Below are 121,896 nucleotides of genomic sequence, written 5' to 3' on the forward strand. Positions count from 1 at the left end.
AGTGAAAATTCCAAATTTTCTGTATTAAACCAGCTCATCAAATCTGTCCAATCAGCAGCAACCAAGCACCACAGGGACTTAATTCCAACAGAATCCTGTGCACTTCCAGCTTAATTTTATGTGATTGTCCCCAAGTTGGACTCATTCCAGGCCCTCAAGTCAAAGGTTTTTTCCAGAGGCAAAGTGCCTCAGAAGATGAATGGATGATCCAGGCACCCCAAAGCTTTGATTCTGCACATCTCCAAGTGACTGATGGACCTCAGGCTGGTTTGCTACTGGGCTGGGAGAACCATCCTTAGACCTGGAGAGATCCATGCTCAGGGGAATCCTTTGGATGGGATCTCTAATTAACATTGTAACAGGCTCAGCTTTAATTATAGACCGGATTTACATCAAGCACTGAGTTGAGTCGATTCTCTCAATTTCCTTGAGCCACCTTCTGGCATTCCCACTGAGGCATTTCACTGCAGCTCATTGGTTACAGCCCCAGGGCTGCCAGAGCTCCAGGTGCATTTGAACACCACTCCCAGGGATGCACAGGGTGGGATTGTTGGGGTGTCTGTGCAGGGCCAGGAGCTGGATCCTTGTGGCTCCTTCCAGCTCTCCCCACATCCATTCTACCACCCTCACCCCAAGTGGGAGTCCTATTTACAAACCAAGTAAAAGTCCTCAGGGAAAAAACAACCCCAACAGCTGTTCCCGTGGCATTTTCTCCAGACAGCCCATCTCATTTTCTGCCTCCACACTGGAGCTCGGGAGCACAGTAAGCTCCTGCAAATCATTATGGATCCCCCAGCAAGGTGCCAAGAGGCTTTACAACCTGTTTGCATCTCCCAGGCATGTTCACACCTCTATAAAGCCAGTGCACAACTTGCTGCCAGCGCCAGGAAAACCGAAACCAGCTGCAGGCCTGGGAAGAGAATGGTGCAGAACTGCCCCTCCTCACCTGGCAACAGCTCCACGTCCATTGCACCTCACCTGGAGAAGGTATGGAAATATCCTCTGCTTTGGCCTGCTTTTGCATTTATTTATGCCTCTGGGAAAAGAACATTTTGGAACCAGTGTTGAGGTAAATCCATAGGGTCCAGGGATAGCGCTTGAAGCAACCTGAGGTAGTGGAAGGTATCCCTGCCCATGGCAGGGGCTTGGACCTAGGTGGGCTTTAAGGTCCCTTCCATCCCAAACCAGGCTGGGGCTCTCTGATCTTTTAGGTCACATCTGGAAAACTGCCTTTGCCAACTGGATGAGCACGGTAAGAAGAGCTAGCAAAGAAAAATAATAAAAAAACCCAAAAACAAAACCAGAAAAACCTCATAACCCAGTGACTTTACTTGAATCAGTAAAGTTAAAGCAAGTATCAATTATCACCTGAGATTTTTGCCAAGCTCCTGAGGCACCATCATCTCTATCCTTCTTAAGTTGTTGTTCTGACAACAATTCCTCTGCACTGACCACATCACGGGCTGACCCTGAGATTCCAACAAAAAGATGCTGACTCCCTGAAGAACGACTCTCTGGGTAGTCTGTGGCATGAAGAGGCACTGGAAACCAAAGGGGCCCAGGCTGCTGGATGCAAGGTTGTGATTAGAAACACAAAATCTCCCAGCTCCTCAAAAAAACCCCTTTTTACTTCCTTTTTCACAATGCAAACAAAACAGACCTGTTACATGGATCTGTGTGGGTTTTCTCTGGTCTTATCGTGGGATATGGAGTAAAATGTAGATAGGAGCTTCTGGTTTTATGTGCTGTGATGGGAAAAACCCGTGAAGTAGGGACACCTTCCCCACACAGAAATGCCACAGAGACCCCAGGGGTGTGTGTGTGTGACACAGATCAGTAACAGAGGTTACACATTTGCCAACAGCTACAGGATATATTGTATTTACTCCAGCAACACCCACACACGTTTAGCAGCCTCTCCCCAGGGAAATAAGACACACAGCATCACTGCCCCCTAAATCTGGAGGCGGGAAGAAAACCCCACAGGAGCAGGGAATGATGTGCGCTCCATGAGGGGGAAAGGGGCAGGATTGGCTCTGTCAGGGCACTCATTTACCAAGTCAAACTGTCCCCAAAAGCAGCCAGCTGCCCTTTAACTGTGCTCGTGGAGTAAAAACTGTTTAATGGGGTCGGGGATTGGGAGGCTACGGATCAGATCCAGGCGGGATTTGCCAAGGATTCTCCGCACAGCTATGCGGCACAGAGACAAGAGGCTCCGGGCGCGGCCTGCAAGGAAAAACACAGGAAAGGATTACTGGGGATTAAAGGAAAGAGGGAGAACAGCAGCACCGAGGGGGCAGGAGGGCTGAGAGTGCACAGATCCTGCCCAGGGAGGAGCCCAAACCACCTGGATTTGGAGTAGGCTGGAAGGGCCAGCTGGAGGCTGGACTGGGATGGTGACCACGGAGGCCATCGCTGCCAAGGCCACAGCAGGACCTCAGGGAGCAGCTGGAGCTGTGTCAGGAGATGTTTTAAGTTGGATTTTAGGAAAAGGTTCTTCCCCCAGAGGGTGCTGGGCACTGTCCAGGCTCCCCAAGGAATGGGCACGGCCCCAGGCAGTGTTTGGACACTGTTCCCAGGGATGCACGGGGGGGAATTGTTGGGGTGTCTGTGCAGGCACAAGGGCTGCACTTTGATCCTTATGCACCCCTTCCCTCAGAATAGAGCCATTGTGGTTCTATTTGGATCATTTCAAAATTATGTGAATGGCATTTTTTTCTCCCCCATCCCCTGGGAAACAACAGCACTGACGGCCAGCTCAGGCCTTATCCCATCTTTCTTTTCAGGGCTTCCTTGGAGTCCATGGAGAGCTCTTCCAGCACAGGGACAAGAGGATGGTGGTGCCTACATTGATTCAGGAGCTGCACCTCCATGGCATCACTCCATTATCCCATATGCTCCACCTGAGCAGTCCCATTTGCCTCCTAAACCCAGGCCTAATGGGACTCCAGCTTATGTGAGCCATCCTCAGCAGGCAGGTTTGAAAACCAGCCCCAGGCAAAGCTGAGTAACCTGGGGATGTGAGCTGTATCCCACAGCCTGAATTCCTTTGAAATTTCTCTGGAGTTCAAGAGGGAAACCCCACTTCCTCCCCTGGTGTGAAGCTGTGGCCTTCACCAGGTGGGTTTCCAAGGAGCTGCACTTTTCCCCACCTTTTTTCATCTCCATCCAAGCTTCCTCCTTCCCCTTTTCATCACCGTTTGTGGCTTTCCTTCCCAAGCAGACTGTCCAGATTAAACTCCCTCTTGGATCCAGAGCCCAGGGTCACACAGGAACAGCTGGGACACACCTGTGTGGCTCTGAAGAACTGGACGCCACTGGTGAGCCACAGCTCCAAAGCCCAGTTTGGATAGGATCCCTAAGCCTTGCCTACATGATTAGGCAATGGAAAAGAGCTGGGAGAGATGAAAAAGGCAGAGTAACAGACAGAGGCTGGGCTGCTGAAGGACTCAAGAGGGGAAAACACCACGTGAAGGTGCAAAATGCAACAGGGGGAAAGCAGGGAGTGGAGAAGTCATTAACGCTCTGCTTGCCAGCTTGTTAGACCCCATTATCTAATTGCTGAAGGTCCTTGAAATGAGGAACACCCACCCTACCACCTCAGCAGCACCTTCACCCCCAAACAACCCCTCCAAACAGCTTTGGGGACCCAAACCCACTCACCCCTGGCTTCTTTGAACACCTCCAGCGCCTCGGCATTCACCTTGACCCTCCCAGTGGCCTCAACTCCCAAGGCCTCCACTTTGACGAGGTTGAGATTAGCTCCAAAGTCAACGAGGAGGTGCACGAAGGCGGGCTCGCAGCCGTGCCGCAGCACGGCGTCCAGCACGCACACGGGTGAGCCCCGCGAGAAGCCCTGCACGTTGATGGGCCCCCAGCAGTTAAAATCCGGGTTGGCTCCGGCCTGGAGCAGCAGGCGGAAGCAGGGCAGGTTGTGGTAGGCAGCGCTGATGTACAGGGGACACACCACCAGCGTGGTCAGCGGCCGCAGCGCCTGCCCCGGCCCACGGGACGCCAGCTGGTGGTTCACGTCCACGTCCGCGCCGTACCTGCTCCGGGAAGAGGGAGGCAGGGTTGGGAATGGCACAGGATGAGGCTAAAGGACACTTCCAGAGTGAGGAACCCACCCATCCCTACCCTCAGCTGGGCCTGGCAGTGCTTCTGAGTGGGGACAGGGCAGCCAGTACAGTCTGATCTTCCAGAAACAAAGATGTTTCCCTGCCCACAACAGCCTGGGATTTGGAGAGAAGAGGAGCAGCAACATCCTTGCAACAACCCCAATACCCTTGAGTTTGCATGGCCAGGTTTAGGTAGTGGGAGGGTACAGGGGTGGCTTCTTTCAGAAGCTTCCCCTGTGCTGGATGAGGGGAACAGGTGATGCCTTGGGTTTTAGCTTTTATATTTTTCAGAATCTCTGCTGCTCAGTGTGTATCTCTGAAACTTCATGTAAGGTGTTGGTAAGTTCTCCTCACAGGATAGTTAGACAAAACAATCCCTTCCCAGCTAGAGAATCAAGGACAACTGGTACCCAAAAAGCAGAAACAACAACGAGGGAAAGGGGGCTGAGACTTCATAGCCTGGGGCTGTGGTTGGATAATTGACCCCAATATGTAGATGAATCAAAACTTGTTAAAGTGTGAAGACTCGTGGCTGAGATCCATATTGGATTCGATTTGAGTAGCCCTGGCCAGGTTCTTGCACTGCCCAAAGTGCATCCTAATAAACACCTATTTTATCCCTTTTGCTCTGTCTAGTCTCTGTTCCAAGACATCCTTTCCAGGCAACACAGGTAGAGCTTGAAGAAGGCAGGAGTGGGGGAAGGTGTTTTTTAAGATTCTTTCCACTTCTCATTACCCTGGTCTGATTTTACTAGTATTAAATTAAACTGATACCCCCAAGTTGAGTCTGTTTTACCCATGATGGTATTTAATGAATGATCTCTTCCCTTCCTTATCTTCCCCATTCCTTATCTTGACCCAGAAACCTTTAGTTGCATGTTCTCTCATCTCGTGTCTTGGCACCAGGGATGGCTCAGCCCCGAGCCAGCACCACGTCACGCTGGATACTAACGAGCTGCCTGGGGAGCAGGGATGTTTCCAGATGACTCCACTGAAGAGGGAGGCTGAAATAACTCCCCTAGCAGGATAAAATGGGCTAAAAAAGCAACACAGGCACTTGATCCCAAACAGCAGGGAAATGGAAACAGGGATCTGCACTCCACAGTGAAACATCTGTGACAAACTCCCGAAGGAGCTGGAGGGGCTGGAATCTGCTGGGGATTCCCCCAGGCAGTGGGGACAGTAATTCCATGTTCCTCCCATGCAAGAGGGAAAAGGGAAGAAGGAGGAAGAAAACACAATCCATAGAGTAGCTGGTTTTAACTGCAAAGCCCAGTCCATTCTACCCACAGAGGGAGAAAAAGTTCCATCACCCACCAGTTTCCTTCCCCAAATTGCAAACTGAGCACTCAGAGAACCAGGTTTTTCCTAGATAGCATTACATTCCTTTCAGGAGTTCATAAAACTAAGGAAAATACCTGGGGACAAATCCTACCTCAAAGCAGGCACAGTTCTCACTGAAGCCAGTGGGGACTTCTCCCTGTCCACCAAATATTCAACCAAATCCTTCAGCTCTGAGTATGGGAAGAGTCTCATTTAAATTAAGCACACTCAGAACAAGGGCTTAGGGACTCCTCTAAGAGCTGCAAATGGCACAAAGTGTATTTTACCCCTTAAAATCAGATTACACAAGCATTTGGACAGAGTTATCCGTTTTTCTGCGGGACTTCCACAGGGCTGTTCTAAGGCCACTGCCTCCTGAGCAGACACCAGATCTCCCTTCATTTCAGTCCTTTTTTTGCCCCATTATTATCATCAAAATTCTCAGTGGAAGCCCTCAGTTGAAAGCAAACCCCCAAATTGTACTTTTAGCAGGGTCAGGCATGCACCTGAGGGATGGGGGTGATCTGGCAGCTCTCTTTTTCCCAGTTTTAGCCTGGGAAAAGGATCCTTGCTACCCTCAGTCCCACTGTAGGTAGCAGTGGATCCCACCACAGCATGATCCCAAATTATGAGGAATGTCATTTATATCCCTAAATATTTCCAGCAGCCCCCCAGTAAAATGGATCCCTATGTGCACATGTGCATTTATTATTCATGGATGGGATTTTACCTCCTGCTTGGTTCAGCACTTGTAGGAATGCTCCATAGGATTTTCAAACCAGGTGATGTTTAGACACCTGCAATGAACCTGACTGGGTTCAGGTTCTCTCAAAATATTCCCTCCTACCTCAGGAAAAGTGTCTTCCTCATTGCACTCCCCCTGCCAAATCCTGTAGATCCAACATTTTAAAAATCCCTGTAATATAAAGGCTGCATTTTTCACAAGTAACTCTGCAAAGATCTGTGAAATCCCTACTCTGAGATATTTGAAATTTTGGGCAATCTGACAATTTGGTATTAGTTTAGCAGTCTTGGGAGAGACATTGCCTAATAAAAAGAGATTGGACAAACTCCAGTTAATTTTTAATCCTGAAAGCTGTCCAAAATCTTACTTTTAATATTGCTGGTGAGATATCCCAAAGAGCAGACACATAAATCAAGGCATCAGCTCTCCCTGTGCTGCTGAAATACCATGTGCTACATTTCACCCTGCCTGGGTGGAGAGAGCAGGGGAGACTTTTTGGGAATGCAAAAACTTGAATGCTGTATCAACATCATCCTCCCAGCTTGTTGGGAAAGGAGCAAGGAGGGGGAATTATCTCCCTTTCTTCCTCAAAGCTGCACTTGTATGAAAATTCAAAAAGGGAAGAAAATCCCAGAGGATTTTGAATCTTTTCCTATTCAAATCCTTTTGTTATTTTCTAGCATTTGAGGTCATCATAGGGATTCCTTAGATTCTCTTCTCTTTCACTATTTCTCCCTACAAGCCTACATTTTCCCATTATGATCCCTTATTATCTGGCATCCATTGCCCATACAGATGTCCAGCATGATCCCTTGTACAGAAATCTTCCAATTTAAAAAGAAGGAATAATCAGGGCATGCCAAAGAAGGAGCAATTCAAGTGCCCACAGCCTCCTGCTACACCTTGAGCCCTGCTGGTACTGCCAAGGGAGTCTCCTGATGGAACACCCAACACCCAGGGAGGCTTTTTTCAGGGAATCTGCCTCCTTCCTAACTCCAGTCAGGGGCATGGTGGAAGCAGGGGGGATTGCAAGGTTTGGATTTGACTGGATGGTGGGCTCAGAACCGGAGATTCCTGTCCTGACCTTGGACTGGAACAGGTGGGAACAGACCCACTGCCAAGGCGAAGTGATGGGAAATCCAAGGATGTCCCTCTGGGCACCTCTCCACCTTCTCCTCTCCAGTCCAAGAGGTGTGGAGGCTGCAGCCAGGTGAGGAGGGAAGGGATGCTGATGGAGCAGGAGAAAGGAGAGGCACCCTGAGCCCAGCCCCCAGCTCTGACCTGATGAGCTCCTGCAGGATGTCAGCACGCCCCACCCGCGCCGCGTGGTACACTGGGGTGCTGCGGTGGTGCCGGCTGCCGTTGGGATCAGCGCCGGCCTCCAGCAGGATCTTGGCACACTCCAGGTGCCCGTTGACCACGGCCACGTAGAGGGCAGTCTGCCCCTTGACGTCCACCAGGTCGATCTCAGCCCCTTTGCGCAGCAGGAAGTCGACACAGGGGCCGTGGCCGGCGGTGGCCGCGATGCGCAGCGGGGTGCAGGGCAGCCACCCGCAGCACCACACCGACTTCTCGTTGATCCGGCTGCATCGGGGGAACACACAGTGAGAGAAGCCCCTGTTCCCGCCAGGAGGGTGCCCCAGGCTCCCCAGGGAATGGGTATGGCCCCAAGGCTGCCAAGACCCCAAGGAATATCTGGACAATGCTCTCAGGGATGCACGGCGGGGATTGTTGGGGTGTCTGTGCAGGTGCTGCACTTTGATCCTTGCACATCTCTTCCAACTCTGTGGTTCTATTTGGATCATTTTAAAATTATGTAAATGGCATTTTTTTCTCCCCCATCCCCTGGGAAACAACAGCACTGACGGCCAGCTCAGGCCTTATCCCATCTTTCTTTGGAGTCCATGGAGAGCTCTTCCAGCACGGGGACAAGAGGATGGCAGTGCCCACATTGATTCAGGAGCTGGACCTCCACGGCATCACTCCATTATCCCACATGCTCCACCTGAGCAGTCCCATTTGCCTCCTAAACCCAGGCCTAATGGGACTCCAGCTTATGTGAGCCATCCTCAGCAGGCAGGTTTGAAAACCAGCCCCAGGCAAAGCTGAGTAACCTGGGGATGTGAGCTGTATCTCACAGCCTGAATCCCTTTGAAATTTCTCTGGAGTTCAAGGGTGAACCACTTCCAGCCCTGGTGTGAAGCTGTGGCCCTTCCACTCAGGATATGGATTCTCTGATTTCTGGCACTTTTAGCAGCCCCAAAAAGGGTGACAGATGCTGCCTGGACAGATGAAGCAGAGCAATGCTTCAGGGTGGGCTCTAGTTGTGCCAGGGGCTGCACACCTGCACAAACCCTGCCTCAAAAATCACCAATTAAAAAAGAAAAAATAAAAGAGCTTCTCCCTTTTGTCCCTTTTTCCAGGAAGATGTCCCAAACTGGTAGCCCACTGAAGCTGTGCCTGCCCCATTCCTGGAAATGTCCAAGTCCAGGTTGGACTTAGAGGCTTGGAGCTATCTGGTCAAGTGGAAGGTATCCCTGCCCGTGGCAGGTGTGGAATGGGATGAGCTTTGAGATCCAGATCTACCTCCAAATTTAAAGACATCATGTCTCTGGTCACTCCATCACCTGTTGAATGGAGCTGTGGTTCCCACCCTCCTCTTCCTGTCAAACTTTGCTTTTTCCTACCAAAAAATCTCAGCCCAAGGGTCCAAAGAGCCCCAGCTGTCCAGGTAGCAGAAAGAAGGGCTGGCTCATTCTCATTTTTTGCTGGAACAACACCTTTTTTTGAGGCTGGGAAACATTTAGCACTCTAAGCAGATTTCTCCATGATGCAGGAAAATTAATTAACTATCCCCACTGTCACAGGGTTAGCACTGGGCAGATTTTGTAACATGGGGTGTTTCAGGTTTATAGCTGATTGTAATCCCTTTTGTATGTTTTCCCCATTATCCGTAGGCTCCCATTTTCCTGCTATCACATTCCTATCCTGATCTGAAAAGAGTTCATGCACAGCTGCCACAGCCTCATGAGCTGCTTTGAGACTTGCCTCCTGGTAAACCAGGGGAATGATCTGGGGGAAAGGGGAGCATCCTCCCACACTGACACTTCTCCCATAAAAACCCCCTGGATCCCTGGAATTGTCCAAGGCCAGGCTGGACAGGGCTTGGAGCAACCTGGGATAGTGGAAGGTGTCCCTGCCCATGGCAGGGGGTGGGATAAGATGAGCTTTGAGGTCCCTTCCAACCCAAACCATGCTATGGAAAAAACAGGATGAGATGGAGGTCACCAAAAGGAGCAAGCTGTAAGGACAATGAGAATATCCTAAGAAACACCTCTCCCCAAAAACAGTGGGTGGGATGGGAGCCCCCAAAATGTGCAGGCTGTGGGAACAGTGGGAAGAACACCCTAACACCTCTGACAAGACAAAAGCTGAGATAGGAGTCCCCAAAAGGCACAGCTGGGGAGGGTGGTGAGTGAAGCATCCTCCCATAAAAACTCACATCCCTGGAAGTGTCCCAGGCCAGGCAGGCTGGGACTTGGAGCACCATGGGATAGTGGCAGGTGTCCCTGCCCATGGCAGGGGTGGCACAGGATGCTGAGCATGGTCCGTGGGACACGGGTGGGATGCAGGCAGGATGCGGGTGGGACACGGGTGGGATGAGGATGGGATGCAGGTGGGATGAGGATAGGATGAGGGTGGGATGCAGGTTGGACACGGGTGGGATGAGGATGGGATGAGGATGGGATGCAGGTGGGACGCGGGGCAGCCGGAGCGCTGCGGGGGGAGCAGGCAGGCGGCGGGGCCGTGCCGCCAGGGCTGCATGCCCACCTCTGGAAGCTCTCGTCCTGCAGCAGGCTGCGCAGGGTGGGCAGGTCCCCCACGAAAGCCGCGTCGTGCAGCCGGGTGTCCTCGCAGTGCTCCAGCGGGTGGTCGCAGAACTGCTCCCGCAGCCATTCCTTCAGGTTGCGACCTGCGCTGGAGAGAGGCACACGGCATGAGGAAGGGGAGCCGAGCCGAGGGGGGCTCACCCCGCTGTCCCCCGGCTCGGCCCCCCGGGACCCCCCTGCCCACGGTACCTGCCCGGGGCGGGCGCGTCCCCGCCCTCCGCCATCGCGCCCCGCCGGCCCCGCTCGCCCTCCCCCGGTGCCTCCCCCGGCCCCTCCTTCCCGGCCTCCCTTCCCGGCCTGATTGGCCCCCGCTTCGCTTCCTGCTCCCGTTAAGGTGGATTCTCCCTGCTCCCGATCCGGCCGCTTGTTTTGCTCAGGGAATTGCGGCTCCTGCCTGCCGCTGCGGGCACGGCCGGGGCTGGGGTAGCTGCGGTCGGCATCGGGCAGTTTCCTGCAGCTTTTGCGGGTTCCTTTGCTCCCAGTTTCTGGCCATTTTCCTGATTGTAGCTCGGTTTTCCCGCAGCGCAGCTTCCGGGATCTTCTCTTGGCAGGGATCCACCAGCATCATCCAGTCCAACCCCACCCTGTGCATCCCTGGGAGCAGTGTCCAAACCCTCCTGGAGCTCTGGCAGCCTCGGGGCTGTGCCCATTCCCTGGGGAGCCTGGGCAGTGCCCAGCACCCTCTGGGGGAAGAGCCTGACCTTCCCTGACACAGCTCCAGCCGTTCCCTTGGGTGCTGTCCCTGGGCACAGCAAGCAGCGATTGGAGCTGTCCCTCAGGATGAAGATGCAGGCCATGCTGAGATCTCCTCCCTCTCTCCTCCTCTGCTCCAAGCTGAACAAGCCAAGTGCCCTCAGCTAGTCCTTACCCCTTCACCATCTTCATTCTCCCTATTCCCTTCAGCATCTCTGTGACCTTTCTTTGGACACTCTCTAATAGCTTTATATCCTTATTATTGCTCTCCAAGCATTTAAAACAAACCCTCATCTTCTGAGTGCACATTTTTGAGTCTCCAGTAGCAGCAGGGAATGGTGGTCATCCATCCATCCATCTGTCCATCCATCCGTCCATCCATCCTACTGCTCTATGGAGCAAACATTGTCCTGACGAGTTCTTGTACAGTGGTGGTGAGAGGGAGTGACTGTGCAGACTTAGCCTCCAGCTCTGGGAATCCATAGGTGTTTCAGAGAAATCCCACGGGGAAATGCGCTAAACTCTGCCAGTTTATATCACTCTAAGTGGCTTCAGTGGGGAAATGGAAATTTGCGGAGGTGAAGATCATTTGGTGAAGACCTAGGAAGTCTTCACCAGCCTTTCCAAGTCTGGAGAAACTGTTTTGTCCAGGATATCCTGACTGCTCAAACCAGATGTACCAAGCTGAGAGCATGGGCTTTTGGCAACCCACACAGAAACTGGAGCCTGCAGGGGGAGGCTTCCAGGGTCTCAAAATAGCCACTTATCCAACACACGCTGCCTCACCCGCTAGGCAAGACCTGTTCTCCAGCTCCTAACCCTGAAGCAATGAAAAAAACCAAAAACTAACATTCAATAAATAAATAAATAAAGCAAATAAAACTCCTCCTGCTGCTCCAGGTTGAGGATGCCTCAACCACCTCCACCACATTCACTAACATTTCCCACTGCCCCTCCTGAGCAGACACATCCTCCCACTCCCCATCCTCTCCCAACCATACTTCTTATTCTTCAAACAAAACCAGGAGTTCACTCTCCCTGCTCCTGGAAACAGGATCAGGAAAGGAACCAGCCCATCCACTGGGGCCCCACCAGGACCCTGCTCCCGGCTGCCCATCCTTCCTTCCTTCCTTCCTACCTCCCACACCGCTGGAGAAACTCTGCCTCACCTGAACGTGGCCGAGGGGAAAAGAGGGGGCAGGGGTGAGCTCCTGTTAATCCACGGCTTTTACTCCCTGGAATGAAGCCAGTGGTTGCATTTAGTGCCAGACTGAGAAGAAAATGCACCTCCCTCTCATTCCTGGATAAACATGGACATTTGGGGAGCCTTGGCTGAAAAGGACAATGATTTATACCTGGTGCTAAAACCAGTGGTTAGTCCCACCACCTCCAACACCATTTTCCAGGGGCACCACACCTTTTAAACCCACTCAGATTCCTCCCGGACCTTCCAAGCAGAAGGAAAAAAGCTGCATTATGAAATACTTTGCAATTGTAACTGCTTTGATGCCAGGGTCACAGTGAAGGAAAAGAAAGAAAGGAAGGGAAAAAAAATGCAGTGACCAGAAGTGTAATTCACACTTAGCTCAGTCCATAAAACTTCTCCCTGCCTGGATCTAAGCCATCAGCTTGGATTTGTAGTGAACTCTCAAGTGAAGTTGCCCTAGTGATAAATGCATCTGTGGGGAAAGAGGTGGGGGGAAAAAATCCCTCATCCCGTTTTTTAGCACAGCCCAACTTTTTTCTGGGGATTTAGTGTAGTTCCTGAAGTCAACATGAAGGTGTGCATTAACAGCAGAAAACAGGAATTGAGAGATGAGAGAAGAACTGAATTCCAACATCCAGGATGTCATTAGGACTGGGGCTGGAAGCACAAAGATGACAACAGAAAGGTTGCTTCGAGTCCAGGAAGTTAATTCTGCTGCAAATGGGCCTAAATACCTCTGTCCTGAGGGAAAACAGGCAGCACTGATGCATCAGCCAGCTGAATTTTAACCTTCCATCAGGTGTCCAGCCCTTTGCTCCTTCAATCTTGACTGGGAGAAAGTGGAGGGTGTGGAGTGGAGATTCTACTGCAATCCCACAGAAAGGCAGGGACTAGAAAATCATCCCATCCATCATCATCATCATCATCATCATCATGAGCCAGAGGTGAACAGTCACCTCGCTGCTCCTGAAGAAACTGGGACAATCTGTCCTGACCGTGAGGGAAAAGGGCTAAAACTGAGTGAAGAACCATCATTAAGGGAAAAATGGCCCAAAAAAAGGGACTGTTCCCTACTGGTTGTGCCGAGAGGGGTGTGGGTCACACCACCTGTGATTGTTGGAATTTTGGTTAGGATTTTCCAGCTTGCCCAGAGGGTGCCTGTTGATAAGGAAACAGGGCAGTGATTGTCCTACACATCCCTTTCATTTATCCCAATTAAATTATGGGATTCCCTGCTTTTCTCTCATTCTTTTCCTATCATTTATTTCCATTAAGGGCGTGTGAAAGGCTCTGGGAATCTTTGTGTAATGTGGTGCAGAAACACCTCAGGAGTGTGAGGAACCCAAATCCATCAGCCTGGTGTCTCCATGTCTCCAGCAGGATCCAGCCACAGGTTCCCAGCTCATGGATCAAGCACAGTTGCAGATAGTTTTTCTCCAGAGCCATCATCATCAACAAGTTTGAGGCAGGGAAGGAAAACACCAATGGAGCCTTTATCACCATTTTCCAGGAGAAACAGCCATCCTTTGATGGCAGATGTGGGAATATCACAGGAGATGCAGGCGCCTCCTTTACCTCAGTCCGCAAAGGAAACACCTCCTTACAGGCTGGTTAGAAAATACCAGAAAATCTGCTGAGGACAGGTTTCCATCCACAGCAAAGGGTTGCCCAGGAATGAGTCACTCAGGAACATTTCAGTCCAACTCCCACCAGGGGATTTGCAGACAAAATGGATTTATTTATATTTTTAGATGCTGGTTTGGTTTTGGGGTTTTTTTCCCCCCTTCAAAAAATATTCAGATTTTGTTAGGAAAATAAAACTGGAAAGGGTTTTTTTCACCCCACAACCCCACCATGTTGAACAACTTCTTTTAGCACTCATGTGGAATTGTCAGAAGAAATAGCTCAAGGAAAAGGAAGAGTGGAGGGAAGAAAAGAGCTGGGGAGAAGAAAAGCTAATTTCCAACATGCACAGGAGTTGGACTTTGATGATCTTTTTGAGTCCCTTCCAACTCAGCAATTCTGTGTTTCTGTATCCCTCCCTCTTCCCCTGAGTGTTGCCATTGTCCACTTCATCCTACACCAGCATTTCTGACACACAGAGAGGTCAAACAGTGAATGTTTCATAGAAATCATAGAATGGTTTGGGCTGGGAGGGACCTTCAAAGATCATCCAGTCCAACCCATCAAACAGTGAATATTATGTAGAAATTATAGAACAATTTGGGCTGGAAGGGACCTTTAAAGATCATCCAGTCCAATCCATGAAGGCATTCCAGGCAGTTCAGATCCATGGACCTTTAAAGATCATGGAGTCCAGTCCATGAGGGCATACCAGTCCAGATCCCTGCCCAGGGATGCAGCTCCCAGTGCCTTGGGAGTGAGGTTTTAAATTAGGCCCGCTGCAGAATTTGGTATGATCAGCATCAAGTAACCCTGTCAGACACCTGCATTAGTGACAAAAGGCTCATCAAGAACCCCACAGCAGCATCTACACCTCCACATTCCCACAGAGGAGGTGGTTTGGGAGGTGCATCCAGCTAGGAATAGGCATCAGGAGCTCCATGGAGTTTGACCTCTATAGAAATGCACAAAGGTGACAAATTCTGTCAAAAAATGAGAAAATACAGCAAGTAGGGGACTGTGCACAAACAGACATGAAGAGATGAATTAAGCCAGCTCTCCAGGCAGGTCTGGCCTTGCAAGTGCTTGACTTTCCCACCTTAACACTGTGCTCTCAGCACACTGTTTTCCCCTGAAATTCCCTGAAAATAAAGCTGCCCACCCGCCCGGTGCACAGCTAGAGGATCCCAGCATTGAGTGACTGCAGGCACTTAGGGCTGCCCCAGGCACAAGGGTCTCTTTATGGAGCACACAGGACCTGAAGCAGCCTCGGTGAACCAGCAGAGAAAAATAAACATCCTTCTCTTGCAAGTGCCTCGCACAATTTCATTAAGCCAGGCTGCAGCAGATGTGTATTTATTGAATGGAGCCCTCAGAGTAAGAAAAAGGGGGGAGAGAACCCCCCTTGGGCTGCTGAGGGGGGATTTAATGAAACCCAACAAAGCAAGAACCACCTCCGCCCTACTTGAAGCCCAGTGCTAAAAAAAGAACCCCCAAAGTAATTTTTTAGCAGCGATTTCCGCGAGCTGTGGGCTCCAAACCATTCCCCGAGGAAAGAAAGAAAGAAAGAAAGGTGTCTTTGGGAAGGAGGGGTGCAGGAATTCCAAGCAGGAATTTCATTCCTGCCTGCTTTCATCCATCCCTGGATGCTGGCCCACCTCTGAGGTGGGGTGTGAACACAAAACATTTCCCCTGTTGTTTCCCCCGCTCCCATCCCACTGCTACTCGCTAATTAAGAAATTGAAATTAACCCTCAGCTCCACACGTTTCGTCCCAGAGAAGGGATTCTCTTTCAAGGTATTCCAGGTCTTTTTCTCTGCTTATATTGTCCCTTTTTTTAATTGGAAGTGGTTCCAGGGCTGCTACTTCAAATATTTCAGTTACCAAAACTCAGCTTCCAGTTTTGTTGTTCGGAGAGGTTGTGGCTGCACCTGGATCCCTGGAAGTGTTCAAAGCCAACTTGGAGCAACCTGGGATAGTGGAAGGTGTCCCTGCCCATGCAATGAGATGAGCTTTAAGGTCCCTTCCAACCCAAATTCCATGATTCTGTGAAAAAATAACACTGATGACCCTTTTCACAGCATCTCTCCCACCAGTGATGCAATATTTCATTTATCAAATGACCCCAAGTTCCTGTTTCTCCCCTCAAAAAGAGGTCATGCAGTGGAGATACATCAGAAATGTCATCCTGCTGTGCTTGAGAGACACAGAAAATACAGCCAGCCATGCCTGAATGGCATAAACTTGTGATCAGGACAGCAGTACAGCAATAAAATCTTTAAATGCTGCTAGAAAGGTGAGATGTTAGCTTCTAGAATCACAGAATACTTTGTTTCTGTACTCAAAAAGGTTTGCAAAGGTAGGTGAGTGGTATTACTGCACATGGCTGGGCTGGGACAGAGAAGAAGAGATAATGATTATCCCTAATTAGGGATCCATACAAACCTATTAATGCTTTGTTCCTCAAGGAGTGAAAGCTAAGCTCTAATACAATGCAGTTCACTCTTACTTTTGTTTGTTTAATTAAAATCTAAACCTATAGAAAGTGGGGGAAAAAAGGAAGAAAAAGAAAAGAAAAAAAAAAAAAAAAAAGAACAAAAACCACCAGTTACCAGCACCTGGTTATTGCCAGAATCCAGGGGTATGGAATCTGACTCCCATTGCCTTCATCAGCTCAGGATTTGACAAATCAAAGATTATTTAGATTTTTCAGGGCCTCACAACAGCACAGACAAGCCAAAAGCTGAGCACTCCACCCTCAGCCTTATTAGCAGCCATTTTCATAGTCATAAACCAGGAGAACAATGTCTCATTTTCTAATTAATACAGATTGTCATTAATGGATCCCAACAAAGCTGCCTTTCATTCCTTTCCTCGCTGGTGCATTTGGTGAAGCACTTAAAGGGGGCCAGCCCAGTGCATGCACAGAACTGTTTTAATTACATCCTGTGAATTTATTTTTCCAGGGAGAAATATTTCTCAGGGAAAACGTCTATAAAAGTAACTTTAGAAGCAAAGTAATTTTGTGTGTGTTTCCTATAGGAAATCTGTTTAGTTTAAGTCCCAGCTTCTAACACACTCCTTCACACAGCAGCATGACCTGGAGAATGCTGTTGACAGCCACGGTAAAATCCTGGTATCTCCTTCTGAAATGAAATTCCTGATGGATTTGGGAGCTGTATCTTGATGGGACTTTGATTGGATTTCCCTCATTGTGGGGGGAGTCACAGACATCCCCCCAAAAGGGGCACCTCGCCTTGAGGGCTGCTCCAGGTGTGGGTGTTGTGTTTGCAAGTTATTTTTACTGTCATTTGTTCAATCAAGGACTTGGTTGGAATCTCCCAGCTCCAAAGAGAAAAACTTTATGGATTTTCCAGCCACCAGGGTGAGAGTTCCCAGGAAATGTATCCTCCAGGAGGGGCTTTGCTCAGGTTTCAGTGTTTATTTCTTTCCCTTAGGAAGCGACAAAGCTGGAAACTCCAGCCCACGGCCCCTTTGTCACCCTTAAACTCCTCCTTTCTGGGTTCTGCTATTGTTCCCCCTTCCAGCTTCATCCTGATCCCTGGGAGCTGCACCAGGAGCAGCTTGAGGAAAAGAGCCTGGCTTCCAAAGGGAGGCAAAAGCAGCTTTTCCTCTAGATAACAGCAAGGAATTGGACACTCTGGAGTGTCCAGTGTGTGCCCTGGCTGGTGAGGAAACATATCTGACCATGGCTGTCCTTCCCAGACTACAGGACTGGAAAATCAGCCTGGGTTTGTGCATGGAATCATGGAATTGCTTAGGCAGGAAAAGCCCTCTAAAACCACCGAGTTCAGCCATTCCCCCAGCACCACCAAGCCCACCACCAACCACGTCCCCAAGTGCCAAATCTACACAGCTTTTAAGTCCACGAATAAAAGCCCATTTCAGCCATAAGGCAAAAAAAACTTGAAGAAAATCCAGAGAATTCAGCAATTCCATCTGCACAGTGTGGAGGATCAGCTTTGCCAGCTGCAAAGCCCTCTCTAGGTTCCTTCCTCATTGTAGTGACAGAATGTTTCCACTTCTCACTCCAGACAGTGCATTAGTGGTACCACAAATGAGTCTGCAAGGACCAGTTTTAATCTGGGGAAAGCCAGGCTTCCAGTGCCACAAAATGTGCTGCCACATTTCCTCTGCCAAGTACACGTGGGTAATGTGTGGGAAGTGCCGGGGGCCAATAATGCAGGAGAACCATGGAATCACAGAGGGATTTGGTTGGAAGGGACCTCAGAGTTCATCCAGTTCCACTATGGCCTCGGACAGGGACACCTTCCACTGTTCCAGACTGCTCCAAGCCCCAGTGTCCAACCTGGCCTCGGACACTCCAGGGATCCAGGGGCAGCCACAGCTTCTCTGGGCACCCTGTGCCAGGGCCTGCCCACCCTCCCAGGGAGCAGATATTGGAATTCCTTCCCAATATCTGAAATAAACCCGCTGCCTTTCAGTTTAAAGCTATTCCCCTTGAAGAAGTTATGGCTACAGGAAGGATCAACTCCTAAATAACTCCTAAAACTCTAGGAGGGTGGAAGTGTTGGACAGAGGGAACACGGAACAGCAGGGCTGGCGCTTCCGAAACACTTTCCAGTTGGATGGGTCTGAAGGAAAAAGCCCGTCTTGGGGCCAAGGCCTGGAGGTATCCAGATGGGTGAGAAGTCCAGTCCAAGGCTGGAACATTCCATCCTTCTGCAGAACATTGACTCCAGGGGACACCTCAGATTTGTGCTTTTAACCAACTCACCCTTGTAGACAATGGAAAGATTTAGTGTCTAATGTGAGGAGAAGTCATGGAAATCCTTGGGATACACAGCAGGCTGCAGCTCTCCCCCTCGGCTGAGGCCTTTTTTGAAGGCTTACGTTGATACCTGTGAGAGGCTGACCTACAACAGAGGCTGGGCAGAGTTAAAGGAATAAAGTAGCGATCTATTGAAAGGCATTCAAAGGATTCACCTTGGGCAGTACAAGAACTTTACCCAAGATAAACCCTGGATCGCATGTTCTCACACTTTTATAAGTTTTGATCCATTTCCATGTTGGGGTTCATTGTCCAATTCCAACTCCAAGTTCTGCAGTCCCATCCTCCCAGATTCTCTCCTCAATTCTCTGCTGTTTGCACTTTTTGGGGCTGAAGCTGCAGCAGAGTCCTTGGTTCTGGGGCTGGAAAAGGATTGATTTGTGTGACTGAGCTGTGAGGGGAACTTGCTAACACTTTGTATGAAGTTCAGAGTCCCACACTAATGCAGTACAGAATCTGAGAAATATGAAAGCTACAACTTAAGGCATCACCATGCATCAAAGGGTTCAAACAAATTTTTCCATGCCTGATTCTTCCCTGCTGGCTCTCCTGGCAAGGCAAGGACACCCAGCTGCTCTGTGGCAGGGAACAGAAGAGATGTTCAGGCTTTGTGTCCCATCTCTCAGGCTTGTCCCTGGGTAAGAACCACCCCATGAGAGCACTGGAAGTTGGGTCATTTCCTACTTCCTTCTCTCCAGGGGTTTTAATTAACATTGCCACTACACTCCTTAATTTGACCACGCTCCTGGATTCCAGGTTAAGCCTCTCTTTCATTTTTCCCCCTTGTTCTGATCCCTTTAAGACCCAGCTGTAAAAGTCTGCAGTCTGTGTATTGCAACACTTCATAATCACACTTACACTGGAGTAACCTGACAGAAATCAGCTCGTTCCTGGTGATCCGGGGGATTGGGAGCAGCATCTCATTCCTTGCTGAGCTCCAGCAGGGCTGCTGGATGCTTCCCACTGCAGGTTTTCTTGGCAGGGCTCTGTGGCAACCCCTGGGATGAGCTGGGGCATCTTGTGGAGGGTCCTGCATTTCTGTAGAGAGGGGTAAGACAGGAGGGGGAAAAACAAAGTTCCTCTTGTGTCACGAGTGCCCAGGAAAGTGATCTGTGTGTGAAAGGAAGCAGGAAAGCAATCTGTGTGTGAAGACAAAAAGCTGCCAGTGTGGAAAATGGAGTCATGAATCCTTTGGAATACAAACATATGCATGTGGGCGCATTGATCCACCAAAACTGGCCTTTCACTCACAGGTCATGAAATCCTGGAAAGGTTTGGGCTGGCAGGGATCATAAAGATCATCCAGTGCCACCCCCTGCCATGTCCAGGGACACCTTCCACTGTCCCAGGCTGCTCCAGCCCCAATGTCCGACCTGGCCTGGGACACTTCCAGGGATCCAGGGGCAGCCACAGCTTCCCTGGGCACCCTGTGCCAGGGCCTGCCCACCCTCAGAGGGAAGGATTTCTTCCCAATATCCAATCTAAACCTCATCTCTTCCAGTTTAAAACCATTTCCCCTTGTCCTCTCACCAATCATTCCCTCCCTCCACCCTGCAGTGTGCTGCAGCCCTGTCCTCACACATTTTCCCTCCTGGCTGCACTTTTCAGGCTCTGATCCAGCCCTCTGAGGAGCTTCCCATTGACTCCAGCAGGTCTTGGATCAGGTGCCTCAAGTGAAATTTGTCCCAGCCAGAACCCATCATGTTTGAGAGCCTCAGTTTTAAGCCTGGGCTTGGCTCCCTCGCTGACCTCTCCACAAACCTCTCCTCGTTTTACTTGGCCTCTCCCGCTGTTCTGTGGCTTCGGTGGTAGCTCAGGTTACTCGCTGATGGCCTCTTCTCCTACCTCTGCCTTTCAGGAAGGGTTCACTCCAGGATTTATAACAGGTTCTGGGTAGCACCCTCTGTACTTCAATCTGTGAAACTATTTCAGCTTAACCACCTGTTTTCACATGCTCATAATCTCACAAAGCATCCACCTTTTGGGATAAAATTTTCCATGCTTCAACTCTTGCCTGAGGTGCTAGTTTGTTGGATTGGGTTTTTTTACTTTAAATAAAATTCCAAAAGAAAAAGTAAGTTTGCTCCAAATCCATTCCACATTTCTGCACTTGGCCCCAAGCAAGAAACATTTCCCTATTCAAAAAAACCCACACTTCTTGTTGTGGAACTCAAAGGAAAAAAGAAATTCTCCTCAGGAGCTGCCACAAACATTATAGGAAAAGGACTGAAGCCCAGCCATGGGCTGAAAACCCTGATCCACCCCAAAGACTTGAAAATGAGGTGCTTCTCCTTGCCTTGCTGTCAGGCTGTGGGTGGTACAGAGCCTGTGGCTCCTCTGGCACTGGAGCTTGTGGCCAGGCTCTGCCCCAGCCTCTCCTGGAGCCACTGGGAACTCTTCCATAGAAATGGATTTTTTTCTCATGCTGGCAAGTCCATCATTAATTATGGGTGGGCTCAGAGTGCCCTGAGGTCAGGAGGAGCTTCCTGGTCACATCTTGGCAGGTTCAAGGGGCTGCTAGGGTCTGGGGGAGAAGCCAGCACAGGCTGTAAAATATATTCCCGGTTTTCCTTGGATTTTTCACTCCCTGCTCTTCAGGGCACCTTGGAAAATGGAACACAAAGAAATAACAGCAGGCTGTGAGATCCAGCAGTCAGAGAAATCAGGAAATGGTCTTTAAAAGCTTTCCATTGCTCCAGAAATAATGTCTCAGCTTCCCTTAGCCCTTTGTGTTCTCCCTGGTGTTGACAAACACATTGCTTGTCCTGTTTGAGCCTGTCCTCATTCCTGTCACTGGAGCACCCAAGCTGTTCTGAGCCACCCAGAGCCCAGACAGGGCAAACAGAACAGTCCTGACCCCAAAACAGGGCTCTGGATGCCCCCAACAGCATTTTCCTCCTCCTGCCCTGGAGAGTTGTCCCACTAATTGCCTCCATGGATTAATTCCTGGTGGCACAAGCCTTCAGTCAGAGCTCCAGCTTGGAAATCCATAGCCTGGAAATGTCCAAGGCCACATCGGACACTGGGGCTTGGAGCACCTTGGATAGTGGAAAGTGTCCCTGCCCATGGCAGAGGTGGCACTGGATGGGCTTTAAGGTCCCTTCCAACCCCAGCCAGTCTGCAATTCTGTGATTCTCTGTGTGCAGAGACTCGGTTCATCCCAGGCTGGATATTTTTCCCAATATCCAGTCGAAAGTAGTGGGAGCTCACCACATATAAGCATATGTCCACTTTGATTAATCCCTGCTGGGAGCACTGGGAGTGTGTGGAGGTCACCTAGGAGAGGTACAGCTGTGCCAGATCCACACTCTACTACAGTAATTTCACGAATACAAGCCGCAGCAATTTGACAAAAATTTTGGTGGAAACCCGGAAGTGCGGCTAATACTCGGGGGCGGCTAATATGTGAATAATTTTCTGACATTTACAACCCCAGAAGTGCCAGCCAGGGCGCTGAGCCAAGCACCTGCCAGTAAAAGCCGGCATTCCGCGATTGTTACAGTGTTACTGTGTTGCCCTGGCTCCCTGCAGGCAGCACGGGGGGTGGGGAGAGAGGCAGGAGAGCTCTCTTCTTCCCTCCTCTGCCGCAGCCCAGGGGGGGACCCCGCGCTGCCATTGCCGTGGCTCGGGGAGGAGGTGGGGGGCTCTGCCCCCGCCCTCTGCCGCCGTGGTGGGAGCAGGGGGTGCTCCGTGTCTGGCCAGCGCCGCGCTGTGAGCGGGGCCAGGGCAAGCGAACCCAGAGGCAGCGACCAGCCCCGAGTGGCAGCGCCGGGCTGGGCCACCTGGCCCCGTCAGCAGCCCCTAGCGGGCCGAGCCCGCACAGCCTTAGCTGAGCCAGTAAACCCCCCACCATGCCGCGGTTCTGTTTGTATTTGGCAACTTTGTTGCACGCGGGTCCTCGCTGCGAACGGCAGAGCGGCTTATATTCAGGTGCGGCTTATTTATGGACAAAGAACGAAATATTTGCCAACACCCAGAGATGCGGCTTATACTCAGTGCGGCTTGTATTCGTGAATTTACTGTATTTGATTTAACAAAGGGCACTTTGCACTTGCACAAATAAGGACAAAATTTCTGGCCAGGTGCTGGGAATGAGCTTGAAGTGAAACCCAGTGGGCATCAGACACTTCACACAAACCCTTGGCAAATGTCAGGGTTAACTGGATAACCCAACACTTGATAACCCAACACCTCCCCAAAAGTGGAACAGAACCTCCTGCCCACCAGCTCCTTTTCAGCAGGCCCTGCATGGCTGTCGTTCCATGAATTTGGGAAGAGCTTCCTGCCTTCTGGAGGGGCTCCAGGCACACTTTTGTCCCCTGGGGAGCCATCCCACAGCAGCTCCCCACAAAGCCCAGCCTGATGCTGAGGGTAGCAGTGGAAGCTCCCACACATTCCCCACCTCTGGAAGCAGCTGGATGCCTTGGGGTGGTCCTGTGCTCCCAGAGCCCTGGGCAGTCACACACGGAGAGCAAACACAGCCCCTGACACCTGAGAAAGTGACACTGGAACAAAATCCCACGTTCTCAGTGCGTTCCCACACGGCTCCCGGTGGCTCCACTGGCAGGTTTGGAGCCAGCACAATAGAACAGTATTTGGGTGTGAGAAACCTGGGGCTCCCAGCCTGCTCCAAAGACAAGGATCCCATTAATGGCAGCTCCCAGTTCACAGCCCAGTGGGTTTAGACATAAAACCAGCCCTTTCTTGACACTTCATTGGAATGCCAGGAGCTTGGGAGTGCTGAAACTGGAGGGGAACACCTTCCCTTCCTGCCAGGTTACCTGAGCAGCACAAAGCTACAGTGGGTGGGCTGGAATTCCTCCTGGCTGCAGGGCTGGTCCTCTGCAGAAATGCTGAGACCATCTCTTGCTCTCCTCTCCTCACTCCATGTGTGGGGACAGGCACAGTTTTCACACTGAAAATCTGTCACTGTTGGAAGCTCTCCACTGGCTTCTCTGTTCAGCAGCTTCTCCCCATCCAGGTTGCTTTGGATCATGGGTGGATGGGGTTTGGACCAAACTGGTCCAGTGAAAGGTGTCCCTGCCCATGGCACAAGATTATCTTTAAGGTCCTTCCCAACCTAAACCATTCTGGGATTCTGTGCTCACTTTAAATCCAGCGGTCTTGGAGCATCCTCCAGAACTGATATCCCTTTGCTTCTTGTCAGGACATTTGTGTTTGGACTCAAACTGTTGGGACTTTTATTCTGCTGCTACCCTACCAGGAGCAACAGGAAACAAGAATAAAGCTCTTAGTGAGAATAGAACAAATAAACCTTCCTGTACATCAAGCTGCACATCCCACGAAGGGCTCTGTATCTTTGTCCAACCTAAATAATGCTGCTTGTCCTCCACGTGCAACTGTCAGGGAGGAAAACCCCACACCAGAGCAGGGAGATGCCCAGAGGAACCTCTGGGCCCGTGGGAAGCTTGTGCTGGAGCAGGGTCCTGGCAGGATGTGCGGCCCCATGGAGAGAGGAGCCCACAGTGGTTCCTGAAGGACTGTGCCCATGGATAAAGGGACCCACACTGGAGCAGTTCCTGAAGGACTCAGCCCATGGATAAAGGGACCCACACTGGAGCAGCTCCTGAAGGACTCAGCCCATGGATAAAGGGACCCACACTGGAGCAGTTCCTGAAGGACTCAGCCCATGGATAAAGGGAGAAAACCAGGAGTGAAGTCGAGGCTGGGAAGAAGGAAGGGGTGTGCAGAAGGTGTTTTTAAGATTTGGGCTTATTTCTTGCCCTATCTACTCTGATGGGACTGATAATAAATAAATCTGATTTCCCCAAGTGGAGTCTGTTTTTCCCATGACAGTGAGCGGTGAGTGATGTCTCCCAGCCCTTATTCCAACCCCTGAACCTTTCATTGCATTTTTCTTTCCTGTCTGGTTGAGGAGGGAAATGATCAAGCAGCTTTGGTGGGCACCTGGAATTCTGGGCAGCCAGGGCTAACCCGCCACAGATGGGTATTGTGGAGAGGAGATTCTCAGGCTCTTTCTCTTCCCACTCCTCTCCAGTTAATATAAAATAAAGTAAAATAAAATCGAATAGCATTGTGCAAACAGTTAAGGGCTATTTGTCTGTCTTTAGCAGGATGTGAGGAGACAAAGCTGCTGGCACAGGGTGCCTAGAGAAGCTGTGGTTGTCTCTGGATCCCTGGAAGTGTCCCAGGCCAGGTTGGACACTGGGGCTTAGAGCAACCTGGGGTAGTGGAAGGTGTCCCTGCCCGTGATAAGGGTTTGAATGGGATGAGCTGTAAGGTCCCTTCCAGCCCAAATCCCTCTGGGATTCCATGAAAGCCTAGGTCTCCGTGTTCTGGCCACCAGTGTCACTCATGGTAGTTACTGTCCCCTCCTGTGTGCTCCAGCCCCCAATGCTGACCCAGGCCCCACCTCAACTTCATTCCAGCTTCCAGCCCTGTAACGTGCACTGGAAGTTCTACTGAGATTATTTGAATTGGAAAGGAAAACTTCCTTTCTCCCTCCTGAGGTTAAAGCCAGAGCAGCTTGGAACTTCCAGCTGGGAGCAACTGCTGCTTATCCAAACAGCTTCTCCTTCCCAGACATGGATCCCCAGCTCCTCCCAAGCTCAGCCGACACTTGGGCTCCAGCAGCAGCAAATGCTGTTCCAAAAAGCAGAGAAAATCTGAAAGCACAGGAGAAATGCTGCACCTCTTGCCACCGAGCTAATCCTAGGGAAAGCTGCTGGTCAGGAAGCAATCCCTGTGGCTAGGCTGCCAGCCCAGGAATGAGGAGACACTGGGCAGCTCCTGTCCCACTTCCCATCCCTTTCCTTCTAGACCCACTCAGTCCCCTATTTGTTATCAAAGCTCTCTGTTGAACTTTGAGGTTTGTTTAGGAGAGTAGGACGATGTGGGATGCTGTAGTTTTGTTCTGGATGCAAGAAAATATTTTCAGTTCACTGTTAGAAGAAGGACCCACCCTTCTTCAGACAGGAGACAGGTCCTGTTATGCCCTGGCCATGCAGAATCTGCTGTCCTTCCCAGGGAAAGGAAATTCCTTCTGTTTGTGTTTGTATTTGGGCTAGATCTGTTAGTTCAGGTAGTTCAATAGTTTCTCCTTTTCCCTCTCTGCCTGATCCTGCACAGGGAGAGTGAGTCCATTGCCTTCTGCCTGATGCTTCTCACTACTCAAAAAATGCCCAAAAGGGGAAAACAGCTGGGAGGGCAAAGCCCACCTTGCATGTTCCCCACAGACCTGAACACCCCCAGCCAGAAGCCTCAGTGACCCAGCCAGCACCTGAGCACACGAGTGACCTGAATAAAGCAGCCAAACCCATCCATTCTCTGCCCACTCCTGGGTACACAACAAAGCCAAGCCTGTGGGAGCCAGCAGGGCATAAAACAAAATAAAACCTGAGCAACCTCTGCCTCACAAGTCATAAATCCGGGGGGGAGTTCTCCCTTTTCTCCTGGGAAGTCTTTCCCTCCTGTGGCTGCCATCAGTTCTTGGATTTGGGTGGGAAGGAGTGGGAGCTAATCCTTTTTTCATCACATTAAATTAAACTATAAACCATGCCTCTTAACTCCTTTTAATTACATTTCTCCCTGGAAAACGGAAATGTTATTTTGCCATGTTTTTTCACAAAATGGGGCAGGGAGGACACGGGCCTTGGTGTTGCAGGGAGTTTTCCAGGGAGCTGTAGGGAGTGCCTGGGGCTCTCCAAGAGCTGAACAGGACTCCCTGGCTGGAAGATCCCAAATCCATCCTTTGTGCTAGACTGGCTCACCTCCAGGGTAAATATGGGAGGAGGGAAGAGTACAAATTCACCTGAGGAAGAGTCCAGCCATTTTAGGTAAGTAAAGTCCTAGTGCCATCCCATCCCTTCTCTGCTGGAGAAGGACACATTCCCAAAAACCCTTGAAACACTTCTACACAGCCACAGTCCTGCTTTTCTCTCCTACAGCATCAGTCTGTGGTGGTTGCTTCCCCAGTGGATGGATCCAAGGTGCTTTGGGGAAAAAAGATTTGGAAAAATCACTGGGATGTTTTGTATTTCAAGGAAAATGGTTGGAGCAAGACCAGCAAGAGCAGGCACCAGCTCAAGGGAGTGAGAAACCCAGACTGGACTCAGGGACATCACGGCTGGGGATGTTGAAGATGGGAGATGGGATGGAGATGGGATGTTCCACACATCAGAAATGCAAAAGGCAAAACCAGCAATACTAGTGAGGATAACAAGATGGGAGCAGAGGTAGAACTCATTTCCCAGGCCAGCAAACAGTCTGCAGCCACAGCCTGGGAAGACAGACACAGCCCCGGATGTTCCCTCAGGCCTTGGTGCTCAAGAAATCAGCTGGATATAGAAGCTGCTCAGATGAGCAGGGTAGCTGGACTGGGGATACTGGGCACTGGTGTCTCTGGTGAGGTCCCAGGTGAGCAGAAGGTCCCTCAGAACCCCAGCTGGACCTTCTTGTACCTAAATTCCACCCAAATGTCACGTCACACACCTCAGCCCTCCAGCCTTCCCTTCCCTTGCAGTCCTGAAGACAAAATGAAGCCGTTGCCATTCCCACCCTTGGGAACTCATGGATGTTTGAGTTCCAGTGGAGACCTCTGAGCTCACCCCACTGTCCCCTTCCTTCCAGCCTCCTCTGGCTGTCCCTGAGCCCTCCTGACCTGGGGAGGTCCTGTCACCCTCCGTGTCCCTCCCTGCCCAGCCACCAGCTGCACCATTCCAGCTGAGGAACATTCCCGGCCTGAAGGTGGAGGGGCTGGCAGCCCGCTCCCGACCTGCACGGCACAGGAATGTCAGGCACATCGTGAAACACAAATCCTGCTTCCCAGAACTGTCAGGCTCCATTAGCGCTGCCAGGGCTGACAATGAGAAGGGCTTTCAGACCCAAACCACGGCTCCAGCAAAGCTTCCTTTGCTAATGAACCACCCACAGGCTGAAACACAACTCCCAAGCTCTGGGTGTGCACACACACATCCCCTGTCCCCTCCTCCAGGCACAGCTGCTCCCTTTGCTTTTTTGGTGCTGCCTCCTCAACCTGCCTCAGCTCCAAGGCTTTGTTCCATCCCTGGAAAACAGAACAAATTCAGAGTTAATTAAGGCTGCATGATGTCCAAATGCTGTTAAACCTTAATAGCAAGCAGTTCTTGTTGGAAGTGATATTTGGCCAGCAAGCACAAGAAAATGGGCACATAAAGATGCAAAAAGTCATCCCTGAGGTCTCCTAGGCCTCCAAGCCCAAGCTCCCCTTAAGAAGGGACAGACACTTCTAACACAAGGACAGATGGACACAAAGGTCATGTCACTAGGCAAAGACCACTCAGAGCCCACCAGCAGAGACAGGATGAAGGGAGGCTGAAGAGAAGTTAATGGAGCAGCTGAAGGAAAGGAAAATCATGACCGAAATCCTATTTAACCCAGAAATCCCTCCATGTCTCTGGACCTGCTGGTGCTCCCATCCTGCTTTCCTGCCAGTCCCAGGCTCCAGCAGCACCACGCTGGACTCTGGCTGGGGGACAGGTGACAAATCTCTCTGTGCCATTTAGGGGTGGCTTGGAGCAGTGGGAAGCTCATGGGAGAAAACACCAGCTAAGCAGTTTGAGCACTCCCACCAAAATCCCAAATACTTGTACAATCCCAGCATTTAAAGGGAAAGGTTTTCACCAACAGTTCTGGGCTCTGGGGGAGCTGCTGAACATCCTGAACCCCTTTTCCTTCATGTGCTGAGACCCAGGATGCAGTTCAGGTATTGGAAAAGAGCCATCCAAACACAAAGAGCTCAGTATCGCAGGCTGTTGTTACAAGAGATCAACATTTCTCCTCTTCCTTCCCAAGCCCCTAAATGCTTCTCCACCCCCTCCAAAACCCCACACAGCAAAGCCTCCCACCCTTCCAAATGTCTGTATTTAACACTATAAGCACTCATGTTATGACAATGATCATTTGGTAAATTTTTAGGTCCAGACACCAGATAAAGAAACCACGAAGGAAAAGAAAACCCCAAAAAACTAACCTGAAAAAACACAGATACACCAATCAAAGAAGGAAAAACAAGGCCACTAACACTTCATCCAGGACCCAAACAACATCATAAAACCCTTGGCAACAGCCTTGCAGGGGACTAAAGCCTCTGCACCTAGCACAGTCACACAGTTGTGTCTGCACTAATACTCTTTGCAGATCTAGGAATCACTTATGCTGGACTCTCATGGGCAGAACACTCCACGGGTCATTAGGAAAATGCTCCAGACATCTGCAGTTCACTAAAGAAAAATCAGTGGAATTATTCCTGTAGAAAAATCTACGAGGACATGCACTGGGGAGGAAACAGCTACTTAAATTAATCCTTTCCAAATGAACATATGCAATAAAAATGGAATTAACACCTGTGCAGATAAAACACTTCAGCTTCCTTACGTGGTGATGCTCAAATTGCATTTTCACTTGGTCCTAATCAGATTCCTGATAGCTCTGAACAGGATTCAGGAACCTTCTGACCTGCAGGAGTTTGGAACATTTAAGGGGGAAAAAGAGTTCTTTAATACCCATTTATCAGGACAGTGTGTTCAAAGGGAATTTCAGGGGAGATAAGGAGGAGATGAAGGGAGAAGTGGCCAGGGAGGGAAAGGGAAGTGAGAAACAGCAGCTCACAGTTAAACAAACAAGTTCTTTTAATAGCTCTGCAACTTAAGCATTCAAGTGAATATAATTTTATCCTGCATAATATCAACACCTAAAAATCAATGCAATAATGGGATTTGTTATATAATTTTTAGGGTTCTGATCCGTAAATATTTTATATCTGAACAAGGCATATCTGCTATTTGGGTTTTGGTTTTTTGGTAGCAATATCAGTCAGTGAGTCCCAAGGGTCTTTAATGTCTGTTCCCTCTTCTTCACCTTCTTGAAGACAAGTTTATGCTAAGAACCATCCTCTGGATTTTTTCTTCATTCCTTAAAATATTTGCTTTTACAGCACAGATCTTGTCTTGCTGGTCTTTAATCAGCTGCTCCAGTTCAGCCAGGTCAGCTTTTAGTGGTTCCACAGCGCTGTCTGTGATGCTGGAAGAGACACAAGGAGTGTGATGTTGTTGGAAACTTTCGAGCTGCTTCAGGTTATTTAATCCTCCAAGAAAGTACATTTGAATACCTGAAAGGCTGCAGAGTATTTCATGGAATCACAGAATCCCAGGATAGTTTGGATTGGAAGGGACCTTAAAGCTCATCCAGTCACACCCCCTGCCATGGGCAGGGACACCTTCCACTGTCCCAGGGTGTTCCAAGCCCTGTCAAGCCTGGCCCTTAAGTTGTTCCCACCCTTCCTGAAAGAAAGTTTGGAATATGAAGCATAAAGACATGGATAGAGGTGAATATTATTCAAGGGAGATCACCCATAATTCAACAGTAAAAAATCACTTCTTGGCTCTTCTGGTTTTTCTGCTAAACTCTGGAACAAAGGACAGAGAAGCTGCCCCTTGATCCCTAGAAGTGTCCAAGGCCAGGATGGACAGGGCTTGGAGCAACCTGGGATAATGGAAGGTGTCTCTGCCCATGGCAGGGGCGGTACTGGATGGGCTTGGAGCAACCTGGGATAATGGAAGGTGTCTCTGCCCATGGCAGGGGCGGTACTGGATGGGCTTTAAGGACCCTTCCCATCCAAACTATGCCATGATTCTATGATATAGGAAAGGAGCCATCAGGAGTTGCTGACAAGGACAAGCAATGCCACATTAACAGGAAATTTCATAAATTCTCCACTAATGAACACAAGTTGCATCTTAAGTGAATGAGGAAATGGTTTTCAAACAAATGTGCTTATCTTCAGGAACACTGGACATCCAGGAAATGCCAGTCTGCAGGAGCCTGCTGTCATTCTGAACTATCCAGTCACTCAAGGGCTCACCAGCTAAAGTCCACATCTCCAAATCCTTTGGCTTTCCCCTCCTTTCCACCACATAAATCACCAAAGGCATCGCTAGGAATCACATGGGAATTCCCTCACTGGGATCCTGCAAGTGTCTGTCACAGAAGCAAAGCAAGCAAGGATGAGCTTCCCAATCCCAGGATGTGTGGGAAGCATTGTCTTCCCCACAGCTGCTGCTCTATAATCATGTCCTGAAGGATTGGAAGTGCCTCACTGCACTGATTTGGGGTTCACATCTGACACATCGCTATGTACCAGGAGAGGACTCAGCCAGGAATCCCCCCATGCTGCTTCTGCACATGGATTCAGGGAGCAGCAAATCTCTCTGGGCTGAAAATGGCTCCAAAAATATTGATCTCCATCTCATGTTTAAGATCACAGCACAAACAGCTGGAAGGGACGTTCTGTTTTCAAGGAGTGTAAAGAAGTGAGAACCTGTTTCAACAACTGTCACTCACACCAGAACATGGTGAATCCATGGCACAAAGAGCAGGCTGGGATTTAGGAATCCACTCCTGCTCTGGGTTCAATATTTACATAGGGCCCCTAAAATCTGTCCAAAGAGACAAGCCCAGCTGCCCCTGGGCACACTCACCTCTGCTCCCTCTGCAATGCCTCCGCATGCTCCCTGTTCTCCTGGCGCCACGTGTGCAGCTCGTTCCTCATGGCATCCATGTCCTCCTGGATGTAATCCACGATCCTGCCCAGCCTGAAGGCATTCTGGCACACAGTCTGAATGGACACCTGGAACTTCTCAATTTCTTTGGCTACCAAGTCTCTCTCCCTCTTCCTGGATGCTTCTGAGACAATTGGCTTCTCCTAACAGGAAGGACAAATAGGGAAAGCATCAGAATTAGGGAAAACTGTTGCTGTGGGCTGAATGAAGGATGTTTGGAGACTGCAAACTGGGAAGTAGCTGGAGAAGTGTTTATGACAGGCTGAAATGGAAGAGAAGAATCCTGGAATCCCAGAATGGAATTTGGGTTAGGAGGGACCTTAGAGCTCATCCCATCCCCTGCCATGGCCGGGGACACCTTCTACTACCCCGCGTTGCTCCAGGCCCCAATGTCCAACTTGGCCTGGGACATATCCAGGGATCCAGGGGCAGCCATAGCTTTCCAGGCAAGCTTTGAAAGCAGCAGCAGGTTCTGCTGCTGTCTGGGAGCTCCAGGGAACAGCGTCTCCTGAGTTCTCTGCATCAGCCCCTTCAAGATGTTTCTCTCTCTGCACTGTCCATATCTGGATTTCCAGCTCCTAATGCTGCTTCTAACAGCACTTCAGAGCTAAAATAGCCCGTGGTTACTCCCTGCCTTGCACTCCTGTTCACGGCTGTAAAGCCATACAGGCTGCAGGTGTGGCCTCCATAAACTCCACTAGTCCAAAGGAATTTGGGCTTGTATTATTTCCCTCATGTGCAGCCAGCAGAGTCTCTGTGGTGCAGCTCCTGAGGTCTCTCAGCTCACTCCAAGTCAAATTCAGAGTTTGCTCCAGTGGCAAAGCCAGCAGGAGCAAAAGGATGCTGCAGAAAGAGCAAATGATGCCATGCTGCTAATATACTGGAATAATCTTATTCCAGCAAAGCCATTAAGGAAAAGCCCACTGGGATTTTCTCCCCCACGAAGAAAAAACAACCTTGTTTTTCTTTCTTTCCAACAATCCTGCAGGTCAAATTCCCAAACCCAGACACACAGAGCTTGAAGTAGAGTTTATTTAAGTCATTTTGGTTATTTATTATATGCCAGACAACTAGAAAGGCCTTTCCCTGCCACCCCAGCCAGAGGGTGAGCCAATTCCTAGGCACAATTCCTGCTAAACATGGAGGTGGCAATGCTGGGACAGGGAACCCATCCTGCTGTCCCCTCCTGCCCTCCTCCCAACTGCCTGGCTTCCTGCTCGAGCTGGGGGCTGTTTGCTCAGCTGGCTTTTTGAAGACTGCAGGGCCTCCTGCCAAGCACATTTCAGCAGCCCTGGGCTGGCTGCAGGACTTGGGGACACGGAGAGATGTGTTTGAGGAAAACATTCTGCTGAAGATCCAAAGGCTGAGCCTCGCTTGAGGCTGCTGCCAGTGTTCTGCCACACACAAAAAGCATTGGATTTCTGACTTTCCTGGGACTTTGAGTGGCTTAATTAGGAACTGGGCTGAGGTGACAAAACTGCTGAACCCGTACCCTTTGCTGCCCAAGTTGCTTCACAGGCACCGGCTGAACTGTTAAAAACAACACAGCCCTGAATTCCCTCCTGTTCAGGCCGTGCCTCCCTGGCAGCAGCAGGTGTTCATTACACCGCATCACACCAGCCATAGGATCCAGAGCTTTCCTGGAGCTATCCGTGCATTTGCTGTCCTTTAGGATGGAAGAGCTGTGATCTCACAGCCTTTCAAACCCTTCTCTCTCCAGGCTATTTTTGTACTCCTTTTCCTACTCTGTACTTTGTGTTCCAAAGCCAGAGGGGAGGCTCAATCCACAGCACTGCATTTTCCACGAGGCTGGGAACTGAACTATGCACACGAGCACCTCCAGTCTATCAGCAGAACTGTAGCAGATCCAACAGCTTCCCAGGAAGACATCCCATTCCCTTGTTTTTCCTCTCCTAAGTGCTCCACACCCTCACCACTCTCCTCCCCGCCATCCACTATCTGAAAGCTCAGCCAAAAAATAAGGGATTTATTTCACATCCAGTTCTCTCAGCAGGGAGAAGACTCAGCCAGTCCATTATCTGAGGATTGCTGTGTGAAAACCTGCTTCATTTCTATTTTTCAGATGCCAAGTTTTGGAATGCTTCCGAAGGCATTCTGCTGGAAAAGTTGGCAGTTCATGGCTTGGATAAGTGCAGTTTTCATGGGATAAAACCTGGCTGATGGTGTGGCCCAGAGAGGGGTGGGAATGGGATAGGTCACCAGTGCTGCTCCCCAGGGCTTAGTAGTGGGCCCAGTCCCGTTTCACATTTTTATTTTCATCAAGGATGGGGATGAGGGGATGGAGGGCACCCTCAGGAAACTGCAGACACAGCTGGGGGATGTGGATCTGCTGGAGGGCACTCTCAGGAAGCTGCAGACACAGCTGGGGAATGTGGATCTGCTGGAGGGCACCCTCAGGAAGCTGCAGACACAGCTGGGGGATGTGGATCTGCTGGAGGATACCCTCAGGAAGCTGCAGACACAGCTGGGGGATGTGGATCTGCTGGAGGATACCCCCAGGAAGCTGCAGACACAGCTGGGGGATGTGGATCTGCTGGAGGATACCCTCAGGAAGCTGCAGACACATCTGGGGGATGTGGATCTGCTGGAGGGAAGGAAGGCTCTGCAGAGGGATCTGCACAGCCTGGATCCATGGGCTGAGCTCAGCAAGGCCAGGTGCTGTCCCTGGCTTACAACAACCCCATTGAACTGCAGGCTCAGGGAAGAGAAGCTGGGAAGCTGGAAAAGCCCCTGGCAGTGTTGGTGACAGGGCTGACCATGAGCCCAGGTGCCAAGAGGCCCTGAGCTGTGCCAGCCATGGTGTGACAGCCCCAGGGCAGGGCCCGGCCCCTCCAGGGCTGTGTCCAGTTCTGGGCCCTCCGGCCAGAGGGACCCTGAGGGGCTGGAGCGTGTCCAGGGCAGGGAACAGAGCTGGGAAGGGGCTGGAGCACCAGGAGGGGCTGAGGGAGCTGGGACAGGGGCTCAGCCTGGAGAAAAGGAGGCTCAGGGGGTCCCTGTGGCTCTGCACAACTCCCTGACAGGAGGAGACAGCCAGGGGGGTCAGGCTCTGCTCCAGGGAACAGTGCCAGGAGGAGAGGGAACAGCCTCAGGCTGGGCCAGGGGAGGTCAGGGTGGACACCAGCAGGAATTTCCCCATGGAAAGGGTGGTCAGGCACTGGAAAGGGCTGCCCAGGGAGGTTTGGAGTCCCCATCACTGGAGGTGTTCAGGAAACACCTGGACGTGGCACTCAGTACTCTGGGCTGGAAACAAGGTGGGCACTGGGCACAGGTTGGACTGGAAGGTCTTGGAGATCTTCTCCAACTGAAATGATTCTGTGATCCTATTCCTCATCCTTGTAATGCTGGCATGACCTCTCCAATACCTAGACAGACCAAGTAGTCACACTTGCCTCCACAGGGAAGTACAGGATAAAAAAAAAAAAATGAAAATCCCTCAATTCAGTAAAGAAGCAAACCACAGTTCTGTATGCTTTAGATACAGAATATATCTATATACAGACCTATCTATATATAGGTCTGTAAATACAGGTCCACCTCACAATTTGAAACATTCCAGGCTAAAATACACAGCTCCTTTCATCTCAAGTGAAAACAAAAAAATTTGGAATATTTTTGATGAATCAGTTCCTTAAAGTGTAAATACTGAAAATTAATTCTAGAGTCCCTGTAATTCCATCATGTTTTCTGTGCAGCTGAATACTTCAAAAGGGAGATTAAAAGGAAAAAATATTATCCCACCCAAAGTCAGTCATGGAATTGCAGGATTGTCACGGCTGGAGGAGACCTTTAGGATCATTATGGCCAACTGGCATTGCAAGAACTGAAACATAACACCACCAAAAATCTATTAAATACTATTTGAAACAAAAAGCTAGTAAATACTACTCATATAGGTTCATTAATAGGCTTGTTTAAAAAATAAAATTTAAAAAATTACTAAGTTTCTTTGAAACACTCACATGATATTGAAGTGGTGTAAGAACTCCAAGTTTCAAAAGAAAATCCAAGAAAAATTTCCTCCCAAGAAAGATTTCCTAACCTAAAGGCACAGGAGCTCAAGTGGCACATGGTGTCCCTCATCCCACAAGGGAGAAAAACACAATCCATTCTTTCTTTGTCCCATTAACACCTGTGCTACCAAGATCCCAGAATCCCAGAGTGGTTTGGCAGGGAAGGAACCTCAAAGCCCATCCAGTTCCAAGCCATGCCAGGGGCAGGGACACCTTCCACTATCTCAGGTTGCTCCAAGCCCATCCAAGCTGGCCTTGGCCATTCCAGGGATGGCACAGCCACGATTCCATGTCTTGCAGCTCAAGGCTCACAATTACCACTGCAACACTTACAAGCTTTGCCAACTCATGCTAATTTTAAATAATTAAGGGGAGATAAATCCACTAGTGCCCGTTCCCAGCTCCACAGTTGCAGCTATGGGTTAAAATCTCTGGAATGATGGCAGATGGTTTCCTACACAGCAACGTGGGCGGTATGAGACCCGAGTGCCACCTTTGCTCACTCTGCACAAATGCGTAACAGGAGATTTTCAGCCGGGAGGAAAATGCCAGAACCCCAATTGTTCCAGGCTTTTTCATTAGGCCCTACACCTCAATGAACTCCCCTTTCACAACAGCCCCAGAATCAATAAATTATCCCCGTATAAAAGGCTGGGTGACTTCTGTAGGCCCAACACGTTTCCTTTCCTTCTTTTTTTTCATAAGGCACCAAGATAAATGTTTACTTTGGATTCCTGGAAAAAAAGGCTGCTTTTCCCATTACCTCAATGTGAGCAGAACACAATGTGGACTCGGGTGCAGAGACCTGAGAAATCTGAAAGCAGGAATTTTCTTTTTTAATCAAGAAGGGGGAAATTATCCACAAGACTCCAGAAATCATAAGAATTTTAAGAAACAGCATTTGCTTACTTTTATATACCTTTCCCTTTGCTTCATTTTTTTTTTTAATTAACAGGTTTTTAAACATGAATCAAATTAGTACAAGCATCCATCAAGCATTTTAATAGTTTCTACAGCCCCTTTTAACTCTATTATTATGTCCCACTAGGAAAACAGACCCAAGTAATCACAGTTTTATTGAGCTCTACCATTTTCCCCCTCCTCTTTCTACAGGACAGGGAAGAAACTTCATTTTGGACAAATAACTGGGATATATCCAGTGCAAAATCAACAAGGTGGGGCATTTTTTATTGCATAAAATGCATTTTTTGATCATAAAGGGTGTTTTCTTTTCCTGGTTTTTACAGAGTCTGTGTTTTAAGCAGATTGTAACTATCCACCAGGGATCCCCATAAAAAACTCTTTCACAGAACCAGGGGGGGAAACAGTAAATGTTAAAGCATTTCAAATGAACAGGATGCTTTTTCTGCTGATGCCAGGTATGGGGTTCAGGCACAGGCCAAAGAGCTGGAGACACGATGTTCTTTATCACCGCATTTCCCAGAGTCAGTCTGACCTGCTCCTGAGCTGGAAGGCTCCACAAGGAAATAAAAGAATGGTTCTTTCAAGACAGCTTTTTCAATCTCCTTTCTCTTTTTTTTGGAGAGTAGTGGTTTCCCCTTCAGTTCATATTTGATCCTTCCAAAAAGAGCTGGACTTTTCACCTGTTGATGAACAGCCACCCCAGTCCACACACCCACCATGCTGTCCTGGGGAGAAGTCAGTTCCCAAAACCTCCTCTATTTGGGGCAGTATTCAGCATACAAAGAAAAATCATGGAATCATGGGATAGTCTGACTTGGAAGGGACCTCAAAGCCCATCTCATCTCATCCCATCCCATCCCAACCCCTATCATGGGCAGGGACACCTTCCACTATCCCAGGTTGCTCCAAGCCTCTATGTCCAGCCTGGCCTTGGATACTCCCAGGGATCCAGGGCCAGCTTCTCTGGGCACCCTGTGCCAGGACCTGCCCACACTCTCAGGGAACAATTCCTTCCCAATATCCCATCTAACCCTGCCCTCTGGCAGTGGGAAGCCATTCCCTGTGTCCTGTCCCTCCATCCCTTGTCCCCAGTCCCTCTACAGCTCTCCTGCAGCCCCTTCAGGCTCTGCAAGGGGCTCTGAGCTCTCCCTGGAGCCTTGTCCTCTCCAGGTGAACACCCCCAACTCTCCCAGGCTGGCTCCAGCCCTGGTAATCCTGAGCCAGAGGGTACAAGCCAGGAGATGATTCCAGGTGTAATTAGTAACAGCAGAACACATTAATTCACCCACGATGCCATGCCGGTGCCAGTTCTGCCCAGACTTTCCTTTCTCCTCACACTCCCCATGTCCAGAACCTCTTCCTCCTGAAAGAGCAGCCTTTCCTGGTGAAAAAGGCTTTGGAATAAACTTGCTCCTTGTGTAAAACAACTTGCCTCCCCCCAGGCTGTGCAGCACCTGAAAGACGTGACAAGCCCTGTGCTGTGTCCTTTACATGCTGCACCCTCTCCCGGGGGGCAACCACAGCTGCCTCACCACTTTTACACATCCTTCGTGTCTGCAGATCCATCTGCTGTCTCACTTAGATTTATACTGCACCCACAGGACAGAAATTCCATGCTTAAGGGCACAAAGGAGCCTTGACACCAGGATTATCCCCAGTGGCCAGAGCCCTGGTTCCTGTGTTCACGGTTTGTAGCACAACTGCTTGGGGTCCACATTTTTGTTCCCTGAGAGCTGGGAGCAGTGTAAGGACCCTGAAGCACACACTCCCTCCACTGAGAGCTCCTGTGCTGCTCAGCTGCTGGGTAAAAAAATCCTATTTTTGAGGAACTGTGTGCTTGCACCCATGATTTCCCACTGAATTAGCATTACATCAGCACCAACACAGATGCCACAGGGGTGAAAACCCTTCCATAGGTAACTCCTCCATTTTCCTGTTAGCACTCCTGAGGACACACCAAGCTGGCAGGATGCTGTGGTGGGAATGATGAGCCTCCTCCAAACATCTAAATGCTGGGATTTCTGTGGTGGGAATGAGGAGCCTCCTCCAAACAACTAAATGCTGGGATTTCTGACTCCAGCTGCTTAGCACAGCACATGAATTGTATGGACTGGAGGATTAATGTAAAAATCAATGACCTGCAGCTCTTCAAACAAACAGAATCAGCAATGATTAGATCTGTCCTAAGCTCTGAAGTGCATAATGTACCACACTGGTAATTCAAGTTAATATTGCCCAGGTGCTGAGCTATTCAATACCACTTGTTCCTCCCAGAAGCCTCCAAGCTGCTGCTTTTCTGAAGCCCTTTGGGTTGTGCAAAGATGGGAATTCTGTTATCCCACTTGTTTCAGCTTTTTAATAACCTGCCTACGTTTTTCCACACATCAAATAAATGAAGTGGAATACAAAATGGAACATCTGTTTCTTTCTCTGGTTAACATTAGAGGCTTAGATTCCAAACAAATACATTTAGTAAGTTTTTTTAGGAATTTGTTAGGCTGAACACAGCTAATCAAGGCAGCAAAAATCTTGTGTATTTCCAGAATGACCTCTTTGTTTGACCTCAAAATTGTGTATATTATTTTAAGTTTCTGCACATGCAAAACCTAGATGATGAAAGCCTCAGTTTTCTTTCCTTTTCCCTTCTTTTCCTTTATTAAAACTCCTTAAAAAGTAAATGCATGTTTGGGAAACACAGCACAGAAAGGGTTTTGGAGGAATGTTTTTAACATAAATAAATGTTCCCCAGCCATCAGCAGCTGGAAGGTGTGAAACATCCCTGAGAGGGCATCAGTGTTACATTTGAATTAAGTATTAATCCACCAACTTCACCTCATTTCTGGTGGATTAATCCCCAATAAATCAGGTAGATCTATTGATCATTTTTTTGCTGAATACCGGAGTTAATAATGTATTAACCAAATGTTCCAGCACTCAGCCTGCTATTTTTTCCCTCTTCATTTTCCCAACTGGCAGAAGACCAAGGCTTTAAAGACTAATGAATAGAAGTGGGAAAATAATTTCATTTCTTTTGAATGTATTGAACAGTTTAATAAAATGAGGGAAGATGAACATTCTAGTGACAGATAGAGGGAAGATGGAATTTCCCAAAGTAAGTTTTCTTTCAAGTACTCCCTGGATTTTTGGATCCTTACTCCAAAAATATGGCAGTACCCTTAATTTTACTCTGTGATGCACAACACAGTTTGGAATACAGTTGCATCCTGATGCAAGAGAGTTTGATGGAAAACAAATTAAATAGACAGAGAAACATTCTTAGAGGCAAGGCCACATTGGAAATTTTTTTTTTTTACTGTCACAGCAACTCTACTCTCTAAAATAATTTCCCAGGATTTAATCACATCTCCAGCTCTTGTTTTCTGAACTGTCAAGTGCCTGTCACACACTTCAAGCATTTTTAATCATCTTTTCCATTCAACTCTGCTGTCAGGAAAACTACACTTCCCTCTGGATCACAATTTCAGGAGAACCACACTCCTCTATGGATCACAATTCCAGGAGAACCACACTCTTCTCTGGATCACAATTTCACGAAAATCACAGTTCCCTCTGGATCACAATTAAATCACACTTCTCTCTGGATCACAATTTCAAGAGAACTACACTCCTCTATAGATCACAATTTCAGGAAAATCACACTTCCCTGTGGATCATAATTACAGGAGAACTAGAATCCTCTCTGGATCACAATTTCAGGAGAACCACATTTCCCTCTGGATCACAGTTCCAGGAGAACCACACTCTTGTATGGATCCAAACCACTTCCACACCATAATCTGAAAAGCAGTAGCAGCAAAAGAACCTCCTGCAGCAGTAGGCAGCTGCTTGGACAGGCAATCCCATGGTATTCCAGGAGCTTGGGCAGGTTTCCACGAGATGGACTAGGAAGTCAGCAGGTTTTTTTCCAGAATTAGCTGTCTATTCTCAGCACAGCTAACGCAGAGCAGGGCTTCAAAACCACAACAAAAGCCAAACAAGCACTGAATGAATGTTTCAGGGGCTAAAAACCAGTGATGGGACTCAACGGTGATTGTAGAGGGTGACAATTGATCATTTAAAAATATCTGAGGGGTTAAAAAGGGACTCTTTTAGTTTGCTACTCTCACTCAGGGAAAAAAGCCAACCAGAAAATCTAGCACCGACATCAGAGGAAGCTTCCTGAGCTTGAAATCCATGTGACTGTGTGAATCCACCCCCATTATTCTGTCCCATGCCCAGTGCTGGACAGTACACTAAACAGGGCAGCTCTCGGTGAGGGAGTGCTGAGAGACAGCATTAATGAATTCCTAATGCTCTCCCAAACTGAGCCTGGGAACTGATGATCCAACAGCACCATCTAGTTATAAACCTGGGAACAGGGACAGCTGCGTGCCTTGGGCTTAAGTGCCAACTCAGGAATGAGCATTGGAGCTGCTGCAGAAACAGTAGAATCAACCTGGAATCCTTCTTTGTCTCCAGACAATTCTCTAAAGGCAGGATTTCACCAAGCAGGCAAATTTTCCCATTGGATAATCTCATGCCAAGTAGCCAGAGGTGTTTCAGTGACCACAAAGACCACAGAAGCACATTTCTAACAAATGGATGCAATTCAGTGAGGTGGGGGAAGCTAAAACCACTCCTAACAGATTATGGGCAGCAATCTAAAGGTGTTTTCCTCTTTTTAGAAGGATTCAGTTTCTTCAGTTATAGAATCATCCCAGAGGAGTTTGGGTTGGAAGGGATGTTAAAGTCCATCCAGTCTCACCTCTGCCATGGGCAGGGACACCTTCCACTGTCCCAGGCTGTTCCAAGCCCCAGTGTCCAGCCTGGCCTCGGACACTTGCAGGGATTCAGACGCAGCCACAGTTTCCCTGGGCACCCTGTGCCAGGGCCTCAGCACTCCTAGGAACAATTCCTTCCCAATATCCCACCTAACTCTGCATGGGGTCATCAACCCCAGCCCTTGCAATACATGAAAGGAATTTTCTTTCAGGCCTGGATCTCAGCCAATCCCAAATGCCAGAAAGGAGGATAGTCCCCCAAGAGTCAGATCTGCCATCCCAACTTTCTCAACATGCTGGAAAAGAAAGGAAAGCCAAGAGAGGCAGACAGGAGTCTGCTTCAAGACTCTTCAAGAGTCACCACTGATTTCACAGAGCTCTGGAAACAGCTGGTCTCAAACACTACAGACCATTTCTGAAAAGAATACAGGAAAACCCTACAATACTGAATTAAGATCAAACGTGATTAGAAGATACAAGAGGTCATTAAATGCATTCACTTCCCCAAAACATCACATACTTGTCTAATTTTGAGACTTCTATCACTGCAGCACCTCAGTGCTTCTCCCAGCACATCAAAACGAATTTAGAAACATTCCATGGGGCGAAGGTATCAGAAGAGTCCATCTCAGTGTCCTGCCTTTGCTGCCTCTTATACCAGGAGCTCTGCAAGGCTGACAAAGCCACAGCTCTCCATTGTAACAACAAGGCACTCAAATATGGGGGGTTCAAGCTTTTGCTTCTCTGGCTTGTGATCACTGCTAGGTCTTTCCCAAACACTTCCTAAGTGATCAAGACAACAAAAAGAAACCTCTACAAAACCCAGCCAAACCCAAACCTACCCACCCCTTCTCAACTGTGGAAAAAATCACATAAGCAAGACGTGACAGAGAAAAGTTTGATCATAAATGGTATAAAACACATTTAAAGCAAAGAAAAAGTCACAATTGCAACACTTAATCTCCCAGTTCTCTGAAGGCCATTGTCACCTCACCCTGTCTGTGGTCTGTGATGATTTCTGTGAGGCCTCATAATCCTTCTTCGTTTCTAGGATTCTTTTCACGAGCCCACCTGTTGAAAATCCAGAATTTTTTCTAAGCATTGATGGACACTCAACAGTTTTAAACATTCACACAGTAAAACAAAACCCAACTGTTTTGTTTTTTTAATGCTGACAATTTTTAGAACAACATAAACAGCATTTTACTTTGTATTTTAAACACTGACACACAAGGTATTTGTTATTTGACCTTTCTCCCAAGCTTTTCTAGAACTTGTCTTTAAATCCAACCTTGTATCTCGGAGCTCACAAGCTGTACCTGACGCTTGAAGAAATGTTAATTTATGAGCTTTATGCAGAATTTTAAATCCTGCTGACATTGAGGATGCATAGAAAATGTGTCCTTACCACAGTTGTCAATCCAGCTGCACAGGAAAACAAATCTGGGTAAATAAGTTGGTTTTCCTGCAAACGTTGCAAAGCCCTTCCCTCAGGGGGAATTTTACTGCTCTGTTCAGCATTTTAAGCATTCAGCATTTGGTTTAAACCCAGGGATTGACTCTAGAGCTGTATCAATATAGACAAAAGCAAACGTACCATGCTTTTGATCCTCAAGCAGCTCCACTTCTGGCTCCTACACATGCAGGAAGAGAGCTTTATTCGCAAAAAGTTGGCACTGCTGTAATATGGAACTATTCAAAACTCTTCAGCTGGAGGATATTTCAACAAGGCAGGGAATTGTGGAATGGTTTGGGTGGGAAGGGACCTAAAAGTTCATCCCATTCTACCCCATCCATGGGCAGGGACACTTCCCACTATCCCAGTATTGGGGCTCTAAGCCCCAATGTCCAACCTGGCCTTGGACACTCCCAGGGATCCAGGGGCAGCCACAGCTCCTCTGAGAATTCCAGCCCAGCCAGGAATTCCTCCCCAATATCCCATCCATCCCTGCCCTCTGGCAGTGAAGCCATTCCCTGTGTCCTGTCCCTCCATCCCTTGTCCCCAGTTCCTCTCCAGCTCTCCTGGAGCCCTTTAGGCACTGGAAGGGGTTCTAAGGTGTCCCTGGAGCCTTCTCTTCTCCAGGCTGGACATTCCAAACAAAATAATGGAAAAAGGTTCAATAAGTTGCAACAGGAACAGACCCTTGGCATCTCTGGCAGGGGCACTGCTGCCTCCACCACAAACTGCTCGTCCTCCTCGTCAGAAACCTGCTGCTCCCTGATCACATTCGGAGCTGTTTTAGCACTGCCACTCCTGCCAGGGACACAAGGAAAAGGACAATGAATGGAAATACTAAGATCTGTCCAGAAAAAAACTCAACTTAATTAAAAGCCATCAAAAGATCACAGAATCCCACAATCACTGAGGCTGGAAAAGCTCTCCAAGTCCAACCAAGTCTGTGAGCAATCCCCACTCAGAGCACTGAGTGCCTTCCTTGCACACTCAGGGATGGGAACTCCACATGTCCCCAACCAAACTGGTGATGCCAGAGGAGCTGGGAAGGGTGTGCTCCAAGGAACACCCACTCTGCATCTCCCTCATCCCTCACCTTTCTGGGACTAAGAGCTCAGTGCTCTCCTGATGTTTCACTCGTGGAGGTGCTGGCCTTGCGCTGCCTGGACGGGGAATCCGTCTGGAATAACAGAGGGAATGGAGAAAAATCATTTTCACAAGTGACACAGTCACATTTTCACAAGTGACAAGTTTTTGGTGAGCAAAAAAAAAAAATTCCAAACATTTGACTTAGAAAGCAAGTTCACCTTATCTGTAATACCATCCTTACTGGAATGCACAGAGGAAATGCAATGTTCTCCTCAAAAAACTTGCATGGAAGCAAAAAAATTTTGCATGGAGCATTCCATGGAAGCAGTTCATGGATTAAGAATGAAATAAAGGATGGAAACACACCTCTGGGCAGGCTGAGGTGGGACATCAGGAGGTGCTTCCCCATTTTCAGGCTTTTCAGGAGTCATATTCTCCACTTCTCTTTCTATTAAACAAAACAACATAAAATTAAGGCTTAGTTGGGCTAGGAAAACTGCATTTTTTTAATGACACTATTTGGAATCTTAGTACTGCACTGAAAAAATCAGTTAAATTTCTTTATTTTTCTAAGTTTCTTAATACTGTGAAATTCCCCCTTCTGTGAAAATGACATCATCTCACTCAATGCTTTTGTTTCCCTTAACCTCTTATCCTCCCCTTGTTGGGATTCTTGGCTGAGATGGTGGGTACTCCTTGAGTAAAGTCTACTCAAAACATCTAAACTCAGCCCAATTATGTTTGAAAATTTGATAATACATCACAAAAAGGGCAAAAAAGCATTAGAGAAGGGCTTGATTTATTAAAAAGCACCTTTTTCTGCTAAAAGTTTCCAACTATGTTTGATGCTGCTCTTTTGTCACTGGAATGTTACTGAGTTTCCAGCAAATTAATCTGTAAATAACAAACAGACTGATTTTTCAGAAAAGTTCTATTTATTCTGCAATTGGATCAAGTTAAGCATGAAAGACACAACAGGAATTGCATCCAGAACCTGGGAACTACTCCCAGGGTCAGGAAAATATTGGGATACAGAGCTTTGTTGCTCTGCAACAAAATATAACTGAAGTTGACAGAAATCATGCTCTAAAAGGTTCAAGCAAATCAGTTTATTTCAGCTAATAAAGAATGTTTTATAATCCTGGGCTCATGGAATGGCTTGGATTTGGGATCTTAAAGGTCCTGAACTGAAAAAATGAAGGGTTTACAGTGCCTTGGTGAATGAAGCTGAAAATCAAGATCAGTCAATAAAATAAGGTCAAGCTCAATAGTAAAGGTTGGACTTGACAATTTTGGAGATCTTTTCCAACCTTCATTATTCTTCTGCTTCAGAATATTTGGTTCTTACACCACCAGGGGATCCAATCCAAATCAATAATGAACCTGGGGTTACTCCTCTTACATCCATCCCTACTCTAACACAAATTTATTTTCCATCCCAGATGCATTCCAAAGGACAAGACAGCTCCAAGAGATGGAAGGGAATTCACATTGAAGTTCTCACAGCTGGGGAAGGTCACACAAATGTCTTGGCCATCCATCCATATTTCATTAGACTGCCACAGCCACGAGGCCCTGGAGGCCAGAGGTGGGCTGGGAACACCTCCCATATCCATGGGAATCCATCCTCCCAATCAGCTCCAGCATGTGCATCTGGAGGGGAAAAAAATGCAACTTTTTGCTACAATTTCAGCTCCTCCTCCTTCAGCACTTTGCTTCTGTGGCTCCATGTGTGTTGTAGCTGGATACAAATCCATGTCTTGGGAGCTATATCCAGCTTGGGGGAGAAATGGAGAAGTAAGAATGCAGGGATGGAATTTTCCTCTGGAATCCTGTAAAATGCAAACACTGAGACTCCCAAATAGTTGCACAGAAAGGCAACGTGCAAGGATTCACCTCTTACAGAGAACAAGTCACCAAGGGATTCTGGTGCAGTATTTGCCTCTTGGAAAACAGAAGAATAGGAGAAAGAAAATAAAAGTAATTGTTTTACCAGGGGATGGACATTTTTCAAGGCAGAACATGAATCAGATGTGATTAAAACACATGGCAGCAGTTGGATTAAGTGTAAATCACCCTCCATACATCATTGAGCTGAAGGACTTGACACAAACACCCCAGCTGGGCTTTCCATGGCAGTCCCACTTTAACTTTCCCTACCTTTCTGTTTTTCTGCAAGGCCTGGTTCATTTTTCTCCTGCAGCTCAGCAGCACCATCCTCTGAAATCCCATCTGCCACACTCCTTGTGTCCACAGCTCCTGTAACAAACCAGTTTATAGTCAAATGAAACCCAAGAGCCAATAAAAATTCAAAATAAAAAGCCATGCTAAATACCTGATAGGATTTCTTTAAGGGCTACTCTAGTTTAATAAACCCTCTTCAGTGTCAATAAAACACATTCAAGGTGAACAAAGACTTTTTAAATGAGTGCCAACTGAACTCCTGAAAGCTGAAATATTCAGTATAAACCTCTACAATTTATCTGCCCATGGAGAAGAGACATTTCCTCCTATTGTACACTGACTTATTTCTAATTAATATAAGCCAAAACAGAAAGCTCAGATCATCATCACCAGTGTGCAACATGCATCAGCACAGCTCCAGAAAGCTTTCCTACCCTCTGGATTATTCACCTATGGCAGCCCCATTGTGTCAGAACAAAAAAAGGGGCAATGCCCCAAAATATTCCTGGCTCTGGTAAACTAAAATTTGAGTGCTGCATCAGGGAAAGAGGAGTATTTTTAAATATTCACCCTAAAGTCACTCCCTGTATTAAACTTATTGGGAAAACTGGATTCTGGTTTTAAAAGGACAATCCCATAAATGGGGTGTGTCTGGTCCTTGCTGTTTAGTGCCATATAAAACAAATACTGAAATCTTGGGAAATAAAAGAAGTTATAGGATCAGCTAAGGATCACTAAGTAGTAAAATAAGGCTGCAGTTTTAATGGAATCCAGACAGGGTTTTTTCAGCTGCTAAATTACTCAGACTTCACAGCACAGGAGATGTGACATAAAAATTTCAATTTTCTAGCACCAACTTGAATGAGGCTCCTAAATTAACACACATTCAGATCCCAAGCGCCAGGGTTTTTCCAAGGTATTTAACATGCCCAAACAGGGCTATTCATTATCCTGAAAGCAGGACTGCCATTACTTCAGTATTTTACCTCAGACACATGGAAACCTAAAACAGAAATAAAAAAAAAGGTGGGTGTTTGGGAAGACACCCAGCAACACAAGATCTCTTTATATAAATGAATAATAATGAGATTGGCAAATTAAGTGTATGAAAATCTTCATTAGTCTAAACAGCACCAATTTTTAACTAGAACTGGCTGTTTTTAACAGGCATCAATTCACAGATGTCACTGAATCTTCTGAAAAGAGACATTAAAGTGATTTATGTACAGTGACTTCTTCAGGATTAAAACACCAAGGGCACAAAGCACTGAAAGGAAATTAGGATCAATCACTGAAATAAGAGGAGGGGGAAATACAGACAGAAATTGCAGTGCCACTGCTGCTGTCTGAGCTCTGGGTACCAGTCACTTCTATTTCTTATCCAGGAATTTCTCCAGGCTCTTCCTCCTGGTTTCCTACAAAAAGGGATGGTAGTGCTAAGCTAAGATTCCTTTCTTCCTGATGTGCAATACTTGGGATATTCTGAAGACAATCCACTTTCCAATCAGTGTGTAAATACAATATTTAAAGGTTGAACTACAGAAGCTGGTGACAATAGCAAGGAAGCACCTCCACAAAGAAATAATTTACTTGGAAACCCTGGCCCAACTGCTTATTAAACCAAATTAAAACCATTTCAAGGCTCAAACCTTCACTTTGCTCTGCTGTAAGCATTTAAAAATGTCAAATGTCAGAAATAGTTGCAGACAAGTCCAAAAGCTCATTTAGAAAGTAATTACACAGAAATTACCAAAGCAGGTTGAATTTGTATCTGCAACTGTGCCTGGGGAATGAGAGCAAACAGAACTCAATCTCACTTATTATATCCCAAATCCAGGCAGGAAAATTGCCTCTTGGATTCACAAATGCAGGTTGGGAGTACAAACCAAACCCTAACAATAATAAACAGGGACATTTAAGTATTTCTGCTATTCTCACTCAATAACCCTCCAGCATATCTGACAGAAATAACAATATCCTCACTGTGGTTACCTTCTCCTCCGGGCTTGGAGCGATGCCTTGATCCTTTTGCTGAAGGCTGCTTTGATATCCTTGCAGGAGTTTCATTCTGGAAAAAACAAAACAAAACAAAACAAAATGCCCAGAAATTTATATAACAGTAGATTTAAATATTATACCATTATATCTAAAATCTACTTCCCTGTGTTGCTTTTCTAAGCATTATACAGAACAAATACTGACCTAAGAACTGATGCACACATTTATGCTGAATTGATTTCCCTCAAAGCCTGTGCATATTTTTTCCTGGATATATGCCAGCTATTTTCTTTCATATGAACTTATTTGATGGAAAAACAACTTCCAAATGGGAATTAGGAGTATCCAACCTCGTAGAAGCTGCAGAGCACCTGTGCTGGGCTTGAAGGATATGATGGGCTATAAAAAGGAGGAAGAATATGACAATCACCTCAGAGTTTCAGCTGCATCAGATACACAGGTCCTCTTCAATCTGCTGCAAAATCTTTCAGATTTCATTCCAAAACAGGAGCAAGGATTTTAAAAAATCATGCTACCAGGTTTGCACTGGCAACTTCCCTGGATAAAATCCTGCCTATTATCCAAAATCCTGAAATATGTTTAGCACCTCTCAGGATCTCCTTCCTTAACGTGCTTTTTTCTTTTGCAGTGTCATCCAGGATTTTGTGTCAGCCCTGCTGTTCATCATTAAGGTTGGAAAATACCTCCAATGTCCATAGTGATGACCTGAGAGTCACAAATTTTGCCATTTTTATGCCATCAAAGAATGGTTTGAGTAAAAGGGACCTTAAAGCTTCCACCCCTTCCACCAGCAAGAAGTGTTCCCTCCTCTTTAGGAAACTCTAGCATGTTCTAAGGAAAACCAGACAGAATTGCAATCTTGAAGTGGTCCTTAATTTTAATTCTTCATAATTACCTCCACAAGCCCAACACTATGGAAGGAGGGAAAGGAAAACTCCTATCCCAGCAGGAGCACATCTGGCACACCCCAGCCCCAGCAGCTCTCTGGGTGAGGTCATTATTAGCACAGGTGGGGAAGGAGCTGGGAATAGGTGCTGAGACTGCTGCAAGAGGGGATTTGGTCATTTATTTATGTGGTTACAAACAGAATTTTTGTGGAGCTACATGTGCAGCCTGGCAGCAGGTGCAGGGTGAAAGCTGACATTGACTCACCCTGGCAGCACACAAAAACAGAAAGCCCACAATATTTATGATTGGGGGGGGCTCTCCAAAGGGAGATAAAAGAGGTTATTCCCCTTCAAGACTTTGAAAAGCAGCCACCAGATCCATTAAAGGGAAATCTTGCACTTCATCTCACACCATCCTGGAAAAAACACATTACAGTGGAATCCTTGATGGATGTATGCACGCTTCCCAGTCCTGAGTAATTATGGAAAGGGTCCAGAGCCTTCTGCAAACCATCCAGGCTGCTGCTTTGTCCTCACTATTAACATCTAAATAGGCCAAATTTCACTTCAGGACAGAAGAAAATGTTTGCTGGTGTTTCAGAGCTTATTATAAAATCAGCCACTGTGATTTCCCTCTCTAATTCATCAGCTCTACTGATGGTTCTCTAATAGTAAATAAGAATTAAGTCTGTGAATGGCAAATTCATTCCATCAGCCCTCCACAGTACTTTTTTTCTAATTAGATTCACAGTGCCAGGAGGTATCTTTCCATCTCTACAATATAAAGTGTGCAGGTATAATTTTATATAAATAAAACCATATACAAGGAAAGATCTCCACCTGCTAAGGCCAGTTTGAGTGCTGTGCTGATAAGACTTATTAGGAAAATATCACTCAATTATCTTTTCCTCACCTAAAGTCTCACAAGGTGATGTTCTATTGGTATTAGATTCTGCAAATTAAAACTTCTCAAACACAAAGGGATGAGGAAAATCTGTTTTTAAGGCAGTTTAAATGATGTATTTCTGATGCAGTGACACCAAAGAGAGAGGGACACTCTCCGAAATATTTGAGCCACATCCTGCAGATTTCCATGGAATGATTCTCTCTGCTGTCTTTTTTTTAATTCCACAGTTTCATTACATAACCTAAATAAGTTCTAAGAGGAACAGAAGTTCATTAGGTAGGACTTAGAGGCTGCTTCAAGTGACCACTTCCAGAGGAATTGAGTTTGCAGGGCAAAAATCAAAGCCATTCTGCAAGTGGCCAGAAGTGACAGGATATTACAGAAAGCTTTAGCCAAGAGTTCCAGCTGCCATGGGAAACACAGAAGAGACTATTCCAAGGTGTTTGGCCTCGGGGGAAAATGATTTACCTGCTCTGCAGCCACTACCAGCACCAGATGCTCTCTGACCTCTCCTACCTCTTGTCAAATCTAAATAATAATGATCTTCATTATTTAGAAGGTCCAAAAGGCCATTTTAAATCTGATTTTTCCCTGAGATGGACTGAGAGTGAACAGAACACTGATCCCTGATCCCAAACTGGGGGATGCAAGAGCCAGCCTTGAGGCAGCTTCTGATTGCCATGTGGTAGCCAAATGTCTCTTAATTCCTACTTATCCCTGCTTTCTTCTAGCTCCAGAAAATTATGGATACCCATGTGATGACTACTGCACACTGGGTAACACAGAGTTTCTTTAGCAACAGAAAAATACATTTAAATTACAAAAAAAAAAAGGTCAGCCTTAAGTAGATTTGAAAGCTGGCGTGGACAATTAGCAGCAAGAAAAACTGAGATTTGCATGAATAGAGAAAATCTCATTAAGCAAAGCCAGGGACTAAACTTTAAGTGACAGCTTTGTTGTACATGTAGAATATTAAAAAAACCCCAAAAATCTAAATTGATCTGTTCTCTAAAGTAAATGCAGTAAAAAGTTAAAGAAGTTAATCCTGAGGGAAAAAATTGGCTGACTTGTTGGGTACTGCCTCAAACTGTTTCACTTCTATTATTGTGAATATATATATTCTGTAACTATCTACAGAAAAAATACATATAAAAAGCTAAAGAGAGATGCTGAAGATGTATTAATTCTGCAGCAGAGACCACAAAATACAATTCAATATCCTTATGTGCACAGAAAGTTGTTTGGCTTCTTTTGAATGCACTTGTTTCCCTGCCACGTGACTCAAGTGGAGCCACACTGGTTAAATCAGAGCAAATCCCTGGATATAAAAGCTGGGAGACTTGTGGGAATACCAGAAGATCAAGTCCCATCCAGGAGATGCAACTTTCAATGATTTCCTGCTGGAATTCCCTCTAAATCAGGGTAAATACCTGGAAATAAAGGCTGGGAAACTTCTGTGAGGCCCAGAAGATCAAGCCCAATCCAGGAAATGCAATTTCCAATTATTTCCTCCTGGAATTCCCTCTAAATCACTTTGTGCAGCTACTTCAGCTCCCAAAATTCACTGGGCACATTGTCATATCACTTCTCCCTTCCACAACTTTAAAATGATGACATTTGCCATGCTCCACTCTGAAAGTTTGTTCTCATCACCTCAGAAACGAGTAGCCTCTGCTGTTACGCAAGCAGGCAGAGGCAGGAATGTAATTTTGGATTTCAGGTAATAATTCCAAAGCCTTGGAATCCCTCCCAAAAGCACTTAGGAGGGGAAATGAAACTTACTGCCCCACTGCATTATTGTGGTGCCCAAAAGCACAAGAGCTTGGGATGAGGCTCAGAATTTCCATTAGAGACCAAATTTGCAGGAAGTTTGACTTGGCCATGAGTATTTGCTGGAGGCTAAAAAAACAAATACACCTCTTTTAAAAGCTCTCCCTCCCAGCACAAATAACTTAAAGAGTTTGGTAGGATTGGAGTCAAGGAAGAGCCATAAATTTGTCATCTCATGGGGAAGACATGATAATGTCAGTGGGCCCAGAGATTTGCTAGACTTGGGATTCTGCCTGGTTTTTCCTCAGCCTATGCTGCTTTAGGTTCATTTACTGAAGTCTCCCTCTTTAAACATCTGGCCACATGGCTTTGTAATTCCCCAAACTGCCTCAGGTCATCAGGAAGCAGCAGATGGAGCCACCGTGGTGTCACAAGCAGCAGCTTCTGCACAGAGGCACTGAGCAGCTCTTCCAGACGCAATGCATGGACCCTGAAACAACACTTTCTTTCCAAAATGTTAACTTCTGCTAAAACTCAAAAATAAATATGAAAACCCTATCAGCTTTCCAGGAAAGATTCTGAGGAAGAAGAAAACTCATGGCAGGGGGTTGGAAGAGATGAGGTCTAAGGTTCCTCCCAATCCAAACCAGTCTGTGATCCTAAGAAGTGTCCAAAATATGAATACACAGAAATAAAATCTGCAAAATTAAATAAACTGAGTAGACTTTTTTTTTTTGGTCCAAGCTCAGAGAAATTTTTAATAAATAAACAACCAAAAAAAACCAAGGAACCCTCTATTTCATGTCTTTCCCAGCCCTAAAACTTGCCATTTTCCTACCTTTCAACCCTCCATTGTTTTCGAGTAGATTCCAAATGAAAATGCAACACTGACTATTCCTACCTCTTCCACTACTAACCTCAGTGTCTGGCTGGCACTTGCTGTCTTTAGTTGGCCTCTGTGGCTTTCTAAGCATGGATTCTTCAGAATCTGAGGGCTGGAAAGAAATGAACAGGTTTAGACTCAAGAGAATCATTTTGGTTCCCATCAATCTTGAATTTCTAGCAACAGAAGAGAATGGCAGAATAGGAATTTTTTAGAGAAGGAGGAAACAGAAGAACAGCAAAGTGAAAGGTAGTGAAGAAGTGGCTCTCAAGACAGCTTAGGATTTAAAATCCTTAGAATATCCAGGAATCCTAGACTGGTTTGGGTTGGAAAGGACCAGTTCTATTTCTGAGAAGGTCCTCCAGCACCTGAAGGGAGCCAACAAGGAAGATGGAGAGGGACTTGGATAAGGGCCTGGAGGGACAGGACACACGGAATGGCTTCCCACTGTCAGAGGGCAGGGATGGATGGGATATTGGGATGGATGGGGAGGCCCTGGCACAGGGTGCCCAGAGAAGCTGTGGCTACCCCTGGATCCCTGGAAGTGTCCAAGGCCAGGCTGGACATTGGGGCTTGGAGCAGCCTGGGACAGTGGGAGGTGTCCCTGCCCATGGCAGGGGTTTTGGAACAATGTCCCTTCCTGCTGAATGAGTAGGAATACAAACAGAAGGTCACTGGAACAAACACAGTCCCAACCACAGCACAGGGAATGTTCTTCCCCAATATAACATTTCAGTTACCTTTTTCTCTGCTTTCTCCTTTCCATGTTCCCTGAAATGCTCTCCATCTTTTTCTCTGTCCCGATCTCTTCCTCTCTCCCTGTCTTTCTCTCCTTCTCTGTCCCTATTTTTGTCTCTTCCTTTCAGCCTGTCCTTTTCTCTTCCTCCTTCATGTCTTTTCTCTCTTTCCTGTCCTTTATCATGCCCAGGGTCATCTCTTCGCTCTGGGTCTCCTTTTCCTTTGTTTTTTTCTGTTTCTCTTCCTTGCTTGGCTGTTCTGCTTTTGCTTCTTTCCCTCTCTTGTTTTTCTCCTTCCTTTGAGGTGTCTCTTTCGGGTTCTTTATGCCTCTCGTCATTATTCTTCTGTTTATCCCTCTCCTTTTCTCTTTCTCTTTCTCTGCTCTCTTTCAAATCTCCTTTAGGTTTTCTCTCTCTGCTGGGGCTTCTGTCTCTAATTTCAGTATCTCTCCTGCTCTAAAAAGAAAGTAAACAATAAAAATTAATTCCAACACATGGCAACTCAATCACACAGTGACTCTACAAACACAGAAATGCTAATAAAACCCCCAAACAAATAAATCATGGTACCCCTGTACCCACCCTCCCACCCCAAAAAATGCAAATGCTACCTCTTTATTCCTATGGCTTTTTTGTTCTTCTGCTTTGGGCTCTCTGCTCTCTTTATCTCGAGGTTTAGAGGGTGGAGGTTTCCCTTTAGCATCAGCTTTTTCCCCAGCCAAAACCCTTTTTACAGCAGCATCACTGGATAGCTGCAAGGAACAGAAAAACACCACTGAAATGAGTAAATTGTTTCATTAAATAATTAATGCAGTAATTATTATTTTAAGAATGTCATAATTCAACATAAAAACATAGTAAGTACATGAAAGAATGCAGTAACTCAGTAAGAATAGCCCCTGCAGCTGTTTTCAACCACTTATCAAATTTCTCCATTATTATATTTCCATTATCAAAAAAAGCACAGTGGAAAAATACTTTCATTCCACAATTAAGAGATTTGACTGAAAGGAGTTAAAGTCAAAGATGAGCAACTGGTTGTATATGTGTCTGTACCCCAAAGTTTTAAAGGTTCTGAAGCTTCATTTTGTGTTTCCAATCTAATAAACATTATCAAAAGACAAACAAATAAAGTGAACATTAAAATCCTTAATATTCAGAGCGCATTTATGTGGGAAGCTGGCTCAAACTCTCACTTAAAATCATGAACTCTCTATCTGCTGTTATTAAGGGGTTTCTGCCGTGCAATTAATGACAGAAGAGGGGTAATTAAGGCACAGAATCATTTGGGTTGGACAAGACCTTCAAGGACATCAAGTCCAACCTGTGACTGATCCCAACCTTGTCCCCAGCCCAGAGCACTGAGTGCCACATCCAGGTGTTCTTTGGACACCTCCAGGGACAAGGACTCCAAACTTCCCTGGGCAGCTCCTTGCAGTGCCTGACCACCCCTTCCATGGAGAAATTCCTGCTGGTGTCCACCCTGAGGACCTGAGGCTGTTCCCTCCCCTGCAGTCCCTGTATCCTGCGTGCATAAAATCTGTATAATTCTGTCCCACCTTATTTAAGCAACACTTCCCAATTGCCTGAAGGAACTCATTGGTTTTCTCTGGCTCATGTCCAGCCACAACTCGTGCAGGTTTCACTGACAGTGGCTCTCCTGTCACCATCACAACAGCATCGATGGCCTTCTGAAGGAAGTTGATTTTGGAATCCTTATCCTGGTAAAAGAGCAATTAAGAGAAACTTTTATCTCCACAATCACCAGATTGCTTTAAATTTTATAATTATACTTTAAAAACAACCTGTCCCAACTACCCTTCAACAGAGATGTCTTCCAGTGATTATGCAAAATCAGAAGTAAAAAAATAAAAGACCAAATAAACAAAGTAAAGCCAAGTGAAATTTCACAGAAGTTCTCACAATTAAGGAATCTTCATTATTTCAGTCCTCCTTACAGCTCTCTCCTGTTTCTCTGATCTTCTACAACTCCAAGAGAGATCACAGTGAGGAAGCAGCCAAATCTTCCTCCTGACCAGTATTTCGGGAAGAGGAAGGAACTCAAGGTTGGGACATTTCCCCCCATACTCCAAGATTTTGATCTCCTCTGCCTAAGCTCTGGAAAACCCCAAGGACTTATGGGCTGTGAAAGAAACTTGTGAAAGAAATTCTCAGAGAGACAGCAGCATGTAAATGCAATAGGAGCTGCTGGGAAATCTGCTTTTTGGGTCAACAAGGACACTATCAAAAAAAACAACCATTCAGTTATAAATTACCTAATTTTAGTTATCCTGACAGCAGTTGGAGCAGTCACAGAAATAAACACGTACATTAATAAGTGACTAAAAGTGGAGGGATGAGAAGTCAGGCTCCCAGAGCTCGCACTTCAGTTGCTACATTAAACAAACACCAGGGGATCAGCTGCCTAAGTGAAACACACAAACACTGCTTTGTTTGCCAGGAATCAGCAACCAAAGCTCCCAAATCTGGCTGGGAGTTGGAGAACTCAGCATCGGCTCAGCCAAAAATTAGGGGAAAGCAGCAAACAGAGAGTAAAGTCACCCCTGGACTTAAGAAAAGGAGTTTTTAGTAATAATATTAACCTTCTCTTTCAGTAATCAGCCAGTTTTATACTGCAACAAAGCTACTGTGGAATGCATATCCTAGACAGGTGCGTCCTGGGATATTAAACAAGGATATTAAATGTATACCTCATTACATACACACATATATATGTGTATTTGTACATGCACGAAAATATATAGAGCAGTAAGTTTAGGGCCATGGATTCTCTTGGGAGAATACAAGACTCTTTAAAAACTATCTGTGTACAAATCTATAGGTGTTCACCCTACAGAATGCATAGTATACCCCACAGGCAGGAACTTTCACAACTTCTTCACAAAAACAAGAGGTCCTTGATGATGAACACAGAGAAGACAAAAAGAATCTTGTGGTAAGTTGCAAAGAACGCAAAATAAATAAGGAAATCCCATGCCCACCTTGACGTTATCTGACTTCAATTCGAAATCCGTGTAAAGTCCTTTCAGAAAACCTGTCACTCTGATCACCTAAAAACCAGAAGAAATGGGGTAAGTCAAGAACATTTAAAGCCTCTGCTCAATAAATCTTGTGCAGCACCAGGAAATGTATTCTCCATGGAAAGGGTGGCCAGGCACTGGAGTGCAGTCCCCATCCCTGGAGGTGCCCAAGGAATGCCTGGATGTGGCACTCAGTGCTCTGGCCTGGGGACAGAGTGGGCATCGGGCACAGGCTGGCTCGGTGATCTCGGGGGACTTTTCCAACCTCAGTGATTCTGTGATGCTTCACTGTCCCAGGCTGCTCCAAGCCCCATGTCCAGCCTGGCCTTGGACACTCCCAGGGATCCAGGGGCAGCCACAGCTTCTCTGGGCACCCTGTGCCAGGGCCTGCCCACCCTCCCAGGGAACAATTCCTCCCCGAAACCGCACCCACCCCTTCCTCCGCCAGCCTGACCCCCTTTTCCTACCACTACACGTGCCTTTCCCACCCCAAACTCACCCGGCGCCCCAAAAACCCCGCGATTTACCCAACACCCCTCCCAGACCGGCGCAGCCCGGGGAGGTGACGGGGGAGCCCCGAGGGTCCCCGGGGGTCTCACACCCACCTCGGAGATGAGGTCGTGCAGGTAGCGGAAGGGCGGCTTGCTCAGCAGCGCGTCGGTGAGCGGCGGCTTGCGGATCACCTGCCCCAGGGTCTCCCGCGTTTGCCGCGACACCGCTTCGTTCATCGCGGTGAGCGGAACCGGGACCGGGACGGGGCCGGGCTCGAACCGGGATCGCGGCGGGACCCGCCCGGCCCCGGCCCGGCGCTCCCGGCGTGCCCCGCGCGGCGCGTGCGCGCGGCCCGTTGCTAAGGGGCACCGCGGCCATAGCAACCGGCCCGCCCCGCTGTGCCCTCAGCGGACACAAACCCTGTAAAACAGCCCCCAAACGCGAGGAAACAGCCTCAAAAATCCCCGGAAACAGCCCCAGAATCCCCGGAAACAGCCCCAAAACAGCGCGCGGCCCGTTGCTAAGGGGCACCGCGGCCATAGAAACCGGCCCTCAGGGAATATAAACCCTGTTAAACTGCCCCAAAACCCACGGAAGCAGCCCCGGAAAAAACCCTGGAAACAGCCACCAAAACTACGGAAACAACCCAAAAAGCCCCAGAAAAAACCAGCCCCCAAACCCCCAGAAATAGCCCCAAAAATCCTGGAACCCACCCCAAAACCCCCAGAAGCAGCCCCAAAACTGCACCCTACCCCTCAGCACAACAGGTTGCAAATAAAATGTTTAATACGTGTTAGTGGGAGGTGAATCATATTGGGAAAACGTTTGGCGTTTGGTTTTGCTTTTTTTTGGTTGGTTTTTTTTTGGGGGGGTGGGGTTTTGACTTTTTTTTTCCCCCTTCATCATTAAGGGTGCCTCTGTGGGACCCAACACAAGAAAAACAGGGAGCAAATCCAGATGCTCCAAGGCTGGGAGAGCTGAGGTGTTCACATGGAGAGGAGAAAGCTCCAGGGTGAGCTCAGAGCCCCTTCCAAGGCTTAAAAAGGCTGCAGGTGTTATAAATGAGAAACAAAGTCTCAATTTTTAGCAAATTTTAGATTGTTTTATTTTATATAGACAGAGCAAAGCAGCACTGGGGAAATGTGAGAGGTCACTGCCCACTCCACACTGTCGGACCTTGGTTTGCAGCTTCTTCTTATAGTGTGGTCTCTCGTGGTGATCAATAATTTTTGTTTTCTTGCTGTCATAATTTTGCCAGGCAAGCAGTTGTGGCCAAAATAAACATCCATGTGAAAGTCTCTGGGAGTCAGTCTCATAGATAACCATCAGGTCTTGGTAGATAAAAATGCCAGAAATTGGGAAGTTCTGGTCTTTGTAGATAGGCAGTCATTGATAGAACAAAGGCAGGAAGTCTGATTTTGCAAAATCTATTGGAAAGTCTGATTTTACAAACGTGTAGTAGATACATATTATTTAGAAACATAACATACATAACAGGGGGATTTAGAACAGAATGATTTAAACACATTTTTCCTCTATCAAGGGTCCATGCTTCACTTCTGACCTGTGTATTTTGGTTTATATAAACCCCAATAGTCTTATGGTTAACACAGATCTTTTATCAATTATCACAAAGGAGAGCTGGAGAGGGACTGAGGGCAAAGGATGTAGGGACAGGACACAGGGAATAGCTTCCCACTGCCAGATGGCAGGGATGGACGGGATATTGGGAAGGAATTGTTCCCCGTGAGGGTGGGCAGGCCCTGGCACAGGGTGCCCAGAGAAGCCGGGGTTGCCCCTGGATCCCTGGGAGTGTCCAAGGCCAGGCTGGACACTGGGGCTCAGAACCACCCAGGACAGGAGAAGGTGTCCCTGCCCATGGCAGGGGCAGAACTGGATCACCCATTCCATTCCAACCCATGCCCTTCTGTAAGGGAAGAGTTGGATTTGGGAATTACAAAGCAAAACAATCTTAGCGCAGGCAGGGAATTTTTTCCAGCAAAAAGGAAGCAGATATTCCCATGCCACATGCAGGTGCTTGGGGGAAGTGAATTTTACCTTTCCCCCGCCTCTACCTACTGCCGCTGACATTCCCAGACAGGCTCTGACTCCAGGATCTGTGAAGAACAGGAACTGTTGACAGCTTCCACAGCATCAGAGAAAGTCTCACAGGGAGCAGGAAGACCGGGAAGAAGATGCTCTGCAGAAGAGGCATGTCTATTTTGGGTCTCTGTGGTTCATCTGGGTTTTTTCCATGACTCTCTACAAAGCACCCGAGATGCCTGAGGAGGAATCTCATGGGGCAGTTTAAACTTGGCCGTATTTGCTCGCTTTCCTGCAGAGGCTCCCCATGGAAGCACAGCTCCATTTAACTGAAGAACGAAAAGCCAGGGCTTCATCACCCTCATGGGGAAGAATTTCTTCCCAATATCCCACTGAACCCTGCTAAACCTCTTGGAAATACCATGAACTCTGCACCACACTTGTCAGGAAGGGATGCTGAGAAAAGGAGGTAAATCTTTCAGCTCAACTCTGGGAGACTTCCCTGTATCTGGAAACCACTCTCAGTTCTCCAGGTCCAGAATCTCAGAAAGGTCTGAGCAAACTAGGGTGAGCCAGATGACCAAAATGAAAAAAAAACCCCAAACCCTAAAAATATTTAATTTTCTAGGAAGTGGTTTAATAGTCTCTAGAAGCTAATTGATAATTTCAGTCAAAACCTGTTACTCAAAATAATCAGTCCAAACACCTCATCAAAATTGGGATAAAGAAAAATTTCCAAGGCTTTTTGTAAGCCTAGGGCTCCAGCGTGGCTTTGTGTCCTGATGGAGGAACTTTCCCTTCCCTCCTCAGTGCTTTCTCCACAGGGATTGGAAACATGGGACAAAGAGCCCTGAGCCAGGAGCAAGCCAAGAGCCTCAGGAAAAGACAACAGCCACAAGGAATGGGGAAACCACTCCCCCCCAGAGATGGGAATGTCAGTTCAGGACCATTGGAAAATTAAAGCATGTCAGAAACCATTTTGTGCCATTCCCAACCAGCGAGACATCCACAAACAACCCAACTAGGCAGATAAAAATGACATTTTATTTTGTGAAGAACACTTGAAAAATAAAGATGAAAGCTCTTCCTGGCTTTGCAAATAACCATCAGAACCCAAGGAGTCACAAAGACTCCATTTCCAAAAGATGTTTCCTTTCCCCAGCCCCGTTTTCCATGAACTCTCTCATTGTGGAATGGCCCACAAGAGTTTTAAGAAAAAAAAAAAAAGCCAACATTAGAAATAATCCAAGACTGGTTCAGTGCAGGCACTGCTACATTACACTTGAACAAAGGCACAAAATTCCCACTTGGAATTTGCATTTCAATTTCTCCAAACTTGGTGCTCTCAGGGAGAGACCAGAGTTACTCAAGAGGGGAAGGCTGAGCTCAGTCCAGCTCCCCAGCAGGAACCAGAGGAACTCAAGTGACAGCAAGTAAATCCAGTGGGCTGGAACCACGTGGGAACACAAACCTTTGAAATCAGTATCTCTGATCCCTACTGTAAACCCAGGCTCCCAAGAACATCTGAAAGAAGGCGACACAAACTAAGATGGGGAGACATCTGCTGCCCTCCCCTTGGGCAGAAAAATGTATCCATGAAACTGGGATTTCAGGATTCAAGTGAGTGAAGACATTAAACAGTCCCTTGTGCAGAGCATCAGCCCCAAAAAGCTCAGGAGGCACCTACTGAATTCTAAAGATATGTAGAGAAATAAGTAAGAATTGTGTGTTTCATGGTGTTTTTCACTTCTTTTTTTTTGCTGATAGCAGAGTGTCAGTTTTTATCTTTATGCTGTCTGAAATACCAGACTAGTGTTAACCTGTAAAAAGTACATGAAAAATCTGATGTTAGCCAAGATTTACGCTCAACTAGCAGCTCCCACTACAAAATCTACACATACACCAAATAGGTCAAATATTTACTGCAGACCCCAAAAGCAGTGGCATTATCACAGATTTAATTAAGGATTATCAGGCTCACTTTGGAGTTAATACTTAGAGCCTTTGACCTGGAGTCCAGCTCAGTGAGCTACTCAAAGTCAGCTCAGGACACCAAGAGAAACAGGTTCTCCAATGTAACAGAATATCAGAACAGCTTGAAAGATGAGAAACGAGGGAAATTTCGCTGAAGAGGAGCACTGAAAATAAATACAAGCCGCCTTCCTGAGTACAGTAAAACCCAATGAAGATCAAACATCAGATCTGTCCATTCTTCCCAACCATTTTGTCTATTAATGAAGTTTAGGGACAACAAAAACACCCTAAAAACTGCAAAATTAAGTTTATGGGCAACAAAACAAGCCCTAGAAACTTCAAAATCTAAGATTACATCCCTGTTGTTTCGTATCACAAAAGGTCTCCAGGTTTTACATCTTGACAGGTCCTAGACCTGCTCTTTTTGAGCCAATTTCCTACACTCTGCTCAGAGATTTCAACACTTCCTTCATTCTTAGGGCTGACTCCAGCTCCTACAGATTTAGGTTTAGAGATAAAGAGAGAAAAGCAAATTCCAGTATCAGCAGCAACTTCAGTGATCAGAGATGGAAAAGAATTTCTAAAAAGAGATGATTATGACTGCATTAAATCTCAGTAGTGATGGTGCAGGAGGTCAGATCTGACCCAACAAAGCATTTTGTGTGGTTACAAAAGTCACTGAGAGGTTATACAATATATTAATCCTTTTCCTTCTCCATAAAGTGCATTTACTCCGCCTGAGAGTAAGTACCACACTGAGAAAGGGACCTTAAAGCACTTCCCCAAGAGAGAGCAGAAGAAAATCAGAGTTATCCTGAACCCTACAGCCAGCTTGTGCCTCAGGGATCCTTGAGGACACTTTGGGAAAGCCCCTCTTGCTGGTGGAGCTGATGCCCTTCAGGCCAGGTTAGTACAGGGTGGTGTGGGCAGAGCACCTCCTGGTGCTATCTGAAAACCCCCACGTTGATGGAAAGAGCCACTTCTGGTTTGCGGGGTTTCATGGGGAGCTTCTCCTCGGAGAGAAAGGGATCCCGGGCACGTTCCTGGTGGCTGGAAAACAGAAATAACATGGTTCATGTTTAGTGTTGGGCCTTAGCAGAGGCAGCCTGGCCTGAACTGAGTTCCAGTGAGCTGTGAAAACAGCCTATGCAAGGCCAGGACAGTCAAGGGTTCATTTTCATCTCCACAGTGTGTTCCAGGAGGAAAAACCACAAGGTTCAATGCAGGAACATCAAGAACCAGGAGTCTGAATTATCCAAGTGCTCCCTCAGGACTACTGGAATTGCATGCTCTGACAGCAACCAGCTACCACTGGCCTCAAAAATTATCCAATTAGGCTGAATCATGGAATAGTTTAGATTTCAAGGGACCTTAAGGACCACTCAGTGCTACTCCCTGCCATGGGCAGGGACGCCTTCCCCTATTCTTAGTTGCTCCAAACCCCATCCAACCTGGCCTTGGACACTTTCAAGGATGGGGCAGCCATGGTTTCTCTGAAAAGCAGTAAACACTTCGCATATTCCTTAAGAAAAATAAAAGGAAATGCTCACTACCTTTTCCTCTTTTCCAGAGCCAGCTGCCTTTGCTTCGCTTTCCCAATGTCATCCCTGATGGTACTGAAGTCCTTGGTGTCATCAAGGAGAAGGTTCTGTTATGAAGAATTGGAAAGAACAAAGTCAGAAGGCCAAACTATTTCCTAGCTGTTCCTCAACAGACACAATAAATTTCTAGGTTTCTTTTGAGTAGTTCTGCACTGATTAATTTCAAGGTAATTAGAATTACAATGGTTCGAGTTGGAAGGGATATTAAAGATGATCCAGTGCCACCCCTGCCATGGGCAGGAACACGTTCCACTGTCCCAGGCTGCTCCATGCCCCATCCAACATGGCCTGGAACACCTCTGGGGAAGGATTCCTTTCAATAGGCTAAAACAGCAGGACAGGACAGCGCATTTTTCTCCTACTGCTCTAAAACCCATTCAGAATCTTCCTCCCTTCTATCTAAGCCTGATTGGAAGCTCAGAGCTCAATGCTCAATCCTTTTCACACCTTAAAACAGAACTGTCCTAGTTCAGTAATCCATAATATGTAACAGGTTTGTATCTATAATGGGATTTTTTAAAGGGCACTTCCTTGGATTTTACTTAGAATTAGAAAAAAAAAGTCAAAAAATGAGGTCAAGAACAAAGAAAGAGGAAAACCAGTTGCAGCAAGAAATTCCCTATAAACACAATGCAGCGTCCAAACCCACACCCCAACGCTCTCAGAAATGCAGCAGGATGAGAAAAAAAATCAGGAAGAAATGAAGACACTGCAAAGGGGATATTGCCTGAACCTGATCCTCGTGCAACAATTAAATCCAGAGATATTTATTTACCTTCACCCCAATGATGTCTCCATCCTTCAGGTGATAAGGTGCTGACTGCAAACTCTCCTGCTTTTTCCTCCTTTTCCTCTTGGAGATTTGCTGTGTCTGAACAAAAGCAAAGCAGGAGAGTTTGGAATTCTCCTTAAATTTAATCCATAAGGACCTACAGCCCAAACCAACAACTGTTGGATTCTGTCAATCCAGATCTTACCCAGCTAGATATTGGCAGCCACTCAAATCTCTCAGAGAAGTATTTAGCTATTTCAATTTTATCTACAGGGAGACAATAGTGAGAAGCCACTCTTTGCCTCAGAGCCCAGGCTGTGCATTCCTTGGAGATATCCCACACCAAATCCCAGGAGTCAGAGTAGTTCCTCTCTCCTGGTATTCCCATCTGGACTCGCAGCAGCAGCTCCTGGGGGCTGGCAGCAGGATGAGAGAATGGAAATTCTTGTGAGCCATGCTTTCAGAATTCCCAGCTGTCCTTCCTCCCTCCTGCCCTCCCCTCACTTTGTTTTCCCACATCCTGAGAGCCCTGAAGTCAAAAGCTACTCAGTGAAGGCTTCCCTCAAAAGCAGAGCTGTAAGAAACAAGAGAAATAAAGATCTTGAGCTCTTACCCCAAATTCTCTTCTTCTTGCAAGGGTTCTATGCAGATTTCCACTCCAGCACCCAGTCTGTAGTCACTGAAAACAGAACAGAGATTGTCTACATGGCCCTGGAGCCGGGGTGGGAGAGCTGGGGAGAAGGCTCTAGGGAGAGCTCAGAGCCCCTTCCAGTGCCTAAAGGGCCTCCAGGAAAGTTGAAGACAAGGGATGGAGTAACAGGACACAGGGAATGGCTTCCCACTGCCAGAGGGCAGAGATGGATGGGATATTGGGAAGGAATTGTTCCCTATGAGGGTGGGCAGGCCCTGGCACAGGGTGCCCACAGAAGCTGTGGCTGTCCCTGGATCCCTGGCAGTGCCAAAGGCCAGGTTGGACATTGGGGCTTAGAGGGGTCTGGGATAGTGGAAGGTGTCCCTGCCCATGGCATGGGTGGGACTGCTCATCTCTAAGATCCTTTCCAACCCAGACTGAGCTGATGAATCCCCCCACAATCCATTCCATGTCCAGCCTGTTGCACATTGCCCAGGAATCGCACCTGAGCCTTCGCTTGTTGTCCCGGAGGAGCCTCCCAGGGCGTTTGCTGTCCACTGTCCAAGCTCTGAGGAACGAGGGCAGGGGCACAGCCTGCTCCTGGCAGAAGGGTAAGGTCAGAGCCTGAAAAACAGAAATGGTCAATTGTTTTAGCAGCCAGCCAGGAAAAATAGAAAGGACTGGATTAACTCTCAAAAAAGAGGGCAAGGTATTGACATTTATTCCACACCAGCTGTTGCTTGTGGCTATCAGCAAAACACTCACTTTCCAACCTCAAGGGGAGCTGAATTTCCCTCTCTCTCAACAATTCCCAACTCAACCTCCATTTCCAAAGTACCCAATTTCTTTTTTAAACCAAAATTTGAACAACTGGGAGGGAATGAGGCTGTTGTAATGCTTGCCCCAGTCTCTGGCCATGTGCTGAGCTCCTCTAAGCCCTTCCCAAGGACACAACACTTCTCATGCTCAGCCAGTTCTTGTTCAAGCTGCAAACAGCTCTCCATAGAAGTAGCCTGGCAGAGCCCAAAACTGAAGTCATACCCAAAAAACAAGTGTTGGAATGGAGCAGAATCAGGCGAGAGATCCCTCCCCATGCAGCTCAAGTAGAACAATCAACTGCTCAAACTACACAGAGCCTTTTGGTAGGACTGGGTTATACCCTTTTGTGGGTTTGGGGTTTTGTTTTTTTTCTTTTGGGGTGTTTTGCTTGGTTTGGTTTTTAGTGTATTAAAACAATACAAAGATATTTTAGTTTCTGACCAAACAAAACAAGCCAGACCTTCCTGGCTGACAAACCTGTGCATCCCAAAGCAATTCTTTATTCATCAGATTCCACATACAAAAATTAAAAGAAAAATAAAAGATGCAGAAAACTAATACAGGAACAATGTGGAAATGACAACGTGGCTTTTTAGGAGGTGCTTATTATGCTTGTGTGCTTCCCATGGAGAGATTTTATACTGAAATAAAAGCAAAAGTTGCAAGGCAGAGCTTCAGCTGAAGTGCAACGAGGCTCCTGCAGGCCAGGACACATGACAGGGAGGATGGGGACAGCAGGGACACAAAGGAAGTGTCTGAGCTATGTGCTCCAGCTGCCTCTTGGTACTTACCAGTGACCATGGCATAAATGCCATGGCACAACAGACTGGAGCCAGGGGAAAAGGAAATAAAAGAGAGCTGTTAATAGAGCTCAAGTCATCACAGCGCTGCTGCACAGTCCAACACAGGAGAACATCTAACCTGCATCTTCAGGTCTTCCAGAGATGCCTCTCCTGCTATCTCTATCCTGCCAGCATAACAGAGATCCAGGCCTGGGTGGGTGGGTTCTGGTGGAGCTTTGAATTGGGGGAGAGGGAGGAGGAAGAAACAAACAACAGAAGAGTCAACGTGATTTGTATAGTACTGAGAGGTAAGAGCCACTTCATGGTCATATTTCCCTTAGAGAAGGAATCTGGAGTTCACTTAGAGTATCCAGGAATCCCAGACTGCTTTGAGTTGGAAAGGACCTTACAGGTCACCTCATTCCAAACCCCTGCCATGGCCATATCCAGCACACAAAATACATCCTAGTAATTTCCCAACAGTTCCTACACAGAACCTACCCTGCAAATCTCAGAACTAGGAGCAGTTATTCCCACTGATAAATAGTGTTAGTTATTTGTTAAACCTACTGCAAGCAAAGATAAATTGCTCTTGGCTCTGCTAATGAAATCAACAGGGGAGAAAGTGGAACTCAGGAAGGGTTTGAAGCAGAAGGAGAAAAATGCAAAAACTTCTACAAGGAAAGGAGATGTTCCCTGCAGCACAATTCAGCACCAGAAGAATAAAATAAAAAATCAATTTGTCCCCCATTTTCCAGTTTTCTTATTTTCACTTCATTTTCTTCTCCCTTCTCAACCCTCACTTGATTTTGCTTCCCTGTCTCCTTTTTGATTTGGATTTGACTGCATTTAAGGTCTTTTATACTATGCAGGCTTCACCCATCCCTCCTTTTCCAGCCTCCCAAAAAGCCACACAGCCTGAAGGGAATTAAATATGCCTTCAGGAGTCTGGCACTTGAAGCCAATCACATCTGTGCTCATGAAGGAGATGTTTCACAATGCTGCCAACTGCCTTCAGTACAGACACTGATAAATAAGGAGCCCCTGCTACAAAATTTAGTGGGGTTTTGAGCAAATCCAGCTGAGCACAATAGGATTATCCAGCATTTAAGTCCAAAACTGCATCTGTCTCCTGAGTGGTCCTTTCATCATAACCTTGATGTAACTCATGCAGCCCCTCCTAGGTTTCAGAAGGGTTTTAAGGCTTTGGATTAAAATTTGGCTTTGACTCCAAGAGTAACCACAGATGATTCCTTTCAAAGCCTGGCCAAGCTCACCTGCTGCAGCAGACACCTGCAAAGCTTCCATCTTCCAGGTGATCCCATTCACCTGGTCTTGTGCATGCTCTCCATGCTTCTTATGGCTTGAAGGCTTCAGCCACCAGATGGGGATTTTCAGGAAATCCTGGAACAGAAAACAGCAGGTGGCTCAAGTGCTGTGTGCTGACAAGGAGAAATTTCACCTTTAGCACAGGAAGAGAGAAAATATTTGTTTAAAACTAAGCTTTTGGAACAGGGTGCCCAGGGGAGTGGTGGAGTCGCCGCTCTTGGAGGTATCCAAAGAATGTGTGGACGTGGCAGCTGGGGATGTGATTTAGTGGGGAACATGGTGGTAGAGCAGAAATAATGATGCTACAATTTTATCCCTTTTATCCCTTATTAAACTGTTAAAATTTTTGAAGAGTGAACCTTGTTTCTCACGATTTACCTTTTCTGGAAGTTTTCCTTCAGTTATAACCAAAGTGTCTCCTCTGCAAACATTGAGTTCCTTCAGGGTGGCATTCTGCAGGAAGTAGAAAGCACAGGGTCCCTGTCAGCTCCCAGCTGCCTTTCTCCCCAGGGAGCAGAGAAGCAGAAATAGATTCAAACAGGCTCCTCTTACTTCCTGACTTAGGGCTTCCCCTGCTTCATAGCACCAGTCAAGCCTTCTCAAATGCCAGTTGTCACCTACCAAAACCCAAAAAACACATTAAACTAGTCAATAATGCCAGTGCAGGAAAATATTACAAAACTCTTAAGAAGCGTAAAGGGTCCTTTTTCTTTTATTCTTTATTTTCATTTGCTTTTTAAACACAACTCTGAATAAATTATTACTTCCATCTTCCCCAGATTTTTTGCTGTATGAAAATAATCTTTCATTTGCACAGATCTCTCTTCCTCACCTATCTAATTATTTTCCCTGGTTTCAAAAGAAAGAGAAGGAATTCCCATGTGTCAAATTATCATTTGAAGCTATGGCAAAGCTCTTCATAATAAAAAAAAAATCATAAAGACTCCATGTTTAAAACTCTTTCTCCTCCTCAGATTACAATGACACACAGATCACTGCAAAAACTTACAAGGCTTAGGGTAGGAAGAGCTGTCTTAAAAGTATTAAAAATTCCTTTAAAAATATATAAATAACACAACAAACCTGATAATCCAGATTTCTCCAACATTAAATTGAGACACTGAAAGAACAAACACGGGATGAGAGTTGTGTCAATGCTGAGGCTGGGAAAAAAAATTTTCAGCAAATCTATGTTAAAATTTTCTGACAAAAAGTGACTGATTGCTGGTCAATTCTTAAAAAATATAATTAGACAGACAAAATGTATTTGGACTATATAGTAAAACATTCATGAATGAGATGGTTTTCAGGCAAAAAATTCACCACATCAGCTGAGCCAGTTTTCCCAAACTGGCAGAAAATTAAATCTGGGCTGTCAGTTTGTTCCTTTATTTGAACAAATTGTGCCCCAGAGTTTGCAGATGAACTTTAAAAAAAAAAAAAAAAATCAAAGCTGCAAAGACTTTCCTTCAGTCTGTGCATGGCTGTTCCCAACTCCTCTGCCTCCAGGTCCGCGCAAGGAATGCTGTCCAGGAGCTTGGGAGAAGAGCTGTGGGAGCAGCCACCCTTACCTCTCTGACAGAGGTCGTCTCCTCCACAACTATCTCCATCTCAAGGCTGCAGTTTTGGTCACTCCCAACCATAAAGTACAGGAAGAGCTGAAAATCCAAACACAGACTATCAGAACAAATATGGAAGTGCAAGAACAATTCCTGTGGCTAGAATGTCATCAAATAGCACCAAAATGGCACAAAAAGCAGAAAGTTTAGCTATGGCCATCAGCAGATCTTCTTTAACCTCCCCCTGGTCTCTAGAAATGCACCACCACTCCTTCCCCCACACATCAAGGACAGGTTGGACACTGGGGCTTGGAGCAGCCTGCGACAGTGGAAGGTCTCAGTACCCATGGCGGGGGGTGGGACTGGATGAGTTTTAAGGACCCTTCCAACCCAAACCATTCTGGGATATTTACAACTTGCACATTCCAAGAGTAATATCTTTCTCCTTTATTCTCTTTAGGAATGTTCCTGTGCCAGGCTCTTCCATCCCACACTGCTGTACCTGAGTGGAAGTTGGAGCTTTCCCACGGCACAGCCCGAGCAAGCTTCCCATCTTCAGTTCTGCTTCCTTGACTGTGTAATCCTCAGGCACTTCAGGGAGGACAAATAAAAATATCAATTTTATCATCCTCAGAGCAAGCTAAAACCCTTCAGTGCCCTCCTGAAAACTTAACTTGCTCAGCCCTGACAGCAGATCTGTGAGTGCCCTGTGAGGAGAACAAAGTCATGGAGATCTCCCAGAGTCCATCAGGAGCACAGGTGGATTAGGGATGTAAGAATAAAACATTTCAGTTTAGCCCCTATCTTTGTATTGGTACTGTTAACTAACTTTAAAACTGGAAAAAAATGCCCACACAACTGGGAATCAGTGGAGTTATGTGCAGATACTTCTCCTAGGAAAGGACAAACAGAGGCTCAAAATCTCCCCAGGGAATTTCTTACAGAATACTGATGCAATAAATCAATTTACCTGGAGACAGAAGTTTCCCATTGCCACTAACAGGTCTAAGACAGCTCTCATTTGCTGCAGCAAAAAGGGGAGGAAAGAGAGAAGCATTAAATAATTCAAACAGGAAAAAAATAGGAATTTGGCTCAGAATTTCAGGCAAGTAATGCCTTTAAGATTAATTACAACAGGTTTATTTTAGAGGCCTCCCTCTGTGACATCAAAAATGTAACTGGAGAGAGACTCCAACAGTCTTAGCTTTTACTCTTTCACTAAAAGGAAAATTCTACCACTAAATCCTCTCAAAAGCCAGTAAATCATAACATTTGCAGATTGATAAAGCAGCTGAATGCTTACCCAGCTCCTCCTCCAGCTGAAGCTCCCGGATGGCTTTCATTTTGATATCTGACATCACCTAACGGACAGGGACATTAAGAAGGATATGAACAACTCCAGCCTGGAATGCCAACAACACCCCTGCTCATTCAAGTGCTAGTGCACAAAGATAATCCTTTCACTCTTAGTTTTGGTTACTGACACCATCTCAAACTTCCATTTACAGGATGGTCCAAAGAGAAAACTGTTTGACACTAAAACACTGCACTGGTTTAAGCTACCTGCAAATATCCCAGGGATTGTAACTCTGAGCTCAACACTAATTTCAGTAGGGATAAACTTCATCCCTGAAGATAAATCAAATGAGCTGGGGCAAGTGCAGTGGCCAAGCTGTACAGGAAAGCAGAGTACTTACTGTTTCAATAGTGGCAGTGATTTTAACATGTTTCTCCTCCTCTTCCACCCCACAGAAGTTTTTCACTTGGAGCCAGCTGATGTCATAGGTGAAGGCAGTCAAATTCCCACTTGCCACATTGACAAAGCTGTGGGAATCACCAGTGCAAGGACAGTCAGAGACAGGAAAGCTAAACATTGGCAGGGTTACATCACTCACCAGCACAGCTCCCAAAAAAAAAAAAAAAAAAGATGATGACACAGTTGTTCACAGTGATGGCATCTCACTGTGCCTCAGGGAGCACAGAGTGTCATGAGACCACAAATTTGCCCCTGGCAGCTTTGGATTTGCCGAGCTTGAGCCACCAGGTTTTTCCCACCTTCACAAGTGTAAATCAAAGGTTGTGACTGGTGCTGCATTTTGAGGGCAAGAAAAATCTAATGGCTGATAAATAACTGGTGTCCAAAACTTCAGATGAAAATACTTGTATTTGTAAGCTCAAAGTGACAATTAGGTACAAGAATATATGCTGTTAGTATAATTTGAACTAAAATGTTTTGCCAAAATTACTTTCTTTGCTTAATTACAATCATAAGCAAAAACTTTACCTCTGGTCATGGCTGTCTAAGATCAGCACAGAGCACCCATCCCTGAGCCCAGCACTTCGCACTGTTTCCTTCATGTCCTCCTCATGGAAAACTTCCCAGTTCTTGGTTTCTGTGTCTGCTCCTGAGCCGTTTTTGAGGATGATTCCCCCGGCTGGAGCCAAGGCAGAGTGCAGCTGCCCCAGGCTGGTGCTGCAGGAGAAGACAATCTGGGCCTCGCTGAAGTGCTGCCCCTTGCCGCCCTCATTGTGCTCGGCCAAGCGAAGCACGTTGAGCACCACGGGCTCATGCTCAGGGCCCGTCAGTACCTTTGTGCCTCCAACCTGAGGGAAAGGAGGAAGGAATGCCAGCTTCGTGTGATCCAGAAAACACAGGAGACTGGGCAACAAGCATATTGAGACTAAAATCAGACACTCTCACCTCCCAGAGAAACCACCTCAGACCAAATTCTTACTGAACAAATAACCAGAGTAACCCACAGGCGTTGGGAAGAGAGAAAAATGTTATCCAGAGGAGGTGAGGCTGCCCCTGGATTCCTGGAAATGTCCAAGGCCAGCCTGGATAGGGCTTGGAGCAAACTGGGATAGTGGAAAGTGCCCCTGTCCATGGCAGGAGTGGATTGAGATCCTTAAGTCCCTTCTCAAACCATTCCATAGTAACAGCAGCTGGGAAACCAGTGGACACTTGGTAAAATCCAGAACACAAGAATTCAGCCCCTCAGGACATTAAAGAACTACCCAAATGTGACTGAACATTGTGACTTTACATTTTAAAAGACTGAATCTTTCTGATACTCAACCAAAATTTAACCTAGGATACTTGCTAAAGAAAATTTAATGACACAAAATCTGCAATAGAAAAAATAACAAAAATAAAACAAGGACAAAACTGACTCTGTTACTACCTGTTTGGGTAGTTTTGTTTGGTTTGGGTATTTTCTTTTTGAGAAAGTCAAAATAAAATGGATACTTTTATGATAAAAACCATTTAAAAGTAGCATTTTATTCCACTAGAAAGACAGAATAAAATGCTGCGCTTCACAACCACTTCCAGGTTAAGCAGAAGACTTATTATTAAAAGGAAGATGAAAAACTACAAAAGCAGCACAGGATTTCCCTGTGCAGTCTTATCTCTTCAGAGTTGACAAGCAAGGAAGTGCTTGGTTTCTTTACCTCCTTCCCATTCCAGACAAAGATGTCTGCTCCATCAGCCAGCCCAATACCATCCAGAGTCAGCTCATCTCCTAAAAAAAATAGGAGCAAATCATCAAGTTCTTGCTCCCCACAAAACACACAAACAGGGTCAGCAAGCTTTTAAAAGTCACTACACTTATAGAACTGTACAAGCATGGGGAGGAATATTTAGAGCAGTTGAGTGTTTCTCTATTTTGATGTCAACATTATGGAGAGTTGGGTTAGGCTCTGCTTCAGCACTGATTTTCTGAAACTGACCACAGAGAACATAAAATTTAAAAGTTACCGAGTTTTTAAAGACTAACATTCAGAATTGCCTAATAAAGCAAAGCTGGAGACAAAAATGATAATCTGAAAAGCTGATGTAGACTTAATGAGTTAATGAACTCTTAATGTGAGCATATCCCTGTACAAAATTTCTACTTCAGCTGAAGTCTAACCTACATTTTCCTTTGATGTCACCCTGGCTCCTCTCTTCTATCCTCTCCTCCACCTATTAGGCCAATCCTATGAAAGCAAACATCCACAAGCAATTCAAGGGCAAGACACACAATGATACATTCTTGTTAGCAAATGTGCTTAACTTGCTTAAGATCTGCACTTCACAACAAAGGTTTCACAGCAAAGTCTCAAAATCATTCAGTGAAGTAATTTAAATAACATGAGTTTGAGCTGGAAGAGTGTTCAGTAATACCCATCTCCAGGATGGCTGATAGATGGAATCTTTGACGGCTGCAGGAATTAAAATACAGCAATAGCACAGAAGCCTGGCATGCAGTGCTCTTACCATCAAGCACCTGGTACACGTGCAATCCTGCTGGTAACGGCTTGGCCATGCTGAGAACCATGTCCCCTTCCCAAGATTCCAACATCTGGTTGGGAAAAACAACCAGAAAAATGATGTAAAATAAGGGTAGCAGTAACTCATAGCACTCACAATTACAATCTGCTGAAAGTTGCCACAGCCTGGTTCCCAAGGTCACTTGGTGACACTTAATTGGCAACTCCTTGAAAAGACAAGGACAACTCCGTCACAAAACAAAATATTATGAATAAACCTGGAGTTCTGCAGTGTCAACCCACGGCCATACAAATGCTGCCCAAATATAATTAAGTAGCTCATGTGAACTTTGAAGTCTCCATAGTTAAATTTCCAGCAATTTCATGGCTTCAGTTACAGACCCCACAAGACTTTTTCCTCCTGTGTAAACTCATATTAAGTTCTTAGCCTCCTAAACTCCATCTGCTGTTGAAAATTTCTCCTTGACACAGGGACTGCAGCATAGATATATTTGTAAAGGTTGCAGTGGCTCACGTAAAAATGAAGTTTATTTGATAGAGCAGGTACCTGGAACACTGCACAACGAAGGTCTCCCAGTGTTTTCCTTCTGTCAATAGTCAAATCCACCACGCTCTCTTTCCAAGAAAGTGAAGGATGCAAAGCCCCATTGTGGAATTTATAGCAGCAGCTCAGGTGGAGATGTAAATCAATGCCATTGTTTGCTGAGTCATATTCAGCTCTTTGGAGAACAACACAACAAACTGGTGAATTTAACCCCAATCTGGAACTAAACTCCAGGGCTAAATTCCCAGTCACATCCCCTCCTCCTCTATATTTGTCCCTAGTTGTAGCAGTAAACATTAAAAAAAAAAAAAAGGAGTGGAATTTACTCAGAAACAGAATCCCAGGATTGTTTGGGTGGGGAGGGCCTTAAAGCCCATCCATCTCCCCCACTGCCATGGTTCCTTCCCCTATCCCAGGTTGCTCCAAGCCCCATCCAACCTGTTTCAACCCTCCCATTTCCAGGGATGGGGCAGCCACAGCCTTATGTGATATATCCCATAAACTGTCACTCTTGTGTCTGTATTTTGATATCTTGACTGTCATTCATGTCCCTCAACACAAGGGAAAGTTTTGTCCAAGCTGAATACCACAAGCTCTTAACTTTTCTGGCGAGAATATACTTTATCTGTAAATTCACCATAAACCAAGACCCTCCCCCTTCTCCCAGTGGAGAGCTCCCTCCATAAACACCATTAAGCTAATGCATTCCACTCTTTCCAGAATTGCAGTGAGAAAATGGTGCCATTTGAAACTCTAAACATGTTTCCCTTGAAATTCTGTAGGCTGCCTGCAATCAGGGAAGGCAGGGAACCAGCAGAACATGGATACAGAAATTATATTCCTCAATTAACCTCCATGACATTGAACCATTTCAGTTCTGACTCTGCTCAAGGAATTTCTTTCCTTTTGAATCCTGCAGATAAGAGCTGTTTGAGTACAGTGACACCAGTATACCTCTTTTTTTGCAGTTCTGTATTAGCAGCATTCATTTCATTCAGCAGGTGCTTCGGAATTTGGTACCTTGGATTTCCACGTGCTGCAACAAAAAAATATAGGCTTAAAATCTGGTTTGGCAAACAAGAAAAGTGATCAAGAAGAGACATTACAACTCAACTGCAACATGATCTAAAGAACAAACAAATGTTTTTACTCCTTCCAATCAAACTTTAAGGGAAATCAACACATAAATGCCATTAACAACTTGTATTTGTTTCAGCTGATGCTCTGCCATTATTTATGGAGTATGCTAAAAAAATTAGTCAGCTGCAGTCAATTAACAGGTCACCACCTCCTTGTATATTCATTTAACTTTTTTTTTTCCAAATGATCACTGTAAGGAAAACTGGGGAAAATAAAGCTTGGAAAGCACAAAAAAGCCCTCCAGAAAAAATGTCAAAGCAAGGAAGCACCCCCTAGAATCTCCAGATGAGCTTTGTGTACCTTCAGGGGGCCTTTTCAGCTGAGCTTTTCTGTAGAACAGCATGTAGGCACTCTCTTTACCCTGGAATTGCTTCTCAATATCCTTCTCCTTGATGGGCTGAACTTTGGAATCATTCAGATCAAACCAGTGGCACCCAGCAGAAGTGGCCCTTGGCCTTGGGGGCTTTTTCTCACAGTTCCACTGGACGTCATTCTTCTGGGAAGGGCTCTGGAGATTTTGTCCATGAGAATCCAGCTTGAACAGGAGCTTGTGTTTTTCCTTCAGGCCAACCTTGTTTCCATCAGGACTCAGCTGGAAAATCTGAGGATGATTCTGCAAATACTGAAAGGGAAGCAAGGACAGGATAAAGAAGATGCCAAGTTTTAAATGCAGCAACCTGCATTAAGCTGCTCCGCCTGATTCTCCTCGAAATGAAACACAAATTCCATTAATTCAACCCTCATTTTATGGTCCTTCCTCATGCATTTTCACGGTTTACCTTGCAAAGGCCTCACATCTACACTTCACACCTACATTTAAATATTTCTTGTGGAAACAGCAGGTAGCTCTCTTCAAAAAAACAAGCAAACATGAGTTTTCCACTTATCTACAACACAAATGCTGCAGTATTTTTCTTAAAACATCATAAAATACAGCAACCAACTGGAAAACAAGGTTTTACTGGAGTATTAATTTCACATACATGCTCTAGACAACCGAAAAATGGTATGCATTTTCAAACTATGGTTTCTGTTCAGTAGTTAATTTGATAGGCCCAACAGACACAAGAAAAAAAATCAAAAAGCAACAAAAAGCATCAGGCAGATAATTCCTTGGGAATTTTATGTTCCCAAGCCTAATTAGTCTGCTAATTCACAGCACAAACCTCTCCTTGCACATGCTAGTCCAAGGGTCCATATCCTCAATTATCTCCTCCTGACTATTCATCAGGAATAGAAATGATTATAAAAGTTATCCAAAATCAAAACTAGCAAACCTGTGGCTACCTTTCGTAATGCTCCATATTGTTTTCTGTATTTCTTATTCCAGGACACCCCTTTCTTCTCCAATAATTTCTGCCCTAATTGATCCACAGCAATTTGCTTAGCTTCCTCCTGCAGAGAAATGATAAACTAAGGTAACAAAAGCTAAAGAAGTCAAGGGGTCAACGCAAAGAAGCTGATTTTGAAGTGTTTTAATCATTATTGGTTTTTAATAAGCTGCTGTAGCATCATCTGGAGCTGTGTCAGAGGGGGCTTAGGTTGGATATCAGGGAAAGGTTCTTCCCCCAGAGGGTGCTGGGCATTGCCCAGGCTCCCCAGGGAATGGGCATGGCCCCAAGGCTGCCAGAGCTCCAGGAGCATTTGGACACCGCTCCCAGGGATGCACAGGATGGCATTGTTGGGGTGCCTGTGCAGGGCCAGGGGTTGGATCAAATGCTCCCTGTGGGTCCCTTTCAACTCTGAGTATTCTGATTCCTTTTGCAACAGCTTTGGCAAGCAGCTTTAGAAATACTCCAAAAGAATTTTTTTTCTGTAGGAAGAGGCACTGTTAATATTAAAGCCAAGTTTTAAATGCTTCACACCAAGCTCAGAAGAGCTCTGGACACTTAAGCCTGTCCACTCACAAACACCAACCCCCTGGAGGTTCCCTAGCTCCAAAACCAAAACAATTAATTCCTTACATACCATACCTCTGATAAAATTTCTTTTAAGACTGCCAGTGGATTTTCTGTTTCTTTGGCATTTTCAGTGTCTCTTAAAACTTTCTCTTCAATCAGCCCATCCTCTTCTTCCTAGGTTAGAGAGGTACTCAGAAATATTGTGGTTTCATGCACAATCAGAGGACTGGATTATTCTGTGCTAACATGATCATGCACAATTTCAGAATGAACATTCTGATAAACTGCCCTTCTCAAAGAGGCAAGATACAAAAAGCCTCACTAAAAATATTAACTAAGCTTGGATGTACATTCTTAATACTTTTCTGGAAAGTACAACCTCTAAAGCAAGGAAGAGAAGGCTTTAGGACTTACTTGGAGTTGCCAGTTTCCTAATTCATCCACATCTCTGATATAAACATGATAGTGTCCTCCATAGCAGCCACCTTTGTGTATAATAACAGAGAAGAGCTCATACATGTACTCTGAATCATCCATTTCAGTCTTTAAAAAGAAAAACAATAATTGCAACAACTGAGGTCAGTTTCTCATGCAAGGACAGTTTTATACCTTCAGCATCCCTTCAGACATTTCTCAGTGTGTGTTTGTACATGCAGAGACTGAAATGGCTTTTGAGGACTGGGGACACAAGCACAAGCCACAGGCTGACAAATCATAAAATCCCAAAATGGTTTGGGTTGGAGGGACCTTGTAATTCACTTGGATTCTTGCAGGGGAAGGGACAACTTCCACTAGCCCAGGTGGCTCCAAGTTCTGTCCAAGTTGGCCTTGAACACTTGCAGGGGTGGGGCAGCCAACAGCTTCCCTGGGCAACCCATGTTATTAAACAAGCAGGATTCTGAACTATACTATGTTGCATTGCAACACTTCAAGAAGAAAAATGTCTGTTCCATAACAGTGCCTCTGTTATGCTGTTTAAGGATCAAAATTCGTCATCAAGCAATGACACTGCTCAGTTTATAACCAGAAACACATTTATGTATGCAAATAGAGATTCCTGAGAAAAATATGAATGGAAGAACTACAGGCACCTAAAGCACAATATAGCTCAATTTATGCATGATGCTATCAGAGAATAACCACACAAAAGTAATTTTCAATTTCCATATCCAGATAATAATCCTCCTGTGAAGGACAGGTTAGATAACTTTTGGGTAATTATTTTACCCTTCCCCCTTCTAACTACAAGGTAGCTCAGTCCAAAAGTTGAGGAGGATACCCTAAAAAAAAAAATAACCTTGAGCTGTGGGTTCTCTGCTGAGCAATAGAAACCTTTAACAAATGTTAACAGTGCCCACCTGCTCACAGAAAGGCCTCAGGTTGATCTGGATAGGGAATGTGTAGCAGCTCGTTTCCTTGTACCTCTCACACTTCTCAAAGTCAAAGTTGAACCTCAGGAGGGAAATGGTGAGGAAGGGAGGCAGCTTGCGTAGTTTAGCAGACTGGGAAGGGATTTAAAAAACACTTTAAGCACAGACTTAGACCGAAATTGTGCTTCCACCTTGCTGTGGTCAAATCTTTTTCCACCAAAGCTTTCTTATACCAGAGAGACAAGATGAGTGCTCTCATTTTTGAAATGTCTTCACTAATTCTCAATTTCCCTTCCAGCTACACAACCTAAAAGTGACCCAGATCATCTCTCCCTGTTGAGCCCCACATCCTCCTTAATTGGTGATCACCAGTCCCATACTAGATCCTAACAGAGCAAATAAGCACTGGGGAGATTCCAGTCAGTAATGACACTTCCACAGCCCATGGGCTCTATACAGGCAGTCACAGAACAACCATGAGCTCAAGTCTCCCTCATTTCTACAGGGGAGCCCCCTCCAGGCAGGCAAGCCAGAAGAATCAATTTTAATGATTCCAGATTAACCCAGATCCAACCACTTGATGGGTGAGCACATCAAGAACCTTCATGGGAAATAAAACCAAACATCTTGTACCGCCTGTGTCAGCAGGTGTGGGTTCCATGGCCACCCTTCTGAGCCTTTCCAATGCCTCCATCCTGGTCTCCACTGGCAGAGCCATAACAGGAACACACACAGGGTTTAAGAAATCCCCTGAATTAGGAATTCCATTTGCATACACAGCCTCACAACGCTCAGCTCTGATTTCCTGCCAAAATTCAGAGTTCCCACTCTTCTCTTGCACAGGTGAGAGGAAAACAACTTAACCCTGTACTGCCTTGAACCCAGTCCAGTTAAACCCCAGCCAACCCCTGCAAGAAGGCACATGAGGCACTGCTGAGTGTTCCTGAACTCCCAAGTCACTGATGAACCTGGCCTGATCTCAGCTTCCCTTTGAAATACTCCCTCCACATGTAGAGGGCTGCAGGGTTTGGATTTCACCCATCCTGCAGGAGGCCAAGAAGCTCTGCTGCTGTGACCAGGGCAGAGTGCACCAACACCCCGAGTCTGCTTCCCTTCACAAAAACAAAGCAACACATCCTATTCCCTGCACAGAGCAACAGCTGCTCATTGTTTTTCTCTCATACAGGTTCTCCGTAAGTTGAGCTTTCATGATTTCTCTCACTGTGTTTTTATTTTATGCTCTAACTTATCTTTTAGCCAAACCTCCAAAGTGCCCAGAGCAAGGTGCAGCAGAGGTGTTGAATGAGTCAATACTCTCCAAATTATACCACAGTCAATGTTAGGGACAAAAAACTGCAACAACATTTGGGAAGTGAGCCATAGGAGCTTTTCTTGACAACCCTGCTGAGATTTTACAGAATCCCAGAATAGTTTGGGTTGTTAGGGACCTTAAGCACATCCAGTGCCACCCCCTGCCAAAGGCAGGGACACCTTCCCCTGTCCCAGCTTGGTCCAAGCCCAGTCTTGGACACTTTCAGAGATGAAGCAGATACAGTTTCTCTAGGCAACCTGTTCCAGGACCTCCCCATCCTCACAGGGAAGGATTTTCTCCTAATATTACATCTAACCCTATATCACCCCATCCCAAGGTGTTACCTTGGAAGCTTCAACCAGTTTATCACAGGCTCCACATCGATACAAGTTGTCATTCTCAAAGTATTCTTCTTCCACGTACATGTTCCACAGGGCCTCCTCTAAGCCAGCCACACCTTTCACTGCCACTGTGAGGTCTAAGAAATCTTCCTGTACAGAAAGGACAACAAGAAAGGAGGCTCTGAGGGGTGTAGGTTTGTGGTGATTAGAAAGAGACCCATGCTATTCATCACAGTGATGGGCAAAAACCCCTCATACAGTCACACAAATTAATTTGTAAAAACTTTTTTAAAATTACAAAGAGCACAAAAGATTGTCAAGATATATTTTGTTGTTACCTCACTGCATCTATGCTAACTACATCTACCAGAGGCAGGGCTTGTGAACTCAGAAGATAGAAAACATTTGGGTTTTTTACCTCTCATTTAGAAAACGCAGCCAAAGACTTAAACATTCACTACCTGGATTCAACAAGGCACCCAACAAGGATGACTTCAATTTATGACTTGAAAAACAAGGACATTTAAAATCAAGAGCCTGAAAGAACCACCCAGTGGAAGATCCCTGGCTTTACCTGTCTCTCACTGACGTTCTTGCACTCCTTACAAACAATCTGGTTGACAACAATGCCATGGTACAGGCGGTTGATGAGGTCATGGCCTGACGTCCCCACAAGGGAAGTCTCCAAAGCACTGAAGAGGATCCTGTTCAATTCCTGCACATCATGCTGCCTCATCTCCTACAGGAGGAAAATCCACACAGGAAGGAATGAAACACTGCTGTGCTTTGCTTATGACTTAAAAATAACACATCAAGTGTCCCAGAGTCTTAACAACTACTCATACATTTACTCCTTGAGTAGTGAAGTACTACCTTTATTATTGTTGATTTGGTTATGCTACAACCCACCTAAGACACTTTCACTTGGGCAGAATCATTGAATTCCAGAGTGGTTCAGGTTGGAAGGACCTTAAAGATCATTTTGTTCCACCCCCTGCCATGGGCAGGGACACCTTGCACTACCCCGGGGTACTCCAAGCCCCAGTGTCCAACCTGGACTGGACCACTTCCAGGGATCCAGGGGCAGCCACAGTTTCTCTGGGCACCCTATGAAGGCCTGCCCACCCTCCCAGGGAGCAATTCCTTCCCAATATTCCATTTAAATCTGCTCCCTGTCAATCTGAAGCAATTCCCCAGATGTAGATTAATCTCTGACCGACACAGTTCAACTTGGCTAAGACTCTAAGTATCTCAGGACAAGAAGCCTGTTGGAAAAACACTCCTGTAAAAACAAAGGGAAAGAAACTGGAATTATATCTAAGAACAATTATCTTCTGTTCCTCCCTGTAAACAACTGCCATGGACTCCATGTGGAGATCCAACAGGACACACCAAGAGTTGACTCAATTCAACATCATCTCTGCAACTTGAAGGATTTTAAGGCATTTCCTAAATGTCAGGCTTCTAGAAGCCATCTCTATGCAGGGAGGAGTGTGTGGGGAAGGAGACTGGCACCTCATGGCTGCTCCAGCCGAAGCTCTCGGTGAGGTCAGTGGTGGATGCAGCCTGCTGGTCCAGGAGCAGGAGCTGAGCAAACAAGCGCTGCAGCTGCAGTGGGATTATCCGAACCTGGGCACAACAGCAAGGGAACACAGCCACCACATCAGACACAGCCTTCAAAGCAGGCATTTCAACAAAAACAGAAGCAATTTACTACAAAGTTCGTGATAAGCTACCCCTGACTATTTCACAATGTGCACTGCTCAATTCATACCAAGAAGTCACACTCTGATCCCAAAAATCTACAGTGCCTCACCTTGCACAGCCAAGTAGAATGGTTTGGGGTGGGAGGGACCTTAAAACCCATCCCATTCCATCCCTACCATGGGCAGGGACACCTCCCACTGCCCCAGGGTATTCCAGCCCCAATGTCCAACCTGGCCATGGACACTGCCAGGGATCCAGAGGCAGCCACAGCTGCTCTGAGCACCCTGTGCCAGGGCCTGCCCACCCTCACAGGGAACAATTCCTTCCCAATATTCCATCTAACCCATCAGCCCTCTGGTAACAGGAAGCCATTCCCTGTGTCCTGTCCCTCCATCCCTTGTCCCAAGTTCCCCTCCAGCTCTTCTGAAGGGCTTGATGATGGGATGGAATGAGGTGGGAGGGAGGATAGCTCAGCAGAAACAGATGCCATATCTGATTTCTGAAGCAAAACCTTATGGCAATTGAAGCTTAGAACTGTAGGAAAAATCCAGTAACAGCCAGACCAAACTGCCTCTCAGTGTCAAATTCAGGTTTATACTCATTCTCCTAAGTTTTACATGAAATGGAACCATATTCCTCCAAACCAACATCAGACAGTGACGAACAACACACACCTTTGCATCTGGTTTTCTGCTGTCATCCAGAGTACCAAGTTCTTCAGGTCCCAGGGAGAACAAAGCCTCTGCAATTGGCAAAAAATTATTATTTAAAAAGACAATATCATCTCTTTAAAAATGCAATGTATTTTAATGCCAAAGACTACAATTTTATTTTATTCTGCAATAATTTACTTAAAGGGAACCATGCCCCAAAATCACTTGAGTTCACCATGTTTCTTAATTAAACAAGCAGAAGTGCAAGATTCACTAAAATACCAATCCCAACATTATTTTAAGAAGGTTTTGAGCACCTCACCTCTAAACTCAGGTGTGAAAAGCAGAGTCTGCAGAAGGGAATTGAGGTAGCAGGTCCCACCCTGATTTTTAATTCCACTGAGGTTGGTGAAATCCCTGGGAGCTGGAGGCTCAGAGTCTCTAGGCTTTGATTTCTTCCCTTTCCCACAATGATTGTTGGAAAGAAAGGAAAAATCCTCTTCAAATAAGTCCCCAAACATTGTGAAGGCAGAAGAGTCCTACAAAAAGATAAGCATTTACTATAAAAAAATGCAGTTGGACCCACCCACCTCAAATCCTCCAAGATCAACCCGGAAGCCCTGACTGAAGAATTTGCTTATATTTTTTCCACCTTATTCCAGTCATTCTGAAAATCAATCCATGTAAAAGTGTAAATTCATGTAACAAAAAAAGGGGGAAATAGAAGCATTTCTGTTACCACATGTCTGAGCAGACTGTTCCCCAGAATTAAACCCACCACAATTCCATTTTGCACAAAGCTGTCATTCATTCCTACAAGCGAACTGTCCCCTACCTTGGATTATCCTTATCCACCTCCTCCAAACCCCTGGGGCTTCTTCATCTGAGACATTAAAGCAGAAAGATGTTAAAGTTTCAGTTTCCCAACAAACAAATAGGAAATAAATCACTTTGCATCAGCTTTTCCTCCTCTGAATGAGCTCTTGACTGCCTTAAAATCTTGGCAAAGGCCCCTCCTCCCAAGCTGCTGGATGGAATTTCTGGGCTTGGCACTCATTCCAAGCTGTCTCCCAGCCCTCATTCCTGTTTCCAGTCAGGCCTGTTGCACTTTAGCATTTAGCCTTCTCCTCCCTGAATGCTCAGCAGCTCCTGAGTGGATCATTTGTCCCAAAAAAGGGCCACATCCAGGAGACACCACCCACCCACCATTCTGGAGAGGTACTTGAGTGCCAAATCCTCCCTCACTCCTCCTTTCTGCATCCTCCTTCCCTTAAAAACCAAGCAGGAATAGCAACTGGAAGGGATTCTGGATAGCCGAGTGCTTTCACAGAGCAGGGACAGCTGAGAGCACAGGGACTCAGGCTGGAATAAATCCAGGCATGAGAAATCAAAACCCCAGAATAAATCTGTGGCAAGAAATCCCTAAACCTCTCTAATAAATCCATGACAGGAGATCCCCAAATTATCTAACATTTCCATGACAAGCGATCCACAAACCACTTTAATAAACCCACGAGATTCCCAAACCCCTCTAATAAATCCATGACAGGAAATCGCCCAAATCCTCTAAAATATCAATAACAAACGATCCCAAACCCCTGCAATAAACCCACAGCAGATCCCAAACTCATCTAATAAATCCAGGAGAGGAGTTCTCAAAATCCTCTTATAAAACCACGGCAAGAGATCCCAAACCTCTCCAACAAATCAAAGCAAGAGATTCCGAACCCCTCTAATAAATCCGGGACAGGAAACCCAAAACTCCTCTAACAAATGTGAGACAGGAGACCCCAAATCCCCCTGACAGACCCACGCCAGGAGATCCCAAACCCCCCCAGTAAAACCACGACAGGAGAGTCCCAAGCCGCTCTAACAAACCCATTCCAGGAGCCCCCCAAGCTCCGCAGTTTCCCCCGAGCCAGCGATCCCCAGCCCTTCAGCGTCCGGCACTAACCGGGCCGGGCCCAGACCTACGGCCACGGCTCCGCGGCCGCCGCCATATTTGTTGTGTGGCGCCGCGCACAGCACGCCGGGACCCGCGTCCGGCGGGGTAGGCAGGTGCCAGCGCGGGGCATGCTGGGAGTTGTAGTTCTCTCAGCGTGAGGGCAGGGAGGACGAGTGGGATCTCAATGCCTGGCAATGTTCGAGGACGCACTCGATGGGCCTAGAACAACCTGAGATGGTGGGAAGTGTCCCTACTCATGGCGTGGGGCGGAACGGGATGAGATTTAATTTTCCTCCTTTACAAGTCCTTCATCTGCTATATCGCCTATTCTTCATATGAAGAGCTGGCCTCAGAGTTCCTCCAAAAACCAATGACAATGACAGAGCTTTTAAGTCATGGATCCATCTCGTTGCGGAGAATTGACTTTGTCTTTGAGTATCCCATGCCTGTCATACCCAACATGGTTTTCATTGGAGGCATCCACTGTGGAGAGAAGAAGAAGCTGTTAGGTCAGTGGCTGTCTGGGAGAGGTTGTGCATGCTCCAAATGAGGTTTTTGATAGGAGGGAGACTATTTACAAGAGCCTGAAGTGACAGCACAAGGGGAATGGTTTTGAGGTGCCAGAGGAAAGGATCAGACGGGATATTCGGAAGAAATTCTTCCCTTTAAGGGTGGAGAGGCCAGGTTGCCCAGAGAAGCTGTGGCTGCCCCATCCCTGGAAGTGTCCAAGGCCGGATTGGATTTATTGGATGGGGCTTGGAGCAATCTGGGATAGTGGAAAGTGTTGTAAATGAGAAATAAAAGTCTCAATTTTTAGCAAATTTTAGATTGCTTTATTTTATATAGAAAGAGCAAAGCAGCGCTGGGGAAACGTGAGAAGTCACTGCCCACTCCACGCTCCGTCGAACCTTGGTTTGCAGCTTCTTCTTATAGTGTGGTCTCTTCATGGTAATCAATAATTTTTGTTTTCTTGCTGTCATAATTTTGCCAGGCAAGCAGTGGTGGCCAAAATAAACATCCATGTGAAAGTCTCTGGGAGTCAGTCTCATAGATAACCATCGGGTCTTGGTAGATAAAAATGCCAGAAATTGGGAAGTTCTGGTCTTCGCAGATAGCAGTCATTGATAAAACAAAGGCAGGAAGTCTGATTTTGCAAAATCTATCGGACTATTGGAAAGTCTGATTTTACAAACTTGTAGTAGATACATATTATTTAGAAACATAATATTCGTAACAGGAGGAATTAAAATAGAATGATTTAAACACATTTTTCCTCTATCAAGTGTCACTTCAGACCTTTAGTATTCTGGTTTATATAAACCCCAATAGTCTTATGATTAACACAAATCTTTTATCAATTATCACAAAAGTGTCCCTGCCCATGGCAGGGGGTGGATCAGGATGAGCTTAAGGGTCCCTTCCAACACAAACCATCCGGGGATTCTATAAAGAACAGTTCCCTCTTTCAAATAAACAGTTCTTTTGAGAATTTATTCATGAATTTATTACAACATTTTACAAACACCTGCGATGAGATTATTAAAGGAATTCAGGACCTCTTGTGGATTTATTTGAGGTGTTTGAGCACTGCCTTTCATGGATCTGTTAGGGGGTTTGGCGATCGATTGTCATGAGGGGTTTTGGGATCTCTGGATTTATTAGAGGTGTTTGACATCTCCTGCCATGGATTTATTAGAGAGGGCTGGGGATCTCTTTTCATGGATTCAGAAGAGGTATTTTGGGATATCCAGTCATGGAATTATTCCAGCCTTGGCCAGTGTGTTGTAACTCCCCCAATAATTCTCTCCTGAGCCTGGAACGGCCCAGCCTGCACGTGACAGAACCATCAAGCTTGGAAAAGACCTCCAGGATCACCCAGTCCCAGCCTCACGCCAGCACTGCCATCATCACCCCCAAACCACGTCCAGGCTCCTCTTGGACATTACCAGAGATGGTGACTCCACCACCTCCCTGGGCAAATTATTCCAGTGCTTAACCATTCTTCCAGAGAATTTTTTTTTCCTTACTACCTGCTCTGAACCTCCCCTGGAGCGACTTGAGGCCATTTCCTCTCATCCTTTCCCTTGAGACACAGCAAGACAGCCTAATCCCACCACACCTCCTGTCAGAGAGTCATGGAGAGCGACAGGGGCCCCCTGAGCCTCCTTTTCTCCGTAAACACCCCAGTTCCCTCAGCTCTGGTGATTTTTTAACCCCTGCCCCAGCTCTGGACAGGCCTGCCCCAAGATTTGTGACTTTTCACCCAAATCCACCTTTGCCACTGTCCCTTTGCGGACATGTGAGCAGGGAGAGACTTTGATCTCGCCCTGCCTTGAACCCAGCAAATTCCAGAATTCCTGGCTGGGATAAAGTGGGATAACCAGGCCAAGCAAAGGAGTCTTTGAGAAGTTACAAACACTGAGGTACTGATTAACTTCACCAATCCTGGGCTTACCTTTGCACCCACTCCTCACATTGGATGGAAAATTCATCCTGCAGCAGGAGGGATGGGAGGACAGGACATATCCCTGCCAGACCTCTTCTTATCCCACTTCAGCAAACAGCTGGGATGGCATCACAGGATACATAAATAAAGCTTTTTTTGTCAGAAAATGCTGTTTGCTGAACTGATCAGCTTCCCAATGCCCAGTTCCAAGTGTGCTTTTTAAAACTCTGAACATATTTAGTAGATTTTTTTATATTTTTGATGGCTTTTCTTTACACTTTACAATTGAAGATTTAGAGAGGGTTTTAGTCTCTTTCACCTCAGAGCTTCTCTCTCCCACTCTGATGCTCAAAATATTTGTTTTCTGAAAAGCCATCCTGACATAAAAAATGCTCTCTGCCACCTTCCCTGTAGCTAAAATTAATGTCATTTATAAAGCAGGAAAAATAAATTAGGCTGATCTAAGGAAAACAATATGCAGTTCATTTTGCATTATTGAACATGATATAGAGATGAGAGAAGTTGTTTGCCTGAGGGACAGAGGCTGCATGACTGAATATCCTGGAGTGCATTATTTTTAATTTTGGCATCCATGGCAATACTCTGAGCCTGTGGAAATCACATCTGGGCTGAACCTGCTCCTTTGCTGAATGAGGTCTGAAACCTGAGGTTCCAGTGGTTGCTAAAACACATTTAGTGCTGGTCTGATTCCTGGTGGGCAGGAGATTTCAACTACCTGAAGAACGCTTCCCAGGCAGGCAATCAACTCTGTAAGGTGAGAACTTCAGCTATATAGAGAGAGCTCAGCCTCTCTCAGCACCTCTTTGTGGTGTTCCTGGCACTGAGGAGATTCCTGCCAGCTCAGAAGAATCCTAAGCCTTGTCCTGAGGGTCTCCTGCTCCATCCCTGGAGGAGTCACCTGAGGATCCGTGTCTCCAACATGGAGAGGCTCTTTTCATTTCTTACTGTCAGGCTGGGAGCAGTTAACACCAAGATTGCTTGCTTGGGTCCTGGTCAAGGTGTAACACAAGAAAGAACAAAGATGAGGAGTCCGGAGGGATCAGAGTAGCAGCTTGAGGAGCTAATTGAACAACATGGAACTCCAGTGACTCAGCAGTGGAAGGGTCACCAAACTTGGGTCTCCAGGAAAGGCAAAATAAATCACCAACAATCCAAAGCCACGAATCATTAACTAAAGTATTACCACATAGCACAACACCACAAATCCACCCACAGTTGCTTTCCAACGCACCTTCAGGCTACAACCTGCAGGAGAAATCTCTTCCACAGCCCCTACTCTGACCACAGCAACATGGCTTTGAGGCTTTGCTGTGCCTGGATTTCCATTCTCCTCCTCCTGCCCGGCCTCTTGGATGGAGGGAAGCTCCTGGTGGTGCCCATGGTGGGAAGCCACTGGCTGAGCATGAAAGATGTGGTGGAGGAGCTGAGCCAGAGAGGCCATGAGGTGGTGGTGCTGGTTCCTGAGGTGACCTGGCTGATAGAGACGACGCAGAACTACAAGGTGGTCACACACCCGGCAAGTCAGCCCCTGGAAGAGCTGGATAATGCATTCCGGGAATACGTTGGTGTGCACCTGACAGAGAAGCCTTTCCCCCTCAATGCGCTGGCGATGTACAATGCCTCAGTGCATGTATTCAGCACCTTCTTTGGGCAGTGCAAGGACTTGTTCCGCAGCCAGGAAACCCTGAGGTTCCTCAACCAAAGCGGCTTTGATGCCATCCTGACGGATCCGTTCTTTATGTGTGGGGCCATCCTCGCCCACCATCTCTCCCTTCCCTTTGTGTTCTTCATGAGGGGATTGCCTTGCAACCTGCATCTTTCAGCCCCACAGTGCCCGAGCCCTCTGTCCTACATCCCCAGAATATTCAGCTTCAACTCAGACCGCATGACTTTCTTCCAGCGGGTGGAGAACGCCCTGATTTCCCTCCTGGAACTTGACTATTGTAATGGTCTCTATGGAGAAGCACTTAAGCTTTCCTCAGAAGTTCTTCAGAGAGATGTGTCCCTCACAGATCTCGTGAACTCCGCTGCTGTTTCGATCATGAGATTTGACTTTGTGTTCGAGTACCCCAGGCCAGTGATGCCCAACATGGTCTTTGTTGGGGGGATCAACTGTGCTAAGGAGAAACCACTGCCTAAGGTAATGTTCCTGTGCCTTCATATTGTATATTTCTCTATGAAAAGTCATTACCTTGTTGCAGGAAGTTTATCACTGTTGATGTTTTTTATTTTTTTAATTTTTAGTAATGATTTAGTTCAACCAGGTTTGGTTGCTTGATTTCCACAGGCTGAAACCAAATAAACTTGATAGAGACTTCTTTGAATTAAGCAGGGTTTTGAAACAAACCAAACTAAAAAGGCATTTAATCTACGACTTGGAAATTATTGTCCTCAGTGAATGTGTATTAACTACCACCCAGATCCAGTTTTGACTTCGCTTTAATAGCCTCTGACATATATTTGTTTTATCTGATCAGAATCCCAAGAGTCATCTTTTGTGTTTAACTCCCGGCTCATCAGCATCAGGTTATTCACTTTAGTTCTATTTTCATGATAATTATTTCCAAACTGGCTGTTATGTTACTCCTGTTTGTGGGTGTGAAATATAAATGTTGCACTGAAATGGCAAGAAATAATCTTGCAATCATGAATTTGGTGAAAGACACTTGAATGCAGAACTCAGGTAAGTTTTCAGACTCCTTGACATCTGCTTTTATCAGAATTGTTCTTCAGGGTTGGTAAAGCTAATCTAGAAATCTGAATCTGTTTTGATAGTCACCATGTACAGTAATTTCACGACTATAAGGCACACCATTTTGACAGAAATTTTTCCCCGAACCCGGAAGTGTGCCTTATAGTCCGGTGCACCTTATATGATGTACAAAGTTGCGACATTTGCCACCCCGGAAGTGCGAGCCCGCAACAGTCCCCATCCAAACAGAGCCCACCCGGCGGCGGCATCAGGCCAGCGCTGGGCCGGGGTGAGCCCGGCGGCATCGGGGGGGTGGCGGCGCAGCCTGGGTGGGGGGGCAAAGCCGCCGGCATTGGGGCAGTGGCAGCACGGGGTGAGCCTGCTGGCATCGGGTCACCTGGAGTGCCAGGGGACTCCCGCAGCGCACGGGCAGCGCGGGGTTCCTGGTGCACCAGGGGGATGCGTGACACCCGGAGCGCCAGGGAACTCTCGGAGCAGCGGGGCCCCGGGGACGCTCCACGGAGCAGCGGCGGGCATGCCCGAGCCACAGGGAGGTGGGGCTGAGCAGCAGCAGGCATAGCCCGGCCCCGCTGGGTCCAGGCGGTGCCAGGGGCCCATGGCTGCTGGGTTGAGGCGGGGCCTCGGCCAGCAACCCCGCGGGGGGAGCTGGTGGTGGATCCTTGCTGCAAAAAAGAAGTGTGCCTTATAGTCCAGTGCGCCTTATATGATCTACAAAGTTGCGAAATTTGCCGACTCCTGGGTGGTGCGCCTTATAGTCCGGTGCGCCTTATGGTCGTGAAATTACTGTAATCTCTAAAATGGTAGCACTGGAGATTTCTTTCCAAGCACAATACAGGACACAAATCCCTTTCCTTGGAAATTGCTCCCACGCTTCTGAAATGTCTTCATGCAACATCTCTGCATGATGTCTCTGAGCTGAAGGGTTGGGGTTTTTCTTTCTTCTTTCAGATTTCTTTTATGCTCTTTGACAGGCTTATGAAGACCCCTCTAAACCTGATAAACAAGGCAAAGAATAATGCTATTAACTAGAATATTAGGATCAAATTCTATCTAAGGTAATCTATTGTGTTAAGTCTCAGGAGAGTGGTGATACTTTGAAATTTAAGAGGTAAATTCTAGCTGGTTACAAAATATAAGTCTTTTATAATCTGAAGGTCTCCGAGCTGCAAAGAGTTTGTAACATTGCTGCAAGGGTAGAGACATCCTGCCCTCATTTTATCCCTACAAGCTCTTGTCTTCACACATCTGTTAGGTGAAAATCACATGTTCCACACCTGGAAAAATCTTCTGTGTTTCTCCTTTCTTCAGTCTCTTTTCTAGCTACATTTTCTACAGACAGCAGAGGAATTTCTCCTATTTCACTCTGAATATCCTGCTTGGATCTCACTTCAGCTGATCCTCTGCTAGTCTATGAACTTCATCCTTTCTTTCTTTGTTGTCCCTTTATCTCCAAATTCTCTTCCCCTTCCTGTTGTTGCCTGACTTTTCCCACAGTTTTTGCTCTGATGGTCTGGTACAAAAAGTAGGGAGTCTGTGGAGTCCATAAGAAAGTGTGGCCATCCTATCTAGAGGCTTTTTCTGTTCTAGTCAAGGGAAATGTACTTGTACTTGCAGTTTTCAGCCAACTGATTTGTCATTGAAAATCTGATCAAGTGCAGGGTAGAAAACACACCAAGCAGCATCTTCCAAGTTCATTTGGTCAGCTTTGTCACAGCACTTGCAATAAACTCTTTGTGTCCAGATTTTCTGCATTTCATGAGAATTATTTGTGAATCTGTTCAGTCTCCTGCTTTCAGTCTGTGCTATCTCCCACCTCTCCTGCGCTGGCCCTGTCCAGAAATTGCTTTTCCATGTCTAAGGGTGGTTTATGGAACCACCCTTAAACAGGTGGGAATCCTTAAAATCAGAAGGCTTTGGGTAAGCTGCAAAAAAAACAGCCTCAGTGACAGCAATCTGCAATTAGAGCTAAGCAGAAAGCATCAGGCGTGTCAGAAGAAAAATTATATTAGACGTAGAAAGCAAGGACAAATAGAACAATGGTCAGTGTATTAACACTTGGCTAGAATAACTCTCTAAGCTACAGAAAAGTATATCTAGCAAGATATTAGGAAGGTCTAAGCTTAATAATGAAGCCCTGTGCATTGTATTTTAAGGATTAGAAGTAGGTATTGTATTTGAAATAAGAAAACACTGTTTTAAGAAATGGTACGTGAACTTACAGTGGTTAGGTAGAACTACTGTCAATATGCTTTTGCTTTTTTGTGATTGGTCTAAAAACTTTCAAACATTGTAACAACATGTTCTGCAGCTGCGGCCCATGATGTGAGCTGATGGCATCTTCCCCTTCTCCCAACTGTGCAACGAGACTGATGCTGGAGAGGGAAAAAATAATAAAGCAGCTCAAGATGTGTTCCACTGCAGTCCTGTCCCATTCGTGCTTCTGTGCTTAAACCCCTGACCAGCACTACTCCATGTGCAATGTGACAGAGTGGGGCTACTCAGGGCAGTTCCAGCACCCTTTGAGTGTCACGAGTTGAATCCCTTTGCCTCAGACTGTAAGGATTTATTTCTCCTGACTGAGCATGCAGGGAGGCCCACCACCATTTATGACCAGAATGGAAAAACTTTGTTCTGTTGATAGTCCTTGATCACAAGGAATTCTTCCCTAGCACCGTCCAAAAGGCTTTACTCTGGCATTGCTTTTCCTTGCACAAAGACAAAACATTCCTGCAGTGGGATTAGTGGAAGGTGTCACACTTCTCCTAGATTTTGTCTTCCTCACAATACACAAAAGGGGTTTTCAAGACAGCAACCAAAGTCCAAAACTCCTTTGTGTCCGTGTTCTGGCCTGCTCTCCCTTTGTTTGCCCTGAACTCATCCATTAGTTCACTTTTTATTGCAGTGCCAGGTGAAAAAAAAACAATCAAGGTTTGGAATTGCGTGTGCATCTTAGTGACTATGACATCTTCGTAAGGATGCAAGTTTGGCTGCTTCTTGGGGATTGAAATTCAACATCAGCCTCATGTCCTCAGGAATGGAGTTGCATCCATTCTACTGGGTGTATTTTTATAATTTTCTCACTGTGTATTTACCAGGTCAGTGGTTTTAACTACAATGATTGTTACAACATGACATTCCTGCTCTTGGTGTCACAGATTTAGTGCTGACAGATCTTAGTGCTGACAGACTTTGAAAATTAAACATTAACAGAAATACAAATGTTTTCCTGAGGACACACCTTCCTTTTCCTTCCCTTTCCACTAATATAGGTAAAATCAGAGGTGAATCAAAACCATATTGGGAAGTTAAATACAGATTGCTGTAGGCAATAAATTCCCTGCTTAGTCTGCATGGAACATCCTGTAAAAGACTGCGTGGATCCCTCCGGAGCAGAACTCTCTGGTTCACTCCCACTGAAATGGCTCTTTTTTTCGGTGGTACCTGGATATTTCTCCTCCTGACACTGTCTTTAATGCTGGCTGAAGGTGGCAAGATCCTGGTGGTACCTCAGGATGGAAGTCATTGGCTCAGCATGCGCCCAGCGGTGGAGAAAACTGCAGCACAAGGGACACAAAGTTGTTGTGGTTGAGCCCGCAACGAGTCTGTATATGAAGTCAAAGGAGCCTCAGAATTACACAGTGAAAGTGTACCCAATACCTTATACGGATGAATACTTGGGTGAAATGCTCAAGACATTTGTTAATGCTCATTTCATTGAACAATCTGTTTGGAATGTTGTTCTTACCTCGTACCAAAGCACAATAGAAATTTCCTCGGTCTTCTTCACCAACTGTAAGAGCCTTCTGCAGAATGAGGAGCTGATGCAGTTCTTGAAAGAGAGCAACTTTGACGTGGTTTTCACTGATCCCATCCTGATGTGTGGGCCCCTGGTGTCTGAGTATCTTTCTGTTCCTTCCGTCTACTTCCTGCGGGGCTTTCCCTGTGGAATGGATTCTGCTGCTACCCAGTGTCCAAGCCCTCCTTCCTTTGTGCCCAGGTTATTCTTGGATAATTCAGACAGCATGATGTTTTCCCAATGGGTGAAGAACATGCTGGTCAATCTGCTGGAGCTCTTCTACTGTAAGCCTATTTATGATAAATTTGAAGAACTTGCATATGAGCTTTTCAAAAAGAAAGTGACAGCAACAGAACTCCTGAGCCGTGGATCCTTGTGGCTGATGAGATACGATTTTGTGTTCGAGTTCCCCAGACCAGTGATGCCAAACATGGCTTTTATTGGAGGGATTAACTGTGCTCAGAAGAAAAATCTGTCCCAGGTTCAAAATTCTGTTTGTTTTTTATATTGAAAAGGCAAAAATATACAGTAAATTCACGAATACAAGCCTCACTGAGTATAAGCCGCATCGCTGGTTGTTGGCAAACATTTACTTCTTTGTCCATAAATAAGCCGCACCTCAGTATAAGCCACTCTGTCGTTCGCAGCAATGACCCGCGTGCAACAAAGTTGCCAAATAGTAACAGAACCATGGCAGGGCGGGGTTTACTGGCTCGGTTCTGGCCATGAGGGCTCAGGGCTGCCGAGTGGGCTGGGTGGCCCAGCTCGGCACTGACACTTGGTGGGGCCGCTCGGGGCTGGCTGCCGCCACTGCTGGGCTCGGTCACTCCGGCCCGGCACTGCCCCGCAGTGGCAGGGGGGGCACAGAGCCCGCCGGCACCTGCGGCGGCGATGGGAGGCGGGGATGTAGCTTGCCTGCTCCTGCAGCGGTGGCACGCAGGGACGGGAGCCCCCCGAGCCATGTGGCCAAGCAGGAGAGAGCTGCCCCTGCCTCCCCCGAGCCGCGGGGCCAGCAGGAGGGAGCTGCCCCGCCTTCCCCACCCCCTGTGCTGCCTGCATGGAGCAGCTCCACCTGCCGCACAACAGAGTAACCAATTTGTAACAACCGCGTAAATGCAGGGTTTTACTGGCAGGAGCTCGACTTTGCAGTTTGCACTGACTCGGTTTGCACTCCCGGGGTTGAAAATGTCAGAAAATTATTCACATATTGGCCGCTCCTGAGTATTAGACGCATTTCCGGTATGGGAGCAAAATTTTGGTCAAAACGGTGCGGCTTGTATTTGTGAAATTACTGTAAATGTGTCATTGAATGGCAGAATGGTTTGGGTTGAAAGGGACCTTATTGATTATCTGATCCCAAACACCTGCCATCCTGGGCAAGGGATGTCACTCACATCCTTACGTCAAATCCTGACTGACAACACCTTGGTGTTTAAAGACAGAAATCCTGCATGATGCAGAAATGTTATTTCCTAATACCCAGCACACAGATTACAGTAATTTCACAACCATAAGGCGCACAGGACTATAAGGCGCACCCCCAGGGAGTCGGCAAAATTCGCAACTTTGTAGATCAGATAAGGTGCCCCGGAATATAAGGCGCACCTTTTTTTTTGCAGTGAGGCTCTGCCCCCAGCTCCCCCCGCCCAGTTGCTGGCCGAGGCCCCGCGTCAACCCGGCAGCCATTGGCCCCTGGGCCCGCCTGTACCCGGCAGGGGCGGGACATGCCCGCCGCTACTCCATGCCGCCTCTCCGGGGCCAGGCTATGGCCGCTGCCCCTCCGTTCTTCCTCCACAGGGCAGGGGCGTACCTGTAGAGGGGCCGTCTTGCCTCCACGGGTCCGGGGGGTGCCTCTGGAAGTGCCGTCCTGCCTCCACAGGGCCGGGGCGTGTCTGTGGAGGGGCCGTCCCGCCTCCACGGGGCCGAGCTATGCCTCTGGAGGGGCCGTCCTGCCTGCACTGGGCCGGGGGGTGCCTATAGAGGGGCTGTCCCGTCTCCACAGGGCCGGGCTATGCCTCTGGAGGGGCCTTCCCACCTCCACAGGGCCGAGGGGTGCCTCTGTAGGTGCCGTGCCACCTCCACAGGGCTGGGGGGTGCCTCTGGAGGGGCCGTCCTGCCTCCACAGGGCCGGGGTGTGTCTGTGGAGGGGCCATCCTGTCTCCACGGGGCCGAGCTATGCCTCTGGAGGGGCCGTCCCGCCTGCACTGGGCGGGGGGGGTGCCTATAGAGGGGCCGTCCCGTCTCCACAGAGCGGGGCTATGCCTCTGGAGGGGCCTTCCCACCTCCACAGGGCTGGGGGGTGCCTCTGGAGGTGCCGTGCCGCCTCCACAGGGCTGGGGGGTGCCTCTGGAGGGGCCCTCCTGCCTCCACACGGCCGGGGGGTGCCTTTGGAGGGGTCGTCCTGCCTCCATGGGGCCGAAGTATGCCCGCTGTTGCTCTGCCCCTCCTCCACCTGGCAGCCATGGCCCTGCCAGCTCCACCCGCGGCTCGCAGCTCTCACTTCCGGGTAGGCAAGTTTCTGAACTTTGTCCATCAGATAAGGCACACCGGACTATAAGGCGCACTTCCGGGTTTAGGGGAAAATTTTAGTCAAAAGGATGCGCCTTATAGTCGTGAAATTACTGTATATCACATCCTGCCAGACCTAAAGCCTTGTCAGAATTAATTAGGACAATTTAAGTGACATGTAGCTTTTATGCAAATGATAATCTCTTTTGTTGAACTGAGGAATTTTGGTATCCTCCTTTCTCAGATGTCTCCTGGACTGCCAGTCCCTACTTCCGTATGTCCAGTTTCCTTTCATCCACAGTGAAGGTCATAGAACTGAATATTTCACTGTATTCTATCACAGCTAGATTGATTTCTTTCCATTTTCTTTTACAGTCAAGTTGTCAATATCTGAGCCCCAAAAGAAATCCTTTTTTCCAGTTCCATCCACCTCTTCTTTAGTACATCATTGAATTAGGTTTTAATCTTTTCTGTGTATGGCTATCTCTACAAAATTTCCATTTGGACTTTTGTGTACCCACCTTCCTGTATACATTCGTCAGCCTTGTCTGAGGTTATGGCCCATCTTCCGTGCAACTCCTTCCACTGAGCAGTTTAAGAGTTCCCATTAAGCTAATCCATGTTATAAAACGCCAGTATAAGATCAACATGAGTGATGGCACTACTGCTCGTTTTGGAGAGTAGGATCTCATCAACGACAATGATTTCCCAACACGCTTTGGACAACCCATGCAGAAACTGCATGGGAAGAAATGCTCCAACAAGGATTTAAATCAAAAAGCTCCAAAAGGCCTTGGAGAAGGAAATTGTTTCCCATATTCACTTACTTAAAACTTTTTTGAGAGGTTATCACCAGCATTAAACCCTCAGCCATTTATAACCAAGAGGGACCTGGACACAGGGTTGAGGTAATAAACTGGCCCAACATTGGCCATGAATGATTCATGATTTGTCATGAGAGAGGTGTTGTTGGTCTTTGCTATCTGGAGTACAAGGGTGAAATGCTCTTTTGTAACTTCATTTTATACCTGATAAGATACAGGTTTAGGGTAAAGTTATATGTAGAGATGAGGTAATGTTATCTGCTGGCTACTTATATTCCAACAAAATGCATGTTTGGATTAGGGAAAATTAATTTTTTCTCATGGTTTTGACTATTCAAAAAAAAAAATCAAAAACAAAACCCCGGGTACTATAATAACAGTGATTTCTCATATAAATCTTCTCTGTAAGTTATGTTTTACTGTACTGCTTGCATCGGTTTCATTAGGAACTCCAGTGACTCAGCAGTGGAAGGGTCACCTAACTTGCCTTTACAAGTAAAGAGGGAAAAGGCAAAATAATCCACCTACAATCCAAACCTGTGAATCATTAACTACAGCACTACAATGTAGCACAATGCAATAAATGCACCCACAGTTGCTTTCCAAAGCATCTTCAGGCTACAACCTGCAGGAGAAATCTCTTCCACAGCTCCTGCTCTGACCACAGCAACATGGCTTTGAGGCTTTGCTGTGCCTGGATTCCCATCCTCCTCCTCCTGCCCAACCTCTCGGCTGGAGGGAAGCTCCTGGTGGTGCCCATGGTGGGAAGCCACTGGCTGAGCATGAAAGAGGTGGTGGAGGAGCTGAGCCAGAGAGGCCATGAGGTGGTGGTGCTGGTTCCTGAGGTGACCTGGCAGTTAGAGACGACACAGAACTACAAGGTGGTCACATACCCAGTGAGGCAACCCCTGGAAGAGCTGGATAATGCCTTCCGGGAATACATGGCTGTGCACCTGACAGAGAAGCCTTTCCCCCTCAATGCACTGGCGATGTACAAAGCCTCTGAGCACGATTTCAGCACCTTCTTTGGGCAGTGCAAGGACTTGTTCCGCAGCCAGGAGACCCTGAGGTTCCTCAACCAAAGCGGCTTTGATGCCATCCTGACAGATCCGATCTTCCTGTGTGGGACCATCCTCGCCCACCATCTCTCCCTTCCTTTTGTGTTCTTCATGAGGGGATTGCCTTGCGACCTGCACTTTTCAGCCCCACAGAGCCCAAGCCCTCTGTCCTACATCCCGAGACTCTTCAGCTTCAACTCGGACCGCATGACTTTTCTCCAGCGAGTGGAAAATGCCCTGATTTCCCTCCTAGAGCTTGACTACTGCAATGGTTTCTATGGAGAAGCACTTAAGCTTTCCTCAGAAGTTCTGCAGAGGGATGTGTCCCTCACAGATCTCCTGAACTCTGCTGCCGTTTCGCTCATGAGGTTTGACTTTGTGTTCGAGTACCCCAGGCCAGTGATGCCCAACATGGTCTTTATTGGGGGGATCAACTGTGCTAAGGAGAAACCACTGCCTAAGGTAATGTTCCTGTGCCTTCAAATTGTACATTTCGCCATGAAAAGTCATTACCTTGTTCAGGAAGTTTATTGCTATTGATTTTATTCTTTATTATTATATCTAGTAATAATTTTATTCAACCAGAATTGTGTAGTTGTTTTTCACGGGCTGAAATCAAACATCCTTGATAGAGACTTCTTTGAAATAATTAGGGTTGTGAAACAAACCAAACTAAAATGGTATTTCATCTATTACATGGAAATTACTGACCTCCATGAATGTGTATTAAGCACCAACCAGATCCATTTTTTTATCACATTTTAATGGTGTCGGACATATTTTTCTTTTATCTGATCAGATTCCCAAGAGTTGTTTTTTGTTTTTAACTACCGGCTTATCAGCATCAGGTTATTCGCTTTAGTTCTATTTGCATGATAATTATTTCCACAGTGGCTGTTTGTGTTATGGTATTCTTCTTTGTAGGGCTGAAATATAAATGTTGCACTGAAATGGCAAGAAATAATCTTGCAATCATGAATTTGGTGAAAGATACTTGAATTCAGAACTCAGATAAGTTTTCAGATCTACTCCTTGACATCTGCTTTTACCAGATTTGTTCTTCAGGGTTGGTAAAGCTAATCTGGGAATCTGAATCTGGTTTGATAGTCACCATGTAATCTCTAAAATGGTAGCACTGGAGATTTCTTTCCAGGCACAAAGCAGGACACAAATCCCTTTCCTTGGAAATTGCTCCTGCGCTTCTGAATTGTGGTCACGCAGTATCTCTGCACAGTATCTTTGAGTTGAAGGGGTGGGGTTTTTCTTTCTTCTTTTAGATTTCTTTTATGCTCTTTGACAGGCTTGTGAAGAGCCCTCTAAACCAGATAAACAAGGCAAAGAATAATGCTATTAGGACGCACGAGAGTGGTGCTACTTTGAGATTTAAGCGGCAAATTCTAGCTGGTTACACAATATCAGTTTTTACTTTTATATCGTGAAGTTCTCAGAGCTGCAAAGAGTTTGTAACTTTGCTACAAGGGTAGACACATCCTGCCCTCATTTTATCCCTGCAAGCTCTTGCCAGGTGAAAATCACATGTTCCACACCTGGAAAAATCTTCTGTGTTTCTCCGTTCTTCAGTCTCTTTTCTAGCTACATTTTCTACAGACAGCAGAGGAATTTCTCCTATTTCACTCTGAATATCCTGCTTGGATCTCACTTCAGCTGATCCTCTGCTAATCTAAGAACTTCACCCTTTCTATGTCTGTTGTCCCTTTATCTCCAATTTCTCTTCCCCTTCCTGTTGTGGCATGACTTTTCCCACAGTTTTTGCTCTGATAGTCTGGTACAAAAAGTAGGGAGTCTGTGGAGTCCATAAGAAAGTGTGGCCATCCTATCTAGAGGCTTTTTCTGTTCTAGTCAAGGGAAATGAACTTGTACTTGCAGTTTTCAGCCAACTGATTTGTCATTGAAAATCTGATCAAGTGCAGGGTAGAAAACACACCAAGCAGCATCTTCCAAGTTCATTTGGTCAGCTTTGTCACAGCACTTGCAATAAACTCTTTGTGTCCAGATTTTCTGCATTTCATGAGAATTATTTGTGAATCTGTTCAGTCTCCTGCTTTCAGTCTGTGCTATCTCCCACCTCTCCTGCGCTGGCCCTGTCCAGAAATTGCTTTTCCATGTCTAAGGGTGGTTTATGGAACCACCCTTAAACAGGTGGGAATCCTTAAAATCAGAAGGCTTTGGGTAAGCTGCAAAAAAAACAGCCTCAGTGACAGCAATCTACAATTAGAGCTAAGCAGAAAGCATCAGGCGTGTCAGAAGAAAAATTATATTAGACGTAGAAAGCAAGGACAAATAGAACAATGGTCAGTGTATTAACACTTGGCTAGAATAACTCTCTAAGCTACAGAAAAGTATATCTAGCAAGATATTAGGAAGGTCTAAGCTTAATAATGGAGCTCTGTGCATTGTATTTTAAGGCTTAGAAGTAGGTATTGTATTTGAAATAAGCAAGCATTGTTTTAACCAATGGTACATGAACTTATAATGGTTAGGTAGAACTACTGTCAATATGCTTTTGCTTTTTGTGATTGGTCAAAAAACTTTCAAAGCACATTGTAACATCACGTTCTGCAGCTGCTGCCCATGATGTGAGCTGCTGGCATCTTCCCGTTGTCCCAACTGTGCAACGAGACTGATACTTGGGAGGGAAAAAATAATAAAGCAGCTCAAGATGTGTTCCATTCGAGTCTTGTCCCATTCGTGCTTCTGTGCTTAAACCCCTGGCCAGCACTACTCTATTCTTTGTGCCCAGGCCCCCTGAGAGAGACGACAGGCGCACCGTGGTTATTTTGACCACAGCCTCTTTATTCCTCTAAAAGTTCCTTTCATAACCTCCTAAATGTATCTCTTTAAGCTCCTGTGATTGGCAAAATTTGGCTGTCCAGCTTCCTTTTGACCAATTTCAGTTTCTTGCAGCCAGGCAGGGACCATTGGACCAACTCCCTAACTTTTCTCGTCTTTTCCCCTGGTGGGTTGTTTCCCACCAGTGTGCTTTTCTATATTTGGTACAGTATAAGCCAGCTTATACCGTGACAATTCCCAGTTTCTTTTTTTTTAATTTGAAAAAAAATTTTGAAAATGCAAATATGTAGCTTGTTGTTTGTTATCTTACCTGCAAGGATCCTTTTGCATGTAAGATGACATTGACAGCGTGTTTCAGATTTTGTCAAATTTTGTTTTCTTGGTTGTCGATGGATTTCCCAGACCTGAGGCTGCAGTTCTTATGTTCAGGAGCAATTTGGTCTTTTAACAATAGAATTATAACTTAAAACATTTTACTTTAAAACTGTGCAAAATTTCAACTTTGCAAAACAATTTATAAGCAGGAAGATATTTTGTGAACAAGCAACTTTGTTATTTCAATGTCCCTCAACTCTGCAGTAGGAGATAAACTCAGTTTTGTGACAGGTGAACTGGGCTCTGCTCTTGTGCTCTTTGTAGATTTTCTACATCCCAGCTTTTCTTGCTCTGTAAATTCAGGGGTCCTGTCTAAGTGCCAGTGTCTCTTCCTGTTGTTATCTTCACAAGCAAGTGTGGAAGATATATCCTCCCTTTGAGCCCTGACATGTGCTGAAATCTAAAGTGTCAGTTATCAGCAATTTCTGAGATATGTACAGTAATTTCACGACTACAAGGCGCACCCTTATGACTACAATTTTTCCCTAAACCCGGAAGTGCGCCTTATAGTCCGGTGCACCTTATATGATCTACAAAGTTGTGACATTTGCCACCCTGGAAGTGAGAGCCGCGAGGGGGGGCGGTGCTGCGGGAGCACCGAGTAGCGATGGGGGGCAGCCGCGGGCGGCCCCAGGCACATGGAGCAGCATGGGCAGGAAGGCAGGGGGCGGCCCCGGGCGGCCCTAGGCACCGGGAGCAGCGCAGGCAGGAAGGCAGGGGGCGGCCCTGGGCGGCCCCAGGCACCGGGAGCAGCGCGGGCAGGAAGGCAGAGGGCAGCCCCGAGTGGTCCCAGGCACCAGGAGCAGCGTGGGCAGGAAGGCAGGGGGCGGCCCCAGGCCCCGGGAGCAGCGCAGGCAGGAAGGCAGGGGGCAGCCCTGGGCGGCCCCAGTCACCGGGAGCAGCGCGGGCAGGGAGGCGTTACTACTTTGTTACTTTGTTGTGCGCGGCGGCCTGAGCCGAGGGGCCACAGCCCGATAGGGGCCGACGGGGCCGCAGTGCTGGGGGCAGCGGCGCCACAGCTGATAGAGGTAGGTGCGGCCAGCGGGGCTGCGGCCAGCATGGGCCAGCGGGACCGCGGTGCTGGAGGCAGCGGGGCCACAGCCTGATAGGGGCCGACGGGGCCGCAGTGCGCTGAGCCGAGCGAGGGATGGGCAGCAGGGCAGTGGTGCCACCGAGCCGAGCAAGGGACGGGCGGCTGGGCTGCTCCGCAGAGCCGCGAGGGGGAACAGCATGGTGCCACAACGGAGCTGCGAGGCGGAACGGCACGGCAGCAGAGCCGATCCGAGTGAGGGACAGGCAGCACAGCAGGAGTGCCGAGCCAAGCAAGGGACAGGCGACATGGCAGGAGCGCCGAGCCGAGCGAGGGACAGGAGGCATGGCGGCGGCGCCGAGCCCAGTGAGGGACAAGCGGCATGGCAGGAACGCTGAGCCAAGCGAGGGAACGGCACGGCAGCTTCGCGGAGCCATGCGGGGGAACAGCACCACGGCAGAACGGAGCCGCAAGGGGGAGGCGGCCCTGCAGCTGCGCCGAGCCGCGCCAGCCGGCACTGGGGGCGGGTGGGACTGCCAGGGCCCACTACACGGGGAGGGCGCCTGGGACTGCCTTTGAAAGCCTACGCCGATCTGTGAAAAATGTTTCCAAATTGAGCCCCGCCAGTAAACTCCACGATCGCGGGTTTCCATTACTAATTCGTTACTTTGTTGCGCGCTGCATGGATCTTCGCAGCAAAAAAAAAAGGTGCGCCTTATAGTCCGGTGCGCCTTATCTGATCTACAAAGTTGTGAAATGTGCCGGCTCCCGGGGGTGCGCCTTATAGTCCGGTGCGCCTTATGGTCGTGAAATTACTGTACTATCTCTGTTACTCATATCACAGGTTCAATTACTTAGTAATTATAACATTACAATTCAACATTAAACACAAACCATTCAGTTCAAAACCATTAACATTTTATAAGCAAAATACCCTTTAACTTAAAACCATTTCTAATAATAACATACATCTTTCTTTTATTCCTTACTCTCCTTTGTTTTATTTAACCAATAAACCTTTTAACTTAAGACTATTTCAATTAAGAACACAAATGTTTCCAATTCTCCTTTCTCCCCCTTTCTTTGATTTTGAAATTAGAACAGAGGAAAACATGCATTTTGAATTACCTTAGTTTGGTGAAAATTGTAATTGTTGATACTTTACAATCCAATTTTAGTGTTTAATATTGTTCAAGAATTTTTCTTTTAAATGATAACTTAGGAGAATCTTCTCCGGATAAGATTCTTCATGTTTATCTCAAAGGAAAAGGTTTTAGCTTTTGCAAGGCTAAATCAACTAGATCAAATTACAGTAATTTCACGACCATAAGGCGCACTGGACTATAAGGAGCACTTTTTTTTGCAGCGAGGCTCTGCCCCCAGCTCCCCCCACACGGTTGCTGGCCGAGGCCCCGCCTCAACCCGGCAGCCATTGGTCCCCAGGCCCGCCTGTACCCAGCAGAGGCGGTGCCGCGGGCCCCCTGGCCCACCTACACCCAGCAACCATGGGCCCCCGGGACTGCCTGGACCCGGCAGGGGCGGTGCCGCGGGCCCAACCTCCAACCGGCTGCTGTGGCACTTCCGGCTCCCCCCACGGCTCACAGCTCACACTTCTGGTCTGGCAAATTTCGCAACTTTGTACATCAGATAACGCACACCGGACTATAAGGCGCACTTCCGGGTTCGAGGGAAAATTTTAGTCAAAAGGGTGCGCCTTATAGTAGTGAAATTACTGTACTTGTTTTCAATTTTAACTCAGAAATACTTGAGTTTTATAATTTTCTTCCTTTGTCAGTCAAATTGCAATCTAGCCACAATTGAAATAGACTGAGAAGGTTTTGATGGTAAACATTCCTTTTGCTTAGCTAATATTCCAACCTGGCCAGGGCTGAAATATTAGACTAGGCAAACTATTTTTCCTATTATCTTTTCAAGCTAAACCTTTATTAAATTTTGAAAAGTGGTAAGAGGTAAGTATTTTAGAAAACTATGCAATTTTAATTTGACAATGAAATAGCCCTCACCAAACTAATTCACATAATTTTGATTCATTAAATTTATAATGTTAAAAGAAGTAACATATTCAAGTTTTTTGGATGGCTAATAATATATAATGCTAGTGCAATGTATACAAACAACATTAACAAACATTTTAGTGTAAACTTCAACATAGATTTAAAAAATATTAGGCCATATTTGCAGCATTGATAACACACCTTTTCTGCAACTGTAAAAGAACAGGTGAACAAGGCAAATATTAGCTTAGTAAAGTTTGCAAAATATACAGGCTTTAACAAATTTAGTTTTGAGATGGGTAAAGCAGCTGTTAAACCTTCTGAGGGTAAACATTGCTTGGATTAATGTCTTTAAGTTTTCCAGTTTTTATTTTCACTGTCTCAAGATATGAGGCAAGTAACATTCTGCCACATATATTGAGAAGATAGTTTGTTCTCTGTCGCTGTGTTTTAGCTTTTTATGTGTCTGGTGGTAGCTTTTTAGATTGACTTGCTTGTTATTGGTTTTATGGAGCTTTATTTTGGTAATTCTTTTTTTGCTGATTTTCATGTGGTGAGTATTTTTTAAGGGTTTTTCCCACATTCCAATTTGTGTAAGTGTTTGTGTCCCACCCCCTCCTTGAGATGGTGGCTTTTCGTGTGATTGGGGCTGTTTAGAAATGCTACTTTCCCCTTTTATATCTATGTGTTTCTCCCCTCTATAGCTAAATGAAAGGTTATTGTGTAAATGTTTATTTCCCGGGGAGAAATTTCCCTGTCCCCATGGACGCTGGGTGTTAATTAAACCAGGGACATGGAAATATCCTCCCTCTTCCCTTAACAACTTACAGTTTTCAGCTGGGTATGTAAATAAATTTAAAAGTGTGGTGACTACCTTGGCTTCGGAGATCACAGCAGGATCAGATGGAGCTGGAACTGTTTCCGGCTCTTTGCTAACGTTATGTTGTTTTGTATTATTTTCCTGGATGTCCTGGGTGTTTTCTTGTGCTGCGATCTCTTGGAATTGATCCACTTTCGACTTTTGATACAAAGAAACAATTGCAGTAGAATTGGAGCTAGAAGTTTTCGGAGCTGGAGAGTTTTTCGGAGCTCTGGTGCTTTCCCTTCCTGGTTCCGGTGGCTTCTCCAGGTATTCCTAGAGTGCCGTCATCGGGGATGTCCTTCTCCGGCCAGCTGTGGGCAGGGGTTTCCATGGTGTCTCGGGGCAGAACGACGCCTTCCTTCTCTGCCGACAACATGCCCTGGTACAGGCTGCGCTGGGGTCGGGACCCCTCCCCTTTGAGACTGGGCCGTGACAGGGGGTACCACCCACACGGGTTGGGTCGGAGCTGGCGACAACTTCCACCAGGGCTGGCCCAGGGGCGAAACTGCGCCCCACCAGAGTGGCCCAAGGCGGTGCCATGCCCCACGAGGCAGGCATGCTTTGTTCTTTGTCCCTGGTTGCCATGTGGCCGACGCCATCTTGAGACCTTTCTTGGATCCCCCTTTTCCCTTCCTTTTCTTTTCGGGATAGTGCAAGACGCCCTTCTGCCTCCTTTTTATCCGCTGCTATGGTTTTACTGGTTTGCAGAGTTCCTTCTAGGGCGGCAGGCTGATCTAAAGCTACTGGGATCGTCTCCATTGTTCTGTTATTCCCCAGAGTTGTTTTGCACTGAGAAGGTATTTTTTTTCTCTGTGCTGTCATTATTAGGAGGTTTACCACGTTTTTCTACCCCTCGCTTTTTACACTGCATTTCCGATTTTATCTGTTTTATCAATTTTATAATTGTCCTCCACGGTTTTACCACTTTAACTGCCTCTGGATCATTTTTCATAGCTGTTTCTATTATATTTTCCCCAAGATTATTCCAATAGTCCATATCTAATGCTGTCTCTTCTGTCAATTCCTCTCCCTTTCCTTTTGCCCATAATATTACATCATGCAATGATTCCTCTGAGTACTCAAATACCCATTCTTCTAGAAACAACTTCCATACCTGGAGAAACTTCCATACCTGGAGAAACTTCCATACCTGGAGAATTGAGCTGGGATGTGTAGAAAGTACTCCTCCCATCCTTCGGCTGTTTTCCCTGGCTCTGGACAAAATTTTCTTCAAGTCGCTGGACCTTTTTCTAGAGTATCAGGACTTACTGCTTTCCCTGGCTCTGGCCAAAAGTTTCTTCAAGCCTCTGGACCTTTTTTCTAAAGTCTCTGCACTTCCCTGGCTCTTTTTCCAGCTTCCCTCATCTCCGGGCAACCTGGTTTTTTGCCAGGTTTTTTTTCTCCTGCCTATTAGGGCAACCTCCCTGGCTCGAGGGCCAGCTAATTTTCCCTGCCTCTTATTTTGGGCAGATTCCCTAGCTCAAAGGCTAGCACCCATACTTTTTGCAGGACTGGCTTTTGTTGAAATCATGTCGGCAGGTCACCACTTGTTGCTTTGGGTCCCCATACGGGCCACCATTTGCTGCTTTGTGCCCAGGCACCTCAAGAGCAATGACAGGCATGATTCTTTCAACCAAGAAGCCTCTTTATGCCTCTAAAAGTTCCCTTTATAACCGCCTAATGTATCTCTTTAAGCTCCTGTGATTGGCACAAAGTCTGGCTGTCCAGCCTCCTTTTCACCAATTTTGGCTTCAACAGCCAGGCAGGGACCATTGGACCAACCCCCTAACTTTTCTTGACTTTTCCCCTGATGGTTGGAGTTCCACCAGTGTGCTTTCCCATATTTGATACAGCATAAACCAGCTTATACTTTGAAACTACTCCATGTGCAGTGTGACAGATTGGGGCTACTCAGGGCAGTCAGAGTACACTTTGTAAGTCATGAGACAAATCCCTTTGCCTCAGACTGTAAGGATTTATTTCTCCTGACTGAGCATGCTGGGAGGCCCACCTCCATTTATGACCAGAATGGAAAAACTTTGTTCTGATGATAGTTCTTGATGACAAGGAATTCTTCCCTAGCACCATCCAAAAGGCTTTACTCTGGCATTGCTTTTCCTTGCACAAAGACAAAACATTCCTGCAGTGGGATTAGTGGAAGGTGTCACACTTCTCCTAGATTTTGTCTTCCTCACAATACACAAAAGGGGTTTTCAAGACAGCAACCAAAGTCCAAAACTCCTTTGTGTCCATGTTCTGACCTCCTCTCCCTTGGTTTGCCCTGAACCCATCCATTACTTCACTTTTTATTGCAGTGCCAGGTGAAAAAAAGCCAATCAAGGTTGTTCTCCTCAGATATGGAATTGCGTGTGCATCTTAGTGACTATGACATCTTCGTAAGGGATGCTTCTAGGGGATGGAAATTCAACATCAACCTCGTGTCCTCAGGAATGGAGTTGCATCCATTCTGCTGGGTGTATTTTTATAATTTTCTCTCCGTGTGTTTACCAGGTCAGTGGTTTTAACTACAATGATTGTTACAACATGACACTCCTGCTCTTGGTGTCACAGATTTAGTGCTGACAGATCTTAGTGCTGACAGACTTTGAAAATTAAACATTAACAGAAATACAAATGTTTTCCTGAGGCCACACCTTCCTTTTCCTTCTCTTCCACAAACATAGGCAAAATCAGAGGTGAATCAAGACCATATTGGGAAGTTAAATACTGATTGCTGTAGGCAATAAATTCCCTGCTTAGTCTGCATGGAACATCCTGTAAAGGACTGCGTGGATCCCTCCGGAGCAGAACCCTCTGGTTCACTCCCACTGAAATGGCTCTTTTTTACGGAGGTACTTGGATATTTCTCCTCCTGACACTGTCTTTAATGCTGGTTGATGGTGGCAAGATCCTGGTGGTACCTCAGGATGGAAGTCATTGGCTCAGCATGCGCCCAGAGGTGGAGAAAACTGCAGCACAAGGGACACGAAGTTGTTGTGGTTGTGCCTGCAACCAGTCTGTATATGAAGTCAAAGGAGCCTCAGAATTAAACAGTGAAAGTGTATCCAATACCTTACAGAGACAAATAGTTGGGTGAAATGCTCAAGACATTTGTTAATGAATGCCCATTTTATTGAACAATCTGTTTGGAATGTTGTTCTTACCTCGTACCAAAGCACAACAGAAATTTCCTCGGTCTTCTTCACCAACTGTAAGAGCCTTCTGCAGAACGAGGAGCTGATGCAGTTCTTGAAAGAGAGCAACTTTGACGTGGTTTTCACTGATCCCATCCTGATGTGTGGGCCCCTGGTGTCTGAGTATCTTTCTGTTCCTTCCGTCTACTTCCTGCGGGGCTTTCCCTGTGGAATGGATTCTGCTGCTACCCAGTGTCCAAGCCCTTCTTCCTATGTGCCCAGGTTATTCTTGGATAATTCAGACAGCATGATGTTTTCCCAACGGGTGAAGAACATGCTGGTCAATCTGCTGGAGCTCTTTTACTGTAAGCCTATCTATGATAAGTTTGAAGAACTTGCATATGAGCTTTTCAAAAAGAAAGTGACAGCAACAGAACTCCTGAGCCGTGGATCCTTGTAGCTGAAGTGGTACGATTTTGTGTTTGAGTTCCCCAGACTGGTGTTGCCAAACATGGCTTTTATTGGAGGGATTAACTGTGCTCAGAAGAAAAATCTGTCCCAGGTTCAAAATTCTGTTTGTTTTTTATATTGAAAGGGCAAAAATATAAATGTGTCATAGAATGGCAGAATGGTTTGCATTGAAAGGGACCTTAAGGATTATCTCATTCCAAACACCTGTCATCCTGGGCAAGGGATGTCTTTCACATCCTTATGTCAAATCCTGATTGGCAACAGCTTGGTGTTTAATGATAGAAATCCTGCATGATGCAGAAATGTTATTTCCTAATACCAGCATTCAGATTATATCACACTCTGCCAGACCTAAAGCCTTATCAGACTTAATTAGGACAATTTAAGTGGCATGTAGCTTTTATGCAAATGATAATCTCTTTTGTTGAACTGAGGAATTTTGGTATCCTCCTTTCTCAGATGTCTCCTGGACTGCCAGTCCCTACTTCCGTATGTCCAGTTTCCTTTCATCCACAGTGAAGGTTATAGAACTGAATATTTCACTGTATTCTATCACAGCTAGATTGTTTTCTTTCCATCAGCCTTTATGATCAAGTTGTCAATATTTGAGCCCCAAAAGAAATCCTTTTTCCAGTTCCATCCACCTCTTCTTTTGTACGTCATTGATTTAGGTTTTAATCTTTTCTGTGTATGGCTGTCTCCTGGAAATCTCCATTTGGACTTCTGTTTACCAACCTTCCTGTGTTCACTTGGCAGCCTTGTCTCAGAATTTGGCCCGTGTTCTGTGCATCTCCTTCCTCTGAGCAGTTTCACAATTCCCATTAAGATGATCCATGTTGTAAACTACTAATATGAGATCAACATGGGTGGTGGAGCTGCTGCTCCTATTGGGGGGAAGGTTCTCAAAAAAGTCCAAGATTTCCCACCAGACTTGGGAAGAACCATGCAGAAACTGCATGGGAAAAAAAGCTGTAACAGGGATTTAAATCTAAAAGCTCCAGAATGTCTTGAAGAAGGAAATGGTTTTCCATATTCATCTATTTCTAAACTTTTTTGAGAGGTTATCACCAGCATTAAACCCTCAGCCATTTAAAACCAAGAAGGATCTGGACACAGTGTTGAGGTCATGAACTGGCCCAACATTGGCCATGAATGGAGCCCACACTGGCTGTAAATGATTTGTGATCTGTAGTGAGAGAGGTGTTGTTGGTCTGGGTTATCTGGGGTACAAGGGTGAAATGGTCTTTTGCAACTTCATTTTTTACCTGATAGGATAAGGGGTCAGGTTAATGTAATATGGAGAGATGAGGAAACATTTTCTCCTGGCTTCTGATCTTCAAACAAAATGCAAGTTTCAATTAAGAAAAAATTAATTTTTCTTAGGGTTTTGTTTTTTGAATATTATACCCAAATCCAAATGCCAGGTACTGCAAAAACACTGATTTCTCTTTTTAATCTTTACTGTAAGTTATGTCTCACTGTATTACTTGCTGCGGTTTCATTTGGGAACAAAATGCTTTGGAAAATGCTAAATTACCTCAGTCTGTGACAAGTCTTTCAGCCTCCTGTGACAATGATGGAAAAGTGTCCTTTTAGTGCTCTCTTGATAGGCACAGTTCTCCCACGTGGGGTCAACAGTGTTTCTGAGCATCCACTCTGTGGCTACATTTTCTTCACGAATTTTCCCTGCATTTTGTCATCAGACCTAGGGCGTTGTGTGCTGCTGGCAAGAAGTGCCACAAAGCTGGGTTCTGCTGAGGGAAGAAGATGGCATTGAGCCAGTAACCTTAGTGTGGTGTGTGTGAAGGTGACACACCTTTCTTGACTTCAAGCCACCTTTGGAGTTCAAACCTGTCCTTAATCGTTCCTAATCGTTTAGTGCTGTCCATAGCGTTGTTGCAAAGCTCTGATGATCTGAAATGGGAGGAGAGTCAAAACGGCAGGGGCAGGGACAGAGGCAGAGGCAGAGGAAGAGGCAGAGCACAGCTACAAAAGCTGACAAAACAGCCCTGGCCTCTCTGGTTCTCAGCCAAGTTTAAGATTTCACACCAGGCGTGGGAAGAACCATGCAGAAACTGCATGGGAAAAAAGTTCCAGCAAGGATTTAAATCTGAAAGCTCCAGAATGCCTTGGAGAAGGAAATTGTTTCCCATATTCACCTACTTCTAAACTTTTTTAAGAGGTTATCACCAGCATTAAACCCTCAGCCATTTTTAACCAAGAAGGACCTGGACACAGGGTTCATTGGCCATGAACAGAGCCCTCATTGGCCATGAATCATTCATGGTTTTTAGCGAGAGAGGTGTTGTTGGTCTGCATGATCTGATGTACAAGAGTGATATGCTCTTTTCTAACTTCATTTTAAACTGGATAGGATAAGGGGTTAAGATAAAGTTCTATGGAGCAATGTGGAAATATTTTCTACTGGCGGCTTATCTTCCCAAAAAATGCAAGTTTGCTTTAAGAAAAATTAATTTTTCTACAGGTTTTGACTGTTGAAAAAACAGCAAAATCCAAACCACATTTACTGTAATAACAATGATTTCTCTTGTTAATCTTTTTTGTAAGTTATGTTTCACTGTACTACTTGCATCGGTTTCATTAGGAACTCCAGTGACTCAGCAGTGCAAGGATCACCAAACTTGCCTTTCCAAGAAAGGAGGGAAAAGGCAAAAAAAATCACCCACAATGCAAAGCTGTGAATCATTAACTAAAGTATTACCACATAGCACAACATCACAAATCCACCCACAGTTGCTTTCCAAAGCACCTTCAGGCTACAACCTGCAGGAGAAATCTCTTCCACAGCCCCTACTCTGACCACAGCAACATGGCTTTGAGGCTTTGCTGTGCCTGGATTCCCATCCTCCTCCTCCTGCCCGGCCTCTCGGCTGGAGGGAAGCTCCTGGTGGTGCCCATGGTGGGAAGCCACTGGCTGAGCATGAAAGAGGTGGTGGAGGAGCTGAGCCAGAGAGGCCATGAAGTGGTGGTGCTGGCTCCTGAGGTGCGGTGGCAGATGGAGATGACACAGAACTACAAGGTGGTCACACATCCAGTGACGCAGACCCTGGAGGAGCTGGATAATGCCTTCCGGGAATTTGTCACCGTGCTCCTGACGGACAAGCCTTTCCCCCTCAATGCCATACAGGCATACCAGGTCTCAGTGGAGTTTTTCAGCACCTTCTTTGGGCAGTGCAAGGACTTGTTCCACAGCCAGGAGACCCTGAGGTTCCTCAACCAAAGCGGCTTTGATGCCATCCTGACGGATCCATTCTTTATGTGTGGGGCCATCCTCGCCCACCATCTCTCCCTTCCTGTTGTGTTCTTCATGAGGGGATTGCCTTGCAACCTGCACTTTTCAGCCCCACAGAGCCCAAGCCCTCTGTCCTACATCCCTAGAACCTTCAGCTTCAATTCGGACCACATGACTTTTTTCCAGCGAGTGGAGAACGCCCTGATTTCCCTCCTGGAACTTGACTATTGTAATGGTCTCTATGGAGAAGCACTTAAGCTTTCCTCAGAAGTTCTGCAGAGGGATGTGTCCCTCACGGATCTCCTGAACTCTGCTGCCGTTTCGATCATGAGGTTTGACTTTGTGTTCGAGTACCCCAGGCCAGTGATGCCCAACATGGTCTTTATTGGGGGTGTCAACTGTGCTAAGGAGAAACCACTGCCTAAGGTAATGTTCCTGTGCCTTCAAATTGTACATTTTTTCTATGAAAAGTCATTACTTTCTTACAGGAAATTAATCGCTATTGATGGGGTTTTTTTTTTTAATTTTTGGTAATTATTCAAATCAACTAGGTTTGGTTCCTTGTTTCCACAGGCTGAAACCAAATAACCTTGATAGAAACTTCTTTGAATTAATGAGAGTTTTGGAACAAACCAAACAAAAAAGGGATTTCATCTTTTAGATGGGAATTCCTGTCCTCAGTGAATGTGTATTAAGCACCAACCAGATACAGTTCTGATTTAATTTTTAATGGTGTCAGACATATATATTCCTTTTATCTTATCATAATCCCAAGTGTCATCTTTTGTTTTTAACTACCAGCTCATCAGCATCAGTTTATTCTGTTTCGTTCTATTTTCATAATAATTACAGTAATTTCACAACTAGAAGGTGCCCAGGATTACAAGGTGCACTTCCGTGTGTCGGCAAATTTCCAAACTTTTGCCCATATATAAGACGCACTGGATTATAAGGCGGACTTCATGGTTTCCATCAAAATTTAAGTCAAAAGGGAGTTCCTTATAGTCCTGAGATTACTGTATTTCAAAACTGGCTGGCTGTGTTACGTTAGTCCTTTTTCGAGGGGGTGGAATATAAATGTGGCATTGAAATGGCAAGAAATAATCTTGCAATCATGGATTTACTGAAAGACACTTGAATGCAGAACTCAGGTAAGTTTTTAGACCTACTCCTTGACATCTGCTTTTACCAGAATTGTTCTTCAGGGTTGGTAAAGCTACTCTAGAAATCTGAATCTGGTTTGATAGTAACCATGTAATCTCTAAAATGGTAGCACTGGAGATTTCTTTCCAGGCACAAAGCAGGACACAAATCCCTTCCCTTGGAAATTGCTCCCACGCTTCTGAAATATCTTCACGCAACATCTCTACATCTTTCAGCTGAAGGGTTGGGGTTTTTCTTTCTTCTTTCAGATTTCTTTTATGCTCTTTGACAGGCTTATGAAGAGCCCTCTAAACCTGATAAACAAGGCAAAGAATAATGCTATTAACTAGAATATTAGGATCAAATTCTATCTAAGGTAATCTATCGTGTTAGGGCTCACAAGAGTGGTGCCAGGTTTAAGATGTAAGAGGCAGATTCTAGCTGGTTACACAACATAAGTTTTTACTTTTATATCCTGAAGTTCTCAGAGCTGCAAAGAGTTTGTAACTTTGCTACAAGGGTAGACACATCCTGCCCTCATTTTATCCCTGCAAGCTCTTGCCAGGTGAAAATCAAGTTTCACACCTGGAAAAATCTTCTGTGTTTCTCCTTTCTTCAGTCTCTTTTCTAGCTACATTTTCTACAGACAGCAGAGGAATTTCTCCTATTTCACTCTGAATATCCTGCTTGGATCTCACTTCAGCTGATCCTCTGCTAATCTAAGAACTTCACCCTTTCTATGTCTGTTGTCCCTTTATCTCCAATTTCTCTTCCCCTTCCTGTTGTTGCCTGACTTTTCCCACAGTTTTTGCTCTGATGGTCTGGTACAAAAAGTAGGGAGTCTGTGGAGTCCATAAGAAAGTGTGGCCATCCTATCTAGAGGCTTTTTCTGTTCTAGTCAAGGGAAATGAACTTGTACTTGCAGTTTTCAGCCAACTGATTTGTCATTGAAAATCTGATCAAGTGCAGAGTAGAAAACACACCAAGCAGCATCTTCCAAGTTCATTTGGTCAGCTTTGTCACAGCACTTGCAATAAACCCTTTGTGTCCAGATTTTCTGCATTTCATGAGAATTATTTGTGAATCTGTTCAGTCTCCTGCTTTCAGTCTGTGCTATCTCCCACCTCTCCTGCGCTGGCCCTGTCCAGAAATTGCTTTTCCATGTCTAAGGGTGGTTTATGGAACCACCCTTTAACATGTGGGAATCCTTAAAATCAGAAGGCTTTGGGTAAGCTGCAAAAATAGCAGCCTCAGTGACAGCAATCTGCAATTAGAGCTAAGCAGAAAGCATCAGGCATGTCAGAAGAAAAGTTATATTAGACGTAGAAAGCAAGGACAAATAGAACAATGGTCAGTGTATTAACACTTGGCTAGAATAACTCTCTAAGCTACAGAAAAGTATATCTAGCAAGATATTAGGAAGGTCTAAGCATAATAAGGGAGCTCTGTGCATTGTATTTTTAAGGCTTAGAAGTAGGTATTGTATTTGAAATAAGAAAACACTGTTTTAACAAATGGTATGTGAAATTATAGTGGTTGGATAGAACTACTGTCAATATGCTTTTGCTTTTTTGTGATTAGTCAAAAAGATTTCAAACATTGTAACAACATATTCTTCAGCTGCTGCTAATGATGTGAGCTGATGGCATCTTCCCCTTCTCCCAACTGTGCAACGAGACTGATGCTTGGGAGAGAAAAAATAATAAAGCAGCTCAAATGTGTTCCACAGCGGTCCTGTCCCATTCGTGCTTCTGTGCTTAAACCCCTGACCAGCACTACTCCATGTGCAATGTGACCGAGTGGGGCTACTCAGGGCAGTTCCAGCACCCTTTGAGTGTCACAAGTCGAATCCCTTTGCCTCAGGCTGTAAGGATTTATTTCTCCTGACTGAGCATGCAGGGAGGCCCACCTCCATTTATGACCAGAATGGAAAAACTTTGTTCTGATGATAGTTCTTGATCACAAGGAATTCTTCCCTAGCACCGTCCAAAAGGCTTTACTCTGGCATTGCTTTTCCTTGCACAATGACAAAACATTCCTGCAGTGGGATTAGTGGAAGGTGTCACACTTCTCCTAGATTTTGTCTTCCTCACAATACACAAAAGGGGTTTTCAAGACAGCAACCAAAGTCCAAAACTCCTTTGTGTCCGTGTTCTGGCCTCCTCTCCCTTGGTTTGCCCTGAACCCATCCATTAGTTCATTTTTTATTGCAGTGCCAGGTGAAAAAAAGCCAATCAAGGTTGTTCTCCTCAGATATGGAATTGCGTGTGCATCTTAGTGACTATGACATCTTCGTAAGGATGCAAGTTTGGCTGCTTCTAGGGGATGGAAATTCAACATCAACCTCGTGTTCTCAGGAATGGAGTTGCATCCATTCTGCTGGGTGTATTTTTATAATTTTCTCTCCGTGTGTTTACCAGGTCAGTGGTTTTAACTACAATGATTGTTACAACATGACACTCCTGCTCTTGGTGTCACAGATTTAGTGCTGACAGATCTTAGTGCTGACAGACTTTTAAAATTAAACATTAACAGAAATACAAATGTTTTCCAGAGGGCATACCTTCCTTTTCCTTCCCTTTCCACTAATATAGGTAAAATCAGAGGTGAATCAAAACCATATTGGGAAGTTAAATACTGATTGCTGTGGGCAATAAATTCCCTGCTTAGTCTGCATGGACTGTAAAGGACTGCGTGGATCCCTCCGGAGCAGAACTCTCTGGTTCACTCCCACTGAAATGGCTCTTTTTTTCGGTGGTACCTGGATATTTCTCCTCCTGACACTGTCTTTAATGCTGGCTGAAGGTGGCAAGATCCTGGTGGTACCTCAGGATGGAAGTCATTGGCTCAGCATGCGCCCAGCGGTGGAGAAACTGCAGCACAAGGGACACAAAGTTGTTGTGGTTGAGCCCGCAACGAGTCTGTATATGAAGTCAAAGGAGCCTCAGAATTACACAGTGAAAGTGTATCCAATACCTTATACGGATGAATACTTGGGTGAAATGCTCAAGACATTTGTTAATGCCCATTTTATTGAACAATCTGTTTGGAATGTTGTTCTTACCTCGTACCAAAGCACAATAGAAATTTCCTCGGTCTTCTTCACCAACTGTAAGAGCCTTCTGCAGAACGAGGAGCTGATGCAGTTCTTGAAAGAGAGCAACTTTGACGTGGTTTTCACTGATCCCATCCTGATGTGTGGGCCCCTGGTGTCTGAGTATCTTTCTGTTCCTTCCGTCTACTTCCTGCGGGGCTTTCCCTGTGGAATGGATTCTGCTGCTACCCAGTGTCCAAGCCCTCCTTCCTTTGTGCCCAGGTTATTCTTGGATAATTCAGACAGCATGATGTTTTCCCAACGGGTGAAGAACATGCTGGTCAATCTGCTGGAGCTCTTTTACTGTAAGCCTATCTATGATAAGTTTGAAGAACTTGCATATGAGCTTTTCAAAAAGAAAGTGACAGCAACAGAACTCCTGAGCCGTGGATCCTTGTAGCTGAAGAGGTACGATTTTGTGTTTGAGTTCCCCAGACCGGTGATGCCAAACATGGCTTTTATTGGAGGGATTAACTGTGCTCAGAAGAAAAAACTGTCTCAGGTTCAAAATTCTGGTTTTTTTTATATTGAAAAGGCAAAAATATAAATGTGTCATAGAATGGCAGAATGGTTTGTGTTGAAAGGGACCTTAATGATTATCTTGTTCCAACATCCTGCCATCCTGGGCAAGGGATGTCACTCACATCCTTACGTCAAATCCTGACTGACAACAGCTTGGTGTTTAATGATAGAAATCCTGCATGATGCAGAAATGTTATTTCCTAATACCAGCATTCAGATTATATCACACTCTGCCAGACCTAAAGCCTTATCAGACTTAATTAGGACAATTTAAGTGGCATGTAGCTTTTATGCAAATGATAATCTCTTTTGTTGAACTGAAGAACATTGGTATCCTCCTTTCTCAGCTGTCTCCTGGACTGCCAGTCCCTACTTCCGTATATCCCCTTTCCTTTCATCCACAGTGAAGGTTATAGAACTGAATATTTCACTGTATTCTATCACAGCTAGATTGTTTTCTTTCCATCTGCCTTTATGGTCAAGTTGTCAATATCTGAGCCCCAAAAGAAATCTTTTTTCCAGTTCCATCCACCTCTTCTTTAGTACATCATTGAATTAGGTTTTAATCTTTTCTGGGTATGGCTATGTCCTCAACATTTCCATTTGGACTTTTGTGTACCCACCTTCCTGTATACATTCGTCAGCCTTGTCTGAGGTTATGGCCCATATTCCATACATCTCCTTCCTCTGAGAAGTTTCACAATTCCTATTAAGCTAATCCATGTTATGAATTACCAGTATGAGATCAGAATGGGTGTTGGAGCTGCTGCTCCTTTTGAAGTGCAGGTTCCCATCAACATCCAAGATATCCCAGTAGGCTTGGGAAGAACCACGCAGAAGCTGCATGAGCTGGCCCAACATTGAGCGTGAACAGAGCCCACACTGGCCGTGAATGATTCATGATTTGTAGTGAGAGAGGTGTTGTTGGTCTGGGTTATCTGGGGTTCAAGGGTGAAATGCTCTTTTATAACTTCATTTTATACCTGATAAGATAAGGGTTTAGGTTAAAGATGTAAGGAGAGGTGAGGAAACATTTTATTCTGGCTACTTATATTCCAACAAAATGCAAGTTTGGATTAGGGAAAATTAATTTTTTCTCATGGTTTTGACTATTCAAAAAATCAAAACAAAGGCCCAGGTTCTCATATGAATCTGTTCTGTAAGTTATGTTTTACTGTACTGCTTGCATCGGTTTCATTAGGAACTCCAGTGACTCAGCAGTGCAAGGATCACCAAACTTGCCTTCACAAGTAAGGAGTGAAAAGGCAAAATAAACCACCTACAATCCAAACCTGTGAATCATTAACTACAGCACTACAATGTAGCACAACACAATAAATGTGCCCATCAGTTGCTTTCCAAGGCACCTTCAGGCTACAACCTGCAGGAGAAATCTCTTCCACAGCCCCTACTCTGACCACAGCAACATGGCTTTGAGGCTTTGCTGTGCCTGGATTCCCATCCTCCTCCTCCTGCCCGGCCTCTTGGATGGAGGGAAGCTCCTGGTGGTGCCCATGGTGGGAAGCCACTGGCTGAGCATGAAAGATGTGGTGGAGGAGCTGAGCCAGAGAGGCCATGAGGTGGTGGTGCTGGTTCCTGAGGTGACCTGGCTGATAGAGACGACACAGAACTACAAGGTGGTCACACATCCAGTGAGTCAACCCCTGGAAGAGCTGGATAATGTCTTCCGGGAATACGTTGCTTTGCACCTGACAGAGAAGCCTTTCCCCCTCAATGCGCTGGCGATGTACAATGCCTCAGTGCATGTATTCAGCACCTTCTTTGGGCAGTGCAAGGACTTGTTCCGCAGCCAGGAGACCCTGAGGTTCCTCAACCAAAGCGGCTTTGATGCCATCCTGACGGATCCGCTCTTCATGTGTGGGACCATCCTCGCCCACCATCTCTCCCTTCCTTTTGCATACTTCATGAGGGGATTCCCTTGCGACCTGCACTTTTCAGCCCCACAGAGCCCAAGCCCTCTGTCCTACATCCCGAGACTCTTCAGCTTCAACTCAGACCGCATGACTTTCTTCCAGCGAGTGGAAAATGCCCTGATTTCCCTCCTGGAGCTTGACTACTGCAACGGTTACTATGCAGAAGCACTTAAGCTTTCCTCAGAAGTTCTGCAGAGGGATGTGTCCCTCACGGATCTCGTGAACTCTGCTGCGGTTTGGATCCTGAGGTTTGACTTTGTGTTCGAGTACCCCAGGCCAGTGATGCCCAACATGGTCTTTGTTGGGGGGATCAACTGTGCTAAGGGGAAACCACTGCCTAAGGTAATGTTCCTGTGCCTTGATATTGTATATTTCTCTATGAAAAGTCATTACCTTGTTGCAGGAAGTTTATTGCTATTGATTTATTTCATTATTATTATATCTGGTAATAATTTTATTCACCCAGAATAGTGTAGTTGTTTTTCACGGGCTGAAATCAAATAACCTCGATAGATACTTCTTTGAAATACTTAGGTTTTGAAACAAACCAAACAAATAAGGGATTTAATCTAGCAGATGGAAATTACTGTCCTATGTGAATGTGTATTACGCACCAGCCAGTTCCATTTTTAATTACATTTTAATGGTGTCGGACATATATATTTCTTTTATCTGATCAGAATCACTAGAGCGGTTTTTTGTTTTTAACTACCGGCTCATCAGCATCAGTTTATTCACTTTAGTTCTATTTGCATGATAATTACTTCCACAGTGGCTGTCTGTGTTATGTTATTCATGTTTGCAGGGGTGAAATATAAATGTTGCACTGAAATGGCAAGAAATAATCTTGCAGTCATGAATTTAGTGAAAGATACTTGAATGCAGAACTCAGATAAAATTTTCAGACCTACTCCTTGACATCTGCTTTTACCAGAATTGTTCTTCAGGGTTGGTTAAGCTAATCTAGAAATCTGAATCTATTTTGATAATTACCATGCAATCTCTAAAATGGTAGCACTGGAGATTTCTTTCCAAGGACAAAGCAGGACACAAATCCCTTTCCTAGGAAATCGTTCCTGCACTTATGAAATGTCTTCATGCAACATCTCTGCACGGTATCTTTGAGCTGAAGGGTTGGGGTTTTTCTTTCTTCTTTCAGATTTCTTTTATGCTCTTTGACAGGCTTATGAAGAGCCCTCTAAACCCGTTATAAAAGGCAAAGAATAATGCTATTAACTAGAATATTAGGATCAAATTCTATCTAAGGTAATCTATTGTGTTTGGTCTCACGTGAGTGGTGCCAGTTTGAGATTTAAGAGGCCAATTCTAGCTGGTTACACAACATAAGTTTTTACTTTTATATCCTGAAGTTCTCAGAGCTGCAAAGAGTTTGTAACTTTGCTACAAGGGTAGACACATCCTGCCCTCATTTTATCCCTGCAAGCTCTTGCCAGGTGAAAATCAAGTTCCATACCTGGAAAAATTTTCTGTGTTTCTCCTTTCTTCAGTCTCTTTTCTAGCTACATTTTCTACAGACAGCAGAGGAATTCTCCTATTTCACTTGGAACAGTTCCCAGTAGCCGCCTGCAAACAAGATTCATTTGAGTTGTGGGAGTGAAATGATATCTGCTTGTTCACACACACAGGGGTAAAGCCCTGGGCTGGTCATTAGTTCCCAGAAACATAATCTTATGAGAAGAATAAATAGTTATCCAAAGCTTTTTGATCCCATTTTTCAACAGGTAAGAAAAGTAAAAGGATTACTGGGAGAGAGAACTAGAGATTCAATACAGAGATTCTTTCTCAGAGAAGGAATCCACAGGGGGTTTTGTTACACCAGTTCCATAGTTTTTCACAGGCAGGGGAATAGGATAATGTGGTTTCATTCCAGATAAGACCTCCTCCCTGCTGTATGTAATGTGGTCCTGTGGAAGAGCTGCTCTCAGCAGAAGGAGCTCAGGCTTGTGCAGAGCTGGCTCGACTTATCTCACTCAGATGGGAATTCAGTCCGAAATTGCATAAGGATCATCAGAGAGGCTGTGGGAGGACATGAGATCACAGGGCTGGGCCTGGGGGAACACAAACTGCTTTTACACCTTGACTAAGCTACCTCAAGCTGATTTCCTGTTGTCCTGCACTTTGCATGGGGATCTGTCTCAGCAGCAATTACACCTTCATGGACAGGCAGAGAAATCCCAAGTTTCCAACTCTTCAGATGTCTGGAAGTTTAACACAAAGCTTGCACAATCAGAGCTCATGTCTTGACTTAACAAGTACCTGAATGCTGGCACGATGCCCTTTCAACTAAACTCAAACTGTGAGCACTGAGACACTCTGGTGACAATCTCATGTTTAGCCAAATTTCATGAACAGTTGCTTTTTTGGCTAGCTCAGAAAACCAAAGTTAGTATGATTTGATTACACCAAAGTTCAGGAATTTAAGCTATAGCCACCTCTATAAGTTCTCCCTGGTTTTTCCTAATATAAGCCTTTATTTAAGCAACTGGTTAACTGAAAACATTAAATTAACCCTAGGTTTAAGTAGGTAGCTACTCAAGTAAAGAAAAGTGAACTAAATAAACACCTTTTTCTCACCAGCACATGGTTAAAGAGCACAGGTCCTGCTTTAAAAGCCTCTCATTTTCACAGGGTTTCTATTCATGGCTTGGGAAACAGCTGCCTTGGAAATGATCTGTGTTCTGTGATTTGCTTCTTGCTCTTAAAAAAAAAATTCTGTTCCTTTCCAACTCACATCATTGCTTTTATGGGTTGTTTTTCCTTGAACGATAGTGTATGTCCACACTCAGGTGAAAAATCTGAGGGGGAATCAGGCAGGTTCCTGTCAGCAGCCATCAGCTGCACTTCCCAGATGTTGCTTAGCACCAAAAAGAAGGTCTGGTTTCAATTATACAAGGATTCCTCCATGGATAAGCCCGATCCATCATCCAGAAACCAGAAACTCAAATTATATAGAATCACAGGCTGGTTTGGGTTGGAATGAATTTTTAAGCTCATCCCATTCCCCCTCCTGCCATGGCAGTTGTTACATGGACATTTCTGGGTCCGAAACAGAGACGCAGCACTCTGTGATCCATGTGACAAAAAGCACTTTATTGTTCTCAACTGGACCTTAAATACCCTCCTTCAATGTTCCTGGGCAAGCATTTGTGATTGGTTCAAGGTTCAGGCTGCCCAGCTCTCTGACCAATAGCCCCTGCAGCCAGGCAGGAACCCATTGGGTCAAATCCCTGTCTGGTTTGGAGTCCTGTTCCTATGCCTGTTCCCTGGAGGCCTGGCTATCAGACCAGGCTGCTTTTCCCATATATGGCCGAAATCAGTTGCCCAGTAACAAGCCAGCTTGTACTGTGACAATTCCCTGTTTCTTTTTTGTGAATTTGAAGAAAAATTTCAAAATGCAAAGGTGCAGCTTGTTCTCTGTTATCTTACCTGCATGGGCCCTCTTGCATGCAAGATGACATTGATAGCATGAATTTTATTTCAATGAGGCTTTTACCTAGCTTAATAAATTTGGTTTTCTTAGATGGTGGTGAGTTCCATGTACCTGACGCTTCAGTGCTCGTGTTGAGGAGCAGCTGGGCAAGTTTACTGCCTTCTGGTTTCACATATCACAATTTAACTGCTTAACAATAGAATCATAACTTAACTCTAGAACTATAAGACTTTAAGCCTCTTCTTTTAAAATTATAACTTAATAAAGCATTCAGCTCTAGAACTGTGCAAAATTCTAACTTAGCAAAACAATCTGTAAACAGGAAAATATTTTGTAAACAAACAACTCTGGTATTTCAATGTCCTATAACTCTGAGAGGAAGATGGAATTTCTGTTATTCCTATTACAAGCTCAATTAATTAGTAACTATAATGTTACAATTCAATGTTAAACAACAAACATTTAGTTCAAAACCATTAACATTTTGAAAAACAAGAAACCATTTAACTTAGAACCATTTCAAATAAGAACACATATTTCTATCTCTCTTCCTTTCTCTCTCTTTCTTTGTTTTTAGAAATTATGACAGGAACAAAACACGCACGTTTGAATTACAGTAATTTCACGATTATAAGCCGCACCATTTTGACTAAAATTTTGGTCTGAACCCCAAAGTGCAGCTTATAATCAGTTGCGGCCAATATATTGATGAGGTTCAGAAATTTGCCAACCTGGAAGTGAGAACCCCCACAGCCCCAAGCCGAGCTGGAGCCCACCCGGGCCCAGCAGGGGAAAAGTGGGGCCGATCCGAGCCTGCACAGCCCCAGAAGAGGAAAAGCGGGGCCGATCCAAGCCCACCTGGCCCCTGCGGGGAGGCGGCGGGGCCGATCCAAACCCGCCCAGGCCCAATCCGAGCCTGCACGGCTCCAGTGGGGAAGCAGCGGGGCCGATCCAAGCCTGCACGGCCCTGGCGGGGGAAAAGTGGGGCCGATGGGAGCCCGCCCAGCCCCGATCCAAACCTGCATGGCCCTGGCGGGGAGGCGGCGGGGCTGATCCGAGCCCACACGGCCCCGGTGGCAAGGTGGCAGGGCTGATCCAAGCCTGCACGGGTGCAGTGGGGAGGCAGCGGGGACGATCCGAGCCCGCACGGCCCCAGTGGGGGGGTGGCAGGGCCGATCCAAGTCTGCATGGCTCCGGCATGGGAAAGGCAGAGCCGATCTAAGCCCACCTGGCCCCAGCGGGGAAAAAGCGGGGCTGATCCGAGCGCACACGGCCCCAGCGGGGAGGCAGCGGGGCCAATCCGAGCCTGCACAGCCCCAAGCCAAACCAGTAAACTCAGCGATCCTGTGATTCTGTTACTAATTGGCAACTTTGTGAAAGTTGTGCAAGCATCCTCGCTGTGAACGAAAGTGCGGTTTATAATCAGGTGCGGCTTATAGACCTAAACTTTGCTGACACCCGGACGTGCGGCTTATAATTGTGAAATTACTGTACCTCAATGTGGTGAGAGTTATAATTGCTGGTATGTTATAATCCAGTTTTATTGTTT

General features: G+C 46.1%; 8 protein-coding genes and 2 pseudogenes across 12 annotated transcripts; 7 read left to right on the top strand and 3 right to left on the bottom strand.

The window, feature by feature from the left end:
* Positions 1 to 1,846: 1,846 nt before the first annotated feature.
* On the bottom strand, positions 1,847 to 10,312 carry ASB1 (ankyrin repeat and SOCS box containing 1). The gene is made up of 5 exons (XM_033065075.2): positions 10,266 to 10,312; positions 10,018 to 10,164; positions 7,468 to 7,770; positions 3,664 to 4,049; positions 1,847 to 2,226 (listed from the first exon to the last, which is right to left on the bottom strand). Exons 1-5 carry the CDS (start codon positions 10,298 to 10,300, stop codon positions 2,093 to 2,095), a joined length of 1,005 nt encoding a protein of 334 aa, XP_032920966.1. The 5' UTR covers positions 10,301 to 10,312; the 3' UTR covers positions 1,847 to 2,092.
* Positions 10,313 to 29,043: 18,731 nt separating this feature from the next.
* On the bottom strand, positions 29,044 to 56,507 carry TRAF3IP1 (TRAF3 interacting protein 1). The gene is made up of 15 exons (XM_033064980.1): positions 56,302 to 56,507; positions 55,658 to 55,726; positions 54,215 to 54,376; positions 53,267 to 53,407; positions 52,659 to 53,111; positions 51,953 to 52,030; positions 47,445 to 47,520; positions 45,429 to 45,527; positions 43,635 to 43,716; positions 43,276 to 43,359; positions 42,869 to 42,980; positions 42,324 to 42,360; positions 41,721 to 41,797; positions 30,910 to 31,133; positions 29,044 to 29,452 (listed from the first exon to the last, which is right to left on the bottom strand). The coding sequence occupies exons 1-15, from the start codon at positions 56,422 to 56,424 to the stop codon at positions 29,287 to 29,289; spliced, it is 1,983 nt and encodes a 660-aa protein (XP_032920871.1). The 5' UTR covers positions 56,425 to 56,507; the 3' UTR covers positions 29,044 to 29,286.
* Positions 56,508 to 59,253: 2,746 nt separating this feature from the next.
* On the bottom strand, positions 59,254 to 82,959 carry USP40 (ubiquitin specific peptidase 40). Of its 5 annotated transcripts, none has more exons than XM_033064898.2 (33): positions 82,896 to 82,959; positions 81,777 to 81,824; positions 81,264 to 81,480; positions 80,963 to 81,030; positions 80,097 to 80,210; positions 79,156 to 79,320; positions 78,585 to 78,731; positions 76,917 to 77,060; positions 75,973 to 76,101; positions 75,631 to 75,732; positions 74,945 to 75,052; positions 73,958 to 74,279; positions 73,472 to 73,553; positions 72,521 to 72,692; positions 71,960 to 72,044; positions 71,152 to 71,222; positions 69,983 to 70,302; positions 69,396 to 69,522; positions 69,002 to 69,059; positions 68,669 to 68,722; positions 68,201 to 68,289; positions 67,711 to 67,797; positions 67,223 to 67,259; positions 66,692 to 66,756; positions 66,518 to 66,592; positions 66,088 to 66,214; positions 64,950 to 65,044; positions 63,715 to 63,833; positions 63,192 to 63,257; positions 62,784 to 62,994; positions 62,582 to 62,677; positions 61,759 to 61,853; positions 59,254 to 61,255 (listed from the first exon to the last, which is right to left on the bottom strand). In XM_033064898.2, the coding sequence occupies exons 3-33, from the start codon at positions 81,460 to 81,462 to the stop codon at positions 61,150 to 61,152; spliced, it is 3,735 nt and encodes a 1,244-aa protein (XP_032920789.1). In that variant the 5' UTR covers positions 81,463 to 81,480; positions 81,777 to 81,824; positions 82,896 to 82,959; the 3' UTR covers positions 59,254 to 61,149. The 5 variants fall into 5 exon arrangements, with proteins under 5 accessions (XP_032920789.1, XP_032920790.1, XP_032920792.1 ...); XM_033064899.2 differs by having other exon boundaries at positions 82,820 to 82,953; XM_033064901.2 differs by lacking the exon at positions 81,777 to 81,824 and having other exon boundaries at positions 82,896 to 82,932.
* A 2,897-nt stretch (positions 82,960 to 85,856) lies between these two features.
* On the top strand, positions 85,857 to 89,082 carry LOC116998655 (UDP-glucuronosyltransferase 1-6-like). Its single transcript, XM_033064656.1, has 2 exons — positions 85,857 to 87,493; positions 89,038 to 89,082. Exons 1-2 carry the CDS (start codon positions 86,645 to 86,647, stop codon positions 89,080 to 89,082), a joined length of 894 nt encoding a protein of 297 aa, XP_032920547.1. The 5' UTR covers positions 85,857 to 86,644.
* Positions 89,083 to 90,383: 1,301 nt separating this feature from the next.
* LOC116998656 (UDP-glucuronosyltransferase 1-6-like) lies at positions 90,384 to 92,373 on the top strand. The gene is given in 3 exon segments (XM_033064657.1): positions 90,384 to 90,388; positions 91,460 to 91,616; positions 91,618 to 92,373. Coding segments are annotated over 3 exon segments (918 nt in total).
* Positions 92,374 to 95,865: 3,492 nt separating this feature from the next.
* Positions 95,866 to 97,597, top strand: LOC116998657 (UDP-glucuronosyltransferase 1A1-like). Its single transcript, XM_033064658.1, has 2 exons — positions 95,866 to 96,714; positions 97,553 to 97,597. The coding sequence occupies exons 1-2, from the start codon at positions 95,866 to 95,868 to the stop codon at positions 97,595 to 97,597; spliced, it is 894 nt and encodes a 297-aa protein (XP_032920549.1).
* Positions 97,598 to 100,903: 3,306 nt separating this feature from the next.
* On the top strand, positions 100,904 to 107,071 carry LOC116998658 (annotated as a pseudogene).
* Positions 107,072 to 109,733: 2,662 nt separating this feature from the next.
* On the top strand, positions 109,734 to 111,683 carry LOC116998659 (UDP-glucuronosyltransferase 1A1-like). The gene is made up of 2 exons (XM_033064659.1): positions 109,734 to 110,629; positions 111,639 to 111,683. The coding sequence occupies exons 1-2, from the start codon at positions 109,781 to 109,783 to the stop codon at positions 111,681 to 111,683; spliced, it is 894 nt and encodes a 297-aa protein (XP_032920550.1). The 5' UTR covers positions 109,734 to 109,780.
* A 2,338-nt stretch (positions 111,684 to 114,021) lies between these two features.
* On the top strand, positions 114,022 to 115,826 carry LOC116998660 (annotated as a pseudogene).
* Positions 115,827 to 116,353: 527 nt separating this feature from the next.
* On the top strand, positions 116,354 to 118,123 carry LOC116998661 (UDP-glucuronosyltransferase 1-6-like). The gene is made up of 2 exons (XM_033064661.1): positions 116,354 to 117,238; positions 118,079 to 118,123. The coding sequence occupies exons 1-2, from the start codon at positions 116,390 to 116,392 to the stop codon at positions 118,121 to 118,123; spliced, it is 894 nt and encodes a 297-aa protein (XP_032920552.1). The 5' UTR covers positions 116,354 to 116,389.
* The last annotated feature ends 3,773 nt before the right edge of the window (positions 118,124 to 121,896 follow it).

This window comes from Catharus ustulatus, chromosome 7, assembly GCF_009819885.2.
Source record: "Catharus ustulatus isolate bCatUst1 chromosome 7, bCatUst1.pri.v2, whole genome shotgun sequence".
Classification (NCBI taxonomy): domain Eukaryota; kingdom Metazoa; phylum Chordata; class Aves; order Passeriformes; family Turdidae; genus Catharus; species Catharus ustulatus.

What these genes read in the sequence shown, in the direction of transcription:
- ASB1 (XM_033065075.2), bottom strand. Translation starts at nt 10,300, where the DNA reads ATGGCGGAGGGCGGGGACGCGCCCGCCCCGGGCAG. An exon ending in GACGCGCCCGCCCCGGGCAG is followed by an intron (nt 10,165 to 10,265) that starts GTACCGTGGGCA and finishes GCCTCTCTCCAG; the next exon opens with CGCAGGTCGCAACCTGAAGG. An exon ending in GGTGTTCAAAGAAGCCAGGG is followed by an intron (nt 2,227 to 3,663) that starts GTGAGTGGGTTT and finishes TTTTCCTTGCAG; the next exon opens with GCCGCGCCCGGAGCCTCTTG.
- TRAF3IP1 (XM_033064980.1), bottom strand. Translation starts at nt 56,424, where the DNA reads ATGAACGAAGCGGTGTCGCGGCAAACGCGGGAGACCCTGGGGCAGGTG. An exon ending in GGAAGTGTTGCTTAAATAAG is followed by an intron (nt 53,408 to 54,214) that starts GTGGGACAGAAT and finishes TGTTCCTTGCAG; the next exon opens with CTATCCAGTGATGCTGCTGT. An exon ending in GCATTGCAGAGGGAGCAGAG is followed by an intron (nt 29,453 to 30,909) that starts GTGAGTGTGCCC and finishes TGTCTCTTCCAG; the next exon opens with CATCACAGACAGCGCTGTGG.
- USP40 (XM_033064898.2), bottom strand. Translation starts at nt 81,462, where the DNA reads ATGTTTGGGGACTTATTTGAAGAGGATTTTTCCTTTCTTTCCAACAAT. An exon ending in AGAACGTCAGTGAGAGACAG is followed by an intron (nt 78,732 to 79,155) that starts GTAAAGCCAGGG and finishes CTTTCTGTACAG; the next exon opens with GAAGATTTCTTAGACCTCAC. An exon ending in GCAGGTGTCTGCTGCAGCAG is followed by an intron (nt 65,045 to 66,087) that starts GTGAGCTTGGCC and finishes CCCAATTCAAAG; the next exon opens with CTCCACCAGAACCCACCCAC.
- LOC116998655 (XM_033064656.1), top strand. Translation starts at nt 86,645, where the DNA reads ATGGCTTTGAGGCTTTGCTGTGCCTGGATTTCCATTCTCCTCCTCCTG. An exon ending in AGGAGAAACCACTGCCTAAG is followed by an intron (nt 87,494 to 89,037) that starts GTAATGTTCCTG and finishes GCTCTTTGACAG; the next exon opens with GCTTATGAAGACCCCTCTAA.
- LOC116998657 (XM_033064658.1), top strand. Translation starts at nt 95,866, where the DNA reads ATGGCTTTGAGGCTTTGCTGTGCCTGGATTCCCATCCTCCTCCTCCTG. An exon ending in AGGAGAAACCACTGCCTAAG is followed by an intron (nt 96,715 to 97,552) that starts GTAATGTTCCTG and finishes GCTCTTTGACAG; the next exon opens with GCTTGTGAAGAGCCCTCTAA.
- LOC116998659 (XM_033064659.1), top strand. Translation starts at nt 109,781, where the DNA reads ATGGCTTTGAGGCTTTGCTGTGCCTGGATTCCCATCCTCCTCCTCCTG. An exon ending in AGGAGAAACCACTGCCTAAG is followed by an intron (nt 110,630 to 111,638) that starts GTAATGTTCCTG and finishes GCTCTTTGACAG; the next exon opens with GCTTATGAAGAGCCCTCTAA.
- LOC116998661 (XM_033064661.1), top strand. Translation starts at nt 116,390, where the DNA reads ATGGCTTTGAGGCTTTGCTGTGCCTGGATTCCCATCCTCCTCCTCCTG. An exon ending in AGGGGAAACCACTGCCTAAG is followed by an intron (nt 117,239 to 118,078) that starts GTAATGTTCCTG and finishes GCTCTTTGACAG; the next exon opens with GCTTATGAAGAGCCCTCTAA.